This window comes from Oncorhynchus tshawytscha, linkage group LG03 (assembly GCF_018296145.1).
Source record: "Oncorhynchus tshawytscha isolate Ot180627B linkage group LG03, Otsh_v2.0, whole genome shotgun sequence".
Lineage (NCBI taxonomy): Eukaryota > Metazoa > Chordata > Actinopteri > Salmoniformes > Salmonidae > Oncorhynchus > Oncorhynchus tshawytscha.
Window position 1 is genome coordinate 10,329,923 of NC_056431.1, and position 144,179 is coordinate 10,474,101.

Sequence of the window (144,179 nt, forward strand, 5' to 3'; positions counted from 1 at the left end):
AACATATGTGTATGTGACAAACTTTTATTTGCTAACCAACTGCTGATGCACAACCAAATCTCGAAATGTCACCTTGTGTATATTACTATTGTAACACAACAGTAACTGACTGTTGTTAAAAATTAAATCAATTATAGTAATAGTCAGTGGCCACCTAGCTACTGCCTATGTGGATTATGCCTGCAGCCCGCTGTGGTTATGTGTCATAGTGCAATTCCATCCTCCCTGGAAGTAATCATTGCTTAGACACGATTGGGCAAGTCATGTATTTAGAAATGATCATTGATTACAGGGGGGATTTTTATTTTAACTAACATAATTCACTTTCAATCCATGTTCTTTACATTCAATGTCAAATTCTGCACACTGATTATTTCCATTCAAAATTAAGTAACTGATGTAGAATGTAACAGGTCTCAATTTAATTCTGAATGGACCCCAATCTGGCTTGGTAAACTATTTGAAGCACTAGGAGACATTTTTCAATGTACTGTAACATTCCATATAGTTAGCCTATAACTGTCTGGAAAACTTGTCCTCTCCATACTTATCCCAATGTAATTTCCCTTATCAAAATACCAAAAAGGAAGAGGGCCCCAACTATTGATGACATTGCCTCAGTTGTTAAAAGGCTAGGCCTCTCACCAGACGAAGTTACAGCAGCGGGCTACCATCAAGAACATTTAGTATTTTCTGTGCTTGTCATTGAACTGGAAAGGTTGAACACCCTCCGCTATCGTTGTCAACTCTACGACATGTGGAGTAAGGGAAGGATAGCCAATGCACCACCCCCCTCCATCTCCCAGATTGCCCCATCTCTACCCCCAGGTCCCCCAAACAATACCCCAGCAAGTATACACCACACACCTGCTGCCTTTAACACCAGCACAAGCAGCTGAAATGTTTGAAACGTTTGATCCCGATAACGTATCCCACCACTCCACCCCAAGCCTGGAGACATTTTTATGTTTGCGGTAGTTCCTCGTCATGTGAGTACCGGAAGACAGACCAAAAGCGATGGATTCAGAAGGGATCCCACAGCCTTCCTCGCCGTTCACCAAAACTAAGGGTGCGGTACTATGCAGGGAAGGAAGCACCAGTGCTTCATAAAGGGAGTACGAGTTGCTGCATCAGCCTCATACTGTGCTCATTCACTACTTTGATGAGGAGGCACACTCCGCTGTCCCCCACGCCAACAGCAGCAAGCAAGGGATTTCATCTGATCGGCTTCCTCAATTATGAAATGTCCAAGCGAAAGACAGAAACATCTGGCAAAGTACACTCGGAAATGACCAATAACCCACCACCACCCCCAAATGCATCATTCATGACAGAGTACCAACCTCACAACTTGGCACAAGTGAAGAACACAATTCGTCATGCAAGGGAGGTCACTGTTTTGGACCGGGATGAGTTGGTGGCAACACATATGAGGGGTGACATTCTCCTCGGATTTGTCACCCATATGGAGACTCGACCCACAACCCACCAGAAATGATTGAAGAGGCCAAGGCAGTCATTAAAAGCAAACACCAAGGAGCACACATTTTTCACTATTGACACCACATTTTACCTGGGCAATTTGTTTCACCCCTTTTCCATCATGTACTGTTTCAAGAGACACCTGTCCTTCCCCTGGCCTTCCTCATTCACATCACCCGGCACATGGAAAACCACAAACAATTATTTCGCCCCATCCTTTCACTCCAACAGCAATCTTCTGCACAGACCATGAGGTGGCTATTGAGGAAGCAAACCAGTCTGTGATTCCGCAAGCCAGGATTGTCAATTGCTGGAACCACATCTCAAACAATGTGAAGCACAAGATGGGGTCAGAGGGTGCCCAAACTGTGGCCGATTACCAGCAGACCATCAAAAAGCTCTTGGCATCGAAATCAAGGAGTGACTACAAATGCACACTGGAGAGTGTGTGTCCACTGGAGCCCTGACCTCACGGCTTATTTCCATCAGTCGCTGTCCGACGCCATGGACAAGAGCGCACAATATGTACTAAACAGCTTGGGCATCCAGTCAGACGGTATTACAAACAACTGCTCAGAGAGCTTCAATGCTGTCCTCGAGGCAAAGGTTGGATGGAAGAAGTTCAGAGTAGATCAATTGGTTTATCTACTCTACCAACTCCAAACCAATGCCTTGAGGGAAGTGCTGCGGGGCTACTGTAACCTAGGGAATTTCTACCTGACCTGTGAGTGCCATGAACAATTTTCCAGGTGAATGCCCACCACCAGTTTCCCCTACCACATGTCGGAGGACAACAGGGTTTCCTTTGCTGAAGGCATCCAGTCCTGTGTGGCACAGGAAGAGTATGACATGGCAGAAACTGGAGCGGAGGCCTTGGCCAGGATGATTGTGGCAAAGGGACGATGACTCCTGGTGCCAAGCACCCAATCATTCCTCTACCAGGGCTTCTCAGACAAGCAGCACGGCGTTACTCTGTTACCAATGTAGACGTGCTCCTGCTCTGCATCGGAGAGTGCCCAGAGGTGTGTCCACCGACTGGCAGCTGTACTGGCCAGAATCAACCGTTGATCAATAGGTCTGTCTTATTTGTTCCTAGATTTTGTCTTATTTGGGTACAAAATGTTGACCATTTTACTTAGCCATGTGATCCTCATGTGTTTTATGTATATCCATTAACACAAAATGCAGGCCTGTCCCAAACTGAACTGTCAACATTATTCAATAGGGTGACCAATTCCAACGGTCTCTGAAACACCCCAGCAGGAATGACGAATAGAGTAAGTGGAATGTGACTGTTTTGGTTACATTCTGCATGTTTTCCTATTGCATGTTGATTGCATCTGTACAGTCAGGCAGTTTGGACACCATTTTTATGACCATAATCTGTTTGTATAGGTGAAGAAACTGGGCAATGTCGTCGGATTGCGTGGACAGGGCAAACGCAAGGATTTTGTTGGAGGGATCCATTGCCATCCTGCACCTCCATGACTTCCTTACGTTGAAGCCCAATGAGTGGCTTAGTGGGGAGGTATGTTCAGGTTGCCTACATGTTATGGTTGAATTGTATGACATTTCCATGGGTGCAGTTGGTATAAAGTACAATTAGACTGTATTGCCTGGGAATCATGTCAACTTTGACCGACCATATGCCATTCTGCTTTAGGTCATTGACTTCTACCTCCAACTGAAGAGGATTGACTTTCAAGTGGAGAGGGATGTTTTTATTGTGGATCACCTTTTGGCAGGGAACATCCTGCATGAGGATAAGGTGGTGATGCGCAAGAACACATTGTCAAAGGTAAATACATGTCTGCAGAGTTGCTTTTGTGTCATGGTTCTAAATAAGAGGCTAGAGGGGTCAATGTGTGGAGAGGTGCCACCATCCTGACAAAATATGGCCTGCCACACTATATAAATGTATCTTCATTCCTCTTCCTGTAGACCAGTCTGGAGCAGCACAGTTGCTTGATTGGAGCTTGCAACGTGGCAAACTACCACTGAATACTCTTGGTAAGCTTGGTACTGCTTGCGTTCAGTATGTCAATCACAAGGACTCACTCTGCCATTGTCCTGGACCCTACTGGTTCCCCTAACGCGGAGCGCCATATGAGCGAGAACCTGGTCAAGCACATCAGGTTTGGTAAATCCAGTTGTGTAAAAACACTTGAAAGTAGTTTTTTGGAGTATTTGAACTTTACTATTTATATTTTTGACAACTTTTACTACATTCCTAAAGAAAATAATGCCGTTTTTACTCCATACATTTTCCTTGACACCCAAAAGTGGTGGTTACATCCTGCTTAGCAGGACAGGAAAATGTTAGCATTCATGCACTTATCAAGAGAACATCCCTGGTCATCGCTACTGCCTTTGATCTGGGGGACTCACTCACACAAATTCTTTGTTTGTAAATTATGTCGGGAGTGTTTGAATGTGCTTCTGGCTATCTGTAAATTTAAAAAACAAGAATCTTTCCTTCTGGTTTGCTTAATCTGAAGAATTTGAAATTATTTATCCTTTAATTTATACATTTGTTACTTAAGTATATTTTACCAATTACATTTGCTTTTGATACTTAAGTATATTTAAAACCAAACACTTTTAGACTTTTGAAATGTTGGTGTAATATCGTCAAATCTGTGGAGCTTCAATATCACCAGTGTGCTGGCTTGTTTTCATGGTTACAGTCAAGCAAAAAAGGTTTTCCAAAGTGTTAGACTATCGCAATGAATCAGCTGATTGCTATTGTTAAGATGACAAGGCAGTTGGAGGCCTTCTTTCACATTATATTATATTTCCCAATGGCTCTATAGATGGTAGACATTATTTATCCTGTTGTCTGTTTATGTACTACCTAGATGGCCAGAGAGTTAATGTAGAGGGAGAAGGCACTAAATGATCCAACTGTCCCAATGCATGTTAACATGTGTGGTGTGTCCAGAATGGAGGTGGCGAAAGAGATCCTGGACAAAGGTGAGATTGTTAGATTTTAAGTGATAGACAATGTAAAGTTGAAGGATTGTAGCCTAGTCTACATCATACACTGCTCCTTGTGTCATTACCATGTGATGGGATATAAGGTGCTACAGCGCAGCAGTCAAGCCCAAGTCACTGCTGGCTTATCTCATTTACTGTTGCTACATTGTCCTGGCCCCACTTTGATAGACGATTAATAGTGTTCGATAGCACTATTGTTTTACCTACCATGTTTGAGGCTGGCAACGTTTTGTAATTTTAGCCTACATGGAGGTAAAAGTAGCTGGCAGACTACATTATAAATCCTAAGTGCCCTATAACCAACATAACAACCTCCCTACAATCAAACATGGGGGGTTATTTTGTTCTAATTATTCATTTCATTGTTGGTAAACATAGAAAGACCCCAATGCTGAAAGAGACGCAAAGCATGACTGAACTTCCTACACCCACCTAAACATTTTATTTTAGAAGAAATGGGGAATAATTAAAGAAAATTGTAAGGGTGACCATATTTGGCCAGAACTGTAAATAGTATATCATCCTAAGGCATTAGATGATATAGCTGACATGTTCCCTATTTTCTGTCAGAAATTGACAGGAAAGTCTACTGCAGATTTTGTGCAACAGATGAGGGAGGAGACTAGTATTATTTTACACATAGACGTAAGCTAGGCAAAAGCAAGCCTGAGTGCCCCTCAGTTAGCATGCCAACTTCTTGTCACACAGTTGACATGACAATTCCATAAGAACTTTGACCTTTCAGTGTTTGAACAGGGCCCAAACACGTCCGTTGCTCTATGAATAATGGCTGGAGTGTAGGCAATTACTGTGGCCTGAGGGGTGTTGAGTTATGTAGTAATTATATGTTTTATAACCTTAAAGGGATGGCTCAGTAATTTCACTCGTTTAAACATTTTCTTACATTTAAAGCAGGTAGTGACATCAATCTTCAGGTTTTTTAACTAGCCACTGCCAACAAATGCTAATTGTAATTTCTTCACCAAACTGTCATTCTCCCCTCTTTGCCACATTCATGGCCAAATCATCTCTTTTGTGGATTGTTGGTCAATGATTTCACCTATAATTTAATGGCAAGGGCTAGTTAAACAAAACTTAATTGTGGATTGTTGAGCTATCCTTTTAACGGTGACATCATATAATGGAATCAATGGCCTGATTGACATTTACTTTCACAAATGGAGTGCTCCAGTTGGTATCACACCTCCTGTGCTGGGGTATCCATCACCATTTACCATCAACACAGAGATAATCCTGCCTTACAATGAATGTGCCCACCCTGCCACCACTGGAGACCTACACACCAAGGCTACTATTGCGTTGATACTGGGCCGAATCGTCCGGGGTATCGTCGGGTGGGCCACAGTGTCTCCTGAACCCTCGTGTTGGGGGGCTAGGGCCAGTCTGTTATATCTGGAGTATTTCTCCTGTCTAATCCGGTGTCCTGTGTGACTAAGTATGCTCCCTCTAATTCTCTCTCTCTCCCTCCCCTCCCAGAGGACCTGGGACCATGCCTCAGGACTACCTGGCCTGATGACTCTATGCTGTCCCCAGTCCACCTGGTTGTGCTGCTGCTCCAGCTTCAACTGTTTTGCCTGTGGCTATGGAACCCTGACCTGTTCACCTGTAATGGGTGCGTGTCGTGGCAGACAAGTCATGGGCAGGAAAACGAACTTGGTATTAACGGAGTCGTTTAATAAGTGCTCATAAAACTCCAAAAACAAAAATATACCAAAAAATAATGCAAGTGGGTACAAAACCCGTCGCACATCGAAACATGACTTGCACATAACATACAATAAAATACCATCTCCGACAAGGACATGAGGGGAAACAGAGGGTTAAATACACAACATGTAATTGATGGGATTGAAACCAGGTGTGAAGGAAGACAAGACAAAAACAATGGAAAATGAAAAATTGATCAGTGATGGCTAGAAGGTCGGTGACGTCGACCGCCAAACACCACCCGAACAAGGAGAGGGACCGACTTCTGCGGAAGTCTTGACATCACCAGACGTGCGACCTTGTCCCGAACCTGCTGTTTTTAACTATCTCTCTCTCTACAACACCTGCTGACTCTAACTCTGAATGCTTGGCTATAAAAGCCAACCTACATTTACTCCTGAGGTGCTGACCTGTTACTCTCTATAACCACTGTGATTATTATTATTTGACCCTGCTGGTCATCTATGAAAGTTTGAACATCTTGGCCATGTACTGTTATATTCTCCACCCGGCACAGCCAGAAGAGGACTGGCCACCCCTCAGAGCCTGGTTCCTCTCGGTTTCTTCCTAGGTTCCTGCCTTTCTAGGGAATTTTTCCTAGCCCCCATGCTTCTACATCTGCATTGCTTGCTGTTTTAGGTTGGGTTTCTGTATAGAAATTGGTATCCAATTGTTTAGTAGCTACTATCTTGTCTCATCGCTACAACTCCCATACGGGCTCGGGAGAGACGAAGGTTGAAAGTCATGCGTCCTCCGATACACAACCCAACAAGCCGCACTGCTTCTTAACACAGCGCCCTCCAACCCGGAAGCCAGCCGCACCAATGTGTCAGAGGAAACACCGTGCACCTGGCAACCCTGGTTAGCGCACACTGTGCCCGGCGCACCACAGGAGTCGCTGGTGCGCGATGAGACAAGGATTTCCCTCCCGGCCAAACCCTCCCTAACCTGGACAATGCTAGGCCAATTGTGCGTCGCCCCACGGACCTCCCGGTCGCGGCCGGTTACGACAGAGCCTGGGCACGAACCCAGAGTCTCTGGTGGCGCAGCTGGCGCTGCAGTACAGCGCCCTTAACCACTGCGCCACCCGGGAGGCTATTTGATTGATGTTTTAGGGCTGTCACAGACAGAAAAAAATCTTGGTCGACTGAGATCTGTTCTTTCGACCAATCAAATGGTCGCAATGTTTAAATGCCCTATGTGTTTGAAGAAACCCACTACATATGCTTTGAGCTTGTCTGATGCTTAAGCACCCTGTTTGATTAAATAATTTTGCTGTTGCATGAGGCTTGGCGCTCACGGAGTCAGTAGGCTATTAAACACTGAAACAGCCAACAGAAGCCGGAACTGTCTTTCTGTAGAGATGTAACAGTTAGGCTATTGATTATATAACTAATTAAGTGTGTTTGCGCTCTCCTCAATTTTTAGGCTTAGCCCTGTTGGCACAGGACTAGTATTACTAGAGAACATTGGTTATGTAATTATTACCCCAAAATGTCCCTTATTCCAGAGGATGATTGGGACTGGATTTGTTTTTTCCAAACTGCCCCCTTTAATTCATATTTTAATCTTTTCAAATTAATACTTATGATGCAAGCCTGAAGTTTTTTTGATCTTCACGGCTAGAAGGGAAAAATAACTTGGGAATCTGGTGAAGTTCAACTTTGTTGTTCATGCAATTTAAATTGTATTACTTTGGATTTGTCAAATGTACTATTAACATTGAGTTTTTTTGGACACACAGATGTGCCTTTGTTGCAACAAATTTAATTACTTCCTACAGCACATTTGTTACTTGTCGCTTAAAGTTTGTGTGGAAAAGGTCATGTGTGACAATGTTCAGGTAACAGAAAAATTGGGAAAATATCAATGTCCATGTTTGATTTTTAAAAGTAACTATTTTTACTCAGTACTTTTGTAAATTAGATACTTTCCACTTTTACTTGTAGTTTTTTTTACTACAGTAAAATGTAATTAAAGTAACAGTACGCCGAATGTCATAATATTGCAATACTCCACGGTTTATGGTTGAGCTGGCCTAAGCGAATGATTGTGGATTTCAGTGGTTTTGTTTTCAGTTGTCTCACTGAAATTTACATCCAGGTTCTTAGAGAAATGCATAATATACTAGTTTAATTTGGATTTTTTTTAACTACACTACCGTTCAAAAGTTTGGGGTCACTTAGAAATGTCCTTGTTTTTAAAACGAAACCTTTTTTTTTGTCCATTACAATAACATCAAATTGATCAGAAATACAGTGTAGACATTGTTAATGTTGTAAATGACTATTGTAGCTGGAAACGACAGATTTTTAAAAGGAGGCTATCTACGTAGGCGTACAAAGGCCCATTATCAGCAACCATCACTCCTGTGTTCCAATAGCACATTGTGTTAGCTAATCCAAGTTTATCATTTCTAAAGGCTAATTGATTATTCGAAAACCTTTTTGCAATTGTTAGCAGAGCTGAAAACTGTTGTCCTGATTAAAGAAGCAATAAAACTGGCCCTCTTTAGACTAGTTGAGTATCTTGAGCATTAGCATTTGTGGTTTTGATTACAGGCTCAAAATGACCAGAAACGAAGCACTTTCTTCTGAAACTCATCAGTGTATTCTTGATAGAAATTAAGGCTATTCCATGTGAGAAATTGCCAAGAAACTGAAGATCTCGTACAATGCTGTGTACAGAACAGCGCAAACTGTCTCTAACCAGAATAGAAAGGAGTGGGAGGCCCCGGTGCACAACTGAGCAAGAGGAAAAGTACATTAGAATGTCTAGTTTGAGAAACAGTACCTGCAAAACACCAGTCTCAACATCAATAGTGAAGAGGCGACTCAGGGATGATGACCTTCTAGGCAGAGTTGCAAAGAAAAAGCCATATCTCAGACTGGCCAATAAAAATAAAATATTAAGATGGGCAAACGAACACAAACAGAGGAAGAGTGGAAAAAAAGTGTTATGGACAGACAAATCTAAGTTTGAGGTGTTCGGATATGTCTGTTGCCCAAAATAAATAAGGCATTGGGTGAATAAATAAATAAAGCATTGGGTGAAATCTCTTAAGATTATCCCAACAAATTGACAACTAGAATGCCAAAGGTCTGCAAGGTTGCAATTGCTGCAAATGGAGGATTCTTTGACGAAAGCATAGTTTGAAAGAAACAATTATTATTTCAATTAAAATCATTATTTAGACCCTTGTCAACGTCTTGACTATATTTCTTATTCATTTTGCAACTCATTTCATGTATGTTTTCATGGAAAATAAGGACATTTCTAGGTGACCTCAAACTTTTGAACGGAAGTGTACATATTCAGTTTTTTTTATTTTGAGTGACAATAGATAGCCTGCATAGATACAGTAGGTATTTCAGTTTCTGCAACTTCTACAGAGAATGTTAACCATGATATTGATGAAAAAGGAATTTGGACAAAAAGTTGGTGTTTATCGGTGGCCTTATAAAGCCTTACTCTGCAACTTTTCCTGAGGTAATGGCAGTGAGGTAATGGCAGTTTCAATTACCATAATGGTATAAAGTCAATGACTCTTGATTAATCTATTGTATTGGAACAATTTGCTAAATGTCTTAAGTCTTAGGATTGATAGGATACGTTATACTATCCTGACTGTATTAGTCTCAACTTACCATTCCAGAATGTCTATGATTTAAAAAATATTTTGTACAAAGTGACTTATCAATCAATATACAGTGCATTTGGAAAGTATTCAGACCCTTTGACTTTTTCCAAATTTTGTTACGTTACAGCCTTATTTGTACAATTGATTACATAGTTTTTCTCTCATCAATCTACAAACAATAGCCCACAATGACAAAGCAAAAACAGGATTAGAAATTATTGCACATTAATTGTATAAAACTCTGATGCTACAAGGTTGGCACACCTGTATTTGGGGAGTTTCTCCCATTCTTCTCTGTCGATCCTCTCAAGCTCTGTCAAGTTCTATGGGGAGTGTGGCTGCACAGCTATTTTCAGCTATTTAAGTCTCTTCAGAGATGTTTGATCGGCTTCAAGTCCTGGTTCTGGCTGGGACCAGGGGCGGAGCCTGAGGGGTGTCCAGGGGCCACCCCAATGGGTGTCCAGGTGCCACCCCAGAATTTCATAGCCTGTTTGCTATCGTAACAGTGTAAGAAATAATAGCTAGCTAAGTGACTTACTGCAGAGTAGGGCTAGCCATGATCTAACTAGTAACTTGTAGTTGATTTTAAGGTACAGATATGATAATGGGGATTTGTAATTAAGATTGATATTGGACTAAAATGAGGGTAATTGGCAGCATAGTCTTATTTTTGCATATGGTCAATTAAACATGAAAAGAAAGGGAGAGATATCAGACTTCTTTTTAAAGAAGCACAAACAGGCACATCAGGTGCAAAAGGACCCCAGGCTTTGCATCACCACCGGACTCCAGAGCAGCTCCCTACATGACGCTTGTCAGAGTCAGTGTGGTCAGACTTCACAAGGACCCAGTCTACCACCACCAGGTCAGAGCATCTTTCAGGCAGTCAGTCACATGCCCAGTTCAGAATTTAAGGTTAGCTTCTGCTTGTAATAGATGATTTTGTCAGATTAAACCTCACTTTAAATTGATGAAACCAATGTCTTTAGGTGTGGGATAATATTACAGCGGGGACATCCACGAAAGCTTTTACACTTTCAGTCAGCTGAAGCTGAGATGCAGCAGGTCTCACAAAAATGATAATTGATTGCCTTGAAAAACATGGCTATGACGGTGCTTCTGTCACGAGTGGAAAGCATTCTGGTGTGTGTGCACGGATTAAAAACAGTGCAAGATTTGCATTTTATGTGTACAGTAATGCACACTGTTTGAATTTGGTTCTTGTCGATGCTGTAAAATCAGTGCCTGAGGCAGTTAACTTTTCTCTACTGCAGAAGCTTTATAACTTGGTATCTGGTTCATACGTTCATCTTGAGTAGCTTGCTGTATCTTGAGTAGAGCTGTATCAACAGCAGCAGCCCAGGGAACAACCGAGACTTACGGATGTAAGGTGGGCACGCAGATACAGTTGAAGTCGGGAAGTTTACATATTGACCTCATATAGATTGAGGTCAGGGCTTTGTGATGGCCACTCCAATACCTTGACTTTGTTGTCCTTAAGCCATTTTCCCACAACTGTGGAAGTATGCTTGGGGTCATTGTCCATTTGGAAGACCCATTTGCGACCAAGCTTTATCTTCCTGACTTGTGTCTTGAGATGTTGCTTCAATATATCCGCATAATTTTCCACCCTCATGCTGCCATCTATTTTGTGAAGTGCACCAGTCCCTCCTGCAGCAAAGCACCCCCACAACATGATCCTGCCACCCCCGTGCTTCACGGTTGGGATGGTGTTCTTCGGCCTACAAGCCTCCCCCTTTTCCCTCCAAACATAACGATGGTCATTATGGCCAAACAGTTCTATTTTTGTTTCATCAGACCAGAGGGAATTTCTCCAAAAAGTATGATCTTTGTTCCGATGTGCAGTTGCAAACCGTAGTCTGGCTTTTTTATGGCAGTTTTGGAGCAGTGGCTTCTTCCTTGCTGAGCGACCCTTCAGGTTATGTTGATATAGGACTCGTTTTACTGTGGATATAGATACTTTTGTACCGGTTTCCTCCAGCATCTTCACAAGGTCCTTTGATGTTGTTCTGGGATTGATTTGCACTTTCGCACCAAAGTACGTTCATCTCTAGGAGACAGAACGCGTGTCCTTCCTGAACGGTATGACGGTTGTGTGGTCGCATGGTGTTTATACTTGCATACTATTGTTTGTACAGATGAACGTGGTACTTTCAGGTGTTTGGAAATTGCTCCCAAGGATGATCCAGACTTGTGGAGGTCTCCAATTTCTTTTCAGAGGTCTTGGCTGATTTCTTTAGATTTTCCCATGATGTCAAGCAAAGAGGCAGTGAGTTTGAAGGTAGGCCTTGAAATAAATCCACAGGTACACCTCCAATTGACTAAAATGATGTCAATTAGCCTAACAGAAGCTTCTAAAGCCATGACATCATTTTCGGGAATTTTCCAAGCTGTTTAAAGGCACAGTCAACTTTGTGTATGTTCTGACCCACTGGAATTGTGATACAGTGAAATAATCTGTCTGTAAACAATTGTTGGAAAAATTGCTTGTGTCATGCACAAAGTAGATGTCCTAACCGACTTGCCAAAACTCTAGTTTAACACTAGTTTTAATGACTCCAACCTAAGTGTATGTAAACCTCCGACTTCAACATGCTGTAATCTGAAGGACAGGCTTCCAGCAGTTCTGAGAGTGTTACAGGATAACACACTTGAAAATAGTGGTGATAGATCAGTGGAGGCAAGGGGCCTTCTTTCTCAGATTTACATTTCATAGGGCTTTTTGTGACCTTTTGTAAAGTGCTTGGTGATGCCAAACGTCTTTCTGACATGCCCCAATCAAGCTTTCTTGACCTAGCAAGGGCTGTGGACCTAGTAGGTGCCCTTACAGACACATTACAGGACTACAGAAGTGAGGATTACTTTGAAGAACTATGGAACGAGGTTGAAGAGATTGCAGAGCACTGCAAAATAAGTGTACAAACAGTCTGTAAAAGAGCCTAAAACGAGCTTAAAATTTCACGACTCATTGATGATGAGCAATGTAGGACAGAAAAATAGTGACCAAATTGGTAGTGACAGCATCCAAAGAGCTATCTTTTATCAGGTGCTTCATGCTTGACAGTCTCACAGCTGAGGTGCAGAGGAGTTTTTCAAAGAAGAATTGCGAGATAATGCAAGGGGTCCAGTCTCTCAACCCAAAGAATACAACATTCTTGAATGAGGAGCCTCTGTTTGCCTTTGCTCAGACCTTTGAGTCAGATTTAGAGGACCTCAAACATGAGGTTCATCAAACCACGCGGCTTCTTAATAGGATAGAGAAAAGTGTAAGGGACAGACCGTCTACTCTTCTTGACTTTGTTGTGTTTCTAGAACCTTATAAAGAGGTCTTCCATGAACTATTTCAACTTTGTAAGATTTCTATTGTTACACCAGTCAGCAGTGCTTCTTGTAAGAGAAGATTCTCAGCTTTAAAACCAAAACCAAAAACCAAAACTTTTCTTTGCTATTAGTTAACATAATATATATGAGCATAAATATGATATTGTAAGTTTATAGTATTGATGGGCACCAAAAAATGTATTTATTTATTTTTAAGTCCATTTCTGATTGATACCTGGTATGTCAAATTGCAGTGTTTTTTTTGTAAATGTACTTTTCGGTAAATAAACTATGCAATTTATGTAACACACAAATGCTATCTTATTTCCTTGGTTGCTTTAGCTTTATTTTCTGAAATATTTTGATGTTCAACACTTATAGACCCAGTGTATATATTCATGAAAACAAAGTGACCCAAGTCTCTCCAGTGTGTGTGTGTGTGTGTGAGAGAGAGAGAGAGAGAGAGAGAGAGAGAAAGAAATTGAGCTGCAGTTTCAAGTTAGAGACACTGACTATTCAAAGTATGTTAAAGAATTCTAGTGAAGTCTGGTCCTAAAGGGTTACTATCTGCCACACTGAAGAACTCCGGGTTAAGTGAATTATCACTTCTGCCTCTAATCAGCAATCATAGGATTCATTCATGCTACTTAGATGCCAGGTTAGGGTTACACACACCATTTTCTGTCATGGTCTATGGACCCCCTGAAGTAGCCTTAGCCACTCCCTGGCCACCCCATGTATAAAACTCTAGTTCCACCACTGTCTGGGACACTCAAGGACATTCAGAAACTTGTCCCGAAGCCACTCCTGCGTTGTCTTGGCTGTGTGCTTAGGGTTATTGTCCTGTTGGAAGGTGAACCTTAGACCCAGTCTGAGGTCCTGAGCACTCTGGAGCAGATTTCATCATGAATCTCTGTGTACTTTGCTCCGTTCATGTTTCCCTCAATTCTGATTAGTCTCCCAGTCCCTGCTGTTGAAAATCATCCCCACATCATGATCCTGCCACCACCATGCTTCATCGTACGGATGGTGCCAGGTTTCCTCCAGACGTGACGCTTGCCATTCAGGCCAAGAGTTCAGTCTTGGTTTAATCAAACCAGAGAATCTAGTTTCTCATGGTATGAGAGTCCTTTAGGTGCCTTCTGGCAAACTCCAAGCGGGCTGTTGTGCATTTTACTAAGGAGTGGCTTCCGTCTGGCCACTACCATAAAGCCTGATTGATGGAGTGCTGCAGAGATGGTTGTCCTTCTGGAAAGTTCTCCAATTTCCACAGAGTAGCTCTGTTAGAGTGACCAACGGGTTCTTGGTCACCTCCCTGACCAAGGCTCTTCTCCCCCAATTGCTCAGTTTGGACTGGCAGCCCGCTCTAGGATAAGTGTTGGTGGTTCCAAACTTCTTCCATTTAAGAATGATGGAGGCCACTATCTTCTTGGGGACATTCAATGCTGCAAAAGTTTTGACCTACCCTTCCCCAGATCTGTGCAGATTCTTGCCGAAGTGTCAATACAGGACTAAGATTGAATCCTACTATACCGGCTCTGATGCTCTTTGGATATGGCAGGGCTTGGAAAATATTATCGACTACAAAGGGAAACCAAGCTGCCCAGTGACGAAAGCCTACCAGACGAGCTAAATGCCTTTTATGCTCGCTAAGAGGCAAGCAATTCTGAAGCATGCATGAGAGCACCAGCTGTTCCGGACAAATGTGTGATCACGCTCTCCGTAGCCGATGTGAGCAAGACCTTTTAAACAGGTAAACATTCACAAAGCAGCGGGGCCAGACGGATTACCAGGGCGTGTACTCAAATCGCACTCCACACTGCCCTTTCCCTCCTGGACTAAAGGAACACCTATGTGTGACACCTGTTCATTGACTACAGCTCACTAAGCTAAGGACCCTGGGACTAAACACCTCCCTCTGCAACTGGTTCCTGGACTTCCTGACGGGCCGCCACCAGGTGGTAAGGGTAGGCAACAACACATATGCCACGCTGATCGTCAACACTGGGGCCACCCAGGGGTGCGTGCTTAGGCCCCTCCTGTACTCCCTGTTCACTCACAACTGCGTGGCCAAGCACGACTCCAACACCATCAATACGTTTGCTGACGACACAACAGTGGTAGGCCTGATCACTGACAACGATGAGACCGCCAATAGGGAGGAGGTCAGAGCACTGGCAGTGTGGTGCCAGGACAACAACCTCTCCCTTGATGTGAGCGAGACAAAGGGGCTGATCATGGACTATAGGAAAAGGAGGGCCGAACAGGCCCCCATTATAATCAACGAGGCTGAAGTGGAGCAAGTCGAGAGTTTCAAGTTCCTTGGTGTCCACATTACCAACTAATTATCATCTTCAAAACACACCAGCACAGTTGTGAGGAGGGCACGACAAAACCTTTTCCCCTCAGGAGACTGACTTTCAGCATGGGTCCCCAGATCCTCAAATAGTTCTACAGCTGCACCATCGAGAGCATCCTTAGAGGTTTTATCACCGCCTGGTATGGTAACTGCTTGGCATCTGACCATAAGGCGCTACAGAGGGTAGTGCGTGCGGCCCAGTACATTACTGGGACCAAGCTTGCTGACATCCAGGACCTATATACTAAGCGGTGACAGAAGAAGGGCCAAGAAATTGTCAGGGAGCACCAAGTCTAGTACCAAAAGGCTCCTTAACAGCTTCTACCGCCATGCCATAAGACCCATGAACAATTAATCAAATGGCAACCCAGACTACTGACATTAATGTCTATGCAAATGTGGCCGAAGTGAAATGGCTAGCTAGTTAGCGGTGGTGCGCGCTAATAGTGTTTCAGTCGGTGACGTCACTCACTCTGAGACCTAGAAGTACTTGTACCCCTTGGTCTGCAAGGGCTGTGGCTTTTGTGGAGCGATGGGTAACGATGCTTTGAGGGTGGCGGTTGTCTATGTGTGCAGAGGATCCCTGGTTCGGGGCGAGGAGAGGGATGGAAGCTATACTGTTACAAGAGCAGTGCAGAAAGCGTTATGCTGAGGCAGTGAGTAAAGTAGAGGATGGTGGACAAAGCATGAGGGAGAGGATCCCTGTGAGTAGTAGGCCTGTACAGAATGACTTGAACAGTTCTCTGCACAAGCAGAGAAGTTTTTGGGTGTCAGAGATTTTACTGCAGACAAACTACAGGGTTTTTTTAGAGAAGGGGACACAGGCTCCCTGGCCAACGGCATGGTGTAGGATCTGTGAGGGCCAAAGTAGTGGGGGAGGGGTGGTGGGTTGCGTTGAGGATAGTGGTATATATTTAAGCAATAAGGCACGAGGGGCTGTGGTATTTGGCCAATATACCACAGCTAAGGGATGTTCTTTGATATGGCCATATACCACAAACCCCTGAGGTTCCTTATCGCTATTTTAAACTGGTTACTAACATAATTAGGACAGTAAAAATAAATGTTTTGTCATACCCGTGGTATACGGTCTGATATAACACGGCTGTTAGTCAATCAGCAGTCAGGGCTCGAACCACCCAGTTTATAAATAGGGTTAGATGGTGGTGCAATTTCCCTTTTTTTGTGAACAAATGTGCAATGCACTTTCCGAACTGTGAAAGGCAACAATATTCAACAGTGTCTTGTCTGCCGGAAAACCACACGAAGAAGATCAGACACCCTGGAACAGACCCAACCACACCGTCGGAATGGAACGCAACCAAGACACTCACGTCATAATAATGCGACTAGCTATTTTGGACAACGTTGGCCTCGGTTTGTAGGGACGGACAAATACAACAATTCATGCTTTATTTAAATAGCTAGTTAAGATTCAAGAGTTTTGGAACGTCACGATTTAGGGTAATAACGATTTGTACGTATACGTTCTGTACTAACTTGCTGAATTTTAAATTTTGACATCCTGGTTAACGTTAGCCAGACAACTAGCGATAACTATTAGCCAACAGTTCACGTTACTAGCCAATACAGTAGTTATAACGTAAACATGCCAACTATCAATGCTTTTGGTGTTAGCCAAACGATGACTGTACACATTTTCAGTAGCTCTCTAGATGTGTTTAACACCAAATAATGGGCTACCAACAAAACGTTTGTCTTTGCAGTAAGTATGGCGATGAAATCCGGAGAGGAGCGGTTGAAGGAGATGGAGGCTGAAATGGCTCTGTGAGTACAAGAGTTCAGGCATGACACTTCGGTTACCTTCAATAAGATTGCAATGACGTGTGTGGTAACTATGCCAAAACAACCCCTACGAAATTGTCTTTCTTCTCTGTCAGGACAGGCAAACAATAGCTCATGACAATCGTCATGTATTGGTAACTCTTGTGTTGGTTCTGATCCAGGTTTGAGCAGGAGGTCCTGGGGGGTCAAGTGGCAATGACTGTAGGAGACCCTGTAGTGATGGAGGTGCTCCCTATGGGTGTTCCTATGGCTGTTCCTATGATCCGGCCCATCATCGGCACCAACACCTACCGACAGGTACAGAGATCTTGAGGAAAGATAGATTGAACATTATATAGGAAAGATCAATCGTAGGTTTCAGTTCGTTCATTCTATCTTCTGCTAAAAGCAAACAGAATGTGGTGTTAGCCGGATGTATCCAACTCCTTCAAATCCCCTTTCTCTCTCAGGTCCAGCAAACCTTGGATGCAAGGGCTGCCACTTTCGTGGGACCTCCACCCCCTGCATTTGTAGGCCCAGGTGACATGGTTTGATTCAGGTTTATTAACATAAAACAATGTATTCAGACCCTTTTTCCAAATTTTGTTACAGCCCTATTCTAAAATTGTTTTAATACTTTTTGCCCCTCATCAATATACACACAATACCCCATAATGACAAAATGAAAACAGGTTTGTAAGTTTAGCAAATTTAAGTAGAAAAAAAACTGGTACCTTATTTACTTAAACATTCAGACCCTTTGCTATGAGACTCGAAATTTAGCTCAGGTGCATCCTGTTTCCATTGATCGTCCTTGATGTTTCTACAACTTTATTGGAGTTCACCTGTGGTAAATTCAATTGATTGGACATGATTTGGAAAGGCACACACTTGTCTATATAAGGTCCCACAGTTGACAGTGCATGTCAGAGCAAAAACCAAGCCGTGAGGTTGATGGAATTGTCCGTAGAGCTCTGAGACAGGATTGTGTCAAGGAACATGTCTGGGGAAGTGTTCAAAAACATTTCTGCGGCATTGAAGGTCCAAGAACACAGTGGCCTCCATCATTCTTAAATCGGGGGAGAAGGGCCTTGGTCAGGAAGGTGACAAAGAACCCGATGGTCACTCTGACAGAGCTCCAGTTCCTCTATGGAGATGGGAGAATCTTCCAGAAGGATAACCATCTTTGCAGCATTCCACCCATCAGGCCTTTATGGTAAAGTGGCCAGATGGAAGTAAAAGGCACATGATAGCCCACTTGGAGTTTGCCAAAAGCCACCTAAAGACTCAAACCATGAGAAACAAGATTATCTGGTCTGATAAAACCGAGACTGAACTCTTTGGCCTGAATTTTTTACATTTTGTACCTTTTATTTAACTAGGCAAGTCAGTTAAGAACAAATTCTTATTTTCAATGACGACCTAGGAACAGTGGGTTAAGTGCCTTGTTCAGCATCACTTCTGGAGGAAACCTGGCAACATCCCTAACCTGCTCCAAAGAGCTCAGGACTTCAGACTGGGGTGAAGGTTCACCTTCCAACAGGACAACGATCCTAAGCACACAGCCAAGACAATGCAGGAGTAGCTTCGGGACAAGTCTCTGAATGTCCTTGAGTGCCCAGCCAGAGCCCGAACTTGAACCCTGTGCAGCAATGCTCCCCATCCAACCTGACAGAGCTTGAGAGGATCTGCAGAGAAGAACAGGAGAAACTCCCCAAATACAGGTGTGCCAGGCTTGAAGTGTCATACCCAAGAAGACTCAAGGCTGTAATCACTGCGAAAGGTGCTTCAACAAAGTACTGAGTGAACGGTCTGAATACTTATGTAAATGTGATATTTCAGTTTTTATATTTTTATATACATTTGCAAAAAACGTGTAACCTGTTTTTCCTTTGTCATTATGGGGTATTGTGTGTAGATTGAGGATTTATTTTTAATCCATTTTAGAATAAGGCTGTAACGTAATAAAATGTGTAAAAAGTCAAGGGTTCTGAATACTTTCCGAATGCACTGTATATGCCATTTAGCAGACGCATTTATCCAAAGCGACTTAGTCATGCGTGAATACATTTTTCATTATGGGTGGTCCCGGGAATCAAACCCACTATCCTGGCATTGCCAGCACCTTGCTCTACCAGCTGAGCTACAGAGGACCACATAGTACATTACTAGACATACTTAAAATACCTATTTTACCCAAAAACAATGTTGATCATTTACACCACCACGTCTACAGGTCTCTTCAGTTTATGCTGGTCTTTTTTTTCTGCTCTTCAGCTATAACCCCAGGTGTCAGACCACCGCCAATGATGAGACCAGCGTTTATGCCGCACATCCTGCAGAGACCAGGTAATCTATCTCTACTGTTGTTGACTTCACCTCAGTGCTAGCTAAATTAAAAAAGAAATGGGATCAAATCTCTACGGCAATTTAGTCTTCAAATTAAAAACAATGTATTGGGAAGCTAATTTCAAATCTCTCTGTCAGGGGGTCCAAGGATGCCTATGATGCGTGGTCCCCCTCCACAGGGTATGATGGCTCCCCCACTGCCACGCCCTCCTCCTCCCCCGCCCATGATGATGGCACCCCCCATGCAAGGACCCCCACAGCATCCCATGGACCCAATGGGGCATATGAGCTCAGGAGGACCCCCGGTTAGTTGCTACAGTGCCTTTTTCTTCCTCCGAGGCTTTTAGGACAACGAATATCAATGTTCTCCCTAAAGGCCCACACAGACTGTACGATTTTAGCCATCTTATGCCACGATTTGGCCCTCCCAGACAACATTTCCACAGTGTTGGAAAATTCTTAGGTCGTAGACGATTTTCTTTGCACGTTCAGTGTGACATGGTCTAGGTCTGCCGATTTGAGTACCACTACATGCAGTCATAGGCTCAGACAAAGTTCTGGCAGTGTCAGAAATGTTGAGCCTTTATCATGTAGTGTGTGTGGCTGGTGTCACGAGCCGATCCCGGTGACTTACCAATAGGAACACGGCCGGCACTGAGTATGCACACAACAGTATGATTATTGTGAATAGTCAGATTAATATACAGTGAGTGCCCATGAATATGGATGCTATCATGATTACAGAAAGTCCTGAATTGTGAATAAGAAGTGAGAGAGAAATGCTAACCTCCCGTTATTGTAAAGGTGAGAGGTTAGTCTTGGAAGTATGGTATTTGTGCGTCTAACTTTCTCACTCATCATTATTCACGATTCATTCAGGATGATTCGTAATCATGGTAGCATCCACATTAAAGTATGTAGAAACATTCTATTCTTATTTATAATAAACGTGGCTCTAAAATGACCCACTACATATTTACCATAAATGTTTATTGGGCACAACCTAATCTGAAACAACCAAAACAAAGACCAAATGCATCCAACAAATTTTTGTCAGAAGCTTGATATAGTCATTGCGTGATATTAATATGGGAACAAATACGTAACTTTTGATACTTTAACACACAAGTGAATTTGTCCCAACACTTTTGCTCCCCTGAAATGGGGTGACTATGTACAAAAAAGTGGTAATTTCTCAATTGTTCACCCAATAACCTCAAATTTAAGCTGGCAGTCTGCACTTTAACCTCCATAGTCATTGTTTGATTTCAAATCCAAACTTTTGGATTTTAGAACCAAAATAAGAAAACATGCTTCACTGTCCATGTAATAGTTTGATTTAAATGCTTTGCAAGAAGAACAATTTCCCTAATCTTGTTTAGGCTACATCTGAAAATGTTGACATCTGAAATCGGGCTACCTGATAGGATTTTGATAAATGCACAATCAGCAATCAAAATAAACGTTCTACCACAGCGGCCATGTTATTTTTGGGAAGCGTGTTTGATTCTGAGTTTTCACGAGAATTTTCAATCCCAATGATAATAACTGACAATCAATAGCTCTGACCAATCCCCGAGATCTGTAAGACCATGGGTTTAATAATAATTAGTCAAAGACTCAGCTTATACAAAAAGATAGACTTTTGAACGTTCTCTGAATAAACTGTACTATTATCCAAAGACATCCACTTTATAGCTGCGCACATACTTCCATACAAACAGTAGGTATCCTACGCACATACTTCCATACAAACAGTAGGTATCCTATGCACATACTTCCATACAAACAGTAGGTATCCTACGCACATACTTCCATACAAACAGTAGGTGAGTTTTATCTTTCTCCAGAGTTCTCACCACTGTGTATCACCACCCAGCCGACAGTTCCATTCCCCCGAGATTAGGGAAACCTTGAGAAGTACTCCCTATGCCATCATAAATTCCTCAGAGGCCTAGCCAGGTCGGTCCAAACACAGTTGAACTGTTCTCGTTTTTTTTCTTCGGCACACACATACAAGTTCAAATCCTAAGCTACGCCTTACTCAGACAGTCTGTGTTTTTCCACTATACAGATACATTGTTTCATCTAATTCTGACTAAAACTACACACATCATCAGATTAGAATTTTATGATTCTAATCAATTTCATACAGATAAGGTTTCAGAGTGGAATTATTTTATCATTATCTTTCAACATATACATTATTTTATCACAGACATATCAAGTTTGCATATAAAACTATTTCTAAGATGCATACAGTTTTTTCCGAACTGACTTCACTCACTCATAAGCAGAGGGAGGCTTGTGCTGGCTCAGGTGCAGATCGAATACACTGCTGCTGTTGACAGCATACATCAGCTGACGTAGCCTCGCAAGCCAATCACAGAACGTGTCGACAGTACTGAATCAAATCGTACAATCTAGCCAGGTTGATAAAGATTTAAATTCGGTAAGATCGCACAGTGTGACATGTAATAATCGAAGAAGACTGAATCCGACGTACGTTGTGGGAAGGTGTGGGATCTAATTCACAATACATACTGACCACACCTCTGACAAACATAATTAATCATTTCCGGTCACAACTTGCAGACTTGTTTTCGAATTGCTGTGCGTTTTGTTGCCAACCTATTTTGGCAACAAAACCTATTTTGCTACCTGACAACTTTACGGTTTTTACTTTTTAATTACCGTTTATATATATATATTTTTTTTCCTCAACTTTTTCACTCCGGACGCTTTATCTGGACACGATTCGTCAGGACCTCCAACAGCCGAAGCTAAGTAGTAACATTAACATGATGCCTTCTAATTGCAGACGCTGTACTCGCCTTACGGCGACGATAGCTGTGCTACAAGCCCAGCTTCAGACGCAATCGTTAGGCAAGGGTAATTTCAGTGTAGGAAAGGATGAAATAGCGTCTGTGCCACCAGTAAGTACAGATAGTTTTAGAAATCCCCTGGCACAGTCCCCGCAGCCGGACAACTTTCTCACGGTTTCTGGAAGGAAATGCTGTAGGAACGCTCAACCGGTGTCGCTTATTCAGCCGACAGAAACTTTCAACCGGTTTTCCCCATTAAGCAGCGAGTCGGAGTCAGAGGCCGAGTCTTCTCTGGTCTCTACTCCTCTCGTTACGGGGTCTGAGACGCCGAAGCTTCCCACCATTAGCTCTGACAAATTGAAAACTCTAGTCATTGGCGACTCCATTACCCGCAGTATTAGACTTAAAACGAATCAACTCAATCGCTGGTTGAAAACTGTTTTCTGCCCCTCCCAAAAGTTAGAATTTGTAGATAATTGGCCCTCTTTCTGGGACTCACCCACAAACAGGACCAAGCCTGACCTGCTGAGGAGTGACGGACTCCATCCTAGCTGGAGGGGTGCTCTCATCTTATCTACCAACATAGACAGGGCTCTAACTCCTCTAGATCCACAATGAAATAGGGTGCAGGCCAGGCAGCAGGCTGTTAGCCAGCCTGCTAGCATAGTGGAGTCTGCCACTAGCACAGGCAGTGTAGTCAGCTCAGCTATCACCATTGAGACCGTGTCTGTGCCTCGACCTAGGTTGGGCAAAACTAAACATGGCGGTGTTCGCCTTAGCAATCTCACTAGGATAAAGACCACCTCCATTCCTGTCATTATTGAAAGAGATCATGATACCTCACATCTCAAAATAGGGCTACTTAATGTTAGATCCCTTACTTCAAAGGCAATTATAGTCAATGAACTAATCACTGACCATAATCTTGATGTGATTGGCCTGGCTGAAACATGGCTTAAGCCTGATGAATTTACTGTGTTAAATGAGGCCTCACCTCCTGGCTACACTAGTGAACATATCCCCGTGCATCCCGCAAAGGCGGAGGTGTTGCTAACATTTACGATAGCAAATTTCAATTTACAAACAAAAAAAAGACGTTTTCGTCTTTTGAGCTTCTAGTCATGAAATCTATGCAGCCTACTCAATCACTTTTTATAGCTACTGTTTACAGGCCTCCTGGGCCATATACGGCGTTCCTCACTGAGTTCCCTGAATTCCTATCGGACCTTGTAGTCATAGCAGATAATATTCTAATCTTTGGTGACTTTAATATTCACATGGAAAAGTCCACAGACCCACTCCAAAAGGCTTTCGGAGCCATCATCGACTCAGTGGGTTTTGTCCAACATGTCTCTGGACCCACTCACTGTCACAGTCATACGCTGGACCTAGTTTTGTCCCATGTCTCTGGACCCACTCACTGTCACAGTCATACGCTGGACCTAGTTTTGTTCCATGGAATAAATGTTGTGGATCTTAATGTTTTTCCTCATAATCCTGGACTATCGGACCACTATTTTATTACGTTTGCAATTGCAACAAATAATCTGCTCAGACCCCAACCAAGGAACATCAAAAGTCGTGCTATAAATTCACAGACAACACAAAGATTCCTTGATGTCCTTCCAGATTCCCTCTGTCTACCCAAGGACGCCAGAGGACAAAAATCAGTTAACCACCTAACTGAGGAACTCAATTTAACCTTGCGCAATACCCTAGATGCAGTTGCACCCCTAAAAACTAAAAACATTTCTCATAAGAAACTAGCTCCCTGGTACACAGAAAATACCCGAGCTCTGAAGCAAGCTTCAGAAAATTGGAACGGAAATGGCGCCACACCAAACTGGAAGTCTTCCGACTAGCTTGGAAAGACAGTACCGTGCAGTACCGTAGAGCCCTTACTGCTGCTCGATCATCCTATTTTTCGAACTTAATTGAGGAAAATAAGAACAATCCGAAATTCCTTTTTGATACTGTCGCAAAGCTAACTAAAAAGCAGCATTCCCCAAGAGAGGATGACTTTCACTTTAGCAGTGATAAATTCATGAACTTCTTTGAGGAAAAGATTATGATTATTAGAAAGCAAATTACGGACTCCTCTTTAAATCTGCGTATTCCTTCAAAGCTCAGTTGTCCTGAGTCTGCACAACTCTCCCAGGACCTAGGATCAAGAGAGACGCTCAAGTGTTTTAGTACTATATCTCTTGACACAATGATGAAAATAATCATGGCCTCTAAACCTTCAAGCTGCATACTGGACCCTATTCCAACTAAACTACTGAAAGAGCTGCTTCCTGTGCTTGGCCCTTCTATGTTGAACATAATAAACGGCTCTCTATCCACCGGATGTGTACCAAACTCACTAAAAGTGGCAGTAATAAAGCCTCTCTTGAAAAAGCCAAACCTTGACCCAGAAAATATAAAAAACTATCGGCCTATATTGAATCTTCCATTCCTCTCAAAAATTTTAGAAAAGGCTGTTGCGCAGCAACTTACTGCCTTCCTGAAGACAAACAATGTATACGAAATGCTTCAGTCTGGTTTTAGACCCCATCATAGCACTGAGACGGCACTTGTGAAGGTGGTAAATGACATTTTAATGGCATCGGACCGAGGCTCTGCATCTGTCCTCGTGCTCCTAGACCTTAGTGCTGCTTTTGATACCATCGATCACCACATTCTTTTGGAGAGATTGGAAACCCAAATTGGTCTACACGGACATGTTCTGGCCTGGTTTAGATCTTATCTGTCGGAAAGATATCAGTTTGTCTCTGTGAATGGTTTGTCCTCTGACAAATCAACTGTAAATTTCGGTGTTCCTCAAGGTTCCGTTTTGGGACCACTATTGTTTTCACTATATATTTTACCTCTTGGGGATGTTATTCGAAAACATAATGTTAACTTTCACTGCTATGCGGATGACACACAGCTGTACATTTCAATGAAACATGGTGAAGCCCCAATATTGCCCTTGCTAGAAGCATGTGTTTCAGACATAAGGAAGTGGATGGCTGCAAACTTTCTACTTTGAAACTCGGACAAAACAGAGATGCTTGTTATAGGTCCCAAGAAACAAAGAGATCTTCTGTTGAATCTGACAATTAATCTTAATGGTTGTACAGTCGTCACAAATAAAACTGTGAAGGACCTCAGCGTTACTCTGGACCCTGATCTCTCTTTTGAAGAACATATCAAGACCATTTCAAGGACAGCTTTTTTCCATCTACGTAACATTGCAAAAATCAGAAACTTTCTGTCTAAAAATGATGCAGAAAAATTAATCCATGCTTTTGTCACTTCTAGGTTAGACTACTGCAATGCTCTACTTTCCGGCTACCCGGATAAAGCACTAAATAAACTTCAGTTAGTACTAAATATGGCTGCTCGAATTCTGACTAGAACCAAAAAATTTGATCATATTACTCCAGTGCTAGCCTCTCTACACTGGCTTCCTGTCAAAGCAAGGGCTGATTTCAAGGTTTTACTGCTAACCTACAAAGCATTACATGGGCTTGCTCCTACCTATCTCTCTGATTTGGTCCTGCCGTACATACCTACACGTACGCTACGGTCACAAGACGCAGGCCTCCTAATTGTCCCTAGAATTTCTAAGCAAACAGCTGGAGGCAGGGCTTTCTCCTATAGAGCTCCATTTTTATGGAACGGTCTGCCTACCCATGTCAGAGACGCAAACTCGGTCTCAACCTTTAAGTCATTACTGAAGACTCATCTCTTCAGTGGGTCATATGATTGAGTGTAGTCTGGCCCAGGAGTGGGAAGGTGAACGGAAAGGCTCTGGAGCAACGAACCGCCCTTGCTGTCTCTGCCTGGCCGGTTCCCCTCTTCCCACTGGGATTCTCTGCCTCTAACCCTATTACAGGGGCTGAGTCACTGGCTTACTGGGGCTCTCTCTTGCCGTCCCTGGAAGGGGTGCGTCACCTGAGTGGGTTGATTCACTGATGTGGTCATCCTGTCTGGGATGGCGCCCCCCTTGGGTTGTGCCATGGCGGAGTTCTTTGTGGGCTATACTCAGCCTTGTCTCAGGATGGTAAGTTGGTGGTTGAAGATATCCCTCTAGTGGTGTGGGGGCTGTGCTTTGGCAAAGTGGGTGGGGTTATATCCTTCCTGTTTGGCCCTGTCTGGGGTGTCCTCGGATGGGGCCACAGTGTCTCCTGACCCCTCCTGTCTCAGCCTCCAGTATTTATGCTGCAGTAGTTAATGTGTCGGGGGGCTAGGGTCAGTTTGTTATATCTGGAGTACCTCTCCTGTCCTATTCGGTGTCCTGTGTGAATCTAAGTGTGCGTTCTCTAATTCTCTCTCTCTCGGAGGAGGACCTGAGCCCTAGGACCATGCCCCAGGACTACCTGACAATGTGACTCCTTGCTGTCCCCAGTCCACCTGGCCGTGCTGCTGCTCCAGTTTCAACTGTTCTGCCTTATTATTATACGACCATGCTGGTCATTTATGAACATTTGAACATCTTGGACATGTTCTGTTATAATCTCCACCCGGCACAGCCAGAAGAGGACTGGCCACCCCACATAGCCTGGTTCCTCTCTAGGTTTCTTCCTAGGTTTTGGCCTTTCTAGGGAGTTTTTCCTAGCCACCGTGCTTCTACACCTGCATTGCTTGCTGTTTGGGGTTTTAGGCTGGGTTTCTGTACAGCACTTTGAGATATCAGCTGATGTACGAAGGGCTATATAAATAAATTTGATTTTGATTTGGAAGGCCTTTAAGGAAATTCAGCGTTAACTGTGTCTTCAATTAGGAATGTGAACAAGCTTGGTCAATCTTACCCCGTTCTGTTGTGCTTCATTATCTCCATTTCTCTATATGCTGTTACCATATCTTACCATCTACAGGTGGGATCGACACATGGTACATCCATGGGACACTCCATGGTGTCTGCACCCTCACGGTCTATGACCCAGGCCCCTCCCAAGCTCACCCCCTCCATCATCTCTGCGGCCCCCACTGTCTACACGGCTCCCTCCGGACCCAAGATACCAGACATCCATGCCCAAAGAAAGGCTCGCATGGTAAGCTCACTCACTTCTACTCTTTTTAGTTGAATGCCCTTTGCATTCAAAAGAAATTCAGCGACTACTTAACATTTGCATTCCACATACTTTCCAAGTCTGCTGCTGTTTGCTGCAAATTCACACTGAATCTCATCTATCATCATATCTCTGATTTGTTTTTTTCTGACTTCATCAGGAGGAGCTGGCAGCGTCTGTAGCAGAGCAGCAGGCAGCGGTGATGGCCGCCGGACTGCTGGAGGCTAAGAAGGAGGCCAGCCTGGCCGCCTCAGATGACAACGTTATCGGACCCAGCATGCCAGAGCCCGAGCCCGTCCACACTGAGGTACAGAACACTCTGTCTTGTTTATCAGCCCTGGCCCTAGTTAAAGGGTTTAAACTTTTCTGTATCCAAAATGCTTGTACAATTCAGTTGGTATAGACTTGACCCAAACCTTACAAAGGGCCAGTATTGCAGCAATCTCTAGAATATGTCTGACTCTAGAATCTTGTGTTTCTCTGCAGCCAGTGGATAGCACAGCAGAGGAGAAGAAGAAGGGTAAGCAAGAGAAGGCGAAGAAGTGTATCCGTACAGCCGCAGGCACCAGCTGGGAGGACCAGAGTCTACTGGAGTGGGACTCGGGTAAGATGGCTAATGATTTCAGATTACACTGAGATGATTAATTCCTAGTTCAATTTCTTTTTTAGCAACTCTAGTATTTACACACTAGCGTTGCAGGGAAGTAGCGTGCAAAAAAACTGAATAGCCCGCCGAATTCCAGAAGTTCAATCAACTTCAATTTCAACTTACTCTGTCAATTGTCCATAGGGTTGGTCCTTATGCAAGGGGGAAATTGAGAAAAAAAACATATAATAGAACATAAATTAAAGACTTTCCAAATGTTGGTCTGTTGTAGACCCGCTTACTTCATGTCAAAATAAAAGTCCTGCGCGTGCGCCATACCTGCAACAAAAAAAGCAAGATCTTGTGGGGGGGGGACTTATTTTGACATGAGGTAAGTAGAAGAACTGACCTCTTATTTAATTATTTAATCAGGTAGGCTAGTTGAGAACAAGTTCTCATTTACAACGGTGACCTGGCCAAGATAAAGCAAAGCAGTTTGACACATACAACAACACAGAGTTACACATGGAATAAACAAACATATATTCAATAATACAGTAGAAAAAGTCTATATACAGTGTGTGCAAATGAGTTAGGATAAGGGAGGTAAGGCAATAAATAGGTCATGGTGGCGAAGTAATTACAATATAGCAATTAAACACTGGAATGGTAGATGTGCAGAAGATGAATGTGCAAGTAGAGATACTGGGGTGCAAAGGAGCAAGATAAATAAATAAATAAATACAGTATGGGGATGAGGTAGTTGGATGGGCTATTTACAGATGGGCTATGTACAGGTGCAGTTATCTGTGAGCTGCTCTGACAGCTGGTGCTTAAAGCTAATGAGGGAGATATGAGTCTCTAGCTTCAGTGATTTTTGCAGTTCGTTCCAGTCATTGGCAGCAGAGAACTGAAAGGAAAGGCGGCAAAGGAGGAATTGGCTTTGGGGGGGCCCGTGAGATATACCTGCTGGAGTGCGTGCTACGGGTGTGTGCTGCTATGGTGACCAGTGAGCTGAGATAAGGCGGGGCTTTACCTAGCAAAGACTTGTAGATGACCTGGAGCCAGTGGGTTTGGTGACGAATATGAAGCGAGGGCCAGCCAACGAGAGCATACAGGTCACAGTGGTGGGTAGTATATGAGGCTTTGGTGACAAAACGGATGGCACTGTGATAGACTGCATCCAATTTGTTGAGTAGAGTGTTGGAGGCTATTTTGTAAATGACATCACCGAAGTCGAGGATCGGTAGGATGGTCAGTTTTACGAGGGTATGTTTGGCAGCATGAGTGAAGGATGTTTTTTTTTGCGAAATAGGAAGCCGATTCTAGATTTAATTTTCGATTGGCGATGCTTAATGCGAGTCTGGAAGGAGAGTTTACAGTCTAACCAGACATCTAGGTATTTGTAGTTGTCCACATATTCTAAGTCAGAACCGTCCAGTGTAGTGATGCTGGACAGGCGGGCAGGTGCGGGCAGCGATCGGTTGAATAGCATGCATTTAAGCATGCATGCAAGTTATACTTCCATTTAAGAGCAGTTGGAGGCCACGGAAGGAGAGTTGTATGGCATTGAAGCTCGTCTGGAGGTTAGTTAACACGGTGTCCAAAGAAGGGCCAGAGGTTTACAGAATGGTGTCGTCTGCTTAGAGGTGGATCAGAGAATCACATCATTGATGTATACAGAGAAGAGAGTCGGCCCGAGAATTGAAACCTGTGGCACCCCCATAGAGACTGCTAGAGGTCTGGATAACAGGCCCTCCGATTTGACACACTGAACTCTATCAGAGAAGTAGTTGGTGAACCAGGTGAGGGAAAATCATATGAGAAACCAAGGCTGTTTAGTCTGCCGATGAGGATGTGGTGATTGACAGAGTCGAAAGCCTTGGCCAGGTCGATGAATACGGCTGCACAGTAATGTCTCTTATCGATGGCGGTTATGTCGTTTAGGACCTAGAGCGTGACTGAGGTGCACCCATGACCAGCCCTGAAACCAGATTGCATAGCGGAGAAGGTACGGTGGGATTCGAAATTGTCTGTAATCTGTTTGTTAACTTGGCTTTCGAAGACCTTAGAAATGCAGGGTAGGATATACGTCTATAGCAGTTTGGGTCTAGAGTGTCTCCCCCTTTGAAGAGGGGGATGATCGAGGCAGCTTTCCAATCTTTGCGGATCTCAGACGATACGAAAGAGCGGTTGAACAGGCTAGTAATAGGGGTTGCAACAATTTCGGCAGATAATTTTAGAAAGAGAGGTTCCAGATTGTCTAGCCCGGCTGAGTTGTAGGGGTCCAGGTTTTGCAGCTCTTTCAGAACATCAGCTATCTGGATTTGTGTGAAGGAGAAATGGGGGAGGCTTGGGCGAGTTGCTGTGGGGCATGCAGGACTGTTGATCGGGGTAGGGGTAGCCAGGTGGGAAAATGCTTATTGAAATTCTCAATTATAGTGTTTTTATCAGTGGTGACAGTGTTTCCTAGCCTCAGTGCAGTGGGCAGCTAGGATGAGGTGCTCTTATTCTCCATGGACTTTACAGTGTCCCAGAACTTTTTTGAGTTTGTGCTACAGGATGAAAATTTCTGCTTAGGAAAGCTAAGGCTAGCTTTTTCAACTGCCTGTGTATATTGGTTCCTAACTTACCTGAAAAGTTGCATGTCACTGGGTTTATTCGATGCTAATGCAGAACGGCACAGGATGTTTTTGTGCTGGTCAAGGGCAGTCAGGTCTGGAGAGAACCAAGGGCTATATCTCTTCCTGGTTCTAAATGTTTTGAATGTGGCATGCTTATTGAAGATTGTGAGGAAGGCACTTTTAAAGAATAACCAGTCATCCTCTACTGACGGGATGAGGTCAATATCCTTCCAGGATACCCGGGCCAGGTCGATTAGAAAGGCCTGCTCGCTGAAGTGTTTTAGGGAGCGTTTGACAGTGATGAGGGGTGGGCGTTTGACCACAGACCCATTACGGATGCAGGCAATGAGGCCTCTGAGGAACTGCAGGGTCTACAACAGACCCACGTTTGGAAATCCTGTTTAATTATATCTTCCATTAACATCTATAGGAATGTATAGTTCGACAGAATTTTGATAGGTGGATCAGTTAAATAAGTCCCTGCTTTTTTTTCTTCCTCAAATTCCCCCCTGCATAAGGACAATTAACAGAGTACGTTGAATTGTATTTCTTTCGCAAGCTAATTCCCAGCAACACTAGTGTGTAAAATACTAGCATTGCTAAAAGCAGCTACCTACTTACCTGTATATAGAATAGTATCATTTTTGTTTTCACTACAAATAGGCGACTGTCCCATTCCCTTTTTGTCCCTCCCTCTTTGCTCAGCATCACACCTCATCTGACTTTCCTCCTCCATCCAGATGATTTCAGAATCTTCTGTGGAGACCTTGGCAATGAGGTGAACGACGACATCCTGGCAAGGGCATTCAGCCGCTACCCCTCCTATCTGAAAGCCAAGGTGGTGCGGGACAAACGCACTGGCAAGACCAAGGGCTATGGCTTTGTCAGCTTCAAGGACCCCAATGACTACGTCCGCGCCATGAGAGAGATGAACGGTGAGCAATAGTATGTGTGAAATGGCCAACAAGTTTTGTGTCCAACCCCAAGATGTCATTTTAAAATGGGGAGTAACTCCTGATCTGGATCTTTTAATTCTGAGGCTCTGTAGTAAGTCATATCTTGTGGGAACATGGACTTTTCTTTTTTCATGCAAACACAGGATTAGCTGCATAATTTAGCAAGAAAGTATAGGTAGAAAGCTAAGGAAGGTGACAAATGCACTGCCAAGGGCTACAGCTTTGTCAGCTTTAAGGACCCTAATGATTACATCCACACCATGAGAGAGATGAATGGTGAGCAGTTATGTGTGTTGAGAATGACTTCTCCTTTCCTAACACCTACCTGTGTGGTGGCACCAGTTCAATTCTCAACTGATCATAAACTTTTTTTTTTTCACAGGGAAGTATGTGGGCAGCAGACCCATCAAACTGAGAAAGAGCATGTGGAAGGACAGGAACATGGAAGTTGTACGCAAGAAACAGAAGGAGAAAAAGAAACTGGGACTGAGATAGACAATGTTTCCCTTGTGTATGTGCAAGTGTTTTTTGACTGGGAGTGTATGAGAATCACACTGATGGCCTAATACAGTTGCCAGGCCACTCATCCAGCTATCTGACATGTTTTCAATTACCACAGAGTAGGGATGTAATTTTACTCATGGAACATGGTTAAACTAGGCTACGAAACACTGTACATGGCACTGGCCCTGGTTGCAATGGTTAGACATGAACCATGCCCGTATGAAGTTTAGAATTTACTGATCTCCATTTTTTTTATTTTAACATTTTAATTTGTAAATAATTTCTGAACATCACTCAGATTTTCTTAGTTGGTATGGCTCCTATGCATCTCGGATGTCTGAAATGTGAGATTGGTGATCTCATTTATGTATATGCTATTGTGGAAACTACTTCCAATGGCAATTATGTATTTCCGGGTAGCCTCTGTTATTCATACAGCAAACCATTATTTTTTTTAAATATAAAATCAAAATGTTTGTACATTAAAGTGGCTTATTTTGAAGCAGTGGATTCAAACCAATGCAAAGTTTTTAAAATAAACCAAATGGCTTGACATATTTGCCTGGCACTCACCTTTCCTGTCCTCCAGCCCAGGCAATGAAAGCATTTACTGAGGTGAGGTGGGATAGTTCATAAATTGGTCACAAGATGGGGCTCCAATACCATCTTGATTCTTAAATAAACCGACCGTTGAAAGGTAGGGTTGCTATACATACCTTGCTTTAAATTGTAACGGTATACAAAATGGACGAGAAGGTCAGCTTTTAAGATAACTGATATGGAATATTTTGTCCAACTACCACTTGGAGTATTCAACGTTACCATAGCCTGAGGCATAAGGCTTTCTTAATTGTGCCGTACATTGGGAAGAATATAGGATAATACTGTTGGATTCTATTTGAGATTAGAAGTATTGTGGAACTAAAACCTTTTGCCCTCAGTGCACAATTTCTAGGAAATAGCAATGTGTTAAAGCAGATTAGGATGTCTGTCTTGGGAAGTAATTGGATGATAAAGAATGCTTGTATCAAGTCTCACCAATCTAAATATAATGGGAGGAAAAAGACAGCTAGCTGAATATATTTAGATTTAACTTGAAAGCATAAAGGATAGCCAGTCTGCTTCTTACGCCTTTGTCCGATCAGGGGCATCAACTGGACCTCAGCATTTACACAAAATAGGGGAGCTCTGTCTAAACGAGTCTTTTTGGCTGATCAATGAAGATACAAAAATGGATTATCATTGTTGGCGTTCAAATAATGTTATCTTATTTACGATTAACTAGAGCCTTACACACAATCTTTACGTTTCCATAAAATACACATCACTTTGTTTTGGTATCGGCGGATAGACACTGCTTATCCACATTTCAACCACACGTGTGTAGAAACATCTCATTGCCTGAACTGAGGCAATGAATGCAGCCTACTAACGATGTAGAAAGGACGATTTTGCATGAACCGAGAACTTCTTCAGATTTCTAACTAGCAAATTATGTCGTCTATAATATGGAGATAGTTGTCTACATTTTCATCAGGATCTCGCTGAAAATTTGTTTTTTGCCAAGGCAACGAACTAGATTTCGCCACCCCCTCGTTGTTCCAGTCACTCCTCACAGTCCTGTCTTGGAAGGCTGGTTAGGAGGTGCTTTTTCGTGTTAGATTCACAACTAGCAATGATGCTTCAATATTTTCTAAATGTGAGGTAAACTGTTGGCATAGTTTGCTAACGTTATATATCAAGAAGCGGAGGGCCACTTTAACGAATGCATCAATCAAACATTAATTTAAACCAGTGACATTGGAATTTGAAGACGGAGCCCATCCGACCCTTTTCCCCCGAACCTGGATATCGGAATGGTGGTAAGTCATTTTTGTCTTAGTTCGGGCTGCATATGTTAGTAGACATGAGGCAAGTGAAAAAAAGTGTTTTTTTTTCAAGTTTGTCAACAAAACATGTGATAGCTAGTTTGTCGTACCATGTCTGTCACATATGGCTAGTCTGTGGCAAACTGAAACAGAAGATGCTGTCCAGTCCGTTGTTGCCATTAGTTACAGGGACACTGCTGAACCTTGGCCTGTCACTGCTTCGCTCAAGTCATTTGATATGGTTCTTTATCTGACCAACTAACTAAATCTTATAGCTGATGCTATAAAGCCAGATCCCATGTGGCTATGCCGTTTATTAGCTCAATTTAGCTAACTAACTAGTTACGTTTTTTATTTCATCTAGTGTGCTAGCTAGCTAGCTCCAGTTAGCCACATCGCGCGCCCCTCCCTTGAAATGCAAGCATGAATGGCGGTGTTGTCTGTCAGCCAGACAGGGTGATTCGGTTTTACTGGGCATTCATCACTTGCCTTAATTCGAATATTTACGTGCTGTCTACAACGTGTCATCGTTTAACACAATCTAGCAAGGCTAGCTAATATTATTATGATTGCCTTGTTAGCTGCTAGATTGGCAGCTCAAAACAGTTTTGAAAACGGACTGTCTTTTGTCTAGTCCGGCTGGGGCTTCCATTTCATTAATTGCGCGCAAGCCACAGTGATGAACAGCGTGCAGCTCTTTTCCAACGAACGTCATTCTCATAACAAAGGCACGGGATACTAATGTAGCTAATATGATTTTAAATGAGTTAGTACGCGCAACATAATACAAATAATCTGTTTCCCATTGTCGGGCTGCAACGTTTTCAGATATATTGTTAATGTCCCCCTCATGCGTGTAGATACAATCGGTTCCAGGTAACTGTGTGTCAGCGTGATGAAGTAACAGTTCAAACCGTTCCAACGCTATGCTGTCGTCTCGCGCTATAACATCACTTCACTGACTTCATGTTTTCCTATGGTAAAAGCGCTTTAGACTTGATGGTTAGTCATAGCTGTGCAACTTGAAATGGTATTTTATTGAATGGAGTGATTGGCCTGCCAACTCCATTTTGATATATTGTCTACTCCCCTGGAGTTATGCCGCGTTCACGTGCTAGTCAGATCTAGGAAACTCGGAAATGTCTGACTTCCTATATCTGACTAGCACGTGAACGTGTCATTATTCATACATACAGCTGTGTTTTCAATAGACATGGTTTTGCATACCAGTGGAACAGGTCGATCTACCAGAGAATATGGTGGTTTATGATCAGAGGATACAAATCCCCTCCATCCACGAGTCTCCTGCTCTCAAGACTGACAATTAGTAATCTGGGTTAGGTCCCAAGACTGGCTCTTTGCCACAGCATAGGGTATTTCTGTCATTAATGATCAATCCATCACTAATCTACCCAACCGCAGTGGACCCAGTATGTTACAGCTGAAACAGGCTGAACTAGTGCTTAGCTTCAGATTATGTCACCTATGTTTATTCTCAGACTGTACATTACATTTCCCTTGGAAAACTAGGAATAGCCAGGCCTATTTTATGCTTCTGTATTCTCTAATGCCTGGCCAAACAAGGCATGTGTGTCATTACTGCTTTTTCCTTTATGGAACTAAATCTTATGGTCTTCATTCTGGCTCTGTTGGATTGACTCACTGGCTTCAGATAGATAGTTAGTTCCATGTTCTAGAGAAGTATTACTGTGTTGTCAGTCCTGAGTCTAAAACTTCGCTCAAGGCTATAGTTTAGCCTCCATCTCACAATCTCAAGACCCATTGGTTACATTGACCTCCCTGGTCTGAACCCTTTCCAAGTATCCTTGTATGTTGTCATTCAGATTCCATGTCCAGCTGGTGTAGCGTATCTTGGCCTGCTCTCCCCAATAGTCAGTTTGAGGATTAGCTCTGCCTCCAGTGTGAGCAGCAGTGGGCGATCAAAGGTGTTTAATTACAAACCCAGCATCTTCATAACTCTGTCTGGCAGGAGCTGTGTGTTTCAGAGATTGAATGAGACTAAGACTGTGTGTCTGTGTGTATACCATACAGAGACTGAGCGACTGAGACCGAGTGTGTGTGTCTGTGTGTATACTGTACAGAGAATGAGACGGAGACAGAAAAATACTGTGTGTGTCTTTGTTTCGGACAGACTGTTTAATTACAGCTGTTGGGTGGACTCACTGGCTACATACCTAATTGATTTCCGTTTAATCGTCTCATGTACGGTCACTTGCAATGTTCGGTAAGAGGAAAATCAATGCAGACTGATGGTAATGTTGTGTTAAGAGCCTTTTACGGTTGGACATTCCATTTGCCGAACAAGAGTTATTCTGCTTCCTTTGCGTTGTTGGCGCAGTGTGCAGCCGGCTGCAGTTCAATGTGTGTGTGTGTAGTTTTTCTGTACGCATTTGGATTTGTAGTAAGACTATTATAAAGATTAGGCTTCCGTTGCAGCACAAATTAGCCTATCCCAGCCCCAACTGAACTCAAATGCTAGTTGTTTTCAACACACTTGATTTAATGTAAATGCTCCCCTAGGATGCTCACTTGCCGACAGGAGAATGAAATGCTTGGCCTGTGGCTGCCAACAGCTGAATGATAGGGGGCTCTTACTGTACAGAAAGGAACTCGCTAATAATACATCCTTTTTATTTATGCATCATGCCCTGATGTGCTCTGGTTAATTTAATCCTATTGAAGCTTGTTCCCAGCTGTTGTCCCTTCTTGCTACCATTGATGACCTGAGGAGTTGAAGTGGTAACGGAAGTGCCTCAGTACACACACACACACTCCCTCCCTGTCCTCGGTGCACCAGTGTTATTATCGCAAGAAAACATGAGAGGAATGGTTGATTTTGATGTTTGTCAGAATCAGCACTGCTGTTGTTACATAACCTCACATTCTATTCCACTATTCCCTTCCCACCTCTGCCACTTGGGCTGCACAAATTACGTAAAGATGTCCTCAATGTACAAATTTGGTAGGGATAGAGACCCTAGACAGGAAGATGGAAAGGTAAAAAGCAAAGAGTTGGCACAGCAGGGCCACGCCCACCAATAATCCTCTCCATCGCTTCCTGTTTACTGTGAGGCCCTCCTACTCCCTTCCTCTCTACCCTCATCTCTTGCTCACTCCATCTTCCCTAGAGATAGACACCTGTGTGGATCTGCCTGTAATGGAGAACAAACACAATACACACACAAATCAATGGCTGCTTACGGACTCTGTAACACTGGCGTTCTGGCCACACCACCTCTGGCCACTGGTTTGGTTCTTCACTGACCGATCATTATTTTATCACATACCGTATAATGAGAAACGAAACAAGCCTGGCTGCATTAGCAACAACGTTCAGTCACAAAGCAAGCGGTTTATGTTTGAAGTGAAATGAGGATGTGGAGAGTGGCACGGGGGGACTGGTTTAGGCAGCGCACAGCTCGTTGTCAGGGGTGACGGTCAGACAGTCCTCCTGTGTGCTCAGTGCTGCTCTCTGCTCGTCTCTACTTCCCCCTGCATGTGGACTCACCGTGAGGACAGATGTTTAGAGAGATCTAGTTTGACCACCTCGGAGCACTACTACGCCTATTGTTTGTCCTGTGTGCTTTATTCCGTGGGATATTATTCAAGCAGATCGCCAAAATGTGCGTGCTCCATGTAGCCTAGTGAAGGCTATGTTATGGACTCAACCCTAACCGACACGCAACGCAGGTCAGCACCTCAACTAGCTGTCTGCTAGTTTTATTTATTCAATGAAAAGGATTTTTTCCTACAGTGATAATGGTGAATTGAATTACCGCTAGGCTACAGCCAGGGGGCTGTTTAGCTGAGCATGTTAACATGTTGAGCATCTTTCAAGCTGCTCTCAAAGCAGGCCCTTTAGAGAGGTGCTGCGTCTCATGTGAGCCATCACTATGTTATTACCAGGCACTTTCTGCTGTACCTCATGCCATGTGAATAGTAAAGGGATATTTGATCCCTGGTAGGTCTAGAGGTGAGCTATAAGCTGAGCTAAAGAGGCTTGACTGGGGACACCAGCCAAGGGAATGACCCCTTTCCCAGGGCCTAAAGCTGGAACTGTGCTCACAGGGCTGCTGCTGACAGCTTGGGGGCAAGGGGCGTCACAGAGTCCCGCCTCAGGCCAGAGAAGGTCTGGGCGAGGGCACTGCCTCACGCCCTGTCACCCATCATCTCCTCTAACGCCCTCATAGAGGAGAAGCCAGCCGGCACCAGCCACGCCCAACGTGCGCACACACACACTACTCACCCTGGAGACTCTTTAATGGGTGCTTAACATTAGATCTCTGTGCTAATACTGTGTATGATCAGATATGGTTTATTTACAGTACATTAACCTGTATACAAACCTATGACTTTCTTCCCTTCCCCCTCTTACTACTCCCCTCTCTCTGTCTGTTTTGGCCTGGAGGCTGGAATGTGTGCTATGCCAATATCTGTTTTGCCTCATGGATCACCCTTCTATCCATGACTTACAGTACAGTCAGTGCCTTCAAACCGGTTTTGCATTATGATTCATATCCTGGTTGTCCAAGCCCATATACAGCAGCTTGAAGAGACAATGACTAAACAGACAGCAAACATGGCTATGCAGTACAGCCACCAAGTCACTATCCTGGAGTGTAGCCCTCTCCATATACTATACATGCTAGCTCTATAGTTTAAAATCTTTCATGTTGCCTTGACATCCTCCAACTTGCTGAAGCAAGTCTTCAGAACCCCCCCCCCTTTACTGTGGCTAGCGACCTTGTTTCCCCCCACCAGACCTAGGCTCCACGTATGGATAGTTTTTCTCCTGTTAGTGTTTTCATTCAGACATTCTCTCTTTCCATAATTCCTTTATGGTTTTTCTCTCTCTCCGCTGCAGTCAGATGCTCTGGGTGCCAGCTGTCTGCCCCTATAGAAACATCTGTTCTGAAGCCGTGCCCACATTGTTCCGTACCTACACAAATGGCCCCCTCGTCCACTGTCCCTCATGTCTCGCTACACACACACCACATACTTGTTCACAACAGTCAGGCTTCTGACGAATTCACCCTCTTTCTTTTTCTTTCCTCTACTTCTTTCTTCCCCCACCTCTTTTTTTTCTTCTTTTTAGTCTTTTCTCTCCCTCTCTTGTGTGTCTCTATTTCACGTGGCTGCAGCTGGGATGAGGGCAGTGTTTGGTGTTTAGTATGCTGCCGGTGGCTCTGTGTCTTTCCTGTCGCGTGGAAGAAAGAGGACGGGGCTCCCAGAGAGGCGCTTATTGGGTAACGGACGGTGGGGGGTGACAGGGGGACTGTCTGTTTCCCAGGGACCCTCTTCTGGAATGTCCATGATAGAGCCCACCGTGCTCCATTCTTACACAGCCTAGACCCTCCCCAGTCTTCCATCTCAGCTAGCCTTCGCTATGGCTTCCCATGCTTACTCGGGGAGATGGGAGAAGATTTGGGGGCGCAGTGTTTGTTGCATTAGCCTGAAGGAGTACAGGGAGGGAGGGACGGGTGAGTGCGGTTCCTTTTTTGGGGTGTCGTTGGGCGTTGGGTGGGATCTATAGGAGGTGAGGGGATGGTGGGGCATGGCTGAATGGGAAGGCCTGTTTTGTTCTGTGAAAGGTCAAAGGGCAGTGGGGGGGGGGCTAACGGAGCTCATACATTAGAAACACACTCCCAGTAAAGTTGTTTTAAGGCTGGGAGACGGAAGAAGCACCCCTCTGGTACACCTCTACAGTGTTCGTGATGGCATACTACATCAATAACCAAGGGGCCTAATGTTGCGTGAAACATGAAAAGTAATCATGTGCAGTCTAGTGTTGTGACTATCTAACTGTACCTCACTAAGTGTGTTTACATGTGCCATTGGGCTGTCAACCTGCTGAATGACTTGACCCCTGGCCTCTCGTGTCTGGATCCAGGCTGATGCTTCTCCCCCATGTCCAGTCCCCAAGCTCCTGTCACCGTAGTAGCCCCTGGATTTGAACAACACAGTCCCTGTCTGTCTCTGTCACCTCCTCCCCCCCACGTGTGCAGTGTGTCCGGCGTGACAGATCAACACTTGTAGCCACGACTGTACTTGCCCTAAACTGGCCCATTCACGTAATTCACGTCACATTAGCCCAGCCGCGACCACTTGCAGATGATGGCAATAACGAAAAGAGCAGATTTGTAATGCCGTTCCTCCTCACCCCACCTCCCCTGAATTCTCCCAAGATCCATCTCCCAACATTACCCACTTATTCAGTCCTCAGAGAAAGAGGGACTGACACTTCTATTACACTGGGTCGCTACGAAAGAGAGGAGGAGGGAGAGAGTGAGCATGAAAGGACACTCTTTGAACCTATTGTTCCCCCTGGAGAAAGAGGGAATGAAGGGTGGAGAAATGTAGGGGATTCTCATTGTCCTCTTTCATACAGAAAGTGAGTGAAATGGAGTGAGAGAAGCAGGGGATGGGGCATGGAGGAGTAGCAGGGAGTTCTAGACAACAAGCAAAACTGTTGGGCAGCTGGGTTACACAAACAGACATTTACCTTTTGAGCTGTAGTATTCTCTGTTGGCAAGCCAGACCCAGCCAACCATTCCAAGCCAACATTGTGCTGTGACCTAAAGAGGACAGACCCAAGACTCCTTGACTGTGAAGACAGCGTCGCTTGGAGTGGGGCGGTTTACTGACCGTGGGAGAAAAGGGACAATAACAAATGGCTCTTCTTCTGCTTGACTGACCCTCTATCCTATTGTCTTATTTTGGGGTCAAGATCCAGGACACCTGCTGAGCCTCAGAGAGTAGAGAGGCAGAGACAAAACAGTCATTGTAATAATAGCCAGCCAGAGATTTAGTTATGAGAGATTTGTCAGGATTGATTTATGCAGAGTGGTTTTGAGCTTGTTTTTCAGTCGTCATATATATATATGTGTGTGTGTGTGTGAGAGAGTGAGACCCACTTCACTCAACACACCTACAGGCATGAGAGAGTTGCTTGCCACTGTCGCTACACCAACGTCTGTGTCAAGTTCAGTCTGTAGAGGAATGAGAGAGAAGCTCACACACCCCTGCACACACACCGTCCAGTTCACCCCACATAGTCGAGCACATTTGAGCCTGCTTAAACCCTCTCAATCGCACAAGCATAGAAGTAGTTGAATCAGACTCTCACGCCATTATTTTTCATTCCCTGTGACACACTCTAGCATGCACATCCACACACACACACACTCTAGCATAGACATCCACACACACTCTTATCCTACTCTGACATCCTGTCCACCTAAATCTTATCCATGCAGTCCTTTTATAAGCTCGAGAAAGCACACAATCTCCCTCTCACGGCCTGACATGCAAAAACACGCTGCGTTACCATAGCGACGCTGCCCACATGACGGAAGATCTCGGCAACTGTTGGTAAGGCTCTGGCTGACTAGAAAGCATGGAGCCTCACTTCCCACATCATAAACACCAACGTCTGCTCTGCACAGACCAACAGGCTGCCCACTGACTAGTCAACATTTTAAGCACACTCGATGCCTGTGACTTAGTAAGGTTAGTAAGGAACAGTCTCACTCTTGTGATTCATAGGGTAGAGTAGTAGGCCTAGCCGAACTCCCTACATTTACGAAGCCTAACCATGTGACTTGGGACTGTTGTAGGAGTTGAATGGCAGAGGCAATAATAGAATGATCATTGGGCAGATTCACTTGCAGAGAATTCCCTCCTACACACACATTCAAATCAATGGCATTGTTTTTGTATGTTTTTTTAGGGGCATTGTTACATAGCAGCAGAATACTCCCCCTCCCAGAGAAAGCTTCACTGATACTCTTTGATACTTTTCTAATGTGCCTTGAACCTCAAGCCCCCCCCCCCCCACACACACACACAGGCAAACACGCAGCATAGGCAAGCCAAATCTTATACACACACACACACACACGACTTAGGCATACTCTAGAAGGAACAAAACTGTCACATTTAACCCATTTCCTCAGCGTGTTGACCCCTGTGTGTGACCCATGTCTGTCTGCTCCTCTCCCACCTCCAACTAACTAGATTAGCCAACTCCACTGAGACAGACAGTGTGACAACACTTCACTCTGCTGTAATACCGGGCAAGTCCAAGCACAATGATGCTGTCCGTGCCGACAACCTCACAGGTTATAACTGTTAGAAATGGTCTACGACTGACTTATCGAAATACCAAGGGTTGTTGTCAACAAAGAATATTCAAAACCAGCATAGGCATTTGAGATCAGTTTCTCTCTATGGGTTAGATGGCACTATTATAGGGGTGGTTCTGTATGGGAATCAAGTGATCTTTTAATTGTGTCAGGGTGGAGAAGGCTTTCAGAGCAGTGGTGTTGATGCATGGCCTTGTTACGTTAGATCAGAGCTGGTTGGTTAAGGTTTGGCTCTTTCTGATGGAGCGTGAACAGTCAGCCAAGTCCTCTCGCTCCAGCTCTCAACACAGGCCACTTCGTGTTACAGCAAAGCTCAATAGAATTGATTTGATTTATTTATTAATGTTTTTATTTTATTTTTTACCCTCAAACAATTAGGCTAAACAAAAGTCTGACCTTCTCTCCAGAATCAACTTTGAACTCAACTTACTCAAATCCCTCAAGGAAGCAGTCTAGAGTGTATTGTCTCTTGTCTACACACATTAAGCCTCTTGTATGAAGGGACGGAAATTAAATGTGCTTCCTTCGTTTTCTTTTTCTGTGTGAAGTGTCGTGACCCCAGTGGGTTGGGAAATGCACCATGTTTATACGCGCTATGAGCAGGACAGTCATGTCTGGTAAGTCTCCGTCTACCCAAACTGTCTGTATGCACCTCTTTATGTCTGTGGGTACGTATTGTGCCTGTCTATGCGTGGTATGGTTGTCTGTCTGCACATGTGTGTAAATATACATACTTGTGCATGCGGTCAACAATTATTACAAGTATTGTCTACCTCTGTATGTCGTCAGCACGATAATGTCTGTGTGTGTGGCTTTACCCAGTGTGGTGTGAGTGATCTGCTATTCTGGGGAGACATTCTATCTATGTTATCTCTGTGGCCTGTACAGTATGCATGCTTGTTTTGTCTTATTCCCCTGTGTCTCCATGGTGGTCATGTCTCTGTGTGGCACTGTTTGCCACAGAACAGTGGGAAATGTTCATTATGGCACATAGTTATGGACCAGAAACTACCCAGCAATGTATGACTTTGTACCAGTGTTGGCGATGATCCTCTGAAAATATTGATTACCAAGCAACCAATTACTTCACACTGGAGGAAGAAAAACTACACTAGAGTTACTTTGAAAAAGTAGTTCACTAGATCCAACTACTTTGTGATAAATTATCATATCAAAATCTGAAATGTCATTGACTACAATTTGTTAAAACAGATCTCTCTGAAGTAAGATAACAGAATGTGCATATTAAACACAAACTGTCTTTCAAATGAGAATTAGGGGAAGAGCTGATGCCAAAAAAGATAGGAAATTCTTGTCTACTTCAGCCATATCTTTTCTATTTGCAAGAAGAGTAGTGTATAGTTCCAGTAGTTAGCTACACCGCTACATGGCAAAAAAAAGTAATTAACTATGTACTAAAACACTACCAAGATTGGAATTTAGTAAACTACATTTTGAAGGTGGTGGTAGTTTCAGTTACTTATTGAACTACATGTAGTTCACTACTCTCCAACACTGGGTAGATGCTGGGTAGAGCTGGTGCTGAACAACTGCAGCCGCGCTTCCCAAACAAGATCAGAGTTCCTGTTTTCCCGGTCCCTAAAGAGAGGCTGGAATACCAGGCATGCATTACATGGACTGTTGTTGGATCAGGGCACAAACATTCAAACTATGAGGTGAGATCTGATGACAGCGGCCTTACTGAGAACCAGGGCTTATCATTTAATGATGTCTAAACTGAGAGGGGGTTTATATAGCATGCTGGATCCTCTAGACTCAACAGAACATGGTTTCTAGGTCAGCCTACTATACAGTTCTTCTCTGTACCACGAAGACTCCCTCCTATTGGTTTTGTCGAAGCATTAAACGTGACACCTTTTTATTGCCCCCTTATGTGGTTTCGCTATGATGTGGAGGTTGTGTTGCCCTGTGTAACTGGCAGTTGTCGCCAGATAGATTAGGAAGGAAACCAAACGTTTATATAAAGCGACCGACCGCCCGTCAGTCTGTCTCCTGCCCCTCACAGAACAGCTGAGAAGCCTGAGCTCTGGCAATGGCCCAGGGTTCAGATCGCTGTGTGTGTTCACACCATGAAATATTCAACAGTCAAGTCTGTGCACACGCACACAGACGTAACCGCCAGGTATGCTAGGTCCACTTACCTGTCCCTCTGAGCAGAATGCACTGAGAAGGGACAGTGATGGCTGGGCGGAGGTAACCATGGGAGACCGATGGTGACAGACAGACGGATGGACAGAGGAGATACATAGCACTGGAGATGGACTACACCAACATCTAAAAAGAACCCCCGCCCCCCTTGAAAGGGGTTCTCAATATGTTCAAGAAGAGGAGGATGCAGAAGGTAGAGAACAGGAGGTGGAGAGAAAGTGGGTTGCTGTGGAATCAATGAGGGGGGTGAGAGTGAATGCCTGCAGGGGTTATTACCCATTAGGATTCTCATGTCTTTGGTTTTGGTCTGAAGAAGACCTGTCTGCGTTGTTGCTGTACAACAATACCTACTAGAGCCTAGTCTCTTAGGATTAACTCCTGCTATTGTCCCTGAAGGCTGTGTGTGGATACTGCCCTGCTCTGACCGCCTGCCTGTGTCTCTGACCGTCTAGCTAACTGTTGTTTGGAAGCGTTGGCTTCCATGGCAGATCCAGTTTCAGGTGTCTATTGTGCCATACCGGCTGCCCGTGAAACTCTAGCCTGGTGTAGAGTGAAGAGGGGTGTGGAGTTACTGGAAGAGCAACGACATGACGTGGTCCTCTACGTGGTCCGCTAATGACCTTTAGCATCCATTAATGTACCAGTCGCGTGGTGAACTAAGGTTTTACAATGTTGGAGATGGAATGAATGCATGTTGCAGACAGTCAGTGCAGACTGGATACAGGCCAGGGTTCTTGTCTATAAATACCTTATCCCCTGCTTTGTAATGATGGACTCTCAGCTCGTTGAGTTTCTCTGCTGTCGCCACGTTGTCAGAGGGATGGAGTCGAGGCTAAGGGGCCGGCCTGTACTGAGGGCTGAACAGACACATCTTGGTGTGTGATACGCTCAATGCTGAAGTGATGCAGCGCTTATGTATTCTGATTAAGCCTAGCTGTGCCCAGTTTAGCCCCAGTGCTTTCAGCCTCTATGGGCCCCGCTGAGTGCGTACACACACACACACACACACACACACACCAGGTGGAGGCAGGTTTGTCCAGGCTTACTGTTAACAGTCAATTTACCACAGCAAGCCTATGCCAGGTGCCCGCTCTCCCACTCACTCACCCAGGAACAGTGAGGGTGTCAGTTGTCCCTAAGCGATTGACCAGGACCAGTTTGTGTGGGTAAGGTCAGTCCCGGGAGGAGTAGTACTGATCCTAGGCCAATACTCTGAGGAGTAATGTTTTTCCCTGGAGCTGCAGTACTCTATCCAGCTCCGCATCCTCTGCTTCTGCTGAGGAATAACCTGTGAACAGGCGCGCTGTCCCCAATCACAAGTGATTCACAACTGGGAAGGTTTTAAAAGCCCAGGTGTTTTCATTGCTGTATCCTTTAAAGGTGTTGCAGGAGCCCATGACAGGCCGAGTAGTGGAGAATCTGATCTTCAACTTGGCTTGCACCCTTCCAAACTGTATCCAGTCTGCTATTGTCACAGTTGCTGTTGGCATGTGAGAGTGAGACATTGTAAGATAGGCCAACTCTCTGAGGAAGCGGTAGATTCTCTTACACTTGTTCAAGTAGAGGCCTTTAGCATCTGAACATGGGGTTTTGATATTTGATCCCATTTGAGTATTTGAAGGAGATTCGGGAGTCACTCATCCACATACTTTTAGCCTAATTCCCATCTCATCCTCCTTCCATCTGGGCAAAACCATTTCTCACTGTCTATGTTGTGAATGGAGATGGTTGTCACCAATTCATCTCATGGGGGTTACAACCCTGCCTATTTTACTTATTTATTTTTATTTAACTAGGCAAGTCAGTTAATAACAAATTCTTATTTACAATGACAGCCTACCAGGGAACAGTGGGTTAACTGCCTTGTTCAGGGGCAGAATGACAGATTTTTACCTTGTCAGCTCGGGGATTCCATCCAGCAACCTTTTGGTTACAATGCTCTAACCACTAGGCTACCTGCTGCCTCTTAGTCTATTTGGGACATATTTCCCTGACAACAGACAAATTACTTCAGTTAGCCTCTACCAAAGCCTTATGGGTGTAATATACACTGGTCATGTGTGAAAAATGGCTTTTTTACGTACACACACACAGTGAGTGATTGATGTTCGTTCCCTCTGGTGGTTGACAGCTCATCATTGCTGCTACCTGTTTGTGTAGGAGTGGGTGTGTTGTGTGTTGGTTTGCATTCATCAGCTGGATAATATGGAAAGGAGATGGATATTGATATTGAGAGAGGGAGAGCAAGAGCGGTAGGAATGAAAAGAGGGACAAATATTTGTCTTTCGTTCATTTGTGATGACGATTACATGGCTGTATGCTGGTTTTAGAGATGAGTGAAGGCAGACATAAAGCCAGAGGGAGAGGAGGGGTGTGTGTCTGGCTTGCCGTAGGGCCTGTGAAGGTGTGAATCGTGTGATGGTTAGAGCTGTGTTTCCACCAGCTGTTGAGTCAGTATGAGTCAGTGCGCATTCAGCTCCGCTGTGTGACGGCTGCTGCATCGTCATGCAGATCCTGACAGGAAGGACTGGATACGCGCAGGGACAGGGATTTACTAACTAACAGCTTATATATGCTACAGCATGTGAAGTAGAATCAAACACAGCTACCACTACTACAGTTTACTCTGTCCTCTGCAGTGGTGTTAGTTGTGCTGTGTTTGTGTAAGTATCTTCTGCATGTTCTGTACTGTAGTCAGGAGTGACATCATGGGGCTGAGGAAGTTGCTTTGACCAAGTCAAATCACTGTCAAGAAGGAAGAGATTTTGTAGATGGTGTAGCCTATAAACCATAATTTGACCATAGTAGATATCTAGATATCTCCTGGTTGATGTCCCCCCGATCTCCCTTTGAGGTACAGTCTTGACCAGCACCCCTGGAGACAGACAGACACCATGTAACGTGGCCTGTTGACTGTTGTTTTACTAACTATCTTTTTCCTCTTTCTCCCTCCCGAAGGCTTGGAGCACCGATAATCTGGACACTTCCGGGGAGCCCACTACCCGCTCTGTGGGCACCACTGCCAACTTGAAGGGGAAGATGAGCAAGAGGTGATACTGCCACTTAGACTGGCACACTGCCCTCCGGGTCTTAATCGTTTCACTGAGGGTGGATTGGAACAGTTAAAGATCATTTTAAAGAGGGTGGAACAAGTACACTGCTGACCTGCACACGGGAAATGTGACTGCAGTGTAGTTACAGGACGCAGAAGTGGTGTGAAATGTGAACCATTAGGCACCGATGGAACTTTGGTGCCAGACAAGGGATGCCAAGCATAGACTGAGAGGAAGGGTGTATATTATATATATTGTAGTATTTCAGGTTCACTATACTTTGTAGCTGTGCTCTGTGATGAATGCCCTTGTATGGACATCCCTGTCAGGTATTAAACCACTTCTGTGGAGACACGGGTCGGAGAGAAGTTTATACACAAACACATACAGGGAACCTCAGAACTTCCCTTACAGACCACGCAGTGCTGTGAAACAGGACGTTCCCCAGTTTCATTTCCCCCTGGCTGTGGTGAGATTGTGGTAGTTGATAGTGGGAGGTTGATGTGATGTGAAGCTTAGAGGAGTGAGTGGTGTCACTGATAAAGTCTGGCCCTGGTCACCGCAGGTTGGCATGAAACCTAACCTTAACCACACCGCTAAACCTAATGCCTAACCTTAAATTTAAGACCAAAAGCACATTTTTGTTTTCATACATTTTTACAATATAGCCAAATTTGACTTTGCAGCTGGCCCATCTAGCAGAAGTCGCTCACTTTTGTCTGCAGGGCAAGATTCATGACAAACATCGAGCTGCAAAAATCACCATGCCATGTAACTGCCACAGTCAGTGTGTGCATTTGAGAGTAGGGACATGCAAAGCAGTCTGCCCAGGGTGGTTTCTGTTCACACGAGAACCACTGTCACTGTCAAGCTCTCATAGCTATAGCTTTGTTTGTCCTGGAGCTTCTCCTAACCTAACTGTAGGTCTACTAATTCACCCAAACATAGACAGACTGTATACAGGGCTTCTACTGCTGCACTAACGTTAGAACAGTGTTGGTCTGCTGCTGTTCAAGACAAATATATTCTCTGTATTGTGACTCTCACTCTGTGACTGTATACTACTGTTATTTAATCTAATCTGACTGCTGTGTGTGTTTCTATCTCAGGCTGTCTGTTGTGAAAGGTCACTTCCCTAAGCTCGTTGACTGTGCCCACTTCCACTATGACAATGTGGAGTTTGGCTCCATCGAGGTAGGTTTCGACGCAATCAATCAATCAAATGTATTTATAAAGCCCTTCTTACATCAGCTGATGTCACAAAGTGCTGTACAGAAACCCAGCCTAAAACCCCAAACGGCAAGTAATACAGGTGAAGAAGCACGGTGGCTAGGAAAAACTCCCGAGAAAGGCCAGAACCTAGGAAGAAACCTAGAGAAGAACCAGGCTATGAGGGGTGGTCAGTCCTCTTCTGGCTGTGCCGGGTGGAGATTATAACAGAACATGGCCAAGATGTTCAAATGTTCATAGATGACCAGCAGGGTCAAATAATAATAATCACAGTGGTTATCGAGAGTGCAACAGGTCAGCACCTCAGGAGATTAATGTCAGTTGGCTTTTCATAGGCGATCATTCAGAGTATCTCTTCTGCTCCTGCTGTCTCTAGAGAGTTGAAAACAGCAGGTCTGGGACAGGTAACTAGACTGGACACAAGACTGTGCGTGCGGGCTAAAATGCCCATTTTAGAAATGTAAACTACAAAGATGTCCTGCTTGGCTGACTGTAAATTAAGTGTGTTTTAACTATGTCTATTACTAACGTCATAGGTCCTCATGGATGTTCCAGTGGCCTGCATTAGAATCCCAGCCTCATGTTGTAATGTTACTGTAGTGACGACAACCCCAGCCTCATGCTGTAATGTTACTGTAGTGACGACAACCCCAGCCTCATGCTGTAATGTTACTGTAGTGACGACAACCCCAGCATCATGCTGTAATGTTACTGTAGTGACGACAACCCCAGCCTCATGCTGTAATGTTACTGTAGTGACGACAACCCCAGCATCATGCTGTAATGTTACTGTAGTGACGACAACCCCAGCCTCATGCTGTAATGTTACTGTAGTGAAGACAACCCCAGCCTCATGCTGTAATGTTACTGTAGTGAAGACAACCCCAGCCTCATGTTGTAATGTTACTGTAGTGAAGACAACCCCAGTCTCATGTTGTAATGTTACTGTAGTGTTGACAGCCTCATGTTGTAATGTTACTGTAGTGTTGACAGCCTCATGTTGTAATGTTACTGTAGTGACGACAGCCTCATGCTGTAATGTTATTGTAGTGACGACAACCCCAGCCTCATGTTGTAATGTTACTGTAGTGACGACAACCCCAGCCTCATGCTGTAATGTTACTGTAGTGACGACAACCCCAGCCTCATGTTGTAATGTTACTGTAGTGACGACAACCCCAGCCTCATGCTGTAATGTTACTGTAGTGACGACAACCCCAGCTCATGCTGTAATGTTACTGTAGTGACGACAACCCCAGCCTCATGTTGTAATGTTACTGTAGTGACGACAACCCCAGCCTCATGCTGTAATGTTACTGTAGTGACGACAACCCCAGCCTCATGCTGTAATGTTACTGTAGTGACGACAACCCCAGCATCATGCTGTAATGTTACTGTAGTGACGACAACCCCAGCCTCATGCTGTAATGTTACTGTAGTGACGACAACCCCAGCATCATGCTGTAATGTTACTGTAGTGACGACAACCCCAGCATCATGCTGTAATGTTACTGTAGTGAAGACAACCCCAGCCTCATGCTGTAATGTTACTGTAGTGAAGACAACCCCAGCCTCATGTTGTAATGTTACTGTAGTGAAGACAACCCCAGTCTCATGTTGTAATGTTACTGTAGTGTTGACAGCCTCATGTTGTAATGTTACCAGCCTCATGTTGTAATGTTACTGTAGTGACGACAGCCTCATGCTGTAATGTTATTGTAGTGACGACAACCCCAGCCTCATGTTGTAATGTTACTGTAGTGACAAACCCCAGCCTCATGCTGTAATGTTACTGTAGTGACGACAACCCCAGCCTCATGTTGTAATGTTACTGTAGTGACGACAACCCCAGCCTCATGCTGTAATGTTACTGTAGTGACGACAACCCCAGCCTCATGTTGTAATGTTACTGTAGTGACGACAACCCCAGCCTCATGTTGTAATGTTACTGTAGTGACGACAACCCCAGCCTCATGCTGTAATGTTACTGTAGTGACGACAACCCCAGCATCATGCTGTAATGTTACTGTAGTGACGACAATCCCAGCCTCATGTTGTAATGTTACTGTAGTGACGACAACCCCAGCCTCATGCTGTAATGTTATTGTAGTGACGACAACCCCAGCCTCATGCTGTAATGTTACTGTAGTGACGACAACCCCAGCCTCATGTTGTAATGTTACTGTAGTGACGACAACCCCAGCCTCATGCTGTAATGTTACTGTAGTGACGACAACCCCAGCCTCATGCTGTAATGTTACTGTAGTGACGACAACCCCAGCCTCATGCTGTAATGTTACTGTAGTGACGACAACCCCAGCCTCATGCTGTAATGTTACTGTAGTGACGACAACCCCAGCCTCATGCTGTAATGTTACTGTAGTGACGACAACCCCAGCCTCATGCTGTAATGTTACTGTAGTGACGACAACCCCAGCCTCATGCTGTAATGTTACTGTAGTGACGACAACCCCAGCCTCATGCTGTAATGTTACTGTAGTGACGACAACCCCAGCCTCATGCTGTAATGTTACTGTAGTGACGACAACCCCAGCCTCATGTTGTAATGTTACTGTAGTGACGACAACCCCAGCCTCATGCTGTAATGTTACTGTAGTGACGACAACCCCAGCCTCATGTTGTAATGTTACTGTAGTGACGACAACCCCAGCCTCATGCTGTAATGTTACTGTAGTGACGACAACCCCAGCCTCATGCTGTAATGTTACTGTAGTGACGACAACCCCAGCCTCATGTTGTAATGTTACTGTAGTGACGACAACCCCAGCCTCATGCTGTAATGTTACTGTAGTGACGACAACCCCAGCATCATGCTGTAATGTTACTGTAGTGACGAAATCCCAGCCTCATGTTGTAATGTTACTGTAGTGACGCAACCCCAGCCTCATGCTGTAATGTTATTGTAGTGACGACAACCCCAGCCTCATGCTGTAATGTTACTGTAGTGACGACAACCCCAGCCTCATGTTGTAATGTTACTGTAGTGACGACAACCCCAGCCTCATGCTGTAATGTTACTGTAGTGACGACAACCCCAGCCTCATGCTGTAATGTTACTGTAGTGAAAACCCCAGCCTCATGCTGTAATGTTACTGTAGTGACGACAACCCCAGCCTCATGCTGTAATGTTACTGTAGTGACGACAACCCCAGCCTCATGCTGTAATGTTACTGTAGTGACGACAACCCCAGCCTCATGCTGTAATGTTACTGTAGTGACGACAACCCCAGCCTCATGCTGTAATGTTACTGTAGTGACGACAACCCCAGCATCATGCTGTAATGTTACTGTAGTGACGATGAACCCCAGCCTCATGTTGTAATGTTACTGTAGTGACGACAACCCCAGCCTCATGCTGTAATGTTACTGTAGTGACGACAACCCCAGCCTCATGCTGTAATGTTACTGTAGTGACGACAACCCCAGCATCATGCTGTAATGTTACTGTAGTGACGACAACCCCAGCATCATGCTGTAATGTTACTGTAGTGACGAAACCCCAGCATCATGCTGTAATGTTACTGTAGTGACGACAACTCCAGCATCATGCTGTAATGTTACTGTAGTGACGAAACCCCAGCGTCATGTTGTAATGTTACTGTAGTGACGACAACCCCAGCCTCATGCTGTAATGTTATTGTAGTGACGACAACCCCAGCCTCATGCTGTAATGTTACTGTAGTGACGACAACCCCAGCATCATGTTGTAATGTTACTGTAGTGACGACAACCCCAGCCTCATGTTGTAATGTTACTGTAGTAATTATCACATGTGAACAGGACTGACAGACTCTCCTAATGACCTCACAATACAGGTCTCACTGTGGGTTACGCTGTGTGTTACTGCATGTCTGTACTGTGTGTGTGTGTGTGTGTGTGTGTGTGTGACTGCATGTCTGCACTGTGGGTGTTTCAGTCTGAATGCGTCAGGACTGTGGGCTTGATGTGGAAGGGGGTGGGCACAGTGGCGAGATGAGAGCAGCAACATCTCCAGGGCTGAGGCTGGCTCTTTGTGCATGACCTACACACTCTCTCACTCGCACGCTCGCACGCACACACTCACTACTGGGCACACAACCACAACTGGACTCACAAATACAAACACAGTCAGATTTTCTGTCCATGGGCATCGGAGTGGAAGAGCAGCAGTACTCTCCCTTTTCTCTGACATTCACACTGAGCACATTCTCATACCTCTCTATATACTGTTCATTGTAATGTAGTTGGTTAATTCATATTCACACTCTTATGTTCATAAACTTGTCGTTTACTTATACAAGCACACACCGTGTACAATTCCTCCCCCCCCTAAAAGAAAATCTAAATGCACACACTGTTAAACATATGCTACTTCAACAGAAATCATATAACATCATCCTATAACAAGGATTTTGTAACTTTAATGCCATTTTAAACACAGTCATGATGATTAACTCCATACACCTGATGTCGTGAGTGACATCATCACCTCCATGTCTCTCCCCACCCAGCACAGCTGTTAGTGCTCTCTTTCTCTGTGTGTGTGTTGAGCAGAGGGAGCACTGCTCATTAGTGTCTGAAGCCCCTGAAGAAAAGATCTCACTGTCCTTGCTCTCTGAGTCAGAAACAAACACACGTCAAAACCCTCTCTATTCTATTCTTCCTCTCTTTCTTGCATTTGCTTTATTTTTTAAGTCTCTGGCTACTTTCTCTTTACCTCTCCTTCTCTTCCTACCTCCCTCCTCTTAGTCTCTCCTCTTTATCCCTTGCCCCTCTTTCCACCTCTCTCCACTGTCTCTCCTCTTTATCCCTCTCCTCCTCTTTCTACCTCTCCACTGTCTCTCCTCTTTATCCCTCTCCTCCTCTTTCTACCTCTCCACTGTCTCTCCTCTTTATCCCTCTCTCCACTGTCTCTCATCTTTATCCTTCTCCTCCTCTTTATCCCTCTCTCCACTGTCTCTCCTCTTTATCCCTCTCTCCACTGTCTCTCCTCTTTATCCCTCTCTCCGCTGTCTCTCCTCTTTATCCCTCTCCTCCTCTTTATCCCTCTCCTCCTCTTTATCCCTCTCCTTCTCTTTATCCCTCTCCTCCTCTTTATCCCTCTCTCCGCTGTCTCTCCTCTTTATCCCTCTCTCCACTGTCTCTCCTCTTTATCCCTCTCCCTCCTCTTTTATCCCTCTCCTCCTCTTTATCCCTCTCCTCTGATCCCTCCCTCCACTGTCTCTCTTTATCCCTCTCTCCACTGTCTCACCTCTTTATCCCTCTCTCCGCTGTCTCTCCTCTTTATCCCTCTCTCCGCTGTCTCTCCTCTTTATCCCTCTCCTCCTCTTTCTACCTCTCTCCACTAAGTCTCTCTCCTCTTTATCCCTCTACCTCTCTCCACTGAGTCTCTCCTCTTTATCCCTCTCCTCCTCTTTATCCCTCTCTCCACTGTCTCTCTCCTTTATCCCTCTCTCCACTGAGTCTCTCTCCTTTATCCCTCTCTCCACTGTCTCTCTCCTTTATCCCTCTCTCCACTGAGTCTCTCTCCTTTATCCCTCTCTCCACTGAGTCTCTCTCCTTTATCCCTCTCTCCACTGAGTCTCTCTCCTTTATCCCTCTCTCCACTGAGTCTCTCTCCTTTATCCCTCTCTCCACTGTCTCTCTCCTTTATCCCTCTCTCCACTGAGTCTCTCTCCTTTATCCCTCTGTGTATCCCTCTCTGAGGCGTTAGTCATAGTGGATGTGATGTGAAGGTCCGAGGTCCACAACACTGCCTGTCTCAATTCAGATTAAAGTATCTTCTCTTTTAATCTGCCTGGAGCCTCAACACCGCCCTCACTTCTTCCTCCTCTTCCCCAAAAAAGAGAGAAGACAAAAAAACACACCGTTTTCCTTTTGTGCTTGTTTGTAGAAGCCCATTTTGTTTGTTAATCCGGGCCACCAGAACCCCATGGGTGTCCTACGGCTCCACCCGAGGCTTTCTATTAGCTACACAAGGCTCTGATGTCACTAGTTTAGCAGGCGTATCTTTTCACAGCTTTCTCTGCATTGTTAAGTCCATTAAACGTTAATACTGTTTGTTGGCTGAGATGTTGTCGGCCATTTTGAAAGATCTCCTCTGATTTAGTTGGCTGCTTTATTAGAAGATGCAGAATTTGGGCGTCTAGGAGTGAGGTTGTGTAAAAGGTACCAGGCAAGGATTGCCATTTCCCTGGATATAATGAATCCTGATCGTGTGTGTAGGTATAGGAGGGTGCTTTGTAGTATCCTTGTATGTGTGTTTGCTTATTCTGTGTGCAGTAGGCTGTATGTTTTGTATAGTTACATATAGTTGTTCCTCTGACCCATGCTTGAGTATGTGTGTGTTTCTGTTCCTCAGTTGCAGTTTGCGAACGAGCAGAGCGATGCCAGCTGGATCTCGGGCTCTGCCAAAGACCTGGTTTTCCTGGTGCAGGTGTCCTGCCAGGTGAGTGGTCACGGCCACATAACCTCACCAAACACGTGCACACACACTCACACATCTCCTTGCCAGGGCTATATCTAACCCAGACACATTCACACCAACACGTACACTTTGACAGAATGGGAATATATTTCCCCCTCTCTCTTCCTCTCTCCTCCTGTCTGACTTATCCCCCCCCTTCCTTGCTCTCCTCCTCACATGAATATTTCTGTCCCCTCTTCTTTCCCTCTCGCTGTCTCGCGTGCTCTCTCTCTCTCTCTCTGTCTGTCTGTGTGATGTAGGCTAAGACATGGATGGTTCGGCGCACCTATGAGGAGTTCCGTACTCTGGACGCTCACCTTCACCAGTGTATCTACGACCGGCGTTACTCCCAGCTGCTGCCCCTGCCACCCCTCAGCGAGATCGGGGACAGGGTAGAGGTGAGTGGGGACTGTGGGAGAGCTTATTTGTTGAGGGGGTTATGTAGCATTCTGGCTAAATTAGCTGTAGAATGTTTTTCTGTACTGTATGGAGGTCAATGGTACCGCTGTAGGTTAGCATGAAGACCTCTGAGAATGACATACATCACCTCGAATGACATCGAGGTGATGTATTCATGGTTGTCTGTGACCTGTCTGTCTCTGTACACATTTGTTCTCTGATTCTAGCAGGTGTTGATATTTGGGTCACCTGTCTTCATTTATGGTATCTGGGAGTAGATGTATGTAAATGGCTGTCGGCTCCTACAGTAGCTGTGTGTTAAAAGTCCTGTGTCAGTTGTTTTTGTTGTTTATCAGATCTTCACCCCGCTGCTGTCGGAGTACCTGAGCCGCCTCTCCATGATCGTGGACAACAAGCTCAACTGTGGGCCTGTGCTCACCTGGATGGAGGTGAGACTATTAAAAGTATCTTTAGAAAACATAAGAGCGTGGCCTGTGTGGTCCAGTGGTTACAGCCGCTGACCCCGGCTCACATATATGCCAGAGTCGGCATGGGTTCGAATCTGGCCCACTGCCTTTTGTTTCTCCCTCCCCCATTTTTCACACAGTAGTACGATCTCTTCAATAAAGATAAAAAATAAAACATAGTGGTACTGCTTTTTACATTTTTTTTTGAAAGAGTGGGGCTGCCCCTCCCCCAAAGACGTTGAAAGAAAGAGTGAAGGTGAGAATAAGCTGTAAAAACACGGAACATAAGAAATTGGCCAGAGAAAGAAGACGATTGTTGGGGAAGACCAAAGAAGAGTGGGAGAGAGAAAGACAGCTAGAGAGACAGGCTTTGTCTTACCACCTGTGCATTAGCCCTACTACTATAATTAAGGGATATTGAGAGAATGGTGTAATTATTTGCCTGTCTATTCCTTAAACAACAGAGGTTTGTGTTTGCTGTTCCTCCCAGATTGACAACCGTGGGAATCGGTTCCTCCTGAAAGAGGAAGCTTCGCTCAACGTTCCCGCCATCGCCGCTGCTCATGTCATTAAGCGCTACACGGCGCAGGCCAGCGACGAGATCTCCATTGAGGTATGGAGCTGCTGCAGGGATACACAGAACCAAATGAGATTTATATTAGTGGCAGTCATAGTTTTCAGATTTCTATGTCACCTCTGTCTGGGCCTTAGTCTCTCTGTTTGGCTGTCACCTTCCTTTTTCTTCTCTTTTTCCTCCATCTTCCTGTTCTGTCTATTCCTGTCCTCTTCTCCTCCTACTGCTCTACATACTGCTCTTTCTGTTTCTGGGCCACAGCACCCCGGAATGGGGTGACCCAAACACTGAGGCACATTTTAGCGCTTCTCCGTCTCTCTCTTTCCGTCTCACTCTCTCGCGCTTTCTCTCTTTCTGTGTCTGACTCTCTCTCTCTCTCTCTCTGTTTCTCTCTCTCATCTCCTCTCTGTCCTGTCCTCCTTGCAGTGAGCAATGGCAACTGTTTCTCATCTGTTATCTGAAATAAGTGTGAGTGGAGTTCAGCCAAATCAGGCAGGACTACATTATACACTGATCCAGCTTGTTGTGTCTGGATAATGTTTAGTTTTGGGGCTGGTGTTTTGACTGCTGAGGCTGTATTATGTGTGTTGATGTACTTGTTTTTGGGGGGGGTGATGTTAAATGAAGTCATCTGGCTTGTTTGCCTGTAGAATTTGTCTGAAGTCGGAGTTGTTTAATGTCTTTGTCTAATGTGTGTGTCTCTCCAGGTGGGAGATATCCTGTCTGTAATTGATATGCCACCCAAAGAGGACTCCAACTGGTGGAGGGGGAAGCATGGCTTCCAGGTACACAACACAATCACAGGAGAATTCCACCACTGGCTGTCTCTCTCACGCACACGCCGGTCTTTCTCACGCACACGCCGGTCTTTCTCACGCACACGCCGGTCTCTCTCACGCACACGCCGGTCTCTCTCACGCACACGCCGGTCTCTCTCACGCACACGCCGGTCTCTCTCACGCACACGCCGGTCTCTCTCACGCACACGCCGGTCTCTCTCACGCACACGCCGGTCTCTCTCACGCACACGCCGGTCTCTCTCACGCACACGCCGGTCTCTCTCACGCACACGCCGGTCTCTCTCACGCACACGCCGGTCTCTCACGCACACGCCGGTCTCTCTCACGCACACGCCGGGTCTCTCTCACGCACACGCCGGTCTCTCACGCACACGCCGGTCTCTCTCACGCACACGCCGGTCTCTCTCACGCACACGCCGGTCTCTCACGCACACGCGCCGGTCTCTCACGCACACGCCGGTCTCTCACGCACACGTCACGCACACGCCGGTCTCTCTCACGCACACGCCGGTCTCTCTCACGCACACGCCGGTCTCTCTCACGCACACGCCTGTCTTTCTCACATGCACACGCCTGTCTTTCTCACATGCACACGCCTGTCTTTCTCACATGCACACGCCTGTCTTTCTCACATGCACACGCCTGTCTTTCTCACATGCACACGCCTGTCTTTCTCACATGCACACGCCTGTCTTCCCCACCCACTCTGAAGAGTCCCGCTGCAGAACAACAGTTCTCCAGATGGCTACATTCACTATCTCACGTTACCATGTTTCTGTACTTCCTTTTCCCTTCTTGTTTGTTCCCTCTATTTCTTTCTTTCACTGTTCTCTATTTTCACTGAGCTTTTACTTTTCTTTTAACTCATTTTTTCTTGTTTTTTAACCTATGTGTAAGCAATTGTGTGTGTCCAAGTTTGTCATCCTCAGTTACTTTGGTCTTTCCCCACTTTAGGTGGGCTTCTTCCCCAGTGAGTGTGTGGAGCTCATCAACGAGAAGCCTCAGTCCGCTGCTAAAATAGGTGGCTTACACACACACACACACACACACACACACACACACACACACACACACACACACACGTTATGACACCAACATACTAAATCCCACTTACTGTACATTATCACATACAGTGCCTTCGGAAAGTAGTCAGACCCCTTGACTTTTTCCACATTTTGTTACGTTATTCAAAAATGGATAAAATACATGTTTTTCCTCATCAATCTACAGACAATACCCCGTAATGACAAAGCAAAAACAGGTAAAAAAATAAAGATTAAAAAAATACAGAAATACCTTATTTACATAAGTATTCAGACCCTTTGCTATGAGACTTGAAATTGAGCTCCGGTGCATACTGTTTCCATTAATCATCCGTGCGATGTTTCTACAACTTTATTTGGAAAGGCACACACCTGTCTATATAAAGGTCCCACAGTTGACAGTGCATGTTCGAGCAAAAACCAAGCCATGAGGTCGAAGGAATTGTCCATAGAGCTCTGAGGCAGGATTGTGTCAAGGCACAGATCTGGAGAAGGGTACCAAAGAACACAGTGGCCTTCATCATTCTTAAATGGAAGAGGTTTGGCACCACCAAGACTCATCCAAGAGCTGGCCCACCCGGCCAAACTGAGCAATCGGTGGAGAAGGGCCTTCATCAGGGAGGTGACCAAGAACCAGATAGTCACTTTGACAGGGCGCTATAGTTCCTCTGTGGAGATGGTTGTCCTTCTGGAACGTTCTCACACCTCTGCAGCACTCCATCAATCAGGCCTTTATGGTAAAGTGGCCAGATGGAAGCCACTCTTCAGTTAAAGGCACATGACAGCCCGATTGGAGTTTGCCAAAAGGCACCTAAAGACTCAGACCATGAGAAACAAGATTTTCTGGTCTGATAAAACCATGATTGAACTCTTTGGCCTGAATGCCAAGCATCACATCTGGAGGAAACCTGACACCATCCCTACGATGAAGCATGGTGGTGGCAGCATCTTGCTGTGGGGATGTTTTTCAGTGGCGGGGACTGGGAGACTAGTCAGGATCGAGGGAAAGATGAACGGAGCAAAGTACAGAGAGAACCTTGGTGAAAACCTACTCCAGAGCGCTCAGGACCTCAGACTGGGGCAAAGGTTCTTCTTCCAACAGGACAAAGACCCTAAGCACACAGCCAAGACAACACAGGAGTGGCTTCGGGACAAGTCTCTGAATGTCCTTGAGTGACCCAGCCAGAGCCCGAACTTGAACCCGATCGAACATCTCTGGAGAAACCTGAAAATAGCTGTGCAGCAATGCTCCCCATCCAACCTGACAGAGCTTGAGAGGATCTGCAGAGAAGAATGGGAGAAACTCCCCAAATACAGGTGTGCCAAGCTTGCAGCATCATACCCAAGACTCGGCTGTAATCACTGCCAAAGGTGCTTCAACAAAGCACTGAGTAAACGGTCTGAATATTTTTTTTTGTCTGAATACATTTGTAAACATTTATGAAAAGCTGTTTTTGCTTTGTTATTATGGGGTACTGTGTGTAGTTTGAGGGATATATATATTTGTTTTAAATCCATTTTAGAATCAGGCTGTACCGTAACAATGTGGGAAAAAGTCAAGAGGTATGAATACTTTCCGAATGTCCTGTACATCTGCACTGTGTCGCCCGATCAATGTCAGATGTATTGAGTGACGTTTGTGTTTCCAGATGGAGATCCAGCCAACTCCAACGCACCAGGACCTCCCTCTCCTACATCCGGTAAACAGACGCAATCAACCAATCACTGCTGTATGAGTATTTAGTCTCCACAGAGTGTGTCGAAGGTTTTGCAGGAGCTTGAAATGAGGTTGACAACATGCAGTACTAACTGTCATGGTTACTTTTTTTCTTTCTGGCATGCAGCATATATCGCTTATTATATTTAATTGAACTGTATATAACAGCCACTTTTCCTCCCTCTCCCTTGTATCTTCGTCTTGTAAACATTCAAAAATGATATCTTTCTCTCTACAATTTTTTATTTAAGGATACATGACCTTGTGGTGTTAACCAGATGCACACAGCGGATCACGTGACATTACATAGTTTCAGAATTACTCAGCCCATAGGTTGTTTTGCTTGCTTAATAATGTGTTCACCACAACATCTTTGTAATCTTCATATTTGTATCTCTGACCACAGTATATCTTTGTTGTTCTGTACTTCGCACTCCCAAAACAATGTATTTAGCTGGTGTTCCAACCGCCTTCCTGTTGTATCTATTGCCTTTCTCTCTTTCTCTCTCTCTCAGTTCCTCAGCCTTGGTACCTAAGACTTGCTGGTAACAACAACTGAAATGGAATTACTCTCATTAATCCATTTGTCATATAATCAGAGTCCTTCCACTGTCCTTATCTTTCCTAACGCCTCATCTCTCCCCTTAATGCAAGGCCTGTATAACACACATTTCCCCTTAAGCCAACCAGGAAATGTACAATAGCCATTTATACAACTAGCCAAGCCTAGGGCTGTTCACATGCAGCATGGCAGGAGTGGCGAGGATGTTTTTAGAGTAGAATTAGTGTACATGTATTTTAGAGTCACCCATAAATCATAGGAACACAATGGAGCTTGTTGTATAAATGAGAAGCAAGTCGTTGTTTTAGAGGAAGACGATACAGGTTTATTATGACCAATGACAATCGTTATTTCCTTGTTCTTAATCCTAATCTTCACCATGCGTCCAAGTAATCTGCTGCTGCCTATTGTTCTAATGATGTTGATGGTCGTGGCTCATTGGTCCAGAACACGGCCCAGCCTCCTACTAGTGTCCATGCTCCAGCTCCCACTAAACTCTCCTATTTTCTGATGTCTTTTCACACGTTTTATATTCGATGACGATTATGACATTTATGTTAAACATTCACGCCCCTCACAGAGATGGACCCCTCACCCACCACAATAGTCTCCCTTTCCCACTGTAGTGTCAATACTCAGCAGCTCTCTGTCGCCCCCATCTGACAGTTTCTAAGAAGCACGGCAAGCTGATGGGATTCCTGCGCAACTTTATGAAGTCCAGACCCACCAAGCAGAAGCTCAAACAGAAAGGAATTCTTAAGGAGAGGGTGTTCGGCTGTGACCTGGGAGAGCACCTCCTCAACTCAGGACTGGACGGTACATAAAACACACACTTATCCTCACGTAACCGTTTGGGGATGTAAAGTAGTTGTCAGTATCTTTGGGCTTGTGATTGTTATAGTAACGTAAGAGTGAGTTGCTGGCTGCAGAGAGTGAGCGGTTTTGATGTGTCAAGTGAACTCAGTACAATATTAAAATCAATCATGCCATTTTAGGATCACATTAGTGCTTCGGAGTTGATGAAATGGGCCAATTGCCCTAGTTAGAGTTCTACAGTTCTAATTCTAGAGTCTCAGGGAGTCATCTCTGTGTGTCCTTGAGAGCCTGGTCTCATTTGGTGTACTACTGTAACATGTGACATGGATCTTTGTGTGCTTCTCCAGTTCCACAGGTTCTGAAGAGCTGCTCAGAGTTCATAGAGAAGCATGGTGTGGTGGACGGCATCTACAGGCACTCTGGAGTCTCCTCGAACATTCAGAAACTCCGGTACCACTCCTCATGCTAACCCTAACCCTGCATGTCAGGCCCTGAACCTGTAAAGACTTAAGACTACATAGATCATTGACTGCATGCATGAAATACAGTGGGGCAAAAAAGTATTTAGTCAGCCACCAATTGTGCAAGTTCTCCCACTTAAAAAGATGAGAGGCCTGTAATTTTCATCATAGGTTCATTTCAACTATTGACAGACAAAATGAGAAAAAAAATCCAGAAAATCACATTGTAGGATTTTTAATGAATTTATTTGCAAATTATGGTGGAAAATAAGTATTTGGTCAATAACAAAAGTTTATCTCAATACTTTGTTATATACCCTTTGTTGGCAATGACAGAGATCAAACGTTTTCTGTAAGTCTTCACAAGGTTTTCACATACTTTTGCTGGTATTTTGGCCCATTCCTCCATGCAGATCTCCTCTAGAGCAGTGATGTTTTGAGGCTGTTGCTGGGCAACACAGACTTTCAACTCCCTCCAAAGATTTTCTATGGGGTTGGGATCTGGAGATTGGCTAGGCCACTCCAGGACCTTGAAATGCTTCTTACGAAGCCACTCCTTCGTTGCCCGGGTGGTGTATTTGGGATCATTGTCATGCTGAAAGACCAAGCCACGTTTCATCTTAAATGCCCTTGCTGATGGTAGGCTTTGTTATTTTGGTCCCAGCTCTCTGCAGGTCATTTACTAGGTCCCCCCGTGTGGTTCTGGGATTTTTGCTCACCGTTCTTGTGATCATTTTGACCCCATGAGGTGAGATCTTGCGTGGAGCCCCAGATCGAGGGAGATTATCAGATTATTGCCACACCAAACTGGAAGTCTTCCGACTAGCTTGGAAGGACGGTACCGTGCAGTACCGAAGAGCCCTTACTGCTGCTCGATCATCCTATTTTTCTAACTTAATTGAGGAAAATAAGAACAATCCGAAATTCCTTTTTGATACTGTCGCAAAGCTAACTAAAAAGCAGCATTCCCCAAGAGAGGATGACTTTCACTTTAGCAGTGATAAATTCATGAACTTCTTTGAGGAAAAGATTATGATTATTAGAAAGCAAATTACGGACTCCTCTTTAAACCTGCGTATTCCTCCAAACCTCAGTTGTCCTGAGTCTGCACAACTCTGCCAGGACCTAGGATCAAGAGAGACGCTCAAGTGTTTTAGTACTATATCTCTTGACACAATGATGAAAATAATCATGGCCTCTAAACCTTCAAGCTGCATACTGGACCCTATTCCAACTAAACTACTGAAAGAGCTGCTTCCTGTGCTTGGCCCTCCTATGTTGAACATAATAAACGGCTCTCTATCCACTGGATGTGTACCAAACTCACTAAAAGTGGCAGTAATAAAGCCTCTCTTGAAAAAGCCAAACCTTGACCCAGAAAATATAAAAAACTATCGGCCTATATCGAATCTTCCATTCCTCTCAAAAATTTTAGAGAAGGCTGTTGCTCAGCAACTCACTGCCTTCCTGAAGACAAACAATGTATACGAAATGCTTCAGTCTGGTTTTAGACCCCATCATAGCACTGAGACGGCACTTGTGAAGGTGGTAAATGACATTTTAATGGCATCGGACCGAGGCTCTGCATCTGTCCTCGTGCTCCTAGACCTTAGTGCCGCTTTTGATACCATCGATCACCACATTCTTTTGGAGAGATTGGAAACCCAAATTGGTCTACACGGACATGTTCTGGCCTGGTTTAGATCTTATCTGTCGGAAAGATATCAGTTTGTCTCTGTGAATGGTTTGTCCTCTGACAAATCAACTGTAAATTTCGGTGTTCCTCAAGGTTCCGTTTTAGGACCACTATTGTTTTCACTATATATTTTACCTCTTGGGGATGTTATTCGAAAACATAATGTAAACTTTCACTGCTATGCGGATGACACACAGCTGTACATTTCAATGAAACATGGTGAAGCCCCAAAATTGCCCTCGCTAGAAGCATGTGTTTCAGACATAAGGAAGTGGATGGCTGCAAACTTTCTACTATTAAACTCGGACAAAACAGAGATGCTTGTTCTAGGTCCCAAGAAACAAAGAGATCTTCTGTTGAATCTGACAATTAATCTTAATGGTTGTACAGTCGTCTCAAATAAAACTGTGAAGGACCTCGGCGTTAACATCTTCCGTCAAGATAGAACTGCTAAAGGGGGAGGAGTTGCAGTCTACTGCAGAGATAGCCTGCAAAGTAATGTCATACTTTCCAGGTCCATACCCAAACAGTTCGAACTACTAATTTTGAAAATTACTCTCTCCAGAAATAAGTCTCTCACTGTTGCCGCCTGCTACCGACCCCCCTCAGCTCCCAGCTGTGCCCTGGACACCATTTGTGAATTGATCGCCCCCCATCTAGCCTCAGAGTTTGTTCTGTTAGGTGACCTAAACTGGGATATGCTTAACACCCCGCCAGTCCTACAATCTAAGCTAGATGCCCTCAATCTCACACAAATCATCAAGAAACCCACCAGGTACAACCCTAACTCTGTAAACAAGGGCACCCTCATAGACGTCATCCTGACCAACTGGCCCTCCAAATACACCTCCGCTGTCTTCAACCAGGATCTCAGCGATCACTGCCTCATTGCCTGTATCCGCTACGGAGCCGCAGTCAAACGACCACCCCTCATCACTGTCAAACGCTCCCTAAAACACTTCTGTGAGCAGGCCTTTCTAATCGACCTGGCCCGGGTATCCTGGAAGGACATTGACCTCATCCCGTCAGTTGAGGATGCCTGGTCATTCTTTAAAAGTAACTTCCTCACCATTTTAGATAAGCATGCTCCGTTCAAAAAATGCAGAACTAAGAACAGATACAGTCCTTGGTTCACCCCAGAACTGACTGCCCTCGACCAGCACAAAAACATCCTGTGGCGGACTGCAATAGCATCGAATAGTCCCCGGGATATGCAACTGTTCAGGGAAGTCCGGAACCAATACACGCAGTCAGTCAGGAAAGCTAAGGCCAGCTTCTTCAGGCAGAAGTTTGCATCCTGTAGCTCCAACTCCAAAAAGTTCTGGGACACTGTGAAGTCCATGGAGAACAAGAGCACCTCCTCCCAGCTGCCCACTGCACTGAGACTAGGTAACACGGTCACCACCGATAAGTCCATGATTATCGAAAACTTCAATAAGCATTTCTCAACGGCTGGCCATGCCTTCCGCCTGGCTACTCCAACCTCGGCCAACAGCTCTGCCCCCGGCAGCTCCTCGCCCAAGCCTCTCCAGGTTCTCCTTTACCCAAATCCAGATAGCAGATGTTCTGAAAGAGCTGCAAAACCTGGACCCGTACAAATCAGCTGGGCTTGACAATCTGGACCCCTATTTCTGAAACTTTCCGCCGCCATTGTCGCAACCCCTATTACCAGCCTGTTCAACCTCTCTTTCATATCGTCTGAGATCCCCAAGGATTGGAAAGCTGCCGCAGTCATCCCCCTCTTCAAAGGGGAGACGCCCTGGACCCAAACTGTTACAGACCTATATCCATCCTGCCCTGCCTATCTAAGGTCTTCGAAAGCCAAGTCAACAAACAGGTCACTGACCATCTCGAATCCCACCGTACCTTCTCCGCTGTGCAATCTGGTTTCCGAGCCGGTCACGGGTGCACCTCAGCAACACTCGAGGTACTAAACGATATCATAACCGCCATCGATAAAAGACAGTACTGTGCAGCCGTCTTCATTGACCTTGCCAAGGCTTTCGACTCTGTCAATCACCATATTCTTATCGGCAGACTCAGTAGCCTCGGTTTTTCGGATGACTGCCTTGCCTGGTTCACTAATTACTTTGCAGACAGAGTTCAGTGTGTCAAATCGGAGGGCATGCTGTCCGGTCCTCTGTCAGTCTCTATGGGGGTGCCACAGGGTTCAATTCTCGGGCCGACTCTTTTCTCTGTATATATCAATGATGTTGCTCTTGCTGCGGGCGATTCCCTGATCCACCTCTACGCAGACGACACCATTCTATATACTTTCGGCCCGTCATTGGACACTGTGCTATCTAACCTCCAAACAAGCTTCAATGCCATACAACACTCCTTCCGTGGCCTCCAACTGCTCTTAAACGCTAGTAAAACCAAATGCATGCTTTTCAACCGATCGCTGCCTGCACCCGCATGCCCGACTAGCATCACCACCCTGGATGGTTCCGACCTTGAATATGTGGACATCTATAAGTACCTAGGTGTCTGGCTAGACTGCAAACTCTCCTTCCAGACTCATATCAAACATCTCCAATCGAAAATCAAATCAAGAGTCGGCTTTCTATTCCGCAACAAAGCCTCCTTCACTCACGCCGCCAAGCTTACCCTAGTAAAACTGACTATCCTACCGATCCTCGACTTCGGCGATGTCATCTACAAAATGGCTTCCAACACTCTACTCAGCAAACTGGATGCAATCTATCACAGTGCCATCCGTTTTGTCACTAAAGCACCTTATACCACCCACCACTGCGACCTGTATGCTCTGGTCGGCTGGCCCTCGTTACATATTCGTCGCCAGACCCACTGGCTCCAGGTCATCTACAAGTCCATGCTAGGTAAAGCTCCGCCTTATCTCAGTTCACTGGTCACGATGGCAACACCCATCCGTAGCACGCGCTCCAGCAGGTGTATCTCACTGATCATCCCTAAAGCCAACACCTCATTTGGCCGCCTTTCGTTCCAGTACTCTGCTGCCTGTGACTGGAACGAATTGCAAAAATCGCTGAAGTTGGAGACTTTTATCTCCCTCACCAACTTCAAACATCAGCTATCTGAGCAGCTAACCCATCGCTGCTGCTGTACATAGTCTATTGGTAAATAGCCCACCCATTTTCACCTACCTCATCCCCATACTGTTTTTATTTATTTACTTGCTCTTTTGCACACCAATATCTCTACCTGTACATGACCATCTGATCATTTATCACTCCAGTGTTAATCTGCAAAATTGTAATTATTCGCCTACCTCCTCATGCCTTTTGCACACATTGTATATAGACTCCCCCCTTTGTTTTCTACTGTGTTATTGACTTGTTAATTGTTTATTCCATGTGTAACTCTGTGTTGTCTGCTCACACTGCTATGCTTTATCTTGGCCAGGTCGCAGTTGCAAATGAGAACTTGTTCTCAACTGGCCTACCTGGTTAAATAAAGGTGAAATAAAAAAATAAAAAAAATACTCTGGACCCTGATCTCTCTTTTGAAGAACATATCAAGACCATTTCAAGGACATCTTTTTTCCATCTACGTAACATTGCAAAAATCAGAAACTTTCTGTCCAAAAATGATGCAGAAAAATTAATCCATTATTTTGTCACTTCTAGGTTAGACTACTGCAATGCTCTATTTTCCGGCTACCCGGATAAAGCACTAAATAAACTTCAGTTAGTGCTAAATACGGCTGCTAGAATCCTGACTAGAACCAAAAAATTTGATCATATTACTCCAGTGCTAGCCTCTCTACACTGGCTTCCTGTCAAAGCAAGGGCTGATTTCAAGGTTTTACTGCTAACCTACAAAGCATTACATGGGCTTGCTCCTACCTATCTCTCTGATTTGGTCCTGCCGTACATACCTACACGTACGCTACGGTCACAAGACGCAGGCCTCCTAATTGTCCCTAGAATTTCTAAGCAAACAGCTGGAGGCAGGGCTTTCTCCTATAGAGCTCCATTTTTATGGAACGGTCTGCCTACCCATGTCAGAGACGCAAACTCGGTCTCAACCTTTAAGTCTTTACTGAAGACTCATCTCTTCAGTGGGTCATATGATTGAGTGTAGTCTGGCCCAGGAGTGGGAAGGTGAACGGAAAGGCTCTGGAGCAACGAACCGCCCTTGCTGTCTCTGCCTGGCCGGTTCCCCTCTTTCCACTGGGATTCTCTGCCTCCAACCCTATTACAGGGGCTGGGTCACTGGCTTAATGGGGCTCTCTCATGCCGTCACTGGAGGGGGTGCGTCACCTGAGTGGGTTGATTCACTGTTGTGGTCATCCTGTCTGCGTTGGCGCCCCCCCTTGGGTTGTGCCGTGGCGGAGATCTTTGTGGGCTACACTCAGCCTTGTCTCAGGATGGTAAGTTGGTGGTTGAAGATATCCCTCTAGTGGTGTGGGGGCTGTGCTTTGGCAAAGTGGGTGGGGTTATATCCTTCCTGTTTGGCCCTGTCCGGGGTGTCCTCGGATGGGGCCACAGTGTCTCCTGACCCCTCCTGTCTCAGCCTCCAGTATTTATGCTGCAGTAGTTTATGTGTCGGGGGCTGGGGTCAGTTTGTTATATCTGGAGTACTTCTCCTGTCCTATTCGGTGTCCTGTGTGAATCTAAGTGTGCGTTCTCTAATTCTCTCCTTCTCTCTTTCTTTCTCTCTCTCGGAGGACCTGAGCCCTAGGACCATGCCCCAGGACTACCTGACATGATGACTCCTTGCTGTCCCCAGTCCACCTGGCCATGCTGCTGTTCCAGTTTCAACTGACCTGAGCCCTAGGATCATGCCCCAGGACTACCTGACATGATGACTCCTTGCTGTCCCCAGTCCACCTGGCCATGCTGCTGCTCCAGTTTCAACTTCCACCTGACTGTGCTGCTGCTCCAGTTTCAACTGTTCTGCCTTATTATTATTTGACCATGCTGGTCATTTATGAACATTTGAACATCTTGGCCATGTTCTGTTATAATCTCCACCCGGCACAGCCAGAAGAGGTCTGGCCACCCCACATAGCCTGGTTCCTCTCTAGGTTTCTTCCTAGGTTTTGGCCTTTCTAGGGAGTTTTTCCTAGCCACCGTGCTTCTACACCTGCATTGCTTGCTGTTTGGGGTTTTAGGCTGGGTTTCTGTACAGCACTTTGAGATATCAGCTGATGTACGAAGGGCTATATAAATAAATTTGATTTGATTTGATCAGTGGTCTTGTATGTCTTCCATTTCCTAATAATTGCTCCCACAGTTGATTTCTTCAAACCAAGCTGCTTACCTATTACAGATTCAGTCTTCCCAGCCTGGTGCAGGTCTACAATTTTGTTTCTGGTGTCCTTTGGTCTTGGCCATAGTGGAGTTTGGAGTGTGACTGTTTGAGGTTGTTGACAGGTGTCTTTTATACTGATAACAAATTCAAACAGGTGCCATTAATACAGGTAACGAATGGAGGACAGAGGAGCCTCTTAAAGAATAGGTTACAGGTCTGTGAGAGCCAGAAATCGTGCTTGTTTGTAAGTGACCAAATACTTATTTTCCAACATAATTTGCAAATGAATGAATTAAAAATCCTACAATGTGATTTTCTGGATTTTTTTTCTCCTCATTTTGTCTGTCATAGTTGAAGTGTACCTATGATGAAAATTACAGGCCTCATCTGTTTAAGTGGGAGAACTTGCACAATTGGTGGCTGACTAAATACTTTTTTGCCCTACTGTACATACAGGCAAATATGCAATACTTTTTTGGCATTCAACCCTATTTGACACTCTCTCTCCCCACCAGACATGAGTTTGACAGTGAGAATGTTCCAGACCTGACCAAGGATATGTACATGCAGGACATCCACTGTGTGGGGTCCCTGTGTAAACTCTACTTCAGAGAGCTGCCCAACCCCCTGCTCACCTACCAGCTCTACGACAAGTTTGCTGTGAGTACATGGCCGTAACCCAACACAACTCCCTCCAACTGAAAGTGCTGTCTATTGTCAAAGGCTAAACTTGCCATCTGTTTTTTCCCTGGTCTTCCTCTGTAGGACTGTATGGGAGAGATGACTGACGACGAGCGCATGGTGAAAGTACATGATGTCATCCAGCAGCTCCCACCACCGCACTACAGGTATACACAGCCATGGAGACAGAGACTATACACAGCCATGGAGACAGAGACTACAGGTATACACAGCCATGGAGACAGAGACTACAGGTATACACTACACAGCCATGGAGACAGAGACTACAGGTATACACTACACAGCCATGGAGACAGAGACTACAGGTATACACTACACAGCCATGGAGACAGAGACTACAGGTATACACAACACAGCCATGGAGACAGAGACTACTGGTATACACAACACAGCCATGGAGACAGAGACTACTGGTATACACAACACAGCCATACACAACACAGCCATGGAGACAGAGACTACAGGTATACACAGCCATGGAGACAGAGACTACAGGTATACACAACACAGCCATGGAGACAGACTACAGGTATACACAGCCATGGAGACAGACTACAGGTATACACAGCCATGGAGACCAAGACTACAGGTATACACAGCCATGGAGACCAAGACTACAGGTATACACAGCCATGGAGACCAAGACTACAGGTATACACAGCCATGGAGACCAAGACTACAGGTATACACAGCCATGGAGACAAAGACTACAGGTATACACAGCCATCCCAGATTGTGGACTAATGTTGTCTTTCTCTCTCTCTCTGTCAGGACCCTGGAGTACCTCATTAGACACCTGGCTGGTCTGGCCACCTGCAGCGGAGAGACCAGCATGCACATCAAGAACCTGGCCATTGTCTGGGCCCCCAACCTGCTCAGGTGTGTGTCTATGCCTACCTACTGTACCTACATGTGTGCGTTGTGGATCGTTCATATAGAAATATATCGTTTAGAACAGGTGTGCCTCTGACATGCACAGTGAGGAATCATGTCAGCTCTATTCATGACATTCCTGTCTGCAAAACCATCCTGGAGGTGACCCTGGTGTGGCTGTGTGTTGTCTCCGTGGCAGGTCTATGGAGATCGAGGCGGTGGGTCTGAGTGGTGCTGACCCATTTAAGGAGGTGCGGATCCAGTCTGTGGTGGTGGAGTTTCTCCTCGGTCACGTGGACGTGCTCTTCAGTGACTCCTTCACCTCTGTAGGACGCTTCACAGGCACAGGTATGCACATCACCATAACCCCAATGCTGGCTTCTCTAACGCTCACTGGACACAATCTTCCTAACTTGAGTTCCATTTGTGTGGAAAAACACATTTCCCATTGAAATCGATGCATGATTTGCATCAGTCGGCAATCGTCAGTGACGTGTGTTGATTTAAAGTTAGGATTCGAATGAAAATGTTTTCTCTCCTTCAGAGTGCTCCCTCTGTCCTCTCTCCCTCTGTATCAGCTCTGTGGTTTTGTGTTATCAATGCCACACACAGAGCATTTACCTCAGCCTCAAAGCCTCTTTTTAGTACCTACAGTAACTAGGTTTACTACTCAGCCAGCCAGGCTTCCTCTATCCTCTACTTAATGCTTTTAGGTGTCTGGTTGAATGGAGAGCTTTGGTTAAAGCCCTGTATATAATGGATGACACTTCTACCGCCATTACAACTGTCACCACCGCCCGCTGTCCTCCGCTTTTTACCCCGCAAATGCTGTAAGTCTATGAAAGCAACTCTACTTGAATGATTCTGTGATACTAATATTTCATTGCACTCTTTGTCTTGCCTCGCAGCACAGTAGAACATGTGTATGACTAGTCTAAAATGGCAGTAATATAAGTGAATTAAGCATGGAAAGATTTTTCCACTGTATCCATTTGCTCCAAAAAGTAGTACAATATTTGGCAACATTTTGTTCTTTACTCTTGATTAACATCAGTATTAAATATGGAATAAAACTGAAAACTTGACATAAAGTGAGCCCTCAGCCACGCTGATGATGTAGCCATCCCACTGGGCACAGACTTCAATTCAACGTCTATTCCACGTTGGTTCAATGTAATTTCATTGACATGATGTGGAAACAATGTTGATTCAACCAGTGTATGCCAAGTGGAATGGAAGCAGCAGCAGACAGTGAGCGAGAGCTGTGTGTGTCTCCGTAGCAATGGGCAAGCTGGAGTGTAAGGTCTCTCTGTAGCACCAGAGAACCAGGCTGCAGGAGGCCAGGGGTGAGGAGGTGGAGGAAGCCAGGGGTGAGGAGGTGGAGGAGGTCAGGGGTGAGGAGGTCCCTAAGGCCCCCAGGCATCCTCTTTTGGAAGTCACCGTAGCGAGGCGACACTACTCCATGTTTTGACCGTCCGTGCTTTCTCTCTCTCTCTCAATGTAGGATGCTTACAAGCGCTCTATAGCGTTGATTGGTTTAGTTTAGGCTTGGTCTACTTTTGGCTTCTGTGTGACCCATTTTGTCCTGAGATCTCTGTACGATATGCACAAGAAAGAGTTCATGATGAATGTGTCTCATCCTATTGGGCTTTTGTCTGTTGTTTTCCAGTAGATAGTAAGTATAGCCAAGCAGAAATGATTCAATATTAAAGCATTCGACCTCTCACTAAAGGCATCAGTCATACAAGAGTTATACTTAAATCCAAACTGGTTCTCTAGTAAATTGGTGCGAATGTCTCATCCTATGTTCAAGAAGGGCCTTTTTCCCTTTATTCAGATTACACCTGCCCACTTTAGATTATTTCCTTTTCAAACAGTCTCCAAAATATCTTTAGTTTTTAAACAAGCCATAGAAAGCTGCAATTTCAGTTTAATCCACCTGAAAAGACAGAACAAATAATACAACAAATATTGTGGTTAAATTCAAATATACTACTTTTTTTTTTTTACTATATTTGAAGACATTTTTAAAAAAGGTATAATTTTTGTGAATGAGATCATAAATAGGACTGGTGGAGTTATGTTACACATGCAGCTGACACAGACATATGGAAATGTCTGCTCTACCCAAAATTACAACCAACTAATTGCAGCATTACCACAAAAATGGGAGAGGTAAGTAAAGGGGAACAAAGTAAGGAACTTGTATGTCGGCCCTGTATTAAAGAACACAAATGGTTAAAGAAAAGTGTGATAAATAAAAACAAATACCAATTTCATTTATGGACCAAAAACTGACAGCTATGCCATATAAATTGCAAAATAGTTGGGAAGATATTTCGATGTACCCATTCCATGGCACATGGTTTATGAATTGATACGCAAAATAACTCCGGATGCAAAACAAAAATTTAAATTACTATACAAAATTCTTGAAACTAATAGAATATGTGTGTGTGTGTGTGTGTGTGTGTGTGTGTGTGTGTGTGTGTAAATTATAACACACAATCTGTAGAAGCTATGAGAATAGAAAGGTTCAATCCGTTTGTGAAGCATCACAGCACAGTTGAGAAATATATGGCAAATATAAATCCAAAATGGATGATGTTGAGAGATAGATGGGAGAGGTTGAATGGAGCTGAAGGGTGGGATTAATAACAAGATAAAAAATGTAAATATACGGGGTCTGTAAAATGTATATAGGTTCAGAACTTTTGTGAAATAGCACAGTTAGCACAGTTACAAATCGCTCTCTAGCGACTCCTGTGGTGGGCCGGGCGCAGTGCATGCTGACATGGTCGCCAGGTGTACGGTGTTTCCTCCGACACATTGGTGCGGCTGGCTTCCGGGTTAAGTGGGCATTGTGTCAAGGAGCAGTGCGGTTGTGTGCGTTCTCTGAAACGGCTCTCAACCTTCCCCTCTCCCGAGTCGTCTGTACTGGCGTTGCAGTGATGAGACAAGACTGTAACTACCAATTGGATTTTTTTTTAAACAAGAATTTAATATAGCCAAGTTTTGTGCGCACATGCTGACATATGTTTGTATAAACCCAGTGTCTCTTCAGGGTCAACCATGAACTCACATTATTTTTCGGTTGTATTGACAGTTGAATAGGCAATAAACTTCCATCCTGGTTCCAATTCATCCCATCTTGAAGTAAATGTGGTCGGTTACATTTTGTGTTTACTCCAATATTTGTTTTTGACATTTTAAATAGTTATTAAAGTAACTTGTAGGTTGTTTTGTGCTGTATTGCTCAAAATATTAAAGTAACTTGTAGGTTGTTTTGTGCTGTATTGCTCAAAATATTAAAGTAACTTGTAGGTTGTTTTGTGCTGTATTGCTCAAAATATTAAAGTAACTTGTAGGTTGTTTTGTGCTGTATTGCTCAAAATATTAAAGAATAGATGTTGTTTTGATCAATGTGTCACAAATGCTGTGGATGTTTCTTTTAAGAGGATTACATTGAGCCAGAACCACCAGGTAAAAAAAACAATGTTGCATTGATTATTCCCAGCTTCCATGATCTGTTTTGTCTTGTCAGCTAGCTAAATAATCAATAGGCCCTATAGCTAAAATGTTTAACCTCAGTATTGTCTACAGATCAGCAGTATCTGTGTGCTTCTCCAGCTGAAGAGTTTCTGTCAGCATCCCAGCCAGGGCTCAGTTAGATGCTTGCTTTGTGTCTCAGACTCAGATCCATGCCAGGAAAGTCAACAAATATTTTGGTTGTCTGATTGTTCTAGCTATTCTCACAGAAACTTAATTGGGAGGAAGACTGTTTGTTTGATATGGTTTTTACATTTGTATCACAAACCATTTGTGAGGGGAAAAAAGACCCTACGATCTGTGAACGGTACATGATAGTGTGCTCTAAAACATGGATTATGTCGAGATTATGATTTTTTTATTTTTTTTACATATTCTATTATTCACATTCTATTATTTATTAACATATTAATTCAACATAAAACATATTAGTGAATATCTCATTTTACATTTTTAGACATTGTTTTAAACTATATACTAGTACATAAACTTTCCAATGTTCTGCTACTTTTGAAGTTATGATAAATTATGTGAGCCCCACCAGTGAACGGGAAAATGGATTCAAATTGAACTCCTTCTGCAGGTGATTTGCTAAATGTGATTGCTTAATGACCTGTCAGTTTTTATGTATAAAATGGTCAAGTCTTCAAAAGTAGCAGAGCACGGACTCTGGAAATTTGACCTATTTGAATAGTGTTTGACTTGTTGTTCCCAAACAATATGTCCAAAAAATATGCTAAATCAAAAAGGGTACTTTTGAAATATTAATATGAATACTTTAATGTTGAGTAATTTTAATGTGAAAAATTGTATTGCAGTTTATTAATGTGGGAGAAATATTTTTGGGCTTTCCTGACATGGAATTGCCCTATAAGACACTGTTACAGTACTCTGTTAATTGCATTATAATACATATTTGTTTAGATGTCAATCCTGTCTGATGACCCATGCCCTGCTCTCCCCTGACGGGTGTCCTGTTTTACTTTGGTTGCTCTTTAACTGGGAGTTTCAAATGAAACGGTCCAACTTCCTCTGCATACCTCAGCCTTCCCTCCCTTTGTGTTGTTAACTCCATGTGATTTCTGATTTGCAAGCGTGTCTGTGTCTTATTCGCTCTCGTTGGGTAAATCTGAAATGACACCCTATTTCCCATATAGTACACTTTTTATTTTTATGCCACTTAGGGGCTTTGGCCAAAGGTAATGCACTACAATACAGGGAATAAGATCTCATTTGGAACAAAGCTTTTGGCCACCGTCACCTCCTCACTCTCCCACCCTCTACCTATTACTAACTGTCCTGTCTCTGCCTGCAGGGCGGCACTCTCTGACCAGGCCCAAGTCCTTTGTGTCCACCAGGCTGCTCTCCCTAGAAGAGGCCCAGGCCAGGACACAGGCTCCTCTGCTCCTCCAGGGGGCGCCAGTCCAGTTCCAGGGCCAGTTCCACACCGTGCTGGACCACCCTGTCGACAGGTAAGTGGGAAGCCAGGCTTATTCCAGACCATGCAAGTTTCTGTAGTTTCACTATCACATGCAGTTGATTTAGCAGTCTCACCCACCTAAATCTCTCCCTCTCTCCTCCCCCTACAGGAGGAAGAGAGGGCTGAAGGTACGGAAGGCAGCTGGAGGGAGCTGGAAGACGTTCTTTGCGATCGGGAAGCCCCTGGGGGCGGGGCAACGTAAACCAATGAGGATCAGCTCCCTGTTCCAGCCCGCCACCTCACATGCAGGTAGATATCATGTCTGATTTGGACCACACATACACCAGGGTTATGTTCAGTCAATTTACCTGGATGGAAAATAAATACCAACTCCACAGTTTATCACCCCTTTTGATCCTCTTTGTAAGACAGATCTCTTTCTCTGGCTGTCTCTTTCCCTGGTCTCTCCTGCAGGTTGTCGTGTGGACAGTGTGACCCTGCGTTCAGCTAAGAGTGAGGAATCCTTATCATCCCAGCACAGTGGAGCAGGTACACCACAGTAGGCCATAACTCACTGACGCTAATACTGATACTCATCTCAGCAGGTTAAGTCCTCGCAGACTGATCGATAGCAGAGCCTCTCTCTTCTTGTCCGTTAAGTATAGAGTATGAGATTTCTCTTTTGGGGGAGGCTGTGGAAGACCAGGAATATGTCTGGAAGCAGTGATGATAGTTTGAGTGATTTTGGGACAGTCGGAGTAGAACGGGTCCTTTGGGAGCTGGTGGAGCTGTGTGTTAGTCACTGAGCACTACAGAGACGCTTAGTTTAAACCCTGACTATTCCGTTTTTTTCCTACCTCCTCCTCGCTCTCTCAGGACAGTCTATCCGTCTGCGGCGGCCCCGCTCCAGCAGTGACGGTCTGTCTTTGGCTGCCTCCATGGACCCCCAGCACCTGCCCCAGCGCCCCCCGTCCCGCCTGCCTTCCAGCCGCTCGTATGACAGCCTGCTGCCTGAGGACCGCCGGCCCAGGGATGATGGAGACGATGAGCAGGATGAAGACGAGGAAGGCATCTACATGCTGCCTGACTTCTCCAACCAGGACCCGGCTGCTTCCTGGATGGCCGAGGACGTCATTGACTTCAGCCCCACCTTCCTGGAGGACGGACCAATCGGCTTGGGCAGCAGCATAGTCACCGCGGGTGGCAGAGAGTCCCCGCCCACTGCCACGCCCCCTCCCTACCGCTGCCTCAGCCACCAAGGACACTCTCACTCCAGCAGCCAGCGCTCAATCACAGAGGACCCCGACTCGGTGCTCAACCAATCGGATGCGGCCGTCAGGAGAAGTCTGATCATTGCCGCCACAGCCCCGCCCCTTCAGGTGTTCTGTCAACACAGACCGGCCAATACCAGCCCATCTGCCGGCCAATCAGGGGAGGGTGCCAACCTGAGTACCTCACACAGTCAAGGCCAGGGCCAGCCCACTACACCTGTGACCTCTGCTCAGCCCCCGCCAGAGAGAAGATCTTTCACCCGGAAGATGGTGAAAGCCTTCTCACAAAAAGCCCCCAAGTCCCCTACACTGGACATCTCTGACCCTGTATCCATCAGCGTCCCAGCTAAGGTACTTCCTCCCTCTGTCACTGCTGTCCCTGTATTTCTGTATCTCAGGATTGGCTATATACTCTGTATGATAAATTTGCCTCACCAAACTTGACTTTCTCCCTTGTAGGTGTTGGACATGATTGGTGGGCGAGCTGGTGAATTACAGCCTGGCATCCCGAGCAGCGGCCCCTCCCAGTCGCAGCCTCCTCAGATGATCTCCATGCTGCTGAGGTCATGTGACTTCCAGCTGACGGAGAGCTGCCAGCAGGAGATCCGCAGCAAACTGGGCCCCGAGGCCAAGATCAGAGGACAGGGTGAGTAAACAGGAATGGACTCGGCCAACAGGTTTTATTGATTGAATGTATTAGTTGATTGATTTATAATCATCATCAAAAATGTGTTTGTTTTCAATGATGATTTGAGGTTTTACTGCAGACCATAGTCATGTAATTTAACCCTCCTCTCCCTTCTACAGGTATAACGGGACCCACCGGCCCCCCCCTGTTCGCCCAGCCTCCCCCTCCCCCTCCAAAAAACCCAGCACGCCTCATGGCCCTGGCCCTGACTGAGAGTGCCAACAAGGCCCTGAGACAGGGTGCCTCGCCCCCCTACCGCCCCCCTCAGTCCCGGTCCCAGGACGCAGCCGACACCCGCTACCAGAGGTCCCTGTCTGCCGACGCAGGAGAGCTGCTGTCCTCTGACCCCAATCAGCTCTACTCCACAGTGCGCCCCCTGTCTGTGTGGATGACCGAGGGAGAGGGAAACGCGACAGAGACTGCAGCAGATACAGGACACGGCCAGGAAGAGAAGACTCCAGGACAGGTGTGTGGGAGTGTGCACATGTCTGTAAGTGGCACTGTATGGGTGTACCTTTGTGTAAACTGTATCCGTTTGTACTGTGGTAAATTCTAAGTGGTGGATATGTTGTTTTGACTGTGCTGGAGCAACAGCAGTGCTGTCAGGTCATTTTCAGCAGAGCCTTCATTTCCTAACCATAACAAGCACAATGTTTACAGTTGCCTGGGCAAAATTAGATTCCTTTTTTTAACTGTCATTGTTATGAAGAGACTTTAACTTACTGTATGGCGGTAAAAAGATTATACTTTTTTTATTGCAGGATACGGGGACCCTGTCCTCTGAGACGTCTGACTCTGTGGCGTCCAACTCTGAGATGTCTGGTGGGAGCGCCTCTGGAGACGACCAGACCCCCAGCCCCATCTACAAGAACCAGAAGCAGCTGCCCCAGTCACAGCCCCCCAAACCAGGCCAGTCTGGGGAGAGACCTAGCCCCACTGAGTCCCAGTCTCAGAGGAAGCCCCCAGCCTACTCACGCCAGTTCTCTGCCCCTCACCTCCAACAGAAATCAACCTCCACCCAGTCCAAGCCGTCCTCAGCCCACCCCCAGCTCCTGCACTCCAAGTCAGAGTCCCCTCTGACTCAGGCCCGTGCCTTCCAGCCCACCCGCCCCAAAGTACCCCCTAAGCCCCTGGATCTGGAGCGTCCCCACAGAGCACCACTGGCCCAGACTGAGATGCGTCGCTCCCTGGACTCAGGGCGCATCAGGCGGATCTTTGGTCAGCAGGGGAACCCTCCTCTGGCCAGAGCCTTCTCAGAGCGTCTGAGTGGAGCTCCAGACCACCTCACCCGCTACCTCGCAGCCAGCCAACCATCCCCGGGTCAGCAGCCGTCTCAGCAGGCCCAGATCCGGCCCGTGCCCCTCTCCTCCACCTCAGAGGACCAGGGAAGGATGGAAAACTTCTACTACGAGATTGTCGGGCCTGAGAACCCGCAGGGCCCCCCCAGCTACGCCCGCCACAGCTACCAGAACATGAGGCTGGACCTGGAGGGTAACTTCCGCCCAGCCCCCCACCCAGAGACCAACAAAAGGTCCATCTCTCGGGGGCATCACCCTCCCCAGCCTCTCCACCACAACCAGGGTGGACCCAGGGAGAGTGGGCCCCAGCTCTGGTCCAAAGAAGCCACGCGGGCTTGGGCAGCCGCCCACTCCCAGTCCCATTCATTCTCCCACGGACACTCTCACCACCACTCCCAGGATGGCTCCACCCACCACCATCACCCCTCTCACCCCCGGCCCCAGCGCCAGACCTCCTCCTCAGTCCGGCTGGCCCGTAGTGAGATGCACCCCCTCCCCTCCTCCTCCATGGTTCCCCTGGCGCTCCACCAGCACCAACGCAATCTCCACCGCTCCAACAGGTCAGCCTCTACAGACCTCACCGCCTCCCAGCTACACCCCTATTTTGAAAACGGGAAGGTGTGCTATCGTAAGCCAGAGGATGCTCCTCTGAGTCTGAGCCAGCCTCCCCAGGGCAAGTCTCTCCAGGGCCAGCCATCCCAGCCCTCTCCTCCCCATGCCCACAGACCGACCTCCAAGGACCTGTCTGAGCCCATCTACGTCAACTTCCCTTTCCCCAGCCCCTCTACTGGGGCCCAAAAGAGCTGGACCAGCACAGACCTGGATGGAGACTCTCCACAGGATTTTGAACCTCTTGCCTTGCCAAACGACCCCCCTCCCCCAGAGGACCAGAGACAGTCCTCCCCCCACCTGGCCCCTGACCAGGGAGGCTCCACCAGCGTTAGCCTCACCCCCTCCACTCCAGACAGCCCAGCCGCCCACAACGACTCGACTGCAACGACCCCAGGGAGCATCCAGGAGAGCGACTTCCTCCCAGCTCCCACAGCGTCTACATTGACAGGGATCCACTGCCGCAGCCGCTCAGACCCCCAGAGCTCCAGCTGTAGTACGGAGCCCATCCAGGGCCTGTCGGGGAAGGAGATTGCCTCCCTGCTGATAGAGAAGCTGGCTGAGGAGGAGAGGGCTGAGGGTCCCTCCACAGTCACCTCCTCCTCTGCCTCCACCAGCTCCTCCCCTGCCATGGAGCACCCTGCCAACCCCTACCCCAGCCAGCAGCACAACCAGTCCCCACCTGCCTATAATGTCTACACCCCGGGCCCCTCACGGATCAGGGCTCCTCAGAGGGCTGGGGCAGGGGGCTTCCAACGCCAAGACCCGCTCCGGAGGTCCTCGCCCGGGGGCCAGTACAGGCAGGCTTTTGACGTCATGCCCTCAGGCGATCAGGTGCTCAAATACTACCGGACCCAAGACTTTACCCAGGGAGAGCACCAGAGCTCTGGCGCTAACCCCTACCCCCCATGGCAGCACTACCAGGAGCCCCCCTACCCCATCCAGAGCCCCCAGGACCCCTGCTCCTCCAGCTACCCCAGCCAGCCCCTCTTGGAGCCCTCAGACTCCCCGTCTGCAGCCTTCTCCAACCTGACGCTGGGGGCCCCCAGGCCCTACCCCGGCCAGCCAGGAGGCCTCCAGTACAGCCGGTACCCATTCCATCCTGGCCCGATGCTGGGCCAATACCCCAACCCTCCCCTCCGCAGAGATGTCGTCCACGAGCCGGTGCTGCGGCCGCAGGGTCTGAGGAACCAGAGAGGGCTGGCACGGCAGGGCAGCTTACCTGGACCATCACCCAACTGGACCATCCATACTGAGGGTCAGACACGCAGCTACTGCTGAGGAGGAGCACAAAGTAGACTTTTACACACGGTACCCTATCAGACTGAATGTGAAAGAGAGAGAAAGAGCTAGGAAGAGACCATGTAAAACTCTCATGGTCCACAGAGAAAGGGAACAGGACGATAGAAATTCTTCCTGGAAACGTGAGACAACAGGTCATGTCTAGAAATGGGACCAAGGGCAAGGCATTCTGGGGTAGCTAGACATACAGTCCAGTTTCCTGTTTGAACATTCCCTAGGGCCTATCACCACTTCCCACCTGCAACCACTGGACCAATGAGAAAGAAGGGAACAATGATGGAAGGCGATAAAGAGATGAACCGAAAAGTGGCTTAGATTTGAAAACATTCCAGAGCAGACTGTTGTTGTGAACATTGAGAAAGAATGGCGAATAGCTGCCAGGGTCTTTTCTGGATCAAAATGGGGCTTGCGTGGCCAAGCAACAATTTTAGAGGCCCTTCTGTTGGCCGCAGTGACAAAATGTAGCGATTTTCAAGCAAATTTTGTGCAATTCTACTCATTTTGCCATGTGACGGAGATACAATTTGACCGTTTTAAAGCATATTTTCTCCAATTCAAAAAAATCTGGTGGCCCCCCATGCTATGACAAAAATTCCTGAATGCATAATTTTGGGAATTTTAGATTCTCCCTGATTGTCTAGCTTTTATTTAGGTGATGCTTAGTTCTCAAAGATGATCTTATTTAAAAAAATATATCTAGGTTCATTATCTTTTCTACGTACTTCACATCTCATTTTAGTAATTTAAGTTTACAAATTGAAAATGTTTTCCATTCTGAGTTAATTTAAGTTTACATATATATATATATATATATAAATATATATATTATATATATATATATATATATATATATATATATATATACACACACACAGTACCAGTCAAAAGTGTTGACACAGCTACTCATTCAAGGGTTTTTCTTATGTTCTACATTGTAGAATAATAGTGAAGACATCGAAACTTTGAAGAATCTTAAATCTGTTTAACATTTTTTGGTTCCTACATTATTCCATGTGTTATTTCAAAGTAACCACCCTTTGCCTTGATGAAAGCTTTGGCATTCTCTCACCTGGAATGCTTTTCCAACAGTCTTGAAGGAGTTCCCACATATGCTGAGCACTTGTTGGCTGCTTTTCCTTCACTCTGCGGTCCAACTCATCCCAAACCATCTCAATTGGGTTGAGGTCGGGTGATTGTGGAGGCCAGGTCACCTGATGCATCACTCTCCTTCTTGGTCAAATAGCCCTTATACAGCCAGGTGTGTTGGGTCCTTGTCCTGTTGAAAAACAAAAGTATAGTCCCACTAAGCACTTGAAGAAACTTTGAAAGTTCTTGACATTTTACGGATTGACTGACCTTCATGCCTGAAAGTAATAATGGACTGTTGTTTCTCTTTGCTTATTTGAGCTGTTCTTGCCATAATATGGACTTGGTCTTTTACCAAATAGGCCTATCTTCTGTATACCACCCCTGCCTTGTCACAACACAACTGATTGGCTCAAATGCATTAAGAAGAAAATAAATTCCACAAATTAACATTTTAACAAGGCACACCTGTTAATTGAAATGCATTCCAGGTGACTACCTCATGAAGCTGGTTGATAGAATGCCAAGACTTTGAAGAATCTAAAATATTTTGATTTGATTAACACCTTTTTGGTTACTCGTGTTATTTCATAGTTTTGATGTCTTCACTATTATTCTACAATGTAGAAAATAGTAAAAAATAAAGAAAAACCCTTGAATGAGTTGGTGTGTCCAAACTTTTGACTGGCACTGTATATATTATCATTTTGAGTCTTTTTTTATTTTTTACATAAGTGGCCTGGAAAAGCACTTAGGCAGCCCGCCCAAGTCTTTTCTATGCAGAAAAAAATCCTGGCTGCTGTACTTTTTAACAGAGTATTAGGTATTCTGCACAGTGGCTGTTAGACTGGCTGTGGGTTAGGTTTGATTGGGTTTGCCTTTATTTTTTACAATGTTGTAGTACTGAAAAAGGACTACACAGGGAAATAACCTCAGTCTGTCTCCTTTTTAAAAAATAAGAACCTCAAAAGCTGCTGAGTTGGTTTAGTGGTTTTCAGAAGCTTGATTTTACATGTTATATTTATTTGAGTTTTAGTTTTGAGGAATGCATGTAATATAAATAATTTGTTTGAAATAATAAGTCTGTCGTTCCACCAATTCGGTGCCTTTTGAGATGTGTATTTGTTGATTTCACCTGCTTTAGACAGTCATAAAGATCACATGTTCAACTTTCCCATCTCAAGGTTAAATTTTAAAAAATGACTAGCAAGTGCCAAATATAGTAACAAGGTTGACAAGTTCATCTTAAATCGGCCATAAATCCCCTAGTGGCAGAGGAAATGTAAGCTTGTTGTGTGCAACAGGGAGGGGCAATTGAATGCACACTTCACAAAATAATACAATTATCTAACCTAGTTATCTGTGGTTAACAGGGTTATGCTCGGCCCGCTCGGTTTTCCACCACAAAACACCAGAAATGTTTTCAGAAGAACCAGCTCAACTGCTCTTACTCAATTATTTGGACTAGTAGATGTTCAATGTTTATTATTATTTTAAAAGGAATATTATTTTAAAACGAGTTCAGTTCACATAACCGGGTTGCGCTTAAAATTAGGGAAAGGTTTATTTTTTTCTTAAATTAATGACTAATCACATTTTAAATGAATATTAATCACAAATGACTGTCAAAGCAACAGAATGACTAGGGCTTTACAATGATGGAGAAATGTTAATCTTCTTGGAAGTCAGAGGGACATGTCAAATGCAGAATTTTGGCACGTTAGCAAGTCTTTATTCATATAAAAAATATATTTATTGAATTCTCCATGTGGTCTATATTAAAGGCCACTTCATTAAATATAACGCTTTTAAAATTCAGTATTGGTGCACAATTTTGTACTTAAAATATCAAAAGGACGCAAAAGGCACTTATTTCGTGGAACGACCCAAGTAGAATTTGATTGTTTGAATTTTTATCCCTGGACAGAATGTGAGTGTGTGAATGTATGTACGCATGTCTAAATGTGTCCATGTAACCAATGACGAGTGTCTCTTATGGTGAGCTAAAAAGCACATAATTCAGCAAATGAAAAACTGAATCAAAACATTGCCTTCTGTTTTAGGGAATCTGTTTTTACAGACAGTACTTTGTCGTTTTAGGATTAGTGGTACTACACTAGTTTGCGCTTTCATTCTGAATGCTGTGTGTGTGTCTCTCTGTCTGCCTGTCTGACTGCAGAAAGTTTGTACTGTGTCTTATCTAATGTACTTATCCTTGAAGGATGTTTTTGTACATGTTAAGTCTAACAGATGCTTTTATCCAAAGCAATGTACTGCGCTGATAATACAATACCACTCACACTGGTCCTCGGTTGTTTTTCTGTATCCGTGTTGGTTGAATACAACAGAAGCACCCCAGATGTCCTTACCTCCATTTTGGGAGTTATACTCACTGCCTGCCCCTATGCAACATATACCTGACACGTACAACACATTACTAAAGGTGTGATGTGATGATTCAGTGGAGGCAGAAACCAATTTCATTCCATTAACAAACCACCATGTCTTAATTCATGTATCTCTCCCATTCTGGCTTTGGGACTGCGATACTGTTATTGGACAGCAGGGGGAGACACTTCGTCTCTGTAGATCATTACCTATACTGTAATGGTTTTTGCACAGACTTCCACTATATTGAACTGGGTGTGTGCACATGTATATCACTTCACTTCTGTCCCTATGACTGTGTCGGTTACAAAACTGGTTCAATCCTTTCCCAGTCGTTGGTATGTCTCACTAATGTCTTTGTGGATACTTTTCCATCACAGATAGACAAATGTCCCAGTGTAGTATTGTAGGAGAGCTAAACAAAGGACAAGGTTCTATTAGGCTAGTTTAGCAGTGCTGTCCATTGAACATTGGGAACTATACATCTTTCAGGGGTGTTTCCTCAACTGTGTTGTAATGCTGTGATACCACTGTAGTGAAGTGCGAGGGAAGGAAGAGCTGTTTTGTAATGGGGGTGAGAATGTGAAAAATGGTGCCACTTCTGAGATGTACTTTGGTTTTTGTTTAACGTGCCTTTTTGATGAACAATCATTTGGTTCCATAAAGCATGTTAAGGCGGTAACTTTCTCTCTTTAGGTCCGGGCTGTCAACATTGTGAATGGTATCTTGCCACGTGCACTATAGCTCTTTACTATGAGGGTACAAAGCAGCATACAGGACCTGGTACTCTTTGTGTCCCTAAACTCCTTAGATTAAAGAAAATTGCACATTTTTCATTGAACTCCCTAATGACTCTGGACTTGGGCTTTTTGAAGGATAATTGTTTGTGTGAACGCATGTGTGTTCTCTGTTACTGTGTGGGTGTGTGTGAGTATGGTCCTGTTGTGTGAGCAAGCATGCATGCCTCCCTCTTCTCTTTTATATCTATGCAGTGACCAAGTACATTGAAGTCCATATAAGTTGGAAATACTTAAAATGGCTATACTACCTATGTGTGTATTACAGGTGTGTGTGGGTGTAACCTGAATTTTCAGTCCAATACGATCCCTTTCAGCCTTATAGCACTTGGCAAAAGGCAGTTAATCTTATTTTGTAATATTTTCCAAGGTGTGAATTAAAAACCCGATGGTTACATCAGATGAAACAATTTGTCCTTGTTTTTTTCCTAAACTGCAGATTGTCATTGAAAAGAATACTAAAATAAGAATTGTATAAACATACAACAGACATTTTTGAAGATCAATATAAACATTCTCTAAATAATACATTAGAAATTCCCCAATAAAAAACAACTGTTCTATAAGATCTTTCAGCACTCTGGCAAAGTTGATCTGATGAGATCTGATGCGTGGGACCGGTACAGGTGGGACCGGGCTGATGACACGCACCTCAGGGCGAGTGTGGAGAGGCACAGGACATACTGGACTGTGGAAGCGCACTGGAGGTCTGGTGCCGGCACTGGTGGTATCGGGCTGGTGACACGCACCTCAGGGCAAGTGCGGGGAGCAGGTACTGGACTGTGGAGGCGCACTTGAGATCTGGAGCGTAGCGCTGGCACAATGCATCCTGGCTGGATGCTCACTCGAGCCTGGGCTGGGCTGTGCAGACGCACCGGAGACAGTACGCAGAGCCGGCGCAGGATATCCTGGTCCAAGGAGGTGTACTGGAGACCAGGAGTGCTGAGCCGGGACCATTCGTCCTGGCTGGATACCCCCTCTAGCCCGGCAAATGCGAGGAGCTGGATTAGAACGCACCGAGCTATGAATGCGAAATGGAGACACCGTGCGTATCACTGCGTACCAGTCACACGCTCCCCACGGTAAGCACGAGGAGTTGGCTCAAGTCTCCAACCTGACTCAGCCAATCGCCCTGTGTGCTGCCTCATGCTTGTCTCGTTGGTACAGCTCCTCGTAATATCGCAGTTCCGCTTTCGCTGCCTCTATCTCCTCCTTCGGACGGCAATACTCCCCCTCCTGCGTCCAGGGTCCTGCTTCATCCAGAATCTCCTCCCAGGTCCGTTCCTCCTGAACATGCTACTTGGTCCTTTGTTGGTGTGATCTTCTGTCACGTTCGTCGTATGAAGGAGACCAAGGCGCAGAGTGGTATGCGTACATTCTTATTTATTTAAAAAATGGACACTGAACAAAATAACAAAACTAACCGTGAAGCTATACAAACGAGTGCTGACAGGAAACATAGACAAGATCCCACACCAGAAAGTGGGAAACAGGGCTGCCTAAATATGATCCCCAATCAGAGACAACGATAAACAGCTGTCTCTGATTGAGAACCATATCAGGCCAATATAGAAATACAAAAACCCCTAGACCTACAACAACCCTAGACATACAACACTACATACAACATATTGAATCATGTAGTAACCAAAAAAGTGTTTTTTTATACATTCCATATGTGTTGTTTCATAGTTTTGATGTCTTCACTATTATTCTACAATGTAGAAAATAGTACAAATAAAGAAACAGGCTGGAATCAGTAGGTGTGACTGGTACTGTACAATTAATGACAAGAACTATATATATATATATATCCCATTACCAAAGCAGTTAGGACATTGAAATTCTCAGGCCAATCCACATTTGTTCATCTGGCATTTACAGTACAATAAACCATTAAATATATATATACATTTGAATCCCTACACAGTGTTCATTCTCTATATATCAGAAAACTTTTCTGTTATCATTCCCACAGTAATTTGTTATTTAAGAAATGAGGTAGTTGCTGAAGTGAGGGTTGGTGTTGCTTCAGCAGAAAGTATAAAACATGGTTAGAGACATCACCTCCAGACTCCTCACAGCATCAGGTAGTACACCATGGCCAGGATCAACAGCCAGAACTGAATCAAATAAAGACAAGGGAACGTTAGACTTACAGCAAGAAAGTGCAAGTGTTGTTGGACTTTATGTTCTGATAATGTCTCTACTGTATGTTGTGGAGTATACAAAAGTGTCCGATAAATCGTTTTCGGGTAATAAATCTAGCAACTGAATACATAACTATTTACCAACCTAAGTAGACCAACTGAAAACTCACCATAAACATTAGCACAGCGAAACCATACCAGCTGATAGCCCATGTATATCGACTGAACACAGACACAATGTGGTTGAAGCAGCCCTGGGTAGAAAGATAGAGGGTATAAACAGGATAGCCTGTGCCAAGGTGGTTCAAGGACAAGCAACAATGTGCTTACTTCAAGTGGGAGGTATAAATGACCCCTAACCACTGATACTGTACAGGGTCAGATATTTTCCATACTGTTATTAGTTACAGTACAGTTATAATTCATGGCAGGTACTGTATAATCAGATCCTAGATCTGTGGTTATGAGCTACTTAAATCTTGAGCCTACAAGTGAGAACCAGAGAATCTCTTAGGTTTTAGGCAATGGGAATGTGTTTTCTCACCTTAGTGAACATGGTGGTGTTCTGGCCGTTCTTGCAGGCCTCCACATTCACCACCTCGTAGTTGTTCTTCCTCTTGCAGCAGTGGGTGGGCCAGGGGTAGTCTGTACCAAACTTCTCCCTGAAGGTGGAGTTGTACTCTATCCAGTCCACTGGGCCATCCGTTCCACAACACTCCACCTGAAATAGGAGAGGAGAGGATGTTGTAGAAACAATACATGGGTGAGGAATATTCTTCACTCAAACAGGAATAGTTTAGTTAGTCAGTGGACAAACTGATGTTGTGACAGACTGAACTCACTTCACTCAAACTGAGCGAGCTACTGTATAAGTATTTGTAGAATGTGCAGCTCTACATTCTTTATCCTAGCTACATCAACATAGCCTGCAGAGGTTGTTTCTGTCTCTGTGCAGCAAACTGATCCCATCCCTTGTCTTTCACACACTATGGGGCTGTCCAAACCGGTTCACCCAGCAGAGACACATCGGGACTCTGGCATCGATGATGGAGAGAGAGGGACATGCTATGTCATGTCATAGCTGACAACTCATCTGCTACTCCCAAGGATGTGTGTGTGTGTGTGTGTGTGTGTGTGTGTGTGTGTGTGTGTGTGTGTGTGTGTGTGTGTGTGTGCGTGCGTGCATGCCTGCATGCGCATGTGTGTGTGTGTGTTAGTGGAATGTGATACCTTTCCCTAACAGATACTCCACACAATAACATAGGTTTAGTCGGTCTTCGTGCTAGTCATCTGTTTGGAATGTGTGGTGTGGCTCTGATTAGTCAGATTATCCTGACAGATTCCTTTGATTTGGTGACCAGTCACCTCTTTCATCACTTTGTTCCATGTCAGTGTGATCCGACTGCCAGAGTCACCATCGGCAGCATAGTACTTCAGCATCTGCTTCTTCACCAGATTACTGTTTCCAACCAGCTACAAACAGCACATAGCAGAGGATGAGAGAAAACAGGAGAATACGTTTCAAAGTGGAGTTTCTAGAATGGTGCTGTTCAAGCAATGTGAAGATCTGAAGGTATCTCAAGGTGCCCATTTCCCAAGTACTCACATAGTCTCTGTGGGTGACTGCAGTGATACACGAGGCACACTCAAATATGTAGATGATCAACATCAGGATCAGATACTGTCAAAATTCCAAAATAAATATTATCCTTTCCTTGAAAAGAACAACAGGGAAAGAGATATAGACATATCATATATTCCACTTGAATTATATATTTTGAATCAGTGTTCAGATGAACAAATGAAGAACTTCAGTGACCAAAGAGATTGTGATGAATTTAGTATCAAAGTCTTACTGTTAGCATTAAGGCACGGCTCTTCTTCGCAGCAGCCAAGATACCAAAGACACACATGCAGAAGAAGGCAAAGCCTGTGAAAATGGCAATCCAGGCCCCGGCAAAGATGTCATCTTTCCCCGACACACCAGATATAGGGTAGAGCTTGAATTGATCTACTGCAACCCAGATGGCTAGAGCACAAAGGGCAAGACCTGCTGCCTATAATAAGGTAATAACATGTATATTAAAAGCTGTTATAACAAATTGTAAACATTATTATAACAGGATCCTACATTACAATTGAAAGTGTCAATAACCCGTACAGTGTAGTGCTGAAAAGGACCAGAAATGTAATGTACTGTAGTAAACTTCTGGATTTTAATGTTAAGGACAACACCATAGATCTACACACCATTTGTCTACTATATGATTACATATGATTAAACAAATACTTTCAAAATACAGCTACTATAGGAATCAAATCAAGTGCAACTCTTACAGCTCCAAATATATTCCCCAGGATGAGAATGACCATAAGACAGGTGAATCCCTTTCCATCAGCCATGGTAGCAGTCCTTCTGTCAGCTCCTTCTAAACCCACTGCTCCTGAGCAGAGAAGAAGAAGACAGTGAAGAAATAACAGACCCAAGTACAAGTGTTCCTAACAGATCCAAGAGAATGTAGGGTCTGGCTGAATGTAATGTATTGTTGACATGGGAATGTGTCCAGGGAGGGGCTTGATCTTATTCATACTAGCAGCAACAGAAGTGGTCCAACCAGTTAGGCTCAGCAAGAGATTGCATTGTGGTCCTTTTGAATGGCAACACTGAGATATTGACTACAAAATATGACAAAATAAAGGAATTCATGATAAACCTAGACTACATCTGGCCCAGACAGAAAGTAAGCAGTTCTGCATGAAGCCTCAGTCTACCCCTAGGCTGTATAATGTTACACCTATAGCAACTGGTATTTAACCATTCGTGACCTTTTTAGGTTACAGCAGTCTCTTAAATTAGCAGGTTTAAAGACTGTTACAGTTAGAGCAATCATCACATCATCTATTTTTTCACACAACAAACATTACCTCCCCTGCAGTGATGTCAGGCCCTGAGCATCTTTTTCTGTTGACCAAACAGCTGTCGTTCTGTTGTGCCTGCTGTGCTCAGCACCTGTCTCAGCTTGCTGTTAAATGTAGTCTACTTCCATGATGTCACGGGGCATGTCTGCACATGTCTTGATCCCAAGTTCCTAAAAAAATAAATAATACAAATCTTTGTACAGTATGTTTACATGCAACTTCATTGTTTTGTATGTGTGTACTGTATATTGACTTATTGGAGTGTTTCCAACATTGAATTTATTGTCAACAGGCCTATTTGACATAGCTCAATAATACACTATTCCAGTGGATTGAGTGGCGTTACTATTAGTCCTCTGGCAGTCTATATGGGGGTGCCACAGGGTTCAATTCTCAGGCCGACTCTTTTCTCTGTATATATCAATGATGTTGCTCTTGCTGCGGGCGATTCCCTGATCTAACTCTACGCAGACGACACCATTCTGTATACTTCTGGCCCTTCCTTGGACACTGTGCTATCTAACCTCCAAACGAGCTTCAATGCCATACAACACTCCTTCCGTGGCCTCCAACTGCTCTTAACCACTAGTAAAACCAAATGCATGCTTTTCAACCGTTCGCTGCCTGCACCAGCATGCCCGACTAGCATCACCACCCTGGATGGTGCCGACCTAGAATATGTGGACATCTATAAGTACCTAGGTGTCTGGCTAGACTGTAAACTCTCCTTCCAGACTCATATCAAACATCTAAAATCAAATCTAGAGTCGGCTTTCTATTCCTCAACAAAGCCTCCTTCACTCACGCCGCCAAACTTACCCTAGTAAAACTGACTATCCTACCGATCCTCGACTTCGGCGATGTCATCTACAAAATAGCTTCCAATACTCTACTCAGCCAACTGGATGCAGTTTATCACAGTGCCATCCATTTTGTTACTAAAGCACCTTATACCACCCACCACTGCAATCTGTATGCTCTAGTCGGCTGGTCCTCGCTACATATTCGTCACCAGAACCACTGGCTCCAGGTCATCTACAAGTCCATGCTACAAGTCAAAGCTCCGCCTTATCTCAGTTCACTGGTCACGATGGCAACACCCACCCGTAGCATGCGCTCCAGCAGGTGTATCTCACTGACCATCCCTAAAGCCAACACCTCATTTGGCCGCCTTTCCTTCCAGTTCTCTGCTGCCTGTGACTGGAACGAATTGCAAAAATCGCTGAAGTTGGAGACTTTTATCTCCCTCACCAACTTTAAACATCTGCTATCTGGGTAGCTAACCGATCGCTGCAGCTGTACATAGTCCATCGGTAAATAGCCCACCCAATTTACCTACCTCATCCCCATACTGTTTTTATTTATTTACTTTTCTGCTCTTTTGCACACCAGTATCTCTACCTGCACATGACCATTTGATAATTTCACTCCAGTGTTAATCTGCTAAATTGTAATTATTCGCCTACCTCCTCATGCCTTTTGCACACAATGTATATAGACTTTTTTCTTTTTCTACTGTGTTATTGACTTGTTTATTGTTTACTCCATGTGTAACTCTGTGTTGTTGTCTGTTCACACTGCTATGCTTTATCTTGGCCAGGTCGCAGTTGTAAATGAGAACTTGTTCACAACTAGCCGACCTGGTTAAATAAAGGTGAAATAAAATAAAATTAAAAAAATAGTGGGTTGAAATGAAAAGCAATGAGGACATCTGCTGGGGAGAAGTGCCATTGCTCTTCTTAACTGTTCACACTCAAACAGGATACAGGACAATTTTATTAGGTAGTAGGCTACATTGTTGAGAATGGTGTATCTCATGAATGGATCATTAAAAACCTCTAGAAAGTCATTTCATTGCACACATGTCATAATAAGGATTTTGTTTGGCTCTACATTACATTTGGCCTATGAAGGAAATCGTAGGGTATTATCTTAAACGTACAGTAAAATAAGTGGCATTTGTAATTGTATTGTAATAATTATGATCTGAATATCAAACAACAAATTGAATCTTGTTTCATACCAAGTAATATTCTTGTCATGTTTTTTTTTCATGTTTCATATCAAGTAATATTCATGTCATAAAAGAAGCCAGTTCTTGTGTTTTCCAATAAGTCACCAGTTTGTCTCTCTGTATTCACACACCGTAGTCTTGCTAACAGCAGCCTCTCTAGCTCGTTGTGTTGTCCCGTGGGTCGTGGCCAGCCAAACTACACACACCTTGCTCCACCTGAAAAAAAATCTATATCCTGGAAGCAGGTTCTGTGGTTTATTTACAATGCAGCATGTGACTGACTTGGTCAACATTGAAGTGAATGGGGTTCAGATGTTTTTCCTAAAGAATTTACCACATCGGCAATCCTCCAGAAGACAAGGATTACTCAATACAAAAGGAAAAAACACTGTAGTGATATTAGCCTTAAAATCAAGTCTGCATATAATTTTCTTTTATCTCTGCAAGGTAAGTAGTCTGTCATTATTTATGCTTAAGTATTCTCCATCCTCCATCCAACTAAATCAGTATCTCTTTACGTTACAGTAGACGGGATAAAGTGCTGTAATGTAAAATGCAACCCTCAAATCTGATTATTTCTTACTCCATAGTGTTATGTAGTAGGTAGTGTAGTGTAAGCACACAGTTAGGCAACACATTGACAGGATACACTTCCAAACTCCATTCCCCCAGGAGGCAGCAGGTGCTGTCAATGAAGGTGATAGTCAGTTCAGTAGGTGTCAGGAATGGAACATAAAGTTAGATGCCAACCGCCACAAAAGTATTGTTGGTGGTGGTGGTAATGCTAGATTAAAAAACATGAGCTTTCGCACACCCAGAAAAAAAGTTTGTGTGGAGGTGCTGACTAATGGCGAATAAACTATAAACTATCAAAATAAAGAAAGTCACACACAAATTGCTGTGAGTTTATATATGGAGTGTGCAAATACCCATTAAATTACTGGGAGTTTATGTATGGAGTGTGCGACATTCTTTATTTTGATAGTTTATGTTGGTGGTGATGCAACCGCCGTTAAACCTCATTGAAGAAGAAGAAGAATATGAAGAAGGTGATCGTCAGTCAGTATCCCAGCTAGCAAGCCATAAAGGATGTGGGTTTTGTTTGGTGGCCATGAGGCCTTTCATTTCTTTTTGGCCTTTAGTTTGGGCATGCCTTTGGTATTTTTCCTTTTGGTACATATTTATGTTTAGTCACCAACTGAAAAAATATATAATACGCTTGGACTGGCTGACCAAGAGGTCAAGAGCCTAGGACCCCTAGACAGAGAGAGTGCAACAATATTCGTAGGCTAGTTATTGGTTTTGTAACAAGAGCATTTTGTACAATATCAAGTCTTAGGAACACATAATTGTGACAAATAACTTTATACTCATTTGTTTTTTCACAGGGAGATCATGATGACTGGGAAACTGAGTGAAGAAATGGTGGAACTGCTGCTTGCACCATGGCGTTCGTCTCCACGGGCGACGGGACTGGAGGGCAGGCTGGTGGCGGCGTTGGAACTGTATGACCACTTCCCTTTAGATGTGGCTGTTACTGGGGGAACCCAGGAGGCCAACACTCAATTGGCCAGAGCACTGTGTGGGTTAGGAAATGAGGAGGAGGAGGAAGAGGAGGAGGAAGAGGAGGAGAAAAGTGAGGATGAGGAAGCTAGTGATGATGATGATGAAATTGAGATTTCGGGGACTCTGACTAAAATGTTTGAGAGAGAAGGAAAAGGACAGGTTAAGGAAAGTGAGCAGGACGACAACAAGAGAGATGACCCTCCCACTGAGAACCAACCGATCGTCCTGCACCCCAAATCACCAATGATCCTGCACCCTAAAATCCCCAACATTCGGATTTGGACAATTCCAAGCCTCGATGGCCAAAACCACCCTATTGAACACTTCGATGTGTTGGTGGTCCTCACCTCAGTGCAGCACCAGGACAACCTCCCAGGGCCTATCATGGAGCTCCGCGACAGGGACCAACCGCTGTTCTTAGTCAGAGCTGAACAGGAGTGGGACCTGGTCCAGGAGAAGCTCACAGGACCCTGTAAGACCTGTGCCTGGGAGAGAATGAGAGCCCGTCAGATGGAGATTGAGAGGAAGAGGCTGGCAGCCACAGCTGAAGATGCTGAAGTCCCAGAGGATGTGAAGCAAACGTTACTAGAGTTAAGGGAAATTGGAGCGACCATGACTACAGCTCTGCCTGAGCTGAGAAAGAAAGCATTCTGTCAGTTCATGGTGGATGTTTTCAGAGAAAACAGAGTTCCAAAACTGCTGAGGAATGATGAACAGTGAGTGTGTGTTTAGTCTCATGTTATGGTTAATTGTGCAAACAGTGTGTGTACAGATAATTCATATTAATGAAGCTACATGGCAATTTTCCAGATTCAGAGTAAATAATCAAGTTTGTACCTTGAGGAGATACTCTAAAACAAACCAAAATGATTATTTTTTACCCAAATCACACTTATTTGTATCATTGCATCCTTTTGCTCGTATCCTTCCCTGCAGGTCTCTGCTGTCAGCTGGACTGAGAATGGATAAGGTGCATCCGGGGGATATTGATCGGAATGGACACCTGTTCGAGTCCAGAGATCTGACCAACCCCCCATCCAGACTTCTCTCCGCCCTCACGGCCTTGGAGCACCTCCGACTGGACCTGGGCGTCCTGGGGCAGACGGGTTGCGGAAGCTCCAGCCTAGTCAACTCCCTCCTGGGCTTGAAGAACCAGGACGAGAGGGCGTCTCCCACTGGAGTCACGGAAACCACCATGGAGGCTCTGGGGTTCCCACACCCTGAGCTGCCTAATGTCTGGCTGTGGGATCTACCAGGCATGGGCAGGGTGGGGGAACTGGCTCCCTCATCGACCAAGACAGATCAGAAGGCTCTTTCATCTTCTCCGCAACCTCCATCTCCATTCCCTCCGATGTCGCTGACTCCTCTGCACCCACTATGTGATGTCTACATCCTGGTCTCGCCTCTCAGGCTTAGCCAGGTCTGTGTCCAGCTGCTGCAGAGTCTGTCAGCTCAGGGGAGGATGTGCTACCTGGTCCTCTCCAAGGCTGACCTAATGGGGGAAGGAGCTGTTGAAGAGGTTAGAAGGTGGAGTGAGGAGGCCCTAGGTCGACTAGGCCTCAAACATACCACTTTCCTGGTGTCAGCTCTCCACCCAGGGGAGCTGGACTTCCCCAGGCTGCAGGAGCTGTTGTGTAGTGCACTGGCTTCCCACAGAAAGGCTGCCCTTGTTCACTATGTTGTAGAACTTTTGGAATCAGAGGTGTGGGGGGGAAAGGACCAGGCAGACCCTTGTAAGCTTCAGTGACATGTAATTTCAACAAACTGTATTTGTTTTGTTTTATTTAACCTTTAATTAACTAGCTATATAGCTAGGTACATTATTTTTTTAAATCTGTCTCCTGTTGTATCAAAGCCATGATGTGAGACGTCAGAGGCTCTGGATAATCTGAATGACTGGGTCCATGTTCTATATTAAAATCTAAATCAAATCTAAGTTTATTGGTAGTGTACATGAATTTAAAATGGAATCAAATTGTATTTATCACATATGCTAAATACAACCTTACAGTAAAATGCTTACTTACCAGATTTGCAGGTGTTATGGCAGGTGCAGCAAAACACTTATGTTACTATCTCCAACAGTGCAGTAGAATGTCTCACAAATACAATACAAATGTACAAATAATCATTGTATGGTAAAGTTGTATCCAGTTTATGAAGTTATGGGTCATTGTGGTTTTAAGCAAATAAAAATAAATACATGAAATAAAATTACCGGTATTCAAATGAGTCATTGTATTTATGGACGGTTATGAACTCCACATAGCAATAAAAGAAAGCAGCCATGTTGTAAGTGCTTTCCCATACACTAGATGGCAGCCATACAGAAAACAGAAAGAACAAGCAAAGGATTTCCAGCAAAAAAGACGAAATCGGTGATTGTAATTGGTTGTTCAAAGCAGCGACGAAGTCCTCTGTCATCAACGTTATGTCACGGAGGTTCATATGAGTCGTGACTCCAACTTTAGACCGCAAAAGGTAAATTCTAGACATTTCTACATTTATTCCAATAAGCATATCGATATGTCTGTTTACCTCTCGTGAAGTTGTGCCTTCCATTGCAACGTATGCTACACTTTTCCCCAGTTGTGTTGCTTGCTAACCGGCTAACAACGTTTACGTTTATTTTGAATGCATTGGATAACACCTGACAACCGGTGTTGTGAGCGAAGACTCCTTCAAAACAACTAACGTTACTTTGTAGAATTAGATATATTGCCGGTGTATTGTCAATTTACAGTAAAACTGCACACAACCGAATGACTGCCTTTGGCCCCTAGTGTAATTTGGCATCATGCCTTTGCACGTTCACTGGCCTTACTTATCAAACTAGATAAATAGCTAGCAAATCAAACTTTGTCACATACGCCGAATACAAGTGTAGACCTTACCGTGAAATGCTTACTTACAAGCCCTTAACCAACAGTGCAGTTCAAGAAGAGTTCAACATTTTTTTTAAAAGTAAAACATTATTTTAAAAAGTGTTCACAATAAAAATATAATCTTCAAGCTAGCTGTATTTAGGCTATTGCTGTATCCAGCTACTGCTAAACATATGCTCAACTGTTTCCCGAGTGAAAACTGTCACTGACTGTCCAAAAAAGTATTTATTTCAAAGGTACATTTCTCTTGTCTCTCTGAGTCTCCAGACAGCAGATTAAAAGGGACTGTCATTATGTCATCTTATCAGGGGCCACCACCCAGACCCAACCCTCCTTCTCCACTCAGATTAGTGGGAGACATGTGCTACAACTCTGTCAGTCATCTGTTTGATGAGTGAGAGACACCGTCATATCGTTTTAGTAACGGGCCCATGTAGCTAACTAAACTCAACTCCGTGGTGAAGGAAGTTTATGATTATCTCCACCAATGGAGTTGAGCAGGGACCAGGCTTTGTGGAAGTCAGTCACTGACTACATCGATTCTGCCAAAAATGTAAATTCTGAAACACTTACCTTGTACCTATGTTTGTCCTCTGTAGTTGGGTACTTTGTCCATACTTTTTACCAAAACGTTTGTCAAATACAACCACTGACCATTTCCAAATGTTCTATTGTTCAAAGATTGCTCTAAAACGTACATTATCCTGCCTAATCTGAGATTCAATTGGCACATGACATACCATTTTAGAGCAACAGAAAATAGGAAACGGTTGGTGGTTGTATTTAATGAACGTTTTATTAAAATGTATGGATTTCAGCGAACAGGCACAGAACTACAGAGGACAAACATGGGTACAAGGTAAGTGTTTAACAATTACACTTTTATTGACCTTGAGCGAATCGATGTAGTCATAGCTGAATTCCACAAATCCTTGTCACTGCATCACCTTGTGGGGAAGCTCATCTTCATAAACACTTCCTCATGGGGTCAAGTAGGCTTGGCCAGGCCACTTGACAGTTACCGGTCTGATAGTGTGCAGCTGTCCTTGTTTCCCCCCTCGTTAACCAAAGCCAAGCTTGGTCCCTTCACCGAAGTTTCAACTAAGATGACTTGGCTTGCTCAGTTGCTCTTAATGCCATTTGTCTGGTACAGAATAGACACTACAGCCCTGTTCTGTCCCATTGCACAGAGCTGGGCATCGTAGGGCTAAATGCAGAAGACAGTGGCTGTCCTGGGAGGGGGGATCGGGGGCCTGTCAGCCTGCTTCCACCTCAGCAAGAGCCCCCAGGTCTCCAAGGTAAATATCATTACCACAACTATCTCCACATATGCTGCATGCAGGTAGACTACATCTCTACTGTAAGGCCAAACATACTGTAATTAAGCTGTTATTACACTATTATGAGATTCCCACTAGGCCCTGCACAGGTACAACATTGTCTGTCTGTGTAGATAGTGCTGCTGGAGAGGGCTGGACGGTTCGGAGGCTGGCTAAGCTCAACTCGTAGGGAGGATGGAGCTGTGTTTGAACATGGACCCAGAGGGATTCGACCTGCAGGAGCCGTGGGACGAAACACACTCAACATGGTAGGCACTGTGAAGTGTGTGTGTGTGTGTGTGTGTGTGAGTGAGTAGGTAAAAATCTAAGTCTGTTTTCTACAGGTGGAAGAGTTGGGGCTGGAGAGCGAGGTCCTCCCAGTCACCTATGATCACGTGGCCTCTAAGAACCGTTACCTCTACGTGGGAGGCCAGCTACACAAGATGCCTTCTAGCTTAGGGTAAGGGGGGGGTAAGGATGAGTGATAAAATAGTACCATGTTAGACACAAACAGCTATGTTCATGCATTCACAACATGGTGAAATGAATCAACTGTAGGTAGTCAGTCACCCTCTGTCCCTCTCTCTCCCTCCATCCAGTGGAGTAGTGCGTACAGTCCCTCCGTTCTCTCGTCCTCTGGTCCAGAGCGTACTGAAGGAGATACTGATCAGCAGAGGAAAGGAGGAGGATGAGTCTGTTCATTCCTTCGTGTCGAGAAGGATGGGCACTGAGGTGTGATGATGTTAAAAAAGACCCTAAATGATGTCCAGACAACTTCCACATCAGTTCAGAGTGACAGTATGCTCCTCTTCCCTCTGCAGCTTGCAGACATTGCCATCGACAGCCTGTGCAGGGGAGTGTTTGCAGGGGACTGCAGGAAGCTGAGTGTGCGCTCTTGTCTCCCGCCACTCTACAACGCAGAGAAGGCCAGAGGTTCCATCGTCCTGGGGATGTTGCTGGGTTCAGGTGAGAGAGAGTCCGCCACCACACCGAATCTACATAGTAATTTTAAGAGTCTAAAAGGTCCCCATAACAGTCCTATTGCTGACCTGTCTAAATGAGTAGATGAATAACAAGTGTGACTGTCACCCCAGGCCCTGATCCAGACGTACCCCCCTCTACTCTGGCCAAGAGGGCCGCTCAGGAGAACTGGGCCCAGTGGTCACTGAAGAGGGGCTTACAGAACCTTCCAGAAGCCCTGGAGGAGAGGATGAGGAATGGGGGACGTGTAGAGGTGCACAAAGACACCCCTGTGATGGGGCTAAGTACTAATGGCACCGGCTGGGAGGTGAGACTGCTGGAGACCTGGGGGTTGGGACACATGTATGTGTACTGCCATTGCACTGGAGTTGTGGTGGTACAGTGGGGCAAAAAAGTATTTAGTCAGCCACCAATTGTGCATGTTCTCCCACTTAAAAAGATGAGGCCTGTAATTTTCATCATAGGTACACTTCAACTATGACAGACAAAATGAGGAGAAAAAAATCCAGAAAATCACATTGTAGGATTTTTAATTTATTTGCAAATTATGGTGGAAAATAAGTATTTGGTCACCTACAAACAAGCAAGATTTCTGGCTCTCACAGACGTGTAACTTCTTCTTTAAGAGGCTCCTCTGTCCTCCACTCGTTACCTGTACTAATGGCACCTGTTTGAACTTGTTATCAGTATAAAAGACACCTGTCCACAACCTCAAACAGTCACACTCCAAACTCCACTATGGCCAAGACCAAAGAGCTGTCAAAGGACACCAGAAACAAAATTGTAGACCTGCACCAGGCTGGGAAGACAATCTGCAATAGGTAAGCAGCTTCGTTTGAAGAAATCAGCTGTGGGAGCAATTATTAGGAAATGGAAGACATACAAGACCACTGATAATCTTCCTCAATCTGGGGCTCCACGCAAGATCTCACCCCGTGGGGTCAAAATGATCACAAGAACGGTGAGCAAAAATCCCAGAACCACACGGGGGGGACCTAGTGAATAACCTGCAGAGAGCTGGGACCAAAGTAACAAAGCCTACCATCAGTAACACACTACGCCGCCAGGGACTCAAATCCTGCAGTGCCAGATGTGTCCAGGCCTGTCTGAAGTTTGCTAGAGAGCATTTGGATGATCCAGAAGAAGATTGGGAGAATGTCATATGGTCAGATGAAACCAAAATATAACTTTTTGGTAAAAACTCAACTCTTTGTGTTTGGGAGGACAAAGAATGCTGAGTTGCATCCAAAGAACACCATACCTACTGTGAAGCATGGGGGTGGAAACATCATTCTTTGGGGCTGTTTTTCTGCAAAGGGACCAGGACGACTGATCCTTGTAAAGGAAAGAATGAATGGGGCCATGTATCGTGATATTTTGAGTGAAAACCTTCCATCAGCAAGGGCATTGAAGATGAAACGTGTTTGGGTCTTTCAGCATGACAATGATCCCAAACACACCGCCCGGGCAACGAAGGAGTGGCTTCGTAAGAAGCATTTCAAGGTCCTGGAGTGGCCTAGCCAGTCTCCAGATCTCAACCCCATAGAAAATCTTTGGAGGGAGTTGAAAGTCCGTTTTGCCCAGCAACAGCCCCAAAACATCACCGCTCTAGAGGAGATCTGCATGGAGGAATGGGCCAAAATACCAGCAACAGTGTGTGAAAACCTTGTGAAGACTTACAGAAAACATTTGACCTCTGTCATTGCCAACAAAGGGTATATAACAAAGTATTGAGATAAACTTTTGCTATTGACCAAATACTTATTTTCCACCATAATTTGCAAATAAATTCATTAAAAATCCTACAATGTGATTTTCTGGATTTCTTTCCTCATTTTGTCTGTCATAGTTGAAGTGTACCTATGATGCAAATTACAGGCCTCTCTCATCTTTTTAAGTGGGAGAACTTGCACAATTGGTGGCTGACTAAATACTTTTTTGCCCCACTGTATATGCATTTTTAAGTTGTTTATTAAATTGAGTAAATTAATCAACTGATGTCTGTGGAATTGATTTTTTAACAAAGATTCAACTGGAGGTCGGCACCATCAAAGCTGATCATATCATTTCTGCTCTACCCGCAAAAGGTAAATTAACTTTTACTAAACTTGACCTCTGAACCTACATATTTTAACTTCAAACAGTGACTCTAAATTCAGTCCCTGCCATTCTGCCTGTGGACCTGGAAGCCTGTGTGGTGTTGGTCTTCAGTTGTGAGTGTATGTTGTTTTAGCTCTGGCCTCAGCACTGCCCTCTGCTGCACAGCCCCTGTCACAGCAGCTACAGGAGATCGCCACAGTGACCGTTGCCGTGGTAAACCTGGAGTACGAGGGTTCCGTCCTGCCTGTCACTGTGAGAACACTCAATGAGAATGAAGCAATTTGTTTTAGAAGATTCTCTGTTATTTTGTATGGGTATGCGTGTGTTTCAGAATGTGTGTGTATCTAATATGAGTGTTGTCTTGTGTGGCCTCAGGGCTTTGGCCACCTGGTGCCATCCTCAGAAGACAGAGGTCTCCTAGGGGTGGTCTATGACTCTGTGCCCTTCCCCCAGCACAACCGCACTGGAGGACACACCACCAGACTAACAGTAAGAGACACACAATATATATGTACTATACTCTCTCTCATACACAAACAATTACATAATGTGTGTGTTATAGGCCTTGCAAGAATACTTTCCTATGTTAATAATGCACAGCATGGCAGGGACCAACCTTCCATGTGGAACCCATCAAGATATACAGGATTACGCTCAGCATAAATGATTCATGCTTTAGACGTGAGGATGACAGATCCCCATGTCCCTTACACAGTCCAGCCCCATCCTCATTTAGGCTTATTGGGTCATGTCACAGGGAGGTTGTGGAGGGAGTTTCTGTTTGGAATACCCTGGTGTGGAAGACATACTGTATAACTAACTGCAAATAGCCTCTGGTGCCATGTGACTTGACTTCTACAGCATATGTCACTCCATTATTGATGTTCCTCCTCACCTTCTTAAGACATTATTTGTTTACTGGGCAGATGCCTGTTTCTCTAGACACGTCAGTTTATGCAAACAGACAAGCTGCTGGCCAAGGCAAATATGGTGCAGCCATCTGTGGGACTTCAACTCAGTAGCCCTGAACAAGGCTGTTGTTGGAATGTAGTTCCATTTCTTCACTGATGGCCTTATAGGTCCTTTAGGACAAAGGATGTTTGATTCATTTATTATTAAGCTGGCTGGCAGGCAGACAGACAGTTTTCTAAATCAGGGTTTCCCAAACCCAGTCTTGGGGCCTCCCCTGGGTGTACGCTTTGGTTTTTGCCCTAGCAGTACACAGCTGATTAAAATAACCAACTCATCATCAAGCTTTGATGATTTTAATCCGCTGTGTGTGTACTGTCTGTGTTCCCTAGGTGATGATGGGTGGGGCCTGGTTCCAGGAAGTGTTTGGGAATCCAGAGAAAGTGACTGAGCAGCTCCTCCTGGATAGGGCTACCCAGGCTGTGACATCACACCTGGGCGTTACCACACCACCTATCTGGAGCATCGTTGCATTACTCAAGGTAAGGTGTGTGTGTGTGTGTGTGTGTGTGTGTGTTTGTTTGTTTCAAGAGACTTGAATCAAAGGCCGCCTCTTGTTCAATGTCATTCATTAACCACTATGTGTCACCAGAGGTCCTCATTGGGCCCTGGATTCAGTTAGTATTTGAACCAACCACCGATGTATTCAGTTGAGCTCCACTATGTCATAACTTAGCCCTGTGCCAGGGGAGCAAGACTGGAGCAAACAGATCAACAAGCCTGATGATGATCACTATCTCACCAGATGGATGGCTCCTCTCTGTTTCTGTATTGGTCTTTCTCCCTCTTTCCTTCTATGGAACTAGATAGGCAGGATGGAGAGAGGCACTGGGATATTAGATCCTCCTCCCCTACTCCTACACACACATCTTCACAGACACGCACTACCCCAAGTCAGCTACATCAGTATTCATAGTGCTGCGTCTCCCTGATTCTAGCTCAAATCCAGATGTTTCCCTTGCACCAAGTCATTCCCCCTGTTGTATGCTCAGATGGTCTTGTAATTTATTTCATCAGCACCAACAAATCCTTTTCCATTTGTGTTATCTCTCTTTGCTCCCATGTCAACCAACAACCAAGCAGCAGAGATAGCAGGAAGTTTTGAGCAAGACAAAGAGTTGAATTTGAATGGTATGGTCTGTATAGATAGACAACGCGATAATCACTTCCGAACTGACACTGTAGTGGAACAAATGTCCTATTTTTTAAATTTGTTGACAGGATGGATTCATCTTTCACTGCTATCTTCCATAAATGTGATCTGAGTGCCTGCTTTCCTGTCCAGTCACTCTTAGTTTTAATGTCCTCCACCATTTGTCATCTGGTTCCAGGTCTGTATGTGCTTAGCCAACTCCTTGGCATTACGATGATAGATAAGCGACGGCTTTAGCTCATACAGGTCTGGGATCAGGACAGCTAATATAATTGTTGTCTTAATATGTAATTTATCTTCTCTAGGACTGCATTCCTCAATATTACCTTGGACACTGGAAACGACTTGGTAAGATGAGGACAGTCTTCATTTAATAGATTTGACTTTTGCTTTTGTGCTGGGTATCTCTGATCTCTGTGCCCTGTATCGAAAAATAGGTTTAGTTTTTTTAATATACCTATCTACTGTGAATATCTATTGATTTGGGCTTGGTTTTTCTATCAACAGAAAATATGAGACAGTACATCAGAGACCACAATCTACCCCTTAGTCTGGCTGGGTCCTCTTATGATGGTGTCTCGGTCAATGATGTCATCTTCAGTGGACGGATGGCAGCAGAGGGCCTTGTGGGAAAAGTCTAACCAGACGTTCAGGTTCCAACCATGGATATAAGCTTATATTGTTAAGAGATCTTTTTTTTTTCCCCCAATCGCATTGCGTTCTACATTTAGTTTTGCTTTTACACAACTGTATCACAACCGGCCATGATTGGGAGTCCCATAGGGCGGCGCACAATTGGCCCAGTGTCGTCCGGGTTTGGCTGTCATTGTAAATAAGAATTTGTTCTTAACCTACTTGCCTAGTTAAATAAAGGTTAAATAAAAATACTAATAAAATGTACATACAACTTACTAGTCACCCTCTGCAAAGGGATTGTCATTTTCACGCAATATCCTTGATTTATAAGCAGCATATTTATGAAGTTTTCCATTTCTATCTCATTTTGACAAAGTACAGCTTGAACCTCGAGATGATTCTATCAGAAACAATACTCTGTCTGATATATCACCACTAGCCTGAAAATCACAGGTAACCCACAGAACCGTTCTCGTTCTAATAAAATATTGTTTTTGAAATAAAGGGCTGAATGAAGTCATATGTAGTCACTACGTAAAAGGGAACCACAATCTGAACTGTTTTAGGGTGATCTGTCCCCATACGCTTACTTCAAGGATTTAATTTTCAGAATGTAGAGGTAACATTTTAAATTCAGGATGAGATTATCTTTTAGTTATGGTGCCTTTTTGCTAACAGAAATCACCGCCCCTTCATGAATGTACAGGCATATTTGATGTGGGAGACATATAAATGATGTGATAATCAGTGGTGTGTATATCCCTACTCTAACTACTTTGCAGCCATCTATTTTTTACCCTATCCTCTCTGAATATAGCAGACAAAAAGCTATTATTAATATTATGGTAAAGTATGTGCGCTGATGTTTCATCACCGTGGTAACAGAACCACACATACTGATGTGATGATCTCCATATGGTGATCTATCATGTATTTGGAATCTAATTATGATAATGGAAACTTTTAATTTATAGAGTGCACGTACAGTGGCAAGTGGATGGCTTGATAATGTATTTTTATACACATTTGTTAAATGAAACATTATTTGGAGAATGTTGCAGAGCAATAAATATGATGCTTTATCATCTTGTTGTCTATGTCATGGACTGTCTTAGTGAAGGTCAAAGTGTTTGTTTTAATAAAAAAAAGATTTTTTTACTTGCTTCAGGTCCTTTTCAACTGACATTGAATACCAATATATTTTACTGCCCATAGCCAGAGTCAGAGGAATGATCCTGCAGAGAAACAGCTTTACAACAGTGAGCTGATGACAGATTTAGGCCACAAGTCACTTCCCTCTGTGATCTACTTCACAGAATGAAATAAGAAAGCAACTTGATGCCTTGAAAGTCAGTCGCATAAACGAGAGAGCAATCAGGAGAGAGAGAGAGAGCTTTTCTCACTGCTGCCTCTCCTTAAAGCTATTTTACGGACAGTTTAGACGCCACATTTATGGCGAGTCGAACTGAATAGAAATTACGAGCGGCCTGGCACGGTGAAGAGCTTTGCTTGACATACCAATTGGTTTTATACAACCGCTCTCAACACTGGAGCAGACTTCCTCGTTGGTTTGGGGTCGAATAGAGGCATAACAGTGGCCTCACAGAAGTCCTCCACCTGCGAAAGACCATTATTTTTTCCCGTTGTGGGTGTGGTTCTAAAATATTGGGAAGTCGGAAATCTCTGACTTCCGACTTCAGTGCGTTCAAGACAATTGTGAACACCCCCCCGTCTTTCTAGAACTCCCGACATTCCGACCCGAAGATCACTAACGTCATGATTTGACCTCGTTTTTTAAATTGAGTTCTCACCTTTCGATCTTTCTCACCAAGGCCAATCACATCGCACCGAATGTGGATCTAGCGTTCGTCTGCCGATCGTTCAGCGCGCTGTAGACGTCTGAATGCTGACATTTTTCACGCGATTCTATGTATAAAAATCGGTGCTCAAATTACATTCTGAGGTGCTAAGTACTCTCGGCCAGCAAACGCTATTGGTGTGTCTAGGCTGATGCCCCAATGAATCAGTATTTATTGTACTCAAGTCATTATTCTTCCAATTCTACTTTGATGAACAACAATGATATATGAGTGTTCTTCCTGTAGCAGTAATAATGCATTTTAATAATGACATTTAAATTATTGTATTTGATGATTATTGATAATTGGGTGATGGAAGGCCTTTGCTGCTATAACAGCCAAACTCTTCTGTGAAGGCTTTCCACTAGATGTTGAAACATTGCTGCGGGGACTTGATTCCATTCATCCACAAGAGCATTAGTGAGGTCGGGTACTGCTGTTGGGCGATTAGGCTTGGCTCGCAATTGGCGTTCCAATTCATCCCAAAGGTGTTTGATGGAGATTTCTCTTCACTGGAACTAAGGGGCCTAGCCCGAACCGTGAAAAACAGCCCTAGACCATTATTCCTCCTCCACCAAACTTTACAGTTGACACTGCATTGGGGAAGGTAGCTTCCAGAGGCAGTTTGAAACTCGATAGTGAGTGTTGCAACCAAGGACAGACGATTTTTACGAGCTTCAGCACTCGGGGGTCGCGTTCTGTGAGCTTGTGTAGCTTACCACTTTGCAGCTGAGACGACGTTGCACCTAGACGTTTCCACTTCCCAAGAACAGCATTTACAGTTGACCGGGGCAGCTCTAGTAGGGCAGAAATTTGATGAACTGACTTGTTGGAAAGGTGGCATCCTGTTGTATGACGGTGCCACGTTGAAAGTCACTGAGCTCTTCTGTAAGGTCATTCTTCTGCCAGTGTTTGTCTATGGAGATCGCATGGCTGTGTGCTCAATTTTATACACCTGTCATACCCAAATTTACTAATTTGAAGGGGTGTCCACATACTTGTGTGTGTATATATACAGTTGAAGTCAGAAGTTTACATACACCGTAGCCAAATAGATTTAAACTCATTTTTTCACAATTCCTGACATTTAATCATAGTACAAATTCCCTGTCTTAAGTCAGTTAGGATCACCACTTTATTTTAAGAATGTGAAATGTCAGAATAATAGTAGAGAATGATTTATTTCAGCTTTTATTTCTTTCAACACATTCCCAGTGGATCAGAAGTTTACATACACTCAATTAGTATTTTGTAGCATTGCCTTTAAATTGTTTAACTTGGGTGAAACGTTTCTGGTAGCCTTCCACAAGCTTCCCACAATAAGTTGTGTGAATTTTGTCCCATTGATCCTGACAGAGCTGGTGTAACTGAGTCAGGTTTGTAGGCCTTCTTGCTTGCACACACTTTTTCAGTTCTGCCCACATATTTTCTATAGGATTGAGGTCAGGGCTTTGTGATGTCCACTCCAATACATTGACTTTGTTGTCCTTAAGCCATTTTGCCACAACTTTGAAAGTATGCTTGGGGTCATTGTCCATTTAGAAGACCCATTTGTGACCAAACATTAACTTCCTGACTGATGTCTTCAGATGTTGCTTCAATATATCCATATAATTTTCCTCCCTCATGATGCCATCTATTTTGTAAAGTGCACCAGTCCCTCCAGCAGAAAAGCACACCCACAACATGATGCTGAAACCTCCGTGCTTTACGGTTGGGATGATGTTCTTCGACTTGCAAGCCTCTCCCTTTTTCCTCCAAACATAACGATGGTCATTATGGCCAAACAGTTCTATTTTTTTTTCATCAGACCAGAGGACATTTCTCCAAAAAGTACGATCTTTGTCCCATGTGCAGTTGCAAACCATAGTCTGTTTTTTTTATGGCGGTTTTGGAACAGTGGCTTCTTCCTTGCTGAGCGGCCTTTCAGGTTATGTCAATATAGGACTCGTTTTACTGTGGATATAGATACTTTTGTACCTTTTTCCTCCAGCATCTTCACAAGGTCCTTTGTTGTTGTTGTTCGGGATTGATTTGTAGTTTTCGCACCAAAGTACGTTCATCTCGAGGAGACAGAATGCGTCTCCTTCCTGAGCGGTATGGTGGCTGAGTGGTCCCATGGTGTTTATACTTGCGTGCCAGTGTTTGTACAGATGAACGTGGTACCTTCAGGCGTTTGGAAATTGCTCCTAAGGATGAACCAGATTTGTGGAGGTCTACAAAAAAAATTATGAGGTGTTGGCTGAATTCTTTTGATGTTCCTATGATGTCAAGCAAAGAGGCAGTGAGTTTGAAGGTAGGCCTTGAAATACATCCACAGGTACACCTCAAATTGACTCAAATTATGTTAATTAACCTATCAGAAGCTTCTAAAGCCATGACATCATTTTCTGGAATTTTCCAAGCTTTTTAAAGGCAGTCAACTTCGTGTGTTTAAACTTTTGACCCACTGGAATTGTGATACAGTGAATTATAAGTGAAATAATCTGTATGTAAACAATTGTTGGAAAACTTACTTGTGTCATGCACAAAGTAGATGCCCTACCTGACTTGCCAAAACTTTGGTTTGTTAACAAGAAATGTGTGGAGTGGTTGAAAAACAAAACAAGTTTTAATGACTCCAACCTAAGTGTATGTAAACAGGTTAGTGACACAATTTTCCAGTTCAATAATTCCTGCTTGTTTATCATCCCCGGGGCGCTGGCTTCTGAATGAAAACAGACAACCATATTGCCACAGACAATTCACTGTTGGAATGTGACATGGCGGCGGGGTAGAACATGGAACGGCATGAAAGGTGCCCTAGAATTGTTGTTGAATCGTTTCATGTTTGACGGTCTTCAAATTCCAACAGGACCGTTTGGCGTACCGATCATCCTCTCTTGGATTCCAGACACAACCTGCTTAACTAGCCTACTGCTTCTGGCATCTACTGTATGGAGAGCAGTGGCAACTGCTGCTGCTGTTGAAAACTTTAAAATGGTTCCGGACACTGGCTTCCTCCACAGCAGATGGCCCTCATCTCGAAGAGGAGGAGAGAAGTTATTGTGCTTCTATTTGATTAAAAAATCTATTGAGGAGGAAGTCAGGAAGACAATGAGATTTTTCCATCTATCTGCTGTATTGCTCTCCAAGAATAGGCTGAAGGTAATTTCCTCGCTTTCTGTTCCCTGTCCATAAGTCTTAGGGCAGTGTGTCAGCATTTAAAATTATGTAGGCTATGAAGATTTACAATTTTGTAGGCCATCAAGAAAGTAAGATTTCATTTTAGATTTGGGAAGAAAGTTTAAAGTTGGTGGCTTGATTTTTGTAGCCAGTGTGTTTGTCATAAGTTTGTACTCTTTCTCCCTCTGACCCCTCTTCTTCCTCCTCTCCTTTTGAGTGCTCTGTAATTCCCCCGTTGGTGGAGTAGCAGGAAGCCAAGAGGGGAGAAGACTGAGAAACAGGGTTAATTCTCTCCCCACCACCCTCCTCTTAAATGAATATTCCACCCAAAACGATCGTTTGGTATTTGTTTCATTAGTCCATTGTTGACATAGTCCCAAAATGTTTTGCTTGTCAGCAATCAAGTTTTCAAAATACGGGGACAATTTCTGTATTTTGAAAGTTACATATCTTGAACACTTGATTGCTGACAAGCAAAACATTTTGGGACTACACACTTAAAAGAAAAGGTGCTATCTAGAACCTAAAAGTGTTCTTCGGCTGTCCCCATAGGAGAACCATTTGAACAACTCTTTTTTTGGTTCCATGTAGAACCCTTTACATGGAACCCAGAAGAGTTCTACCTGGAACCAAAAAGGGTTCTCATATGGGGACAGCTGAAGAACCCTTTTGGAACCCTTCTTTCTAAGAGTATATGTCTCTCACCGTTGCCACCTGCTATAGACCACCCTCTGCCCCCAGCTGTGCTCTGGATACCATATGTGAAATGATTGCCCCCCATCTATCTTCAGAGCTCGTGCTGCTAGGTGACCTGAACTGTGACATGCTTAACACCCCGGCCATCCTACAATCTAAGCTTGATGCCCTCAATCTCATACAAATTATCAATGAACCTACCACGTACAACCCCAAAGCTGTAAACACGGGCACCCTCATAGATATCATCCTAACCAACTTGCCCTCTAAATACACCTCTGCTGTTTGCAACCAAGATCTCAGTGATCATTGCCTGCATCCGTAATGGGTCAGCGGTCAAACGACCTCCACTCATCACTATCAAACGCTCCCTGAAACACTTCAGCGAGCAGGCCTTTCTAATCGACCTGGCCTGGGTATCCTGGAAGGATATTGACCTCATCCCGTCAGTAGAGGATGCATGGTTATTCTTTAAAAGTGCCTTCCTCACCATCTTAAATAAGCATGCCTCATTCAAAAAATGTAAAACCAGGAACCAATATAGCCCTTGGTTCTCTCCAGACCTGACTGCCCTTTCCCAACACAAAAACATCCTGTGGCGTTCCGCATTATCATCGAACAGCCCCTGTGAAATGCAACTTTTCAGGGAAGTTAGAAACCAATTTTTTTTTTTTAATATTTTACCTTTATTTAACTAGGCAAGTCAGTTAAGAACAAATTCTTATTTTCAATGACGGCCTAGGAACAGTGGGTTAACTGCCTGTTCAGGGGCAGAACGACAGATTTGCACCTTGTCAGCTCGGGGATTTGAACTTGCAACCTTCCAGTTACTAGCCCAACACTCTAACCACTAGGCTACCCTGCCGCCCCAATATACACAGGCAGTTAGAAAATCCAAGGCTATCTTTTTCAAGCTGAAATTTGCTTCCTGCAACACAAACTCAAAAAGGTTCTGGGACACTGTAAAGTCCATGGAGAATAAGAGCACCTCCTCCCAGCTGCACACTGCACTGAGGATAGGAAACTCTGTCACCACCAATAAATCCACTATAATTGAGAATTTCAATAAGCATTTTTCTACGGCTGGCCATGCTTTCCACCTAGCTACCCCTACCCCGGTCAACAGCACTGCACCCCCCACAGCAACTTGCCCTATCCTTCCCCATTTCTCCTTTTCCCAAATCCAGTCAGCTGATGTTCTGAAAGAGCTGCAAAATCTGGACCCCTACAAATCAGCCGGGCTAAACAATCTGGACCCTTTCTAAAATTATCTGCCGAAATTGTTGCAACCCCTATTACTAGCCTGTTCAACCTCTCTTTCGTGTCATCTGAGATTCCCAAAGATTGGAAAGCAGTTGCGGTCATCCCCCTCTTCAAAGGGGGGGACACTCTTGACCCAAACTGCTACAGACCGATATCTATCCTACCCTGCCTTTTCTAAGGTCTTCGAAAGCAAGTTAACAAACAGATCACCGACCATTTCGAATCCTACCGTACCTTCTCCGCTATGCAATCTGGTTTCAGAGCTGGTCATGGGTGCACCTCAGCCACGCTCAAGGTACTAAACGATATCTTAACCGCCATCGATAAGAAACAATACTGTGCAGCCGTATTCATTGACCTGGCCAAGGCTTTCGACTCTGTCAATCACCACATCCTCATCGGCAGACTAAACAGCCTTGGTTTCTCAAATGATTGCCTCACCTGATTCACCAACTACTTCTCCAACAGAGTTCAGTGTCAAATCTGAGGGCCTGTTGTCCGGGCCTCTGGCAGTCTCTATGGGGGTAATCTAGAAGAAAAAGAAACGCACACCTATTTAGGCGAGGTGCTGGCTAGCGGAGTAGAAAACTTGAAAATAAAAGAGAGCCGCACACAAATTTAATTACCAACGTTTCGACAGCCAAGCTGCCACAGGGTTCAATTCTTGGGCCAACTCTCTTCTCTGTATACATCAATGATGTCGCTCTTGCTGCTGGTGAATCTCTGATCCACCTCTACGCACCTCTACCCATTCTGTATACTTCTGGCCCTTCTTTGGACACTGTGTTAACAACCCTCCAGGCAAGCTTCAATGCCATACAACTATCCTTCTGTGGCCTCCAATTGCTCTTAAATACAAGTAAAACTAAATGCATGCTCTTCAATCGATCGCTGCCTGCACCTGCCCGGCCGTCCAACATTACTACTCTACAAATACCTAGGTGTCTGGTTAGACTGTAAACTCTCCTTACAGACTCACATAAAACATCTCCATTCCAAAGTTATATCTAGAATTGGCTTCCTATTTCGTAACAAGGCATCCTTCACTCATGCTGCCTAACATACCCTTGTAAAACTGACCATCTTTCCGATCCTCGACTTTGGCGATGTCATTTACAAAATCGCCTCCAACACCCTACTCAACAAATTGGAGTCTATCACATTGCCATCAGTTTTGTCACCAAAGCCCCATATACTACCCACCACTGCGACCTGTACGCTCTCGTTGGCTGGCCCTCGCTTCATACTCGTCGCCAAACCCACTGGCTCCAGGTCATCTACAAGACCCTGCTAGGTAAAGTCCCGCCTTATCTCTGCTCGTTGGTCACCATAGCAGCACCCACCCGTAGCACGAGTTCCAGCAGGTTTATCTCACGTGTCACCCCCAATGCCAATTCCTACTTTTGGAGCAGACCCCGTCTACGTAAATCAACAGCCTCTTCAATGTTTGTCCTCCCTCATCTGAATGGTTATACTGAAATCAGAATACTTGAAAGGTTATACTTTATTAGTTGATTTCATCTTCAGACACTCTGCACAAGTTTTATGTCAACTTAACTGGTTGTTTTGCCTCACTTTGAAGAGTTTTGTTTTCCATTATCACAATCTGGTGGTGAGGCATTTTCTTTTGCCTCGAGGGGTTAACTGTTGTTTTTTTACAGACGTTTTCAATACATTGAAGTGAAGCACCTGTTTTCATTAATTAGGCGCTAATCCTCTATCTTCTGAGGCGATAGCTAAATGAGCAAAATGTAATGGTCTACTGTCTCTCCTCTGTGACTGTCAATCAAATATGTATCCTTTCACTTTGCCTGACTATATTACTGTATCTCAATGAGAGAGATTTATACTGTATATTTACTATTTCTTTACTAAAGCCTGTTGTAACACATTCCGCATTATGAGAGAATCATTGACTTTCTGTGGGAGTGGAAAACAAATGAAGATGATTGTCATCACACTCTTAATTCTGACTCCCCACGTGAAGGTGAACATTTGAAATTTACTGCCTTTATCCAAAATTAGTTTTCCTACCCTTTTATTTAGAATACAAATATTGATAGTAGTTGGCCAATGTTGTCGACCTCCAGGTTATTGCGCTCGAGTTGATATCATTATGAAGTCTGCGTAGGTGATTGATAGCTGGTGTATTTGCACTGTGTTCCTATGAAAGTCAAAGGTCATAAAACGGTCCTCAGGTGTTGTGCACTTAAGATTATCTGAGTACTACAGTAATTATGGGTGCAAAAATATTTGCAGCCGCCACACTGGAAAGGGGAGATGTATTGCATTATATAATATGGTGGTGTGTACAATAACACATTTTTGTAAAGCTGATAATCCCGATGGTTTAGCTTTCTGAGTGGTTTGATTTCCATTTTGGCTGCTGCTTTTCTGTTAGCTCGAGGTTGTATTGTATTTCCCAATCAATCAGAACTGTCTAAGAGACACATCAGTGCTGTAAACTGTAAATGGCCATTTGGGTGGAGCCTTGTTTTCAGCTGAGCCAATTCTCTCTGCAGGTCTCCTAGGACGATTCAGTTGGACTAGTTTGTCAGTGCCCTGGACAGCCAGTTTATCTGGGCTTCCCCTCATAACCCACCCTTTCTATTTCAGTCGGACCAACACTATACAATGATCTCTGCTCTGCTGCAGTACACAGAGTCTGTCAGGCCACACCATGGACAGGAGAAAGAGAGAGAGAACTCTCCCTCTGAGCCTCATTAGGGCTAGATTATGTAAAATACAGGGGAGCTAACTGTGCTTCACTGCAGCCGAGCCTGATTGCTGGAAGAAGAAAAGGGCCCCAGCAGTACTAGAGTGGATATGGTCTGCAGTGCAGCACATGAGATGAAGTTTCTCAGCAATTAAAACCAAAGACAATGCCCCACTCCTTTGAAATGCGGCTAAGAGGTTACCTTTTCCACATTCCCTTACCATCTTATCCATGTTGGGATGGCAAGTAGCCTAGTGATTAGAGCATTGGATTTGGAACCGAAAAGTTGCAAGATCGAATCCCCGAGCAGACAAGGTAAAAATCTGTCGTTCTGCCGCTGAACAAGGCAGTTAACCCACAGTTCCTAGGCCGTCATTGAAAATAAGATAAGAATTTGTTCTTAACTGACTTGCCTAGTTAAATAAAGATAAAATACATTTAAAAAATGTTTAACAAGCAATCAAGACAGAGGTAAGTAGATGGAGCATTCCCACTCGGCACACACTGGTTGTTTCAATATCAATCAAATTTCAAACAAATGTATTTATAAAGCCCTTCTTACATCAGCTGATGTCATAAAGTGCTGTACAGAAACCCAGCCTAAAACCCCAAACAGCAAGCAATTGAATTGACGTTTGTGCTCAGTGGGTTGTGACGGTTGTAAATGTATCTAGGCGCTAGGCTCATCAACATCACCCTCAAACCGCTGTCGAGTGCTGTTGGGCTGTGTGTTTAGTGGGGTTATACACTGCTCAAAAAAATAAAGGGAACACTTAATCAACACAATGTAACTCCAAGTCAATCACACTTCTGTGAAATCAAACTGTCCACTTAGGAAGCAACACTGATTGACAATAAATTTCACATGCTGTTGTGCAAATGGAATAGACAACAGGTGGAAATTATAGGCAATTAGCAAGACACCCCCAATAAAGGAGTGGTTCTGCAGATGATAACCACAGGCCACTTCTCAGTTCCTATGCTTCCTGGCTGATGTTTTGTCACTTCTGAATGCTGGCGGTGCTTTCACTCTAGTGGTAGCATGAGACGGAGTCTACAACCCACACAAGTGGCTCAGGTAGTGCAGCTCATCCAGGATGGCACATCAATGCGAGCTGTGGCAAGAAGGTTTGCTGTGTCTGTCAGCGTAGTGTCCAGAGCATGGAGGCGCTACCAGGAGACAGTCTAGTACATCAGGAGATATGGAGGAGACCGTAGGAGGGCAACAATCCAGCAGCAGGACCGCTACCTCCGCCTTTTGCAAGGAGGAGCAGGAGGGGCACTGCCAGAGCCCTGCAAAATGACCTCCAGCAGGCCACAAATGCACATGTGTCTGCTCAAACGGTCAGAAACAGACTCCATGAGGGTGGTGTGAGGGCCCGACGTCCACAGGTGGGGGTTGTGCTTACAGCCCAACACCGTGCAGGACGTTTGGCATTTGCCAGAGAACACCAATATTGGCAAATTCGCCACTGGCGCCCTGTGCTCTTCACAGATGAAAGCAGGTTCACACTGAGCACATGTGACAGACGTGACAGTCTGGAGACGTCGTGGAGAACGTTCTGCTGCCTGCAACATCCTCCAGCATGACCGGTTTGGCGGTGGGTCAGTCATGGTGTGGGGTGGCATTTCTTTGGGGGGCCGCACAGCCCTCCATGTGCTCGCCAGAGGTTGCCTGACTGCCATTAGGTACCCGAGATGAGATCCTCAGACCCCTTGTGAGACCATATGCTGGTAAGGTTGGCCCTGGGTTCCTCCTAATGCAAGACAATGCTAGACCTCATGTGGCTGGAGTGTGTCAGCAGTTCCTGCAAGAGGAAGGCATTGATGCTATGGACTGGCCCACCCGTTCCCCAGACCTGAATCCAATTGAGCACATCTGGGACATCTGTTGCACCACAGACTGTCCACCACCTCATCAGGAGTATGTCCAGGCATTGTAGGGAGGTCATACAGGCACGTGGAGGCCACACACACACTACTGAGCCTCATTTTGACTTGTTTTAAGGACATTACATCAAAGTTGGATCAGCCTGTAGTGTGGTTTTCCACTTTAATGTTGAGTGTGACTCCAAATCCAGACCTCCATGGGTTGATAAATTTGATTTCCATTAATAATTTTTGTGTGATTTTGTTGTCAGCACATTCAACTATGTAAAGAAAAAAGTATTTAATAAGAATATTTCATTCATCCAGATCTAGGATGTGTTATTTTAGTGTTCCCTTTATTTTTTTGAGCAGTGTATATCACTCTCCCTGTTTCCTTTCATGTTAGGGATCATATTAACACGCTTATTACCACTGCATGCAATTACCCGGCCGTCTGCGAGGAACATTAAAAAAACACAGCTGTCGAGTTTGCAGCCAACCTCTTCATAAACATGATCCACAGGAGTCTAATTAATCAGCTAATTACACGATCTCTGTCTGAGAGAGATCGAGAGAGGTGCCATTCATGTGTGACAATCTTTCTGCTTTTTACCCAAGCTGCCTACACTCACTCTGGTAGATCTGAAATAATAATGGATTGCCCTCATCTTTAAAGCGTGGTTTTATATCCTGTTAATGAATGTGTTATCATCACCCTTCACCCGCTCATCCAGCGCCCCTCCCACCACGCGTTACTAATGGTCCCGAATCATTACTCCTTTTTCCCTCCTCCTCCACTCATCTTCTCCACTCCACTCACCTTATCTATCTTTTAGAGGCCGTAAGTGACTGATGGAAAGGGAGACTAATTGAAGGGATAGACATTCGGGATGTTTCCCTGGGTATTCAGAGGGGAATATGGGGAAAAGATATGGACAGTTTCAATGAGACGGCCTACCACTCACCCTAGCCAACAGCCCCCATCAGGACTCATGGAGTTTAACACTGGTGTGGAGGTGAAGACCGTGATACCATACATTACTAACTCACTATCTCCTGTATGTCCTTTGAATCAGGATTCTGCCTGTAAGAGGGTCTATTGTGTGTGTGTGTGGCAGCGGTACTCAAGTACTATTTGAGAAGGTCTGGTCACACAAATGTCCTAAGTGGCAAAGATCCGAATGGATAGTCATTTATCAGCATAGTAACAATCCCCCACCTCAAAACCCATGCAACCTCAAATTGTTCACACCCACTTGTTGGCATAGAGAAATTGTTGCCGTTTAAATGCACATTTCCTGCAATTCTACACATTTTGCCATTCCTTATGTGTGTTCATATACAAGGAGTCGAAGCTCAACTGAGTTCCCCAAAAAATGACAAAAGTGTCTGCAGTCCACCTGTTGAGCATGGCTGTAATGGTCTTCATGTAAGACTCCATGGACTGTAGAGTAGTGCTTTTAACAGCCATATATAATATAGGAGCAGCTAGGACATCAATAGCAGGCATTATATTTAATGAGTGGTGTATGTTTCTCACTTTAAATGAATCCTGAGACCCTGAGTATCCTGCATAATGCTGCTGTGGTAATCTTGCTCCACACCGTACCAAATGGATACTGTACTGAGTGTACAAAACATTAGGAACACCATCCTAATATTGAGTTGCACCCCATTTTTCCCTCAGAACAGCCTCAATTTGTCAGGGCATGGACTCTACAAGGTGTCACGAGTTCCACAGGGAAGCTGGCCCATGTTTACTCCAATGCTTCCCACAGTTGTGTCAAGTTGGCTGAATGTCCTTTGGGTGGTGGATCATTCTTGATACACATAGGAAACTGTTGAGTGTGAAAAACCCAGCCGCATTGCAGTTCTTGACACACTCAAACCGGTGCACCTTGCACCTACTATCATACGCCGTTCAAAGGCACTTCAATGTTTTGTCTTGCCCATCCACTCTCTGAATGGCACACATACACAATCCATGACTCAGGGCTTAAAAATATTTTGTTAACCTGTCTCTTTCCCTTCATCTATACTGATTGAAGTGGATTTAACATGTGACATCAATAACGGATCATAGCTTTCACCTTAATTCACCTGGTCAGTCTGTCATGAAAAGAGGTGTTCCTAAATGTTTTGTACACTCGATGCATATGACTGTGGGAAATGGATTTAGGTATACACACACACACACACACACACACACACACACACACACACACACACACACACACACACACACACACACACACACACACACACACACACACACACACACACACACACACACACACACAGGTATACAGACACAGACACACAAAGGTGTACACACAGACACTATGCAGACACACACATGGTATGCTTAATTCCCTGTTGGATCCACCAAATGCTGTAGATTTCATTTTGAACTACAGCAGAATTGTTTCAAGTCACCCACTTGAGCACTGCATTATATTACTATGGGATTAAACATTTATTATGGTTTTCTTGCAATGTTAACTCAAAAGTCAGAAAGGGTCCAATTTAAATGCTGTTTTGTATTTTCCTCAAACTGGACCGTCCCAAACATGACTAATCTACATCAAACAGACTCTGTGAGTTGAAGCAGTGACTAGCTTTCAAGTCTTTGAAGATATTTCTGAAAATACTCTCCTAAATCTCTATCTCCTGAGAAGCTGTGCTAGCAGTGGCTTTTCTGTTGACTTTGTGCTTAGCCTGGAGTCTTTAAGTGCAGTGCTGTGGCTGCCTCCCCCAACCTCTCCTTAAGCCCTTCTGTGGCTTCAATTCAGTTCCTGTCTGGCTTGCGGGTGAGGTTAAAATGGCTATTCTTAATCTTTAAGTACCTCTGATATCAGCCAGGGATTTTTAATATAACTCACTTTGACCTAAAGGCTTTATATAACACCCACTTTTTCTGTTTTCACATCTGGCCATTCTAGTTTCATTACTTCATTCAAAGTATTATAATGGGGTAAAGTAAGGCCAAACCTGATGATCTCTTCTACTGTCTCATTTGTTTGAATGAAATGTTGCGCTGTGGGTGTTTTCATCCGGTGTAATTACTTTGTAAAATTGTTAGGAGTATGAATTGTTATAAACATAAGACGTGTTATATTGTGGTCTGTATCTTTTGCCATGGATGGCATTTTCTGAGGAGGCATTCATGGATGAAGTGTAGTAACAGTACAGCATGTTGCCAGCCTGCCTGCTTCCTTAGAGAGCTGTAGTTGCTTAACATCTATCCACGCCCTTAGCCAAATCATGAGGAGGACTTGGGCCTCACCAAAGCCCCTCTTCAAATACATTTAACTATGTACCCATGTGCAAAGTAACAAACTGGAGAGGTTGTCAGGGGGTTTATGTGAATTCCTTTGTGTCCTGTTGGCTTTCAGACCAATGGCTCAATTTCATGGCCTCATGTTTTGTTTAACCTGCACTCAATCTGTCTATTTTACAAATATATCTAAAGAGTTTGTAGTGTGTGACAGTGGGGTGATGTTAAATCACATATATTACTTGGACTTGTAATCAGCTAAGGGGATCCGAAAGAATCAGAAATGGGAGGGGGGGCAGAAACTCAAGGGGAGAAATGTTTGCATAACTTGCCACTAGTCTGTCATTGATTTCAAGATTAAACATTTGAGGGGCATTGACAATAATAAATAGCAGCTCTTTCCCTGGTAATCACTGGTCATTGGCATTTACACTTAACTGGGTCTCTCTGAAGTGACTGGGACGCACGCGTCTGGCAATAAACAAGACCGCAGAGACCTTTACTGCTCTCTCTCACTGGTCACGTTAGGAGTCTATTGAGAAGACTGAGAGGGTAGGAGAGGATGGATGTGAGAGAAATTTAAATCTAATCAGAGAGGGTCCGTATGAGGTCCTGAGAGAGGCATTGATTTAACACCAGTAGCAACACCAGGACAGTGTTTTTCCTAGTAAGAACCATTGACTGTAGGGTATACGTGTCTAAGTAAAATAAAGGTTAGATTACTTCTTTTTTATACGGAAGGACATACTATCTGAGAATGCCTTTTCACATCAGTCCAGGTGGTAATGTCCATTATTAGATGACTCCTGGGTTTAACTCCTGTGCTATTTCATACAGCCATCTGGACTCTTGGTATGAACCATTCCCTTAGCTGCAATTGGATGTTTGCTCTTCATTTCCAAAGGTTAACGTATTCAGTAATGTTAGTAACAGTGTTTAGATCCCATCTTTCCACCCACACTGTTGTCAACTTGATTAACAAGGCTGATGAACGCCATGCCTTTTACTAAGAAATAGTAATCCTCCTGGTATGAAGTGTATCTTCCTACAGACCTGAATGTACCACCTAATTAGATAAGTGCATCGCTGCATTAATCCCATGTTCCAAACAGCTTGTTAGTAAGCAGATGCACAGAGACACAAAAACATTCTGAAGAGGGATTTTCTGAAATAATTCCCTTATTTGTAAAATGCTTTAGTAATTCTGTGTGTGTTTGTGCGACTGCCTGCCTATAGGTTCTGAGTCAGTAGTCAGTCATACCGAAGAAGTAGATTGTCAGATCCATGTGAGGGGAGAGTTGTTTCCATTGTGTGCCACGGTGTATTCAGAATCGCCTAATTAAACTGGTCTAAAATTAGACCGCTTCCAACTCTCATCAGGACTGTTTCCAATTCTTGACATGCTTCCCTGCATGTGGTATTCTAAACATCTGATCTCTGTCAAATAGCAACTAGTACCTCTATCTCCACAAGCCAAAATATTTGTCACTTAATTCGGTTTAATAAACACACACACAATCGAATTCAGATATGTTTTTTATGATTTATGAAAGAATAAATCCCATCTACCACAATCCAGGGAGATTTGCACGAGTCTCCCACTGCTGGGGCTCTGAGTCCATCAGCTCCTAGGGGTATTTCTCCACATCTATTAGGCCTGTAAATGTGATGTACAACGTGTTGGTGTTGTACTATTTTTGCAAACATCCTTCATCATAGGATTACACAGCAGCACCCGGCATTATTTTTTTATTTTATTTTACCCCTTTTTCTCCACAATTTCGTGGTATCCAATTGTTTTTTAGTAGCTACTATCTTGTCTCATCGCTACAACTCCCGTACGGACTCAGGAGAGACGAAGGTTGAAAGTCATGCATTCACAACCAAACCAAGCCGCACTTGTGTGTCGGAGGAAACACCGTGCACCTGGCAACCTTGGTTAGCGCGCCCGGCCTGCCACGGGAGTCGCTGGTGTGCGATGAGACAAGGATTTCCCTACCGGCCAAACCCTCCCTAACCCGGACGACGCTAGGCCAATTGTGCGTCACCCCACGGACCTCCCGGTCGCGGCCGGTTACGACAGAGCCTGGGCGCGAACCCAGAGTCTCTGGTGGCACAGCTGGCGCTGTATTACAGCGCCCTTAAACACTGCACCACCCGGGAGGCCCGGTATTAATTTTTTATGATTTCTGTGAGAGAACGATGAGGAGTCTCTGAATGTGCTCTCATGAGAATTGAGATACAGGGGAGGGGAAGTTGAATAAGGGATGGGATGGGGAGAGGGGGAAGGGTAAGGAGAAGGAAAGGGGAAAATGGAGGGAAAGATAAAATAAAATATCAGTGGCGTGTTTGTGTGCACTGCACTAAGCAGACTGTCTGGGTTCAGTGGCAGTGAAGTGTGTGAAACAGAGAGAGGGACTGGTACAAGCTGAATAATGTTTTGGCAAAGAGATGTAAACAAAAACAGTGGTGTCTCCAGTCCTGAGTGTGCAAGGTAAATGCTCTGAAGCTTAAGTGCATATAGCCAACCACACAAAATTAAACATATGTCTCATATCAGCTCGCTATTTGCATATAAGCAGGACAAGAAATAAAAATGAATTATCAGTGTTGTGTGGAGGAAGGAAAAACACTAATTCTACCCCAATGGATTGTTCTTTCAAATTGAATAAATGTGCTTAATGCAAGCAAACATGCAAATGCAAATTAGAGTGTAGACAGGTTGTTTGTGTGGGGGATCTTAGGACTGAGATGTCATTTTATAGCTCCCCATTAGCTTCCAGTGAACAGTACAGAACAACAGCATTGTGGCATGAGGTGGCAGCTCGGTCTCTGAATGTACAAACACATCCTGCCAGCGCCCCTCTGATCCCTACTCGAGTAAATGGAGAGTGAGCAATTGCCTTCTGGATGGTAGCGGGGTGAACATGCAGTGGCTCAGGTGGTTGTTGTCCTTGATGATCTTTTTGGCCTTCCTGTGATATCAGGTGTTCTAGGTGTCCTGGAGGGCTGGCAGTTTGCCCCTGGTGATGGGTTGTGCAGACCGCACCACCCTCTGAAGAGCCTTGCAGTTGAGGGCGGTGCAGTTGCCGTACCAGGCGATGATACAGCCTGACAGGATGCTCTCATTGTGCAACTGTAAAAGTTTGTCAGGGTTTTAGGTGACAAGCCTAAAGAATAGGAGAGGGGTGATAATTGAGCTGTACATCATATCTACTGTATTTGCAGTGTAAAACTAGCTCTCTGGCTTCCTGGAAGAGTTGAAGGTGCTTTAAACCTAGAATCTGCAGTTGAAACAATAACAAAGCTACCTCCCCACCTTGGTTTTGGTAAAAATTGAAGGATGGTCTTGGAGAGGTGTAACCACTCTCAAATTCATAGACGGAGCTATGGATGCAAGGACTGATTAACCATGGTATAAAAATGATATTTTCAACCATGTTTGAGGCTATACAGTGTTATTTATTTACAAACATTGGAGTAAAAATAAGCTTATATTGTAGGTTCTGATGGGGTTCGACAGTTGAACTAAGCTCATGAGGCATGTACAAGTTATATTCTTGAAGAATCAATGGGTATACAGTATATCATTAATTTAGAAGTCAAAAAATGGATGTAGCAACTAAGGATTCTAGCTTGAAATGAAAAAAATAACAGCTGCAGAGTGAGCAGGAGAACAGAGAGAGGAGAGGGGGTGGGAGGATGGGACAGTGCTGTAGTGTTAACATATCATATATTACAAGGTTGTCATGGAAGGTAAATCAATGGTATACTAGAGCCTATTGTAAGACTGTTTGTGTCTGGGACATTTGTGTTCCAAGGGAAGTTTGTCTGTGTTGCTAGTACCAATACTTTTTTGCAGAGCAATATACTGTGTTTCTCTATACATGGCTCTAAAGTTTTTGGTATTTGATCTTGTCACTGCCATAGTTAATTTTGTGCGGCACTGTTGACATTAATTATTTAATTCAAACACTCTGACTCTCTCTCTCGCTCCCTCCCCCCTTCTCTTTCTCTCTTTCTCTCTCCCTCTCATCTCTATTGCACTGCTCTGTCCTGCCCCGCCTGTCTTCTGTTCATCTTGTCTTTTCCTCCCCTCCTCTTCCCCCTTTCACTCTGTCATTTTAAAGGTGCAATTCCACACACACACCAGTGCTGGCAAGATTTCTTCCCATTTCCACCATTTTGGCATTGTACAGTCATTGTGATGGGTAATTTGGTGGAAATTTACGCTGGGCTGTGGCCCCTGAAGGAATCACATTTCACAGTGATGAAGGCTGTCTCCGGGATGACTGTGTGCCTCGCTGAGCCGCAGAATGGGCTACCCCCCCCTTGCATTTTAGCAGGGATAATTGGCAGTAGCCAAGGCTTTTCCACTGGCCTTGAAAACAAAGTAGAGCAGAGGGTTATACCTACAGTACTATATGTAGCGTTAGTGTGTAAGTCTGGAGGACATTCTCAGCACAACTGTCTCAGTCCATCAGATGGAGATATTAAGAATGGATTGTGGTCGTGGATCATACCCTGCAGACAGGCATCCTAGCTAAGTGAGCCTGCTGGTATTATAGTTCCTCTGTGTGTGGAGCTGGTCTCTAATAATGACATCCATGGAGAATTGTAGCTAATGGCCACATCATTGACTGTGAGTTGAGTGTTTGGCTCAGTAACAGGGAGGCAGAAGCAGGTGTATATTCTGTAAACCACGTTAAGATGCCATTTTCATAATTATTCTCAGGTCAGGTGCAGTTACATGTAATGTTGTGTGGAGCCGGAGCGGGCAGAGGGCCCTCTTAGTGCTCTTCAAAAGGCCCTCGTCACTCATAATTAGGGGAGACATTTGAAGACGCGCTGAGAAGAAGAAACAGCACCACAAGCTCCTCAAGGGGGACGGCCTCAGACAGACAGACAGACAGACAGACAGACAGACAGACAGACAGACAGACAGACAGACAGACAGACAGACAGACAGACAGACAGACAGACAGACAGACAGACAGACAGACAGACAGACAGACAGACAGACAGACAGACAGACAGACAGACAGACAGACAGACAGACAGACAGACAGACAGACAGACAGACAGACAGACAGACAGACAGACAGACAGACAGTACTTTTTCCCCCACTGCCCACATAGCTCTCTCTTCGACCCCCTTGCCATCTCTTTCTTCATCTCTCTCTGGCTTGATTCAGTGAGGTTGTCATTTACCAACTATATGAGTTCTACTAGCTGCTTATCTCTGGTCTCCTGAGGATGTGCTTGTGCTGAAGGGAGTGATAATGAAAACACTACACTACCTTTTCCCGGAGCGCCACAGGATTTACCGTCCTCCTCTCCTCCCCTGGCTATCACTCTCGCCCTCTCTCCCCTCAGCCAGGTGATGTATAAATAAAGCCATGGATCAGTACCGACCAATGGGAGAAATGTATCTCGCCCCCCGTAACCTATTTGACCTTTAGAAGATCAGTTCAGCGTACTTCTCTACACCCAAGCTCCACTCTGTTCCCTACTGAGGACATGGGTCTATACTGTGTATCTAGTACTGTGAACAGCCCTCTGAGGACATGGGTCTATACTACTGTATGTATCTACTACTGTGAACAGCCCTCTGAGGACATGGGTCTATACTACTGTATGTATCTACTACTGTGAACAGCCCTCTGAGGACATGGGTCTATACTACTGTATGTATCTACTACTGTGAACAGCCCTCTGATGACATGGGTCTATACTACTCTATGTATCTAGTACTGTGAACAGCCCTCTGAGGACATGGGTCTATACTACTGTATGTATCTACTACTGTGAACAGCCCTCTGAGGACATGGGTCTATACTACTGTATGTATCTACTACTGTGAACAGCCCTCTGAGGACATGGGTCTATACTGTGTATCTACTACTGTGAACAGCCCTCTGAGGACATGGGTCTATACTACTGTATGTACCTACTACTGTGAACAGCCCTCTGAGGACATGGGTCTATACTACTGTGAACAGCCCTCTGAGGACATGGGTCTATACTACTGTATGTATCTACTACTGTGAACAGCCCTCTGAGGACATGGGTCTATACTACTGTATGTACCTACTACTGTGAACAGCCCTCTGAGGACATGGGTCTATACTACTGTGAACAGCCCTCTGAGGACATGGGTCTATACTACTGTGAACAGCCCTCTGAGGACATGGGTCTATACTACTGTATGTATCTACTACTGTGAACAGCCCTCTGAGGACATGGGTCTATACTACTGTATGTATCTACTACTGTGAACAGCCCTCTGAGGACATGGGTCTATACGACTGTATGTATCTACTACTGTGAACAGCCCTCTGAGGACATGGGTCTATACTACTGTGAACAGCCCTCTGAGGACATGGGTCTATACTGTGTATCTACTACTGTGAACAGCCCTCTGAGGTATGCGCGAATTGAATGTGAGGCTGAGCTGTCTGAGGACATGGTCTATACTGTGTATCTACTACTGTGAACAGCCCTCTGAGGACATGGGTCTATACTACTGTATGTATCTACTACTGTGAACAGCCCTCTGAGGACATGGGTCTATACTACTGTATGTATCTACTACTGTGAACAGCCCTCTGAGGACATGGGTCTATACTACTGTATGTATCTACTACTGTGAACAGCCCTCTGAGGACATGGGTCTATACTACTGTATGTATCTACTACTGTGAACAGCCCTCTGATGACATGGGTCTATACTACTCTATGTATCTACTACTGTGAACAGCCCTCTGAGGACATGGGTCTATACTACTGTATGTATCTACTACTGTGAACAGCCCTCTGAGGACATGGGTCTATACTACTGTATGTATCTACTACTGTGAACAGCCCTCTGAGGACATGGGTCTATACTGTGTATCTACTACTGTGAACAGCCCTCTGAGGACATGGGTCTATACTACTGTATGTATCTACTACTGTGAACAGCCCTCTGAGGACATGGGTCTATACTGTGTATCTACTACTGTGAACAGCCCTCTGAGGACATGGGTCTATACTGTGTATCTACTACTGTGAACAGCCCTCTGAGGACATGGGTCTATACGACTGTATGTATCTACTACTGTGAACAGCCCTCTGAGGACATGGGTCTATACTACTGTGAACAGCCCTCTGAGGACATGGGTCTATACGACTGTATGTATCTACTACTGTGAACAGCCCTCTGAGGACATGGGTCTATACTACTGTGAACAGCCCTCTGAGGACATGGGTCTATACGACTGTATGTATCTACTACTGTGAACAGCCCTCTGAGGACATGGGTCTATACTACTGTGAACAGCCCTCTGAGGACATGGGTCTATACTGTGTATCTACTACTGTGAACAGCCCTCTGAGGTATGCGCGAATTGAATGTGAGGCTGAGCTGTCTGAGGACATGGTCTATACTGTGTATCTACTACTGTGAACAGCCCTCTGAGGACATGGGTCTATACTACTGTATGTATCTACTACTGTGAACAGCCCTCTGAGGACATGGGTCTATACTACTGTATGTACCTACTACTGTGAACAGCCCTCTGAGGACATGGGTCTATACTGTGTATCTACTACTGTGAACAGCCCTCTGAGGACATGGGTCTATACTGTGTATCTACTACTGTGAACAGCCCTCTGAGGACATGGGTCTATACTACTGTATGTATCTACTACTGTGAACAGCCCTCTGAGGACATGGGTCTATACTGTGTATCTACTACTGTGAACAGCCCTCTGAGGACATGGGTCTATACTACTGTATGTACCTACTACTGTGAACAGCCCTCTGAGGACATGGGTCTATACTACTGTATGTATCTACTACTGTGAACAGCCCTCTGAGGACATGGATCTATACTGTGTATCTACTACTGTGAACAGCCCTCTGAGGACATGGGTCTATACTACTGTATGTATCTACTACTGTGAACAGCCCTCTGAGGACATGGGTCTATACTGTGTATCTACTACTGTGAACAGCCCTCTGAGGACATGGGTCTATACTACTGTATGTACCTACTACTGTGAACAGCCCTCTGAGGACATGGGTCTATACTACTGTATGTACCTACTACTGTGAACAGCCCTCTGAGGACATGGGTCTATACGACTGTATGTATCTACTACTGTGAACAGCCCTCTGAGGACATGGGTCTATACTACTGTGAACAGCCCTCTGAGGACATGGGTCTATACGACTGTATGTATCTACTACTGTGAACAGCCCTCTGAGGACATGGGTCTATACTACTGTGAACAGCCCTCTGAGGACATGGGTCTATACTGTGTATCTACTACTGTGAACAGCCCTCTGAGGTATGCGCGAATTGAATGTGAGGCTGAGCTGTCTGAGGACATGGTCTATACTGTGTATCTACTACTGTGAACAGCCCTCTGAGGACATGGGTCTATACTACTGTATGTATCTACTACTGTGAACAGCCCTCTGAGGACATGGGTCTATACTACTGTATGTACCTACTACTGTGAACAGCCCTCTGAGGACATGGGTCTATACTGTGTATCTACTACTGTGAACAGCCCTCTGAGGACATGGGTCTATACTGTGTATCTACTACTGTGAACAGCCCTCTGAGGACATGGGTCTATACTACTGTATGTATCTACTACTGTGAACAGCCCTCTGAGGACATGGGTCTATACTGTGTATCTACTACTGTGAACAGCCCTCTGAGGACATGGGTCTATACTACTGTATGTACCTACTACTGTGAACAGCCCTCTGAGGACATGGGTCTATACTACTGTATGTATCTACTACTGTGAACAGCCCTCTGAGGACATGGATCTATACTGTGTATCTACTACTGTAAACAGCCCTCTGAGGACATGGGTCTATACTACTGTATGTATCTACTACTGTGAACAGCCCTCTGAGGACATGGGTCTATACTGTGTATCTACTACTGTGAACAGCCCTCTGAGGACATGGGTCTATACTACTGTATGTACCTACTACTGTGAACAGCCCTCTGAGGACATGGGTCTATACTACTGTATGTACCTACTACTGTGAACAGCCCTCTGAGGACATGGGTCTATACTACTGTGAACAGCCCTCTGAGGACATGGGTCTATACTACTGTGAACAGCCCTCTGAGGACATGGGTCTATACTACTGTATGTACCTACTACTGTGAACAGCCCTCTGAGGACATGGGTCTATACTACTGTGAACAGCCCTCTGAGGACATGGGTCTATACTACTGTGAACAGCCCTCTGAGGACATGGGTCTATACTACTGTATGTATCTACTACTGTGAACAGCCCTCTGAGGACATGGGTCTATACTACTGTGAACAGCCCTCTGAGGACATGGGTCTATACTACTGTATGTATCTACTACTGTGAACAGCCCTCTGAGGACATGGGTCTATACTACTGTGAACAGCCCTCTGAGGACATGGGTCTATACTACTGTATGTATCTACTACTCTGAACAGCCCTCTGAGGACATGGGTCTATACGACTGTATGTATCTACTACTGTGAACAGCCCTCTGAGGACATGGGTCTATACTACTGTGAACAGCCCTCTGAGGACATGGGTCTATACTGTGTATCTACTACTGTGAACAGCCCTCTGAGGTATGCGCGAATTGAATGTGAGGCTGAGCTGTCTGAGGACATGGTCTATACTGTGTATCTACTACTGTGAACAGCCCTCTGAGGACATGGGTCTATACTACTGTATGTATCTACTACTGTGAACAGCCCTCTGAGGACATGGGTCTATACTACTGTATGTATCTACTACTGTGAACAGCCCTCTGAGGACATGGGTCTATACTACTGTATGTATCTACTACTGTGAACAGCCCTCTGAGGACATGGGTCTATACTACTGTATGTATCTACTACTGTGAACAGCCCTCTGAGGACATGGGTCTATACTACTGTATGTATCTACTACTGTGAACAGCCCTCTGAGGACATGGGTCTATACTGTGTATCTACTACTGTGAACAGCCCTCTGAGGACATGGGTCTATACTACTGTATGTATCTACTACTGTGAACAGCCCTCTGAGGACATGGGTCTATACTGTGTATCTACTACTGTGAACAGCCCTCTGAGGACATGGGTCTATACTGTGTATCTACTACTGTGAACAGCCCTCTGAGGACATGGGTCTATACGACTGTATGTATCTACTACTGTGAACAGCCCTCTGAGGACATGGGTCTATACTACTGTGAACAGCCCTCTGAGGACATGGGTCTATACGACTGTATGTATCTACTACTGTGAACAGCCCTCTGAGGACATGGGTCTATACTACTGTGAACAGCCCTCTGAGGACATGGGTCTATACGACTGTATGTATCTACTACTGTGAACAGCCCTCTGAGGACATGGGTCTATACTACTGTGAACAGCCCTCTGAGGACATGGGTCTATACTGTGTATCTACTACTGTGAACAGCCCTCTGAGGTATGCGCGAATTGAATGTGAGGCTGAGCTGTCTGAGGACATGGTCTATACTGTGTATCTACTACTGTGAACAGCCCTCTGAGGACATGGGTCTATACTACTGTATGTATCTACTACTGTGAACAGCCCTCTGAGGACATGGGTCTATACTACTGTATGTACCTACTACTGTGAACAGCCCTCTGAGGACATGGGTCTATACTGTGTATCTACTACTGTGAACAGCCCTCTGAGGACATGGGTCTATACTGTGTATCTACTACTGTGAACAGCCCTCTGAGGACATGGGTCTATACTACTGTATGTATCTACTACTGTGAACAGCCCTCTGAGGACATGGGTCTATACTGTGTATCTACTACTGTGAACAGCCCTCTGAGGACATGGGTCTATACTACTGTATGTACCTACTACTGTGAACAGCCCTCTGAGGACATGGGTCTATACTACTGTATGTATCTACTACTGTGAACAGCCCTCTGAGGACATGGATCTATACTGTGTATCTACTACTGTGAACAGCCCTCTGAGGACATGGGTCTATACTACTGTATGTATCTACTACTGTGAACAGCCCTCTGAGGACATGGGTCTATACTGTGTATCTACTACTGTGAACAGCCCTATGAGGACATGGGTCTATACTACTGTATGTACCTACTACTGTGAACAGCCCTCTGAGGACATGGGTCTATACTACTGTATGTACCTACTACTGTGAACAGCCCTCTGAGGACATGGGTCTATACTACTGTATGTACCTACTACTGTGAACAGCCCTCTGAGGACATGGGTCTATACTACTGTATGTATCTACTACTGTGAACAGCCCTCTGAGGACATGAGTCTATACTACTGTATGTACCTACTACTGTGAACAGCCCTCTGAGGACATGGGTCTATACTACTGTATGTATCTACTACTGTGAACAGCCCTCTGAGGACATGGGTCTATACTACTGTATGTACCTACTACTGTGAACAGCCCTCTGAGGACATGGGTCTATACTACTGTGAACAGCCCTCTGAGGACATGGGTCTATACTGTGTATCTACTACTGTGAACAGCCTTCTGAGGTATGCGCGAATTGAATGTGAGGCTGAGCTGTCTGAGGACATGGATCTATACTGTGTATCTACTACTGTGAACAGCCCTCTGAGGACATGGGTCTATACTACTGTATGTAGCTACTACTGTGTTTCCCTCTCTGAGGACATGAGTCTATACAGATGATCTTAATTTGAGCCAGTTTGCTACAGCAGCAAAATAATTATGCAGCAACAGGAAATGTGAATTATCATATGGATTATAATTAATGGGCATTTTTGTCAGGGTTGATACATTTTTTGTAAGGGAAAATTACAAACTTCAGAAGCCTTTTTAAAACCTCAAATACACTACACATTTAACATTTCCTGCATATACTCTAGCTAATACTGTGAACAGATTAGGAGCCCTAAATTAGCCTTTCCACACTGCTTTCACCCAGTGTGATGGAATGGAGTCATTAAACAGATTGTGACAGTGCTTTGGGGACTCGTGTGCTGGAGCGACTTCAACTGGGAATGGAAAAGACGGTAAGCCTTGAGTGAGCAAGATCACTGATTTACTCTTGTGGGTATTAGGAGGACTGATGGTATTTAACTTCAACACTTGTTTGGGAGTGTACAATTGGATAGATAGTCTTAATACTGTCTGTGTACATCCTGTCTGTGTACAGCATTGCGAGGCTGAATAAGCATTAAAGCCCTCTGAATCCTCTGTGAGAGTCTAATTCCATATTCCATATCTGCAGCAGGCATATATCTCTTCCATAGAATTATCATGAAATCTATATTCTGCAGCTCCCTGGTGCTATAATTTGGTTCTGAAGTATATTCACAAATAAGGTGCATGTAGATTTGAAGATGTAATGTTTTTTTTACTGGGGAAAAATAATAATTCAGTCACTACTACACAGCAGTCATAAAAAATAGATGTGATTTCAGTGAAAGCCCCACGAGCCAATTAGCAACGGTAGTTTGAACGGGAGAGTGGGTCGATTGCTCACAGAGAAATGTGTGGGAGGGGTTGGGGGCATTCATATACAGAGAGAAGTGTAATTTCCAGAAAATAAAATTATGTTCCAACCTTGATTCATTGTCAATAGTTACTTGTCTGCACCTGTGATTCAAGATGGAATTGGAAAGTGGCATCTCTTTCTTTCTCTCTAAATCATTAGGCTACACAAGAAGACACTGGCATTGTTTTCTTTCTCTCTAAATCATTAGGCTACACAAGAAGACACTGACATCTCTTTCTTTCTCTCTAAATCATTAGGCTACACAAGAAGAAACTGGCATCTCTTTCTTTCTCTCTAAATCATTAGGCTACACAAGAAGACACTGACATCTCTTTCTTTCTCTCTAAATCATTAGGCTACACAGGAAGACATCTCTTTCTTTCTCTCTAAATCATTAGACATGACTCTTTCTTCTAAATCATTAGGCTCTAAATCATTAGGCTACACAGGAAGAGACTGGCATTGTTTCTTTCTTTCTCTCTAAATCATTAGGCTACAGGAAGAAGACACTGACTTTCTTTCTCTCTAAATCATTAGGCTTTTGGCTTTCTCTCTAAATCATTAGGCTACACAGGAAGACACTGACATCTCTTTCTTTCTCTCTAAATCATTAGGCTACACAGGAAGACACTGACATCTCTTTCTTTCTCTCTAAATCATTAGGCTACACAGGAAGACACTGGCATCTCTTTCTTTCTCTCTAAATCATTAGGCTACACAGGAAGACACTGACATCTCTTTCTTTCTCTCTAAATCATTAGGCTACACAGGAAGAGACTGACATCTCTTTCTTTCTCTCTAAATCATTAGGCTACACAAGAAGACACTGACATCTCTTTCTTTCTCTCTAAATCATTAGGCTACACAAGAAGACACTGGCATCTCTTTCTTTCTCTCTAAATCATTAGGCTACACAGGAAGACAAGACTCTCTTTCTTTCTCTCTAAATCATTAGGCTAACAGGCATCTCTTTCTTTCTCTCTAAATCATTAGGCTACACAGGAAGAGACTGACATCTCTTTCTTTCTCTCTAAATCATTAGGCTACACACTGGCATCTCTTTCTTTCTCTCTAAGACACTGACATCTCTTTCTTTCTCTCTAAATCATTAGGCTACACAGGAAGAGACTGACATCTCTTTCTTTCTCTTCATTAGGCTACACAGGAAGAGACTGACATCTCTTTCTTTCTCTCTAAATCATTAGGCTACACAGGAAGAGACTGGCATCTCTTTCTTTCTCTCTAAATCATTAGGCTACACAGGAAGACACTGGCATCTCTTTCTTTCTCTCTAAATCATTAGGCTACACAGGAAGAGACTGACATCTCTTTCTTTCTCTCTAAATCATTAGGCTACACAGGAAGAGACTGACATCTCTTTCTTTCTCTCTAAATCATTAGGCTACACAGGAAGAGACTGGCATCTCTTTCTTTCTCTCTAAATCATTAGGCTACACAGGAAGAGACTGACATCTCTTTCTCTCTAAATCATTAGGCTACACAGGAAGAGACTGGCATCTCTTTCTTTCTCTCTAAATCATTAGGCTACACAAGAAGACACTGACATCTCTTTCTTTCTCTCTAAATCATTAGGCTACACAGGAAGAGACTGGCATCTCTTTCTTTCTCTCTAAATCATTAGGCTACACAGGAAGAGACTGACATCTCTTTCTTTCTCTCTAAATCATTAGGCTACACAGGAAGAGACTGACATCTCTTTCTTTCTCTCTAAATCATTAGGCTACACAAGAAGACACTGACATCTCTTTCTTTCTCTCTAAATCATTAGGCTACACAAGAAGACACTGACATCTCTTTCTTTCTCTCTAAATCATTAGGCTACACAGGAAGACACTGACATCTCTTTCTTTCTCTCTAAATCATTAGGCTACACAGGAAGACACTGGCATTGTTTTCTTTCTCTCTAAATCATTAGGCTACACAGGAAGACACTGACATCTCTTTCTTTCTCTCTAAATCATTAGGCTACACAAGAAGAGACTGACATCTCTTTCTCTCTAAATCATTAGGCTACACAGGAAGACACTGACATCTCTTTCTTTCTCTCTAAATCATTAGGCTACACAGGAAGAGACTGACATCTCTTTCTTTCTCTCTAAATCATTAGGCTACACAAGAAGACACTGACATAAATCATTAGGCTACACAAGAAGACACTGACATCTCTTTCTTTCTCTCTAAATCATTAGGCTACACAGGAAGACACTGACATCTCTTTCTTTCTCTCTAAATCATTAGGCTACACAGGAAGACACTGGCATTGTTTTCTTTCTCTCTAAATCATTAGGCTACACAAGAAGAGACTGACATTGTTTTCTTTCTCTCTAAATCATTAGGCTACACAGGAAGACACTGACATCTCTTTCTTTCTCTCTAAATCATTAGGCTACACAGGAAGACACTGACATCTCTTTATTTCTCTCTAAATCATTAGGCTACACAAGAAGAGACTGACATCTCTTTCTCTCTAAATCATTAGGCTACACAAGAAGACACTGACATCTCTTTCTTTCTCTCTAAATCATTAGGCTACACAGGAAGACACTGGCATTGTTTTCTTTCTCTCTAAATCATTAGGCTACACAGGAAGACACTGGCATTGTTTTCTTTCTCTCTAAATCATTAGGCTACACAGGAAGAGACTGACATTGTTTTCTTTCTTTCCCCAGCCACTTACTCATTTTTTACATAATAGTTTAAATACAGTATGTTCCATGTTTTACATAATAGTTTAAATACAGTATGTTCCATGTTTTACATAATGGTTGAAATACAGTATGTTCCATGTTTTACATAATGGTTGAAATACAGTATGTTCCATGTTTTACATAATAGTTTAAATACAGTATGTTCCATGTTTTACATAATGGTTGAAATACAGTATGTTCCATGTTTTACATAATGGTTGAAATACAGTATGTTCCATGTTTTACATAATGGTTGAAATACAGTATGTTCCATGTTTTACATAATGGTTGAAATACAGTATGTTCCATGTTTTACATAATAGTTTAAATACAGTATGTTCCATGTTTTACATAATAGTTTAAATACAGTATGTTCCATGTTTTACATAATAGTTTAAATACAGTATGTTCCATGTTTTACATAATAGTTTAAATACAGTATGTTCCATGTTTTACATAATAGTTTAAATACAGTATGTTCCATGTTTTACATAATAGTTTAAATACAGTATGTTCCATGTTTTACATAATGGTTTAAATACAGTATGTTCCATGTTTTACATAATGGTTTAAATACAGTATGTTCCATGTTTTACATAATAGTTTAAATACAGTATGTTCCATGTTTTACATAATGGTTTAAATACAGTATGTTCCATGTTTTACATAATAGTTTAAATACAGTATGTTCCATGTTTTACATAATAGTTTAAATACAGTATGTTCCATGTTTTACATAATAGTTTAAATACAGTATGTTCCATGTTTTACATAATGGTTTAAATACAGTATGTTCCATGTTTTACATAATGGTTTAAATACAGTATGTTCCATGTTTTACATAATGGTTTAAATACAGTATGTTCCATGTTTTACATAATGGTTTAAATACAGTATGTTCCATGTTTTACATAATAGTTTAAATACAGTATGTTCCATGTTTTACAGTAATTTCCATGTTTTAATAATAGTTTAAATACAGTATGTTCCATGTTTTACATAATAGTTTAAATACAGTATGTTCCATGTTTTACATAATAGTTTAAATACAGTATGTTCCATGTTTTACATAATGGTTTAAATACAGTATGTTCCATGTTTTACATAATGGTTTAAATACAGTATGTTCCATGTTTTACATAATGGTTTAAATACAGTATGTTCCATGTTTTACATAATAGTTTAAATACAGTATGTTCCATGTTTTACATAATGGTTTAAATACAGTATGTTCCATGTTTTACATAATGGTTTAAATACAGTATGTTCCATGTTTTACATAATGGTTTAAATACAGTATGTTCCATGTTTTACATAATAGTTTAAATACAGTATGTTCCATGTTTTACATAATGGTTTAAATACAGTATGTTCCATGTTTTACATAATGGTTTAAATACAGTATGTTCCATGTTTTACATGATAGACAGGTGAATCTGACAGTATTGACCCAGGGTGTCTGTGCAACTTCAGAGACTATTTGAGCTCAGTTAACTAAAGCCCAAGGCATCCGCTCAGGGAGCTAAAATTAACTTTGAGATTTTAGATATAGTTATGTGACAATGTAGTCAAGCAAACTTCCTACACTCCCCTTAACCCCCCTTGAACCACCTCCTCTCCACAGTCATCCCAGGCCATCTGTATGTCAGAAGACGGGTTAGCACACTGAACTATAGCCGTACCCACTGGGCAAAAACTGGTTGAATCAACATTGTTTCCACTTCATTTCAACAGACAAATTCTATGTGATTACGTTGAATAATGTGGAAAACTGAATGGATTTGAAAAAAGTAATCAAAGTAAGGGAATTTCTTCATTTTTTCACCCAACGTTTAACATAAATCTAATGACATGGTGACCTTTTTTTGTTGACTTCAAGTTGAATTCAGGTTAGTTGACAGCTCAACCAAATGTAAATCAAAACTAGAAGTTGAACTGAGGTCTGTGCTGTGCCCAGTGGATAGTCATTAGCTTGGGGAGTTAAAGCAAGTTTTTGGTCTCAGCCAAGGTTTTTCATCATGCAAGAGTGCCTCACACCTCTGCATTAATGGCTGATACATTACATTGTATCTTATAATGACTCATAGATAGGTCATGCAGTCACCTACCTCTGCATTTCTTATTGTCTACCATTTTTCAGAAGGTAATCTTAGCATTCCCGCTGAGAAAAAATTATTACTCTTATTAATGAAAGTAGATCAGAGGGAATGATTTGCTCGGAATCAAATGGGACTACTGATGCCACTGCAGAGAGCAGTCAAAGCCGACTAGTAATGTTATACTGAGCACTGAACACAGCACGGAAGCACATATATTAGATCGTACATAATGAGAAAAGCTTAGTAGTCGGTAAAGTACAGGGGGCGGATGAGGGGGAGGGGAGTTTTGCATTACGCGTAGGAGTGGCAAGTCTAGTCCGTTCCTTCGCGCACAATGAACTGTAGGCTACAGCTGGCTGTTATGAGACCAGGCGGGGCTACAGGAGGAACAAAAAAAGTGGCAGTTTACTGTAGTGGTCTTATCTACTGTTTTAAAACCGCCACCTGATCTGCTATGACAGCGATCATGGGACTCTCAAATCCAGTTCGGAAAGAAGGTAAGCACAGCGCAAACAGAGGATGCCTTGCCCCACTCATGAATAACCACCGAGCCAAAATAACCAGACGTGTTCATTCTCAACTACTATAGCGATAGTAAATGCAACTTATTATTTTTATCAATTCCGTTTTCTGTCAATTTACAGGAATAAGATGTGTTGATATGTGGACACGCACTGGCGACGCGCTCGGTGGTCGTGTTTGATGTAACCTACCTTTAACAGGTACTGGTCAGAGCTCGTGCAGACGTGTCGAACCAAGCACCGTTGTAGAACCGAGGTGAGGTATTTTATTAACTACATAATTATTAAATGCTTAATACAGTAGTAACCCTGCCAACGCTGTATATATGTCCGTAGTAGCCTATATGACTGAATAGACAAGGCTATTAGGCAACCAAACTGGGTTCATGTATGCTCGGGTCTGTTAGGGGTTGCAAACTTTATTTGCTTCAGTTTTGCGTAGCCTTTATGACGCCGAGTTGTTAAGCTATGTGTCTATTAAACTAGATAAAGTCAACATGCGGACAAATTCGTTTATTGAGATTTCCATTTTTTGTGGTTTTAATTCAAATCAGCGGGTAATGTGAGCTAACCTAACCATGTCAATCAGTTAGGCTCTTAAAAGGAATACATTTGAACAGTAACTAGTAGGCAACTAGAAGCCTAGCATAAAACATTTTAACAAATTATTGCGAAAGAAATCCACTTAAATTTGGGTATAAAATTTGACTAATTACAGATACAATGTTGACGCCAATGAACAATTTAAAACATTGTAATACATTGTTCATTTATAGTGTATTTATTTTCTTATCCTCATTCATCCATCCGCAAATTGTCTATTCTCTTTCTTTCACTCTCTTCCCCGCTCTCTCTCTCGTCTCCGGTCTCCCCTCCCGTTTTTATTCTCTCGGCGGCTTTTGGTGTGTTGCGTTATCGCCCTGTTTTCATGTTGTCTTTCAGCAAGTGAGTGAAAACGTGCCCATATGTTCCTCTTATGCTCCAACGCGTTTCACGCTCGACTAGAATTTTGACAGCTAGTCCAATTCTTTAGCCTACCCAGTACCCACTTGTAAGCTACAATTTTAAACAGCCCCACTCTTCCCAACTGCACAGCATGAAGTATTCGTGCATTATTTCTTACCCCATTATTAACGCGCCTTGCTGCTGTGCTGTTTCTGTTGTTTCTTCAAGGCCATTTCAGTCATAATATTTTCTGGCCAGTGCAGAAATAGCCTCTGTTTTATTCTAGGGAGGTATACCTTTCCAATCAATTTGTTTTGTGTCTTTGTTTTACAGCATTGTGATTTGTATTCTATTGCTAATTTAATTAAATTACTTGGCATGCGTGCCTACACCTAAGGGGTAATCAATTGAGGGGCTATGCGTTCTATGGAAAATAATGAAGGATGTGGAAAGTGGAACTGACCTTCTGTGGAGTTGGATTATTTTCCGTTTATTATCCCTTCAGAATCCACTGAAGTGGATTACCTTGAACGGAACAAATGTTCTCTATGTGAACCGTATAGGTTAAGTTTAGAATCACAAAAAATGTATGCAGAGATTTGTAGTTAACAGCATTAATGGGAAAGTAAATATGAAAAATATATTATGAGGTTACGGCTGTTGGTGAACTGAACAATGTCCAAAGCCAAACCTGGCAGGCTGACATGGTTAGAGTCAGAGGAGTCATGCCCATAGTGGACACAGTGGCACGTGGCCCTCGGATCACATTCCTTTCAATCTATATTATCAAGTTTACTAGATAGCTACAGTAGTTGCCATGGTGACCAAACAAAGAGACTTGCTAGTTTAGCTAACCCTGGCTTGCCATTATGAAAATCCAATTCAACAATGTCAATAATGTTTTCGTTTCAACCTTTGCTTTCAAAGCAGCTCAAACATAGAATATGTAAGAATTAACTATAGCCATTGAATTCTACCGTGCAAATGTACTGTGCGTTATAGGGAAATAATGCACGCTCTAGAATGCCCTTCAAGCCAATCAGAAACAAGTATTCAACAATGCCATGGTATAATTAAGCAATAAGGCATGAGGGTGTGTGGTATATGGCCTATATACCATGGCTAAGGGCTGTTCTTACGCATGACGCAATGCGGAGTTGCCATATACCACAAACCCTGAGGTGCCTTATTACTATTAGAAACTGGTTACCAACGTTATTAGAGAACATTTGTTCCGTTCAAGGTTTAAACATTCTCTCTCTCCCACCTCCTTATCCCATCATCATTCAACCTATCGCTGGCTGGCATTCTATTTCCCTAACATAAATTAAAGGGTTTGCTTGTATCCCTCATCTGCCTGAACTTGTCAATTTGAGTTCATTGGGGTGGAAACGAGGCAGTGAGGGAGAAAGATGGGGAGAATATTAGGGGCTATAAGTGTTGGCAAAGACAGTGATTTGATTAAGAATACAGAGGTGCTGCTCTAGCTTACTGCTCACGCTCAGCCACCACAGCCCATTATCAGCCGCACTCAGCAGAGTACCGTGCGTTGGCGGAGGAGAGGATCACGTATTGAGTTGTCCTTTTCACTTTCAAATTGCCCTCAAATGAATGTCAGAAGTGGTTTACGACACAATCGCTGTGAAGAGCAAATACGTTTATACCATTTAATTCTGTCAATTTGTATTCTGTGTGCGGAGGAAGTGTAGACTAAAACAGGACAGAACCTAACCTGAGGCTTTAATTAAAGATACTAAACGCGGGAAGCGGCAGGACCTCCCATGGTACCGTGCTTATTTACCCAAGGGAACACCAGGATTGTTTATTGTAAAAGAAGCTCCCGTGGTGGGTTTGAAACAAGTGCCAATTCTAGAGCAGTAAATCACTCTCAGGTATCAACCATCTTCCTGAACAAAAAAAACATCCCTTATTAGTATTCTCTGCAGTGCATTTGTAGCCGACCATTACATCCCATGCCCTGGGACAATAACAAGGGGGCGTGAGGTATATTTGAGGAGGCCAAAGATGTTGAGCAAAGCCCCTGGAGACCCGCTGCACGGAACCTGACTCCCTCTGCCCCTCAGTCCAAACTAAAGCCAATCTACCATGATGTAACTGTGACTAGGGTTGCAAAATTCTGGGAACTTTCAATTAAATTCCCTAGTTTTCCAGAAATCCATGTTGGAGGATTTTGGATTTCCTGCTTATTCTTTCCTGATTCCGGGAATCCTCCGACCAAGATTTCGGGAAAACCAGGGAATTTATTGAAAGTTCCAGGACTTTTGTAACCCTAAATTTGTCAGTGTGTCACGCACTACTGTCAATGGCAGATGTATGGAGCGGGTTGAATCATGGTCTGTTGGCCTTTTATGGAGAAGCAAATGTATGTTGCAGTATGTATATTTGAAATATGTAACACCCAGGGGGGCTTTACTGTCAGTATTCATCAGTAATGATGTACAGCACCTGTCACGTTCTGACCATAGTTATTTTGTGTTTTCCTTGTTTTAGTGTTGGTCAGGACGTGAGCTGGGTGGGCATTCTATGTTTTGTGTGTCTAGATTGTTTTTGGCCTAGTATGGTTCTCAATCAGAGGCAGGTGTCGTTAGTTGTCTCTGATTGAGAATCATACTTAGGTAGCCTGGGTTTCACTGTGTTTTTGTGGGTGATTGTTTCCGTGTCTGTGTTTTACACCACACGGTACTGTTTTCGGTTTTGGTTATTCACGTTACGTTTATTGTTTTTGTATGGAGTGTTCAGTTTATGTGTTTAAATAAATACCATGGACACTTACCACGCTGCGCTTTGGTCCTCTCCTTCAAAGGAAGAAAACCATTACAGCACCAGTTAAAAGTTTGGACACACATACTTATTCCAGGGTTTTTCTTTATTTTTATTTTCTACATTGTAGAATAATAGCGAAGACATCAAAACTATGAAATAACACATATGGAATCATGTAGTAACCAAAAAAGTCAGGAAAATTTAAAGAACTTTGAAAGTTTCTTGGGGTGCAGTTGCAAAAACCATCAAGCGCTATGATGAAACTGGCTCTCATGAGGATCGCCACAGAAAAGGAAGACCCCAAGTTACCTCTGCTGCAGAGGATAAGTTCATTAGAGTTAACTGCATCTCAGATTGCAGTCCAAATAAATGCTTCACAGAGTTCAAGTAACAGACACATCTCAACATCAACTGTGCCGAGGAGACTGCTTGAATCAGGCCTTCGTGGTCGAATTGCTGCAAATAAACCACTACTACTAAAGGACAGCAATAGTAAGAAGTGACTTGCTTGTCCAAGAAACACGTGCAATGGACATTAGACCTGTGGAAATCTGTCCTTTGTTCTGATGAGTCCAAATTTGTGATTTTTGGTTCCAACTGCTGTCTCTTTGTGAGACGCAGAATAGGTGAACGGATGAGCTCCGCATGTGTGGTTCCCACCATGAAGCATGGAGGAGGAGGTGTGAGGGTGCTTTGCTGGTGACACAATCTGTGATTTATTTAGAATTCAAGTCACACTTAACCAGCATCGCTACTACAGCATTCTGCAGCGATACGCCATCCCATCTAGTTTGTGCTTAGCGGGACTATCATTTGTTTTTCAACAGGACAATGACTGAAAACACACCTCCAGACTGTATAAGGACTATTTGATCAAGCAAAGTAATGGAGTGATGCATCAGATGGCCTGGCCTCCACAATCACCTGACCTCAACCCAATTGAGATGGTTTGGAATGAGTTGGACCACAGAGTGAAGGAAAAGCAGCTAACAAGTGCTCAGCATATGTGGGAACTCCTTCAAGACTGTTGGAAAAACATTCCTCATAAAGCTGGTTGAGAGAATGCCAAGAGTGTGAAAAGCTGTCATTAAGGCAAAGGTGGCTCCTTTAAGATTCTAAAATATATTTAGATTTCTTTAACACTTTTTTTGGTTACTACATGATTCCATGTGTTATTTCATAATTTTGATGTCTTCACTATTATTCTACAATGTAGAAAATAGTCAAAAATAAAGAAAAACCCTTGAGTGAGTAGGTGTCCAAACTTTTGACTGGTACTGTATATGAGACAAAGGCTTACTGTGATATATGCTTAAATCATAGCCAGAAAAGCTCATTAAAGGCCCAGTGCAGTCAAAACTGTACTTTCCTGTGTTTTATATATATTTCCACACTGAGGTTGGAATAATACTGAAATTGTGAAAATAATGATCATGCACATTCAGCTTAACAGCTGTTTGAATAGACAGCCTGAAATGTCAGCCTGTTTTGGTGGGAGGGAGTTTTGGTGTGCCTGGTGGCATCACCAGGCCGTCAATAACAGCTGGTGCGCGATGTCTAATATTAAGGTAGTCTCGAGGTGTTGCTCGCCTGAGGTATAGTACCTCATGATAAGCTGTAGATCACACTATCTACCAAGAGAGTTTTCATCTATATTTCGTAGCTTTTCGTAGCTGTCTATTTACCACCACAAACCGGCATTGGCACTCAATGAGCTGTAAGGCCAATAGCAAACAAGAAAATTCTCATCCAGAAGCGGCGCTCGTAGTGGCTGATTTAAATGCCGGCAAGCTTAAATCCATTTCACCTCATTTCTACCAACATGTCACATGTGCAAACATAGGGAAAAAAACTGTAGACCAGCTTTACTCCACACAGAGTACAAAGCTCTCCCTCGCCCTCCATTTGGAAAATCTGACCATAATTCTATCCTCCTGATTCCTGCTTACAAGCAAAACCTAAAGCAAGAAGTACCAGTGACTCGCTCAATACGGAAGTGATCAGATGACGCGGATGCTATTGTACAGGACTGTTTTGCTAGCATAGATTGGAATATGTTCATCCAATGGCATTGAGGAGTATACCACCTCAGTCACCGGCTTCATCAATAAGTGCATCGACAACGTCGTCCCTACAGTGACCATATGTACATATCCCAATCAGCAGCTATGGTTTACAGGCAACATCCGCACCAAGCTAAAGGTTAAAGCTGACACTTTCAAGGAGTGGGACACTAATCCGAACGCTTAAAGAAATCCCGCTATGCCCTCAGGCGAACCATCAAACAGGCAAAGCATCAATACAGGACTAAGATTGACTCCTATGACACCGGCTCTGACGCACGTAGGATGTGGCAGGACTACAAGGGAAACCCAGCCACGAACTGCCCAGTGAGGGGAGCCTACCAGACGGGCTAAATGCCTTTTATGCTCACTTCGAGGAAAGCAACACTGAAGCACCCATGAGAGCACCAGCTGTTCCGGGTGACTTTGTGATCAAGATCTCCGTAGCTGATGTCACCAAGACCTTTAAACAGGTCAACATTCACAAGGCCACCGTGCCAGAGGGATTACCAGGATGTGTACTCAGAGCATGCACGGACCAACTGGCAAGTGTCTTCACTGACATTTTCAACCTCTCTGACTGAGTCAGTAATATCTACATGTTTCAAGTCGACCACCATAGTTGCTGTGCCCAAGAAAGCGAAGGTAATCTGCCTAAATGACTACCACCCCGTAGCACACACGTCTATAGCCATAAAGTGCTTTGAAAGGCTGGTCATGGCTCACATCAATACCATCATCCTGAAAACCGTAGACCGACTCCAAATCGCATACTGCCCCAATAGATCCACAGATGACCCAATCTCAATCACACTCCACACTGCCCTTTCCCACCTGGACAAAATGTTCACCTATGTGAGAATACTATTCATTGACTACAGCTCAGTGTTCAACACCATAGTGCCCACAAAGCTCATCACTAAGCTAAGGACCCTGGTACTAAACACCTCCCTCTGCAACTGGATCCTGGACTTCCTGACGACCCACCCTCCAGGTGGTAAGAGTAGGCAACAACACATCTGCCACTCTGATCCTCAACACGGGGGCCCCTCAGGGGTGCGTGCTTAGTCCCCTCCTGTACTCCCTGTTCACCCACGACTGCGTGGCCAAGCATGACTCCAACACCGTCATCATGTTTGCTGACGACACAACGGTGGTAGGCCTGATTACCGACAACGATGAGACAGCCTATAGGGAGGAGGTCAGAGACCTGGCAGTGTGGTGCCAGGACAACAACCTCTCCCTCAACGTGAGCAAGACAAAGGAGATGATTGTGGACTACAAGAAAAGGAGGGCCTAGCATGCCCCCATTCACATCGACAGGGCTGTAGTGGAGTGGGTCGAGAGTTTCAAATTCCTTGGTGTCCACATCACCAACAAACTATCATGGTCCAAACATACCAAAAAAGTTGTGAAGAGGGCACGACAACAACTTTTCACCCTCATGAGACTTAAAAACTTTGGCATGGGTCCCCAGATCTACAAAAAGTTTGACAGCTGCACCATCGAGAGCATCTGGTTGCATCACCGCCTTGTATGGCAACTGCTCGGCATCTGTCCGTAAGGAGCTACAGAGGGTAGTGCGTACAGCTCAGTACATCACTGGGGCCAAACTTCCTGCCATCCAGGACCTATATACTAGGCGGTGTCAGAGGAAGGCCCAAAAAATGGTTAAAGACTCCAGTCACCCAAGTCATAGAGTGGCGCAGCGGTCTAAGGCGCTGCATCTCAGTGCAAGAGGTGTCACTGCAGTCCCTGGTTCAAATCCAGGCTGCATCACATCCGGCTATGATTGGGAGTCCCATAGGGCAGCACAATTGGCCCAGCGTCGTCCAGGTTTTGCCGGGGTAGGCCGTCATTGTAAACAAGAATTTGTTCTTAACTGTCTTGCCTGGTAAATATTATTAAATATATACCTATGAAAAAAATAGGCTGTTCTTCTCTACCGCACGGCAGAGAGAACAGCAGACTGTTTGCTTTGACCCCCTTTGTTTTTATGCTACTGCTACTCACGGTTTATTATCTATTCATGGTCACTTTA

General features: G+C 44.2%; 6 protein-coding genes across 11 annotated transcripts in view; 5 read left to right on the top strand and 1 right to left on the bottom strand.

The window, feature by feature from the left end:
- The first annotated feature begins 16,748 nt into the window (after positions 1-16,748).
- On the top strand, positions 16,749-32,789 carry rbm42 (RNA binding motif protein 42). 3 transcript variants are annotated; one of them, XM_024392231.2, is made up of 11 exons: positions 16,749-17,025; positions 17,276-17,336; positions 17,516-17,651; positions 17,804-17,873; positions 19,611-19,682; positions 19,821-19,987; positions 27,370-27,546; positions 27,725-27,871; positions 28,051-28,168; positions 31,515-31,709; positions 32,113-32,789. In XM_024392231.2, the coding sequence occupies exons 2-11, from the start codon at positions 17,281-17,283 to the stop codon at positions 32,223-32,225; spliced, it is 1,251 nt and encodes a 416-aa protein (XP_024247999.1). In that variant the 5' UTR covers positions 16,749-17,025; positions 17,276-17,280; the 3' UTR covers positions 32,226-32,789. The 3 variants fall into 3 exon arrangements, with proteins under 3 accessions (XP_024247999.1, XP_024247990.1, XP_024247994.1); XM_024392222.2 differs by having other exon boundaries at positions 16,749-16,925; XM_024392226.2 differs by having other exon boundaries at positions 16,750-17,012.
- Positions 32,790-33,411: 622 nt separating this feature from the next.
- On the top strand, positions 33,412-81,445 carry arhgap33 (Rho GTPase activating protein 33). 4 transcript variants are annotated; one of them, XM_042309732.1, is made up of 24 exons: positions 33,412-34,096; positions 42,816-42,884; positions 47,395-47,486; positions 48,599-48,683; positions 55,081-55,167; positions 55,446-55,583; positions 55,941-56,033; positions 56,542-56,664; positions 57,333-57,410; positions 58,380-58,446; positions 60,118-60,168; positions 61,414-61,563; positions 61,911-62,013; positions 69,477-69,621; positions 69,727-69,809; positions 70,435-70,542; positions 70,736-70,884; positions 75,401-75,557; positions 75,675-75,814; positions 75,980-76,054; positions 76,382-77,127; positions 77,236-77,422; positions 77,584-77,954; positions 78,226-81,445. In XM_042309732.1, exons 3-24 carry the CDS (start codon positions 47,476-47,478, stop codon positions 80,650-80,652), a joined length of 5,574 nt encoding a protein of 1,857 aa, XP_042165666.1. In that variant the 5' UTR covers positions 33,412-34,096; positions 42,816-42,884; positions 47,395-47,475; the 3' UTR covers positions 80,653-81,445. The 4 variants fall into 4 exon arrangements, with proteins under 4 accessions (XP_042165666.1, XP_042165662.1, XP_042165663.1 ...); XM_042309728.1 differs by lacking the exon at positions 42,816-42,884; XM_042309729.1 differs by lacking the exon at positions 42,816-42,884 and having other exon boundaries at positions 33,413-34,096; positions 77,584-77,930.
- A 5,217-nt stretch (positions 81,446-86,662) lies between these two features.
- On the bottom strand, positions 86,663-90,117 carry LOC112244350 (uroplakin-1a-like). The gene is made up of 8 exons (XM_042309743.1): positions 90,020-90,117; positions 89,432-89,538; positions 88,951-89,151; positions 88,701-88,775; positions 88,460-88,567; positions 87,639-87,815; positions 87,265-87,348; positions 86,663-87,067 (listed from the first exon to the last, which is right to left on the bottom strand). The coding sequence occupies exons 2-8, from the start codon at positions 89,495-89,497 to the stop codon at positions 87,023-87,025; spliced, it is 756 nt and encodes a 251-aa protein (XP_042165677.1). The 5' UTR covers positions 89,498-89,538; positions 90,020-90,117; the 3' UTR covers positions 86,663-87,022.
- Positions 90,118-92,312: 2,195 nt separating this feature from the next.
- Positions 92,313-95,808, top strand: zmp:0000000951. Its single transcript, XM_024392261.2, has 3 exons — positions 92,313-92,474; positions 93,416-94,309; positions 94,530-95,808. Exons 2-3 carry the CDS (start codon positions 93,423-93,425, stop codon positions 95,338-95,340), a joined length of 1,698 nt encoding a protein of 565 aa, XP_024248029.1. The 5' UTR covers positions 92,313-92,474; positions 93,416-93,422; the 3' UTR covers positions 95,341-95,808.
- Positions 95,809-95,951: 143 nt separating this feature from the next.
- ppox (protoporphyrinogen oxidase) lies at positions 95,952-104,721 on the top strand. The gene is made up of 13 exons (XM_024392265.2): positions 95,952-96,074; positions 97,669-97,776; positions 97,932-98,066; positions 98,142-98,257; positions 98,397-98,529; positions 98,619-98,763; positions 98,892-99,085; positions 100,805-100,865; positions 101,012-101,130; positions 101,254-101,367; positions 102,180-102,329; positions 103,306-103,348; positions 103,508-104,721. Exons 2-13 carry the CDS (start codon positions 97,690-97,692, stop codon positions 103,639-103,641), a joined length of 1,431 nt encoding a protein of 476 aa, XP_024248033.2. The 5' UTR covers positions 95,952-96,074; positions 97,669-97,689; the 3' UTR covers positions 103,642-104,721.
- A 31,387-nt stretch (positions 104,722-136,108) lies between these two features.
- The window catches only part of LOC112227427 (G protein-activated inward rectifier potassium channel 4-like), a 25,062-nt gene continuing 16,991 nt past the window's right edge, over positions 136,109-144,179 (top strand). Inside the window, exons 1-2 of the mRNA XM_024392266.2 lie at positions 136,109-136,322; positions 136,470-136,602. The gene's annotated coding sequence lies outside the window, so the exon portion shown is untranslated. The remainder of the gene's footprint in view (positions 136,323-136,469; positions 136,603-144,179) is intronic.

What these genes read in the sequence shown, in the direction of transcription:
- ppox (XM_024392265.2), top strand. Translation starts at nt 97,690, where the DNA reads ATGCAGAAGACAGTGGCTGTCCTGGGAGGGGGGATCGGGGGCCTGTCA. An exon ending in GACGAAACACACTCAACATG is followed by an intron (nt 98,067 to 98,141) that starts GTAGGCACTGTG and finishes TGTTTTCTACAG; the next exon opens with GTGGAAGAGTTGGGGCTGGA. An exon ending in CGAGAAGGATGGGCACTGAG is followed by an intron (nt 98,530 to 98,618) that starts GTGTGATGATGT and finishes TTCCCTCTGCAG; the next exon opens with CTTGCAGACATTGCCATCGA.
- arhgap33 (XM_042309728.1), top strand. An exon ending in CCTCAACTCAGGACTGGACG is followed by an intron (nt 61,564 to 61,910) that starts GTACATAAAACA and finishes GTGCTTCTCCAG; the next exon opens with TTCCACAGGTTCTGAAGAGC. An exon ending in CTCCCACCACCGCACTACAG is followed by an intron (nt 69,810 to 70,434) that starts GTATACACAGCC and finishes TCTCTCTGTCAG; the next exon opens with GACCCTGGAGTACCTCATTA.
- zmp:0000000951 (XM_024392261.2), top strand. Translation starts at nt 93,423, where the DNA reads ATGATGACTGGGAAACTGAGTGAAGAAATGGTGGAACTGCTGCTTGCA. An exon ending in CTGCTGAGGAATGATGAACA is followed by an intron (nt 94,310 to 94,529) that starts GTGAGTGTGTGT and finishes CCTTCCCTGCAG; the next exon opens with GTCTCTGCTGTCAGCTGGAC.
- LOC112244350 (XM_042309743.1), bottom strand. Translation starts at nt 89,497, where the DNA reads ATGGCTGATGGAAAGGGATTCACCTGTCTTATGGTCATTCTCATCCTG. An exon ending in CAGTCACCCACAGAGACTAT is followed by an intron (nt 88,568 to 88,700) that starts GTGAGTACTTGG and finishes TGCTGTTTGTAG; the next exon opens with CTGGTTGGAAACAGTAATCT. An exon ending in ACACCACCATGTTCACTAAG is followed by an intron (nt 87,349 to 87,638) that starts GTGAGAAAACAC and finishes CTTTCTACCCAG; the next exon opens with GGCTGCTTCAACCACATTGT.
- rbm42 (XM_024392222.2), top strand. Translation starts at nt 16,859, where the DNA reads ATGGAACGCAACCAAGACACTCACGTCATAATAATGCGACTAGCTATT. An exon ending in GCACCAACACCTACCGACAG is followed by an intron (nt 17,652 to 17,803) that starts GTACAGAGATCT and finishes TTTCTCTCTCAG; the next exon opens with GTCCAGCAAACCTTGGATGC. An exon ending in CCCAAAGAAAGGCTCGCATG is followed by an intron (nt 27,547 to 27,724) that starts GTAAGCTCACTC and finishes TGACTTCATCAG; the next exon opens with GAGGAGCTGGCAGCGTCTGT.